Genomic DNA, 121,896 nt, shown 5'->3' with positions numbered 1-121,896 from the left:
AAGACTAAATCTAAAAGCCAAATTAGATAAGGAATTTCTATGCTCTTGAAATCAGAGCTCAGCAGATGAGAGAAATATAAATATTCAAGTGAAATTTGATACTGTAGTGAAATTGAGAAAAGTTTTTGAATATTGTTTATGTTACTATAATTTTTTAATAGAAATAACTTCTCTGTATTTCTTTTATCTATACTCGCTCAACATATGTTACGAAGTCAATAGCGTGTAGCCACATCTTTCTTGGTCTGGGGCACTATGGAAGTTCACAATTTTGGCCTTTTTATAATAAAATAAAGACGTCTGTGCCAAGATGCCACTCTACCTTTGTTTAGTGAATCTACTTTTCATTGAGATACAGCCATAAGTTGCCCTGTAATCAAGAAAACAGGACAATGATTACTATAAGAAATATGCTCTTAAAGAAAGCTCTACTAATATACAAAATGCATAACACTCAGTGGAGGGGAGCTCGAAAAAAAGGTCATTTTTATTTGAAAATGAGTCTGTAATAATCACAATTAAAATTTATTTCAACCTCTTCTTTCTTTCTTCAGTTTAATCCTTACAGTAACCCTTAAGCCTGGATGTTAGCCCATTTTTCAGATGACACAACAAGGCTTAGTGATATCAAGTGATTTATTGTTATAAAACTCCTAAAGTAGCAGAGCCAGGAGTCAAACTGTGATGTGTCTGACTTCAAAGTCCATGCTTTCCCACCACACTCTATTATTTCTCCTTAGTAAAGCTTACATATCCCTTTTTTGGAGGATATTAAGCTTCTTTGGGCTTTAGCCTCCCTCCAGCACGTGGGAAAATCCACTCCAATTGACATCTCGGTATCGTTACTTGAAATCACTCTGTGAATTCTTTTCAAGGTACTTCATGATCAGTAAACCATGTGCCCTAGATTAGCATAGGGCAACTTAGTCTTGTCATGTTCTAGCACTGGTTTCTAAATTTTATTAACTCTCAAAACCCTTTGTTCAAATGAAATCTTATAGGAAAGCCCAAGACATAAACAGAGTTGCTGCTGGAAGAGAGAAGGGTGAGCAGTGCATTGATAACCTGACCATCATCAACTGTAGCCACATTTATGGTTTACCGAGCGCTCACGCTGCACTTAACTGTCACTATTTTCACTCACTAATCCTCATTAACTCTCATTTAACCCTCCCAACCACTGTTGTTATTCCCAACCTAAGAACCCCCCCATGAGTTTGGCATGTCTTACTCCGTGGGTGACGGAGAAGCCTACCACCCTTGCTTCATGGAACTGGGAAGTTGAGGGTGCCAGGCCAAGTCTGGTGCAGTTGCTCAGAGACATCAGGCTTCTTTTATCCTTTCCCCAAACCCTTAAAATGAGGCTTCTCTCCCTCTGGATGTTGAGGATGCACATTTGCTACAGTGGAAGAACTAAGTGATCTAAAAATTACTAGGTTCTAGGAGACCCGTGAAGACTTTTCTCCAGATTCAGTCACTGTGGTAATTTCCTCAGGCCCCAAGAGCAGCACGATCTTGTTTCCTGGGTCTTGGGGCTCCCTTCAACTCATCACAAGTGGGCTGCTACTGTTTTTTCTCCCCCTTTTCTTGCTCCCCTTTTGGCTTTGAGCTGCCGGTTCACTTCCATGATGATCCCAGGGGAAGTGGCTGCATTCAGAGGCACCTGGGAAGCACATCTTCATGATCTTTGGAAACCATGAATCATTTTGGACTTTTCACATACAAGATCTGATTTAATTCAAGCTTCAGAGATGTTCTGTTTAACATTCAGACAATGACAATAATAGCAAAGATGTAGTCCTTACAATGAGCCAGGCACCGCTCCAGGAGCTTTACATACATTAATTTAATCTTCCAACAGCCCTATTATCCCCATTTACAGATGAAGAACTTAAGTACAAAGTGATTAAGGGACTTGAAGACTGCAGGATAGGAAGAAGCAGGACAGGCAATGTGGCTCCATCGTTTTTATCCACGATGTTGCCTCTAATAAATTAAAAACTATTTTACAGGTGGGCTTCTCTGGTGGCGCAGTGGTTGAGAGTCCGCCTGCCGATGCAGGGGACACGGGTTTGTGCCCCGGCCCGGGAGGATCCCATATGCCGCGGAGCGGCCGGACCCGTGAGCCATGGCCGCTGAGCCTGCGTGTCCGGAGCCTGTGCTCCGCAGTGGGAGAGGCCACAACAGTGAGAGGCCCACGTACCGGAAAAAAAAAAAAAAAATTTACAGGTTATGACGTGTTGAAATAAACTTAGTTAAAAAATAACTGCTAATTGTTAACATTCATCAAATGCCTAAACATGCGTATCTAAATTTGCATCAATGCTATGATTTCTCATTCAAATATGCTAAGGCAAATTGTTACACTATTGTATTTCTAATCAACTAAGATATGAACAATTAATGTACGTGACGTGACAGAGGAGCTAATTTGATAACCTTTTAGCAAATGAGCTTCTTACTGGGACTGTAGCACTGTTTTTCTGCTTAAAATATTAATTCTGGCAACTTCGTGTTTCTTATATATCAGGTACTGTCCTGGGGTAGATTACAGATGTCACAAATTCTTTGCTACATCTACTGTGGAGAGTGGAGTCTGTTTCTCTTTCTGTGGAATCTGGGTTGGGCTTAGTGATTCGTTTGACCAACAGAACGTGGCATAAGTGACATTTTGGGCCTTCGGAGACTAGCTCATAAGAAGCTTCTGCAGAGATGTCTATCAATTTTTAAACAAGGGCCCACTTGAGTAAAATGAGTCCTATCAAGTTGCTGTCATCTTCTGCCTGGAATTCAGCAGGGTGAGAGGGAATGGCCAAGCAGCTTGAATGGAGAGCAGCAGGCAGGTCACCGCTGTCAGCATTACTGGGTCTGTGGTAGGGGCTCGATAAACATCTTGTGAATTCAATCTGCTCGTTCTTCCTTTATTCTTTTAACCTGTCGTATGCATTTATTTCCAGCTTAACGGTGGATGCCGGTGGTAAGCAGTAGTGGCAGCCAAACCCCCAACAGCTTGTTGGAAGACTCCCCTCATCACGTGCTTATGTTCTCAGTCCTAGTGAGTGACACGAGCTGAGGCAGGGCTATTGCCCCCAGAGCTCATCTGACACAGCCCCTTGGTTCGCCCCCTCTTCCTTTATACCAACACTGGAGCTCTGACAGACAGATGGATAAGACGAGACAAAGTACAGGAGGGAAGATCTAAATGACACATGATAAACCTGAGTAATATCTATTAAAATCTATATCCTGTAAACAGAGAATATACTTTTTTAAAGTGATCCTGGAATATTTTAAAATTAAGAAAAGACAATAAACTCCCCACAGTAAATATAATACACATAACATTCTCTGATCCTGATGCTAAAACATAACAACTAATAAAAGAATCAGAAAACAAAACCACTACCCACACCAAACTGCCATTATCTGGGGGTTAAAAAACAGCAAAGAAAAAGGGAAAAAGCCTTCTTTCATACAACTTGTTGGTTAAGGAGAAAATAAAAACTGAAACTTCAGAACACCTAGAATATAATAGTAGTGACAACATAGTTCACCTAAGTGATTCAGCTTAAGCAGTACTCAAGTCCACACCTTAAATCTCATATTAATAATTAAGAAAAATAAAAATGATTAAACTGAATGCTAACTCAAGGAGTTAGAAAAAAACAACAGAATAGACTAAAAAAAGCAAAAAGTAGGAAATTTAAGGAAATCAATTAATGGGAAAACAGAAAAATAACAGAAGAGATGTTCAAAGCATACCACTTGGGGGAAACAAGCAAACAAAAACAACAACAAAATAGGTCAACCATTAGCTATCTTAATTAAGAAAACAAGGGAGCAAGCACAATACATAATAAGGGGGAAAGAGCCATATGCAGAAAAGAGGAGGGTAACTTTGCTCACCTCTAGGCAAATGAGCTTGAAAACATGGACAAAATGGATGGTTGATGATCCTAGCTAAGACATAAAAACTACACAGACCAATTACCGTTAACAGATACTAAAAGAGCTGTCAAAGAGGTATTGCCGAACATCCACCAACACCAGATAATTTCACTGAAATTTTAAGGAAGAGAAAATTCCAATGCTGTGCAAACTGTTCCAGAACTCGGGAAAAGGAAAAACATTTCCAATTTACCAGCATAAAATTAATAACAAAACTTCTTAAAGATAGCGTGCACGTGAACACACACACACACACACACACACACGACTAACTGCACTGATGAATACAGATGCAAATATATTAAATAAAATAGGAAACATAATCTGGAAATATAGTAAAAGAATAATACATATGGTCAAGTAGAGTTTATTTCAGAAACGCAAGGATGGTTCAAAATGACAAAATATATTAAAAGGTCAAAGGAGAAAAATTGTATGATCATCTCCATAGAAAATGAAAAGGCATGTGATAAAAGTCAACATGCATTCTTGACTAATTTATTTTAAAATAGGGATCAATGGATACTCCTTAACGTGATTAAATGTATAGATCTCAACCCAATTCATTATAGCCAATATATTTTAACATTATTCTAGAAGTACTAGACAATGCAATCAAGACATAAAGAGGTATGCAAATTGGAAGACATGACTGTATAACTGGAAAACACAAAAGAATTAACTGAAGTACTATTACATACCATAAGAAAATGAGAGTCTGGTAGCTGGGTAGAAAATTAACATAAATAAGTCATTAGCTTTCATATATACTAAAATCAGACTAAATTATAAACAGAAAGGACTTCCTTAATAATGGTAACAAAAATAATAAAATTTCTAAGAACTCTTGAAAAACATGTACAAGATCTCTGTAAAGTAAAATGCAAAGCATCTGTGAAGGAAACAACAAAAAAGACTTGAACAAATTGGGAACCATTTTTGGATAGGGCACCATGGTTTAGATAGAAGCTTTAACATGATAATGATGTCAAATTTCCCCAAGTTGACCTATAAAAGTAAAACTGTCCAAAAAAAAAAAATGTACAATGGATTTGTTTTGTGGAACACAAAGGGTTGATTCTAAAGTTCAAATGGAAAAATAAGCAAGAATATTTGAACATTTAAAAATTACTGTTATTAAAACAGTGTAGGACTGGTACAAAAAAAGAAAGGCAAGTCAATTGAACAGAATGGAATTAGAGTCTAGAAATATATCCACATAATATGAAAATCTGCAATATGATAAAAGGGCCATTTCCAATAGCAAGGAAAGGACAGATTTAATAAACAGCCTTGCAGGAACTAGGTAGTTACCTAGGAAGAAAAACCGGAGCCTTAAATTCAGGATAGATCAAATTTTTAAATGTGAAAAGTCAAATAACAGAAATACCCAACTGTACTTTTAACATTCAACCAGTAGCAGATACACTTCTTCCCTTGAAAAAAAGTGCAGAAAAAGAACGCATAGTATGTTACAATTTGTATTATATCATATAGCATTTATACATATAGATACATTTATGTATCTATATGGTATTTCTGGAGGGTATACAAGAATTTGGTCTTGGTACCTATTTCTTTGAAAGGGAACTAGAAGATGGCTGTCAGGGATAGGAGAGAGACTTAATTTTTTTACCATTTGAATCAAGAAGATGTATTAGTTAATTAAACAAAGAAATTAAAATATATGTCAGAAAATAAAAACAAAAAACCTATACATAATAGTATATAATTAGTAGGAGCTAAACAAGGTTAATTTGGTAACCCAAATTCTGCCAGTAAAATATTGTATAGGGGTCTAAAATGTATCTGAAAATAATATAAAAAGAGAACTGATAGAGTTACTGACTCTTATAAGACACATCAACTAAAAGGCAGGTTTTTCAAAGGCAAAATAATGTCCAGGTCCTCAGGGATTTCTTTACCCTTGAGAACTGGTATAAGCTACTACCTTACTATAAGGGAGTTAAGAGAGACATCCCCTCTTTAATTTTTCTTCTAGACACACTGCATGTTTCATGGCCTGAATCTGTATATGCACCAAATGAACAAAAATAGAGAGAAACTTTGACTTAAAAAGTACCTCAAGGCAATACAAAAAAAAGAAGTCATTTTAATTTTTGATACATATTAAAACATTTCAGTCAGTTCTTCCTGACAGCATAACACGACAAATACACAAGACCTCAAACATGCTTTAAAATGACATTCAGCAAAGTATTTAAAATTTAATAAATAGCAATAATCACACACAAATACATTTTTCATACTCAAACATTAAGCTACTAAAACAGATAGCTAAAGAATAAATAAATGGGAATTGACAATAAAAAAATATGCGGGGTTTTGCAATTCACTTTACTTAAAAAAGGGAGGTGATCTGAATGATTTCTTAATTTGCTTTTCAACATGTAGCATGATCCTCCCCTTATGAATAAAATATATTGAAAAAGTCACTTTCTTACTATAATGCAGTTTTTAAATACAACAAATAAATATGAAACCAGCAAAGCAACCTCAAGTTGTAATAAAAATGCCCCCTCACGTTCCCCCTGTAAGCTATGGAAATATATAGGCATTATGATAGCAAATAATAGTATTTAAAGTGATAGTGCTTCTGCACTAAACTCATCTGAGACCTTGATATGATTTTAGTGCAAATCCCTAGGGTCCAATACAAGCATAACCCTGTATCAGGGAAAGACATTACCAGTTGGAACTTATCTTGTACAATTTTTGTACATATTTTATAAAGTTCAAGATTTAATGCATAGTAGAATATCTTCATCCACTTAATTCTGTCCTTAAATAGAGATAAAAAAAGAAATGACTTGGGCTTTTTACCATTTGGTTTGTACCATATTAGAGTATTAAAGTCAACATTAGAAAATTTATAAAAGTTTTTTGTTTTTGCCATTAATTTATCTAACGCTATCTAAATTTCACATCATTGCATGTTAAACATAAGAGAAAAAATTTTAGACAAAGGTTTTTTTCCCTTTGACAAGCTCATATTATGAAATCTAATAATGTTTAGACAGATGTTATACAAATAAAAACAGGTGAGAATAAGGACTTTTTCTCTTTTTATATTAACAACCTTAACATCTAGTATATTAAGTTACAAGATGTATTGGCAAAAGCATAAAGGGTTCAATTGAAAGAAGGTATTATTTTGAACAAAGAAACGTTTTAACATAGGATAGATAGAAACTGACAGTCAAATGTGTTTCAGCAGCCATATCTCTACTGCGAACTACAGTACCGGGAATGAAAACAATTAGAAACAAATGGAAGAACATTACTGAACAATCTGAATACATAATGCATTTTTAGCTGCTAAAATAGTAAACTCTAACGTTTATAGAGTTACACGTGTTTAATTTAACCATGCAGGCTAACATATGATAGTAAGAAATCACCCTGCATCTTTTCTCTTTTTAAATTAAAACTAGTTTAATTGTAAAGTTACAAAACAATGAATGGATATTGCTCCAACTTGTATCCAATCTCCCTGATGGGATTCTTGTACCTAACAAAGTAACAAAGCTTCATCATCACTTGTTTCATTTTTCAGCGTTGCTTCTAAGCAAGAGTCTGGTATCTGGGCAGTGTGGACAACGCCGCAGCGCTCACAGGGGCCATCGCGATTACTTGGTCTTACTCCAGGGTCTGCTGCACTATATGGTTGTCTGAACCTTTGCCCTTGATCGGAGGCAAGATCAAGAAGAGGTCTGGAGCAATCATTCACATCAAAGTCTGAAGCTCCTTCAGAAACTGGAATTAGCATTTCGACATCATCATCTTCTTCTCTTCCATTTACCCCATTATCAAGTTGTCTCAAAGGGCTCTGGTTCTGACTTACGGAGCTTGATCGCCCTAATGTAAAACGTACCCAACGTAGCCCCTGAGTCATACGACTTAGCGCACTCGTGAGCTGGTGACGCGCCGGACTCACACTTGGGGGTTCCGCGCTTGTCACATCCCGTCCGGTCTCTGTGTGACCACCTCGGGTATTCTGAGTGGAGGAACTTCCACTTGCTCCCACTGTTGCTTCTACAGCTGTCGTGGGAGGGACTTTTTGAGGCAAAGGGGCTGCAACCCCGCCAGATGCTCCTACCGTATCTCTTCTCTCATTTTCTGTGTCTGTGTCGTCAGATTCCACAGAAAACAAACTTCTGTGAGTATGATTTCTTTCAGGTTCTCTGCTGGTACTCTGACTAGGGGCAACCTCATCCCCATCTGCTGAGACCAGAGCCAATGACCCTGAATGGCGTGATCTTGCAAAATTAAAAATACGATTCCAGATGTTGCTGGATCTGCCTGCCATAGGAAGTCTGATTGAAGTAAATCCGAGCTGAGACCGTACAGCGAGCCTCAGGTTTTCCAAAACAGAAGCCTGCAAAAAAAAAGAAAGAAAAGATCTTAAGACAGCTAACAACAAGGTATTAAGATGGAAAACACCCTTCTATTCAGCATGTGTTGTGGATAAATTACTCATTTTACGGTCTATGGAGGATGAATTAAATTCTCTCATCGATACAGGTTCACCTCACTCCAGAATCTAACCTATAACTTGAACCACTGTTCACTGTGTTTAAGATTTTCTTGATACTTCATTTTATATATGAACTTTAAAATGATGTTTAATGCCAATTACAACTGCAATTTTGTTTCAAAACTTCACCTGGTAATCCAATCCTAGAAATGCACCAAAGATGGAAAATAAAATTATTTGATACTTCTTTAGCTAGGAGGATAGAAGAATCTCTACAATAATTCTCCAAATGACCTAAAGGAGTGTGAAAACCAGGCTGTTTGTTTGTTTTTTTTGTTTTAACACAGAACAAGTTAGACTTGATCTACAAGGTTGAAACCTTCCAAAACATGTAAAAATTATATCTCACAGTTGGTTCTCAAGGATTTGTTGAATGAGTGGATATTGAGGATTTATTTACATTGTCATAAACAAAGGAATTACTGTATTTGTAATGCAGCACAGGAAACAAAAAGCCAAAGAAATTAATTTGTTTATAGCACTATTCAATGGCATCTGAGACATTTGGGTTCCTTCTCAATCTTAAAGATTTAAGTCTTATTTTCTACAGCTTCATGTTAAACATAAATTATAACCTTATTCTTTGAAAATTGGTGATTTTTAATTAGTGCATATGGGAAGTGACCATATTGCCCAACTGAAAGAAAAATCATCTAGATTTTCTTTTTTCTAGGAATGACTATTGGATTTAAAAAAACAAAACAAAACACTACAGTATTTACAAAAACAGTCTTTAAGCTCCACCTAGTGGTTATAAAAAGGAGTAATCAAACTTGGAACAAACACAGCTTTCATCAATCTGGCATTTAGTATTTACAATACAGTATTTCCAAGAAACAATGGTGAATTGATATACTCCCTTTCAAACGGTGATACAGTTTCCCTCTGCCAAATGAATGGCTCTTGCCTTTCCCCCCCACAGAAGAAAAGAAGGGAAGAGAATAAGAAGATGTGATAACATATGCTTTCCATCTCTGTTTATGACTGGTATTGAAGTAAATCCAAGCTGATACCGTACAGCTAGTCTCAGGTTTTCCATATAGATTTGTGATTTCCATATACACCCTTTGAACACAATCCCTGGAATATAATTCACAGAAAGCTAAGAAGCTACTATCACAGGAATATTTCATAGTCTAGCCTTAGTAAATAACAGATTGTCAATAAGAAATCTGAATATCAGCACATAAAATTTACTATATGAATGAGTAAGGTTTTTCACCAATTGGGAATGTAACTATAAACTAACTGAAAAAAAAAAAAAAAGTGGCTCACATCCCTTTGAACTCCATAGATTTGGTCCTCCTCATTTGGCATTCACGTTCTAAGGCTTTGTGTGAGCACTGTCATTAAATCCAGAAATGAATACAAGGCTCTTCAGATATCCTCCCCTCTTATGCAGCGGCCACCCACAATGCCTTCAGCACACTTCAAAGCCGTCTTTAACAGTACAGTCTGTCAGTGAGATGAAGCTCTCTACTGGCTTCAAAGTCTGTTTAATTAAATGACTGCCAATTTAACATTAGATTCTACAAGGGGATCTCATGATTGTTTTAGGAATAATTTTATATACTTCTTCAGTTTATGAAGCAGAAGAAAAGCATTCTTCAGAAAGGATTGCTATTTTGAATGAGTTGGTAATCAGAAGATTATTTTTTTTTTTTTTTTTTTTGCGGTACGCGGGCCTCTCACTGTTGTGGCCTCTCTCGTTGTGGAGCACAAGCTCCGGACGCGCAGGCTCAGCGGCCATGGCTCACGGGCCCAGCAGCTCCGCGGCATGTGGGATCTTTCCGGACTGGGGCACGAACCCGTGTCCCCTGCATCGGAAGGCGGACTCTCAACTACTGCGCCACCAGGGAAGCCCTATTTTTCTTTTTAAAAACAAATAAGGAAATTTGATAATTTATTACCAAAAGTTTCAAACATAAGAGTGTAATCTCATTAACTGAATAAAATCTAGTTTCCCATTTACAAACATATTTTATTTTAAAACTTTGTTGAAGCAGAATTCCCTCACAAGGGTAAATTATAACCCTACAAAAATGCTTTACTAGGTAGTAAAGAACTGAAACCTTACCCAAAGTGAGGTCTGACCTTTGCCCTTTACTTCTGGGATGAGACCTCAGACCTTGGAATGTCATCTTTGACAGGAGTGTCATTGCATGGAGACTTGGGCCAGCCAGAGAGTAGCACTGCGTTTTAGGTGGAGGCTCTGAGCCACACCAATGTGATGTAGCGTGGGAGTGTTGAGTCAGCAGAATCAGTCAACCTCTGGAGAGGCTAGAGACTGGGATCAGCCACGTGTGCAATTAATCATGCCTATGTGATGGAGCTCCAATAAAAACCCTGGACACCGAGTTTGGGTGAGCTTCCCTGATTGGCAATGTTTTGTGCATACTGTCACATACCCGTGTTGAGAGAATAACACTGTCCTGACTTTATGGGGAGAAGACAATTGGAAGGGTCGTGTTTGGTACCCTCCTGAACCCTGTCCTACGTGTCTCTTCCTTTGGCTGACTTAATCTGGACCCTTTCCCAGCAATAATAGTTACACCAAATTATACTATTAAGTAAAACAGCTTTCAATGAGTTCTCAGTCCTTCCAGTGAATTATCAAACCTGAGGATGGTTTGGGAGCCCCTGAACTTAAAATTGGTTTTAGAAGTAAGGGCTGTCTTGTGTGGACTATGCTCCCTCTAGCTTCACAGTTGACTAACCTCTTGAAGGTAGCCTCAGGGTACAGAGGTGGGGTGATAGATGGTGGAGTGGGTGGATGGAATTAACCATCCTCTGAATTCCTACCTAAAAAGAACCCTTCCCCATGGCAGGGACAACAATACATAAAAACCACAATGTAGGTTTTTCCTATGTTGCACACAAAATTCCAACCAGTGGAAGTTCTGAATTACTTACTTTAGCAAATTACATCAAATTCTCACAAAGATTTCCTAAAAGACTCAAATAAGATGACCGACTGTAATTGGAAACCTATTTACCAAAAAGGAAATGGTCTTTCATCTTGAACAGGATTAAATTACTGGGAAAACAATGTTCATCAATTTTTCTTAATTCTGATACTGGGAACAATTTTTAGAAATGTTTCTGGATACATTTACATTCTAAATGTAGAAACCTTAATGCCCTTAAGAACCCTGGCACAATTGTAAGCATTGAAAAAGAAATTTAAAAAGAAATTGCAGGGAACTATATTCGGTATCTTATAATAATCTACTATGGAAAAGAATTTGAAAAAGAATATATATATATATATATATGTATAACTGGATCACTTTACTGTACACTTGAAGTAAAAAACTGCTCACAAAAATTTAAAGAATTCAGAAACATTAATAATGAGTTACTCTTTAAAGAAAATGATATGAATTTTTAAGCACTGTAAAATCCAGCTGTGAAGAAGTTTTCTCTCAAGTCAGGTAGAAATGTTAACTTAATTTCAACAACTTTTATTTTAATCTAGCATGTTACTAATCTATTACTAAGCATATCAACTTTAGTATTTCTTTTTAAATCCTTGAAATAGTTCAAGTAGAAAATAAGTTGTCAAACTTTACTTTTGAATTTTAACACACTAAATTATCCTAAACAGTAAAATGCTTAAGAATCACCTAACCAAATCAGAAGTAAAGAGTGAAAAGTATACTTCTGAATTTGTTAAAATACAATGAAACAATCAGAGTTGACCCTTGAACAACATGGGCTTGAAATGCACGGGACCACTTATATGTGGATTTTTTTCAATAGCAAATTCTATAGTACTACATGATACATGGTTGGTTGAATTTATGGATGCTGAGCCCCAGACACAGAGGTCCGACTATAAAGTTACACGTGAATTTTCACCTGCACAGAGGGTGGGTGTCCCTAGCCCCCTCGTTGTTCAGGGTTCAACTGTATAATTTCAAATCCTCCATATATTTAATTCTTAACGTGACTGCAAAAATTCTGACCCAGTCAAGGATACTTTACCATTATATACAAGTATAGATTTCATTTTAAGAGGTACGGAAAGAGAAATAATAAATTGTAACATACTTGGTTAGGTGGACAAACAGGAAAATCTTCAACTGGTGGAATTAAACCCTGAGCAATCAATTGTCCATAAGAGGGAGGAGCTTCTCTTCTTAACAATTCTGCTTCCACTCTGGACAACTGTGTTTCAAATGATCTTTGAGAGAAACAGGGGGATGAAAAGGGTTAAAGAAAAAGGCAAGCCAAAACAGTAATTTAAAAATTATCAACAATTAAAACAATCTGAATTTTAATATACTTGTTCATTTGCATAAAGCTTACTTAGCCAACATCTGATGAGTATCTATACTACCCTACACTGAGAACACAAAGATGAAGCAGACAGTTTAGCCTCATGCGGTTTTACACTAGGGGCCTGGATCACTAAGTTTTAATAAGTTAGATATCCCCATAAAAGATAAAAGTACTAGATCTTTAAACCCCTAAGAACACAGGGGCTTGAGACTTTAGGTGAAAGTATTTGAAGATTCTTAGAAGACACTTTATTCAGTAAGTCCAACACATTTACTTTTCAGATAAGGAAAAGAGTGAAATGAGTCACCAAAACCCTTTCTGGAATAACTTGTTCTTAAACTCAAGGCCTCTGGTCTTCATTGTACTCTTATGTTGCAATGTAGTAAAACATTTTCTGGCCATTTATACTGAACCAAAGATAAGATGCACTTGGTTATTGTGATACTGTGCATCTATTCTTAGCTGCCTGGTATGTGACTTCTTTGTTGTATCTATCATTTGTAATTCTCCTGGGACTGACGGTCATGGTCTCCACAGGAGCTTTCTAGAAGGTCTCTCTGCCATCAACTTCTCCCAGGTCCAGTCTCTCCTCTACCACACGAAAGACAGCTCTCCCTGAAGGCCACTCTTTAACGCTGAACCACTTCTTACTTAACTGAGATCCTTCGACTTTTATACCACTTTATTTTATAGCTCTTACAACATTTGTATTTTTTGCCATCTAATTCTACCAACCAATTCCTTCCTTCTAACTGTAAATTGCCCATGAGATTACTCCTACTCATTTCTCTATTCACCTGTATAATGCTTTCAACATAGAAGGTTCTCAAATTATCTGGAATTGTTGAATTAATATTTATAAAAACCGAGGTTAAAGAGCAACAACCGAGAATTACAGCTTGCAATATTCCTGTAAGACAGATTAACCTGAAAACAGGAACTGATAAACACAGATTGGCTTTTTTCACCTCATAACTCTTAGTATTTATTTGTTTTTTAATGTTCTTATTAGGCTTTTGAGTCATAGGCTTTTCATAGTCATTTTATAAATCATAAGAAGTATTTATTTCTCAACAATATAACAAAAATATATTGCTAATCTCATTAAGAAATGTGTTGTAAATATGTAGGCCATGCTTTTACTGTAGAGAGCATAAGCAATATAGTTTTGTCTTGATACTGACCTTCGTTCAAACATTCTCAGAGAATAGAGCTTACAAGTACATCCCAAGGCAATGACCAGTAACAGGCCACAGATAAGGCTCCCTATGACGGCTGCAGTTATGACTCGGGTAGGCACGATTACTGGGCAATTCTCCTCATCGCTGCCATCGCCACAGTCGTCCTGAGAGTCACACACCCAGCTTTCAAACACACAACGATTGTTTTTGCAATGAAAATTTCCTGGCTGGCAAAAAAAGCAGTTTTTTTCATCGGAGCCATTTGGGCAATGATTCTGGTAGTTGCAGCGATCAGAACGAGGGTAACAGACGCCGTTCCGGGAACATGGGAACTCTTCCTTTTGGCACATGGTACAATTGATTTCATCCCTTCCGTTTGGGCAATGCCAATACCCATCACAGCGCTGCTGCTCTGTATAACACCCCCAGTTCCCTCCGCAGGGTATTTCCCATGGCAAACAGAAGCCGTCTACTTGGTAAGTAGCATTAAATCCCCTGGCAGCGTTGACTTTATCGGCACAGAAATGTACCCTTATCTGTCCAGAAGAAGACACGACAGTGAGAGGCGCATGAGAGTCAAAAGCAGTTAACACACGCAAAAGCTTGTGTGGATTCTCCTCTAATCCATCGTATATTTTGACATAATCACCATAACCAGTACCATCAAGTTTAAAGTCAGTGAAGCGTAAGATGACTTTACGATGATCACCAGTGTCTATTAGCCAGGTGCAATTGCTTCCGGGAGGATAAAAGTCTGGATAATTGGGAGAATTAAAAGTACCATAAAAATATTTTAACCACTGCCCACAGGTTGGCACATCACAGTCTATCTCATCTCCAAGGTCAAGGCAGTCAATGTTCCCATCACATTTTAAAGATTCGGGGAGGCAAGTGTAAACTTTGGTAAACCGAGATAGACACTGGAACTGGTTGTAAGCACAGGGTTGGAAAGAGGCAGATGTTGGAGGATTCACTTCTTTGGCACAGATCTCTTCATCAGAACTATCTCCACATTCGTCCATGTTATTGCATTTCCAGGCTGCTGGTATACACTTTCCATTACCACAACGAAACTGGTCACAAGCACAGTTTGGTTCCTCAGATTTCCCTGGGAGGACATTGGGAGGAGGGAGATGGAGAGATAAGGAGGAAAAAAACATACTCTTTAAAGGGTATATAACAGCAAGTGGCATTTTTATCGTAAATGTTGATTAGCCCAAATGATAGTTGGGCTTGATCAAAAAATAGGTTAAACTCTAATGGCAAATTAATATTGGCTTACTGATTACTCAACTATTTATTAACCACTTATGATTTGTCCCATGAAGATCTCTACAGCTGATCTAAAGAGAAAAGACCAATCCTGTTTTTGCAGAAGCTATTTTACCGCAGAACATTTAGTAAAGTGATGTAAGATACGGAAGTCAGTAGGATGTATTGCCTAAGAATTTCAAATACTCTACTGTATAAACATTTTGCAATGAAGAAAAACTCCTCTATATATAATCACCTTTTCAAATCCAGTTTTAGTATTCTTTTTGAGTTGTTTATATATATATTATATATATATATACAAACACATACACACAATATTTTGCTATGTGTATCATAGCATATTTTGCAAGCCCATTATTTAGACTCAAATTTTTGCTAAGATTATCATAAGTTAACTTTATTCTATTTCTAACATTTCATGTAACCACAACATGGTACTTCCATTTTATAACTGTTTTAATACAACTGCAAAATATTTTATGAATCTGAGCTAAAGGTATACATTTACTCAACAAAACAGTAGGGGGAAGAAGAGAGAAAAGAATGGAAATGTTTATAGAATTCTGATTATCTTAGTGGACTATCTTAAATATGTAACAATGACGTAGGGAAAGAAAACCAAACATTAGATTCCTACAGTCCACACTGATGATGTCGGCCAATGCTTACCTCTCCATTAACAACTTTTATTTACTGGCAAATAGGTGACAGAAAATGTGCTTCAGAACCTAAGTAAATATTACAAAGACTGTGCTTTTAATAAAAAAGAGAAAAAGCAGCATATGTTGCTAAAGGAGACCATGTCATTTCAGAAAATGTCCAAAATGATTTTCAGCAAAAATTTACATAACTCTAATGCTCTGAGTTCTTCATATTTGTATGATCTGCTCACTCTTTTTGGATAAAGTTTAAGAACTAGCAAAAGAAGACTTCTGATACTACAAACTACAAAAGTGAAATTGATTATGTCTTTTCTTTGAAGGTGTAAAGACAAGGGTAATGCACACACACAAAAATACATTCTGAAGTAACTTGCAGGATACTGGTAAACACTTGAGGGGAAAAAGTTCCTTTTAAAATAAACGTATTCAAAATATTTAAAAAGAAAACTGACCTTAGTTTGTAAAATTAATCATTTTATTAGGATTATACAAAATGCCTTTTGGAGACCCGGATCTATGGTACCTGAACCTTTAGCCTCTAATTCCTCAATCTCAGCTGCCTTGAGGATTGAGTCACAATTAAATGGACATTGTTTAGAAGGCGAGTCCCGAAGTGACTGAGCAGTAAATACTATAGAATTCTGTTCCATATCTTTCTTCTTATTTAAAAACACACCTGAAAAGTATGCCAGTCTGAAACCCTTCCTAGAGATACTGTCATCGGAATGGAACCTGATCCAGACGTGGTCTTGTGAAGAAATATATGGTGGTGGGATTGTAGAACCACAGGCTCTGTAGCTTTCAATATTCTTGTATGTTTCTATCGTCAACCAGTCCAAACTGCATCTTCTGGACCCCTGAATATCAAAATCCTGAAAACTACAAATAAAGAGTCAGAAAAGGCTACTGAAAAGGAAATTTTGGAAAAAAATTTCATTAATAATACAAAGTAACTGAGGACTTTATTACAAGCCTCCATATATTCACTGATTCTCCTGGATCTTCTAGGCCCACGACTATATCATCAGCAAATAATAATACTGCTTCTGTGTTCCTAACATTTATATCTCTTTCCCAGGTTCCAGAACAATACTTCTTCATAAGTAACATGAAATTCCAAAATAACGCTAAGAAACAGGAGACAGTTGGCACCTTTTTTCTTTTTCTTCTCCCTGTGTGTGTTTAGGAAGGACCACTTCTAATTCTTAGCACCCTAAATTGTTCTCTGTTTGAACTACTCCATAATTCGATGAACTGAAGGACACAGAGGAAGTCTGCCTTCTCTAGATTAGACTGGTTCACCTGCTTGCTTAATGAGTTTATAGCTCACATTTCAGGAGAGCAAATAGCACAAACCTGAGCCAAGTAAAAAAGTTAAAAATGAACAAACAAAAAACTTCTTCAGTGAAAAGTCCCTGAGTTTGGGAATACTTTTCTTCATAAATGGTTTATAACCAAACGTTATCTTGTAGTTCATAAAATACGGGCATGAATAAAGGGCAGAAAAGTCAAATAAGGACCACACACAAAATTAGCCACTGCTATGAAAAAAGAAAAAACAAAATAGCATTTTCTACTAACATGTCTCACCGAAAAGTGAGATTCCTGCCTTAAGCCAAGTGATGATAAAGTTAATTATCCAAGGATTATTATACCAGGATATTTCCTCTTTAAATATTCTGAGTAACTACAACAAAGGCAGACAATTTGACTGCTTCCAGTTTTTCACTATTATGAACAAGGCTGGAATCCTTATACATGTTCTCTCCACACACACATGAGTAAGTATTTCTCTAGGACAAATTTTTCTACAAGTAGAATTGCTAGGTCAAAAGACACAATTCCACTTTAAATTTGATGGCAACACTGAGAAAAATGTTTATACCAACTCACAATTCCACCAAGTGTGTATGAAAAAGCACCTTATACCCCACAACTCTGGCAAAATGAAACATTTTATTTCTAAAGATTTGTTGCCAGTTAGGTGGATAAAATAGATTTATCATTGTTCTAGTTTGCATTTCCTTATTTACTGAAATTGAAACACTTTTTCCTATGTTTATTAGCTATTTCTATTTCCGTGAATCACCTTGTTATATCCTTCATACCTTACAATTTGTTCTTATTTAAGAGCTCTTCATATAGTATAAACATGTATCTATTTGGGGCATGTATGTTACGCAAGATATATGTAGATCCACTCAAACCCTCATTCTCTCCAACAGTTGGTGCTGTCAGTCTTTCTTAATGGTATCTTTTACTGAGGAGTTTTTTTTTTGAAGTATAGCTGACTTACAATATTATATTAGTTTCAGGTGTACAACACAGTGATTCGATATTTTTACAGCTTATACATCATATAAAGTTATTATTACATATTGGCTATATTCCCCTGTGCTGCACATTACATCCTTGTAACTTATTTATTTTATACATAGTAGTCTGTACCTCTTAATACCCCTCACCTATCTTGTCCCTCTCCTTGATCTCTGTATCTGTGAGTCTGTTTCTGTTTTGTTATATTCGTTAATGGATTTTATTTTTCATATTCCATATAAACTGAAAACATACAGTATTTGCCTTTCTCTGACTTATTTCACTAAGCGTAATAACATGTAGGTCCATCCATGTTGTTGCAAATGGCAAAATTTCACTCTTTTATAACTGAGAAATATTACATTATATCACAGCTTCTTTACCCACTTATCTGTTGATGGATACTTAGGTTGCTTTCATGTCTTGGCTACTATACGTAATGCTGCTATGAACACTGGGATGCATATATCTTTTCAAATTTTTTTTTTTAATTTTCTTTGGATATGAAGAGTGGAACTGCTAGATCGTCTGATAATTCTATTTTTAATTTTTTGAGGAACTTGCATACTGTTTTCCATAGTGGCTGTGCTGAATGGGAGAATATATTTGCAAATGATATGTCCAATAAGGGGTTAATAATCCAAAATATATAAAGAACTCATACAATTCAATACCAAAAAAACAAACATCCCAATTAAAACATGCACAGAGGATCTAACATTTTTCCAAAGAAGACACACAGATGCCAATAGGCACATGAAGAGATGCTCAGCATTGCTAATCATCAGGGAAATACAACTCAAAACCACAATGAGACATCACCTTACATCTGTCAGAATGGTTATTGTCAAAGCCATGTTGGCAAGGATGTGGAGAAAAGGGAACCTTTGTGCACTGTTGGTGGAGACGTAAACCGGTGTAGCCACTATGGAAAACAGTATGGAGATTCCTCAAAAAATTAAGAATAGAACTACCATATGATCCAGCAATTCCACTCCTAGCTATTTACTGGAAGAAAAAAAACACTAATTAGAAAAGATACATGCACCCCAAATTTCATTGCAGCATTATTTACAATAGCCAAAATATGGAAGTAATCAAAGTGTCCTTTAATATACTTTTTTTTTTTTTTTGCTGCACCTTTTGGCTTTGTGGGATCACAGTTCCCCGACCAGGGACTGAAACAGGGCCATGCCAGTGAAAGCCCAGAATCCTAACCACTAGGCCACCAGGGAACTCCCAACTTTTAATCAACTAAGATTCATGAAATCAGGGACCTGATCCAGAACAAAAGAAATAATAAATACCTCTTCACATATACACTACTAGGGGTTTGGTTTGCTAATATTCATTTAGGATGTTTAAAATACATTTACAAGTGGAAGTAGTTTTCAGTTTTTCTTTCTTTATGCTTCAGAATAGTTTATGTAGCAAAAACACTGTTTACAAACCTGTGCCTTGTGCCTCTTCAGAGTACGGATGATTTAGGGTAGAGATTTTCAATTTCTTCATGCTTTTTGGTTTAATCAGCTTTCCTAAACTCGTTAAGTCAGTTTTGATAATTTAAGTTTTCTTAGAAATTATCATTTTATCTTGAAAGTAAAATTTATCATTGCAAAGCTTTACATAGTACTTTCATACAACTGGTTAAATTTTCATATCTGTGGTCTTTAAATTTGTTTGGATTTTCTACGTAGGTAAGTGTAGTATTGGCAAATAAGGAAAGTTTCACCTCTTCCTTTTCATTTTTTTATACCACTAACCTCTATTTGTTGGAACGTTGTATTGACTGAGGTTCAAGTACAAGCAGTGAAAGCATGTATCCTTGTCTTGGTCCTTAGTGCTAAAATTAACTTCAATATTAAGTTTGATTTTTAAATTTTTTAAACAGATAACTTATGAGGTTAAGGAAATTGCTTCTCTATTCATTTGGCAAAACTTGCCTGCAAAACTATCTGGGTGTAGAATCTTATTTTGAGTGTTGATTTAATTTCTTTAATAGCTATTGCATTCATTAGTTTTCTAATTCTTCTTGAATCAATTTTGGTAACACACGTAGAAAATGATTCATTTCTTCTAATTGTATAAAAGTATCAGTATAAACCATTCATGGTATTCCTTTACGACTTCTAAAGTCTCTATTATTGTATTTATAACTATAGACACTTTTTAAAAAAAATTTTTATTTGTACCTTTCCTCTTTTTTCTTCACTCTTGCCTTGAGATCTGTCTTTGTCTATTTTCCTCACTCTTTCAGAAAACCAGTTTTTGGTTATTTTTTCTATTTAATTATTTTCTGATCTTAACTTTATTTTTTCTACTAAAGATTTACCCTGTAGTTTTTCTTCTAAACTCTTGAGAAAATGCTGAGCTTATTTATTTTCCATCTTACTAATTTTTAAATAAATGCATTAAAGCTGTAAAATTTTCTAAGTACTCTTTCAATGTATTCCAACAGTTTTAATATCTAATACTTTCATTATGGCTATTTAAAAATATTTTGAGTTTCATTGTGATTTCCATCTTTAATGCAGAAGTTATTTAGGAATACGTTTCTGAACATATGGGGTTTTTTAAATTGTTGGTTTCTAATTTAACTGCATTATGATCAGAGGAAATCTGAATGATGTAAAGTCTGGAAATACATTCAGAATTCCTTTAGTTAATACATAATCAATTTTTAAATAAACGTCACATATGTCTTTGAAAGAAATGTGCATTCTCTATTCACTGAAATAGGTATAAACATTACACACCTATGTAATACATGCGTTACTGAATCAAGCTTGTTAGTTTTATCAAATCTTCTCCATTTTTACTGTTTTCCTGTTTAATGTATTAACTTCAGATTAAAACATATGTTTAGAAACTTCCACTGAATTGTGCACTAGTCAAACCTGGTCAAACTTGGTAACTCCCCCCACAGTCTGCTTTGCTTATGTTTTATGCTGTGTTATTAGGTACACAATGTTGAACCAGGATTTTATCTTCCTAGTGGATTATTCCATTTGTTACTAATACTTTGTGTCTTAAGGTTAATTACAACTGATGTTAACCTTCCTGCACTAGCTCTCTCCTGATCTGTACTTCCATAGCTTATCTTTTCCTATCCTCATTTTTTTCTTTTTTTTGCGGTATGCGGGCCTCTCACTGTTGTGACCTCTCCCGTTGCAGAGCACAGGCTCCGGAAGCGCAGGCTCAGCGGCCATGGCTCACGGGCCCAGCCGCTCTGCGGCATGTGGGATCCTCCCGGACCGGGGCATGAACCCGTGTCCCCTGCATCGACAGGCGGACTCTCAACCACTGCGCCGCCAGGGAAGCCCTCCTATCCTCATGTTTTAGACTTTCTGTTGGTGCTGTTTTAGGTATGTTCTTATTAAGCCCATTGGAGAGGAATCATATCAATCAACCAACCAATAAACCTGATTGGATAGTCTATCTTTTAAAGGTTGTGAGTTTTTTTGATTGAATAGCTTTTCTCTTTGGGGTGGGGAGTGGGGTTCTCATTTTCCTCCTTTCCTGTATTCTTCTGTATTACTAGGTTTTTGAAGGTTTTTTTTAAAAGTTTCTTTCCCTCTGCTTTGGTTTAATAAAGTCCAAGTAAGAGTATTCATATTCAGTGTTTCTATTCTCTCAAATTCTCAAATTCAGTAGAAAAATTTACAACTTTATTTTCACCCATCTGTAACTGAAATTTAACATTTCCTTCACTTATGAATATGTACAACAAACCATGAATAATTTTTCTTTTTTAAAATAAATTTATTTATTTATTTTTGGCTGCGTTGGGTTTTTGTTGCTGCATGTGGGCTTTCTCTACTTGCGGTGAGGGGGGCTACCCTTCATTGTGGTGCGCGGGCTTCTTATTGCGGTGACTTCTTGTTGCAGAAAATGGGCTCTAGGCATGTGGGGTTCAGTAGTTGTGGCACATGGGCTCAGTAGTTGTGGCTCTCAGGCTCTAGAGCGCAGGCTCAGTAGTTGTGGCGCACGGGCTTAGTTCCTCCGCAGCATGTGGGATCTTCCTGGACCAGGGATCGAACCCGTGTCCCCTGCATTGGCAGGCGGGTTCTTACCACTGCACCACCAGGGAAGTCCCATGAATAGTTTTTATAGTACCTCTCACACTGTCACCAACAGAAATCACAGATAATTTCATCTTATATTTCAGTTTTAATAGAGATCTAGAATAACTATTTACACTCAAAACCACTTTGAAATTATAGTAATTGTTAAAAGCATGGCTTGCTCACTAATACGTTAATAAATAAGCATATATGTACTATCATATTATAAATTTGTAAAAATACCTGATAGCTATACTTCAGGAATAATTGGTTCCCTTTGTAATGCTATGTGTTTTGTTTTATAAATTTGAAAACATTCTGAGAAAGGATCTATAGGTTTCACCAAACTACCAAAGTGTTCGTGGCATAAAAAAGGTTAAGAAAAAAAACCCTAATATATTAAAGTGTACAACATCTGTAGTAAATCTGTTCCAACTTGATTTTGTTGGCTGATTTGGTTAGTATTAAAGTTTTTCAAACATTCTAGAAATTTGGGTTGCACACTTTAGTGAAAGAGTTTTGGTGCTGTTTTTGTTTTGTTTTTAAAATTTTATCTTCTCCTACGTTCCCCCACGGCATGTTTTGTAGCTACCTCCACTTAGGTCTCCATCCCAAAACCAGTCCTAGGATGGTGGTTCAGAGTAGTAGTATAGACCCGGTCACAGAGTCAGTGGGGACTTAGTTAAATTCCTATTTATTATGGTATGTCTCCTACCTTTCTAAGCTCTCAGCCCCATGAAAGTTCAAGCAGTGGTTAGTAGAAGTTTTTTTCAGCCTCCTTTCTTGAGCAAAATATCCTGACCTACTCCTTGGCTTCAAGCAGGGAACCAGAATCCAATCCTCTACCTCCTGTGGATAAGGTGGCCTTTGTGGATTTGGGAAGATTTAAAGGGAAGGGATAAAAATGTTTATATATCACCATCTTTAACCAGTTTTATACGGAGAGGTCTAAATATTGTTTGTTCATAGTCGGTAATTTTAGTTTCTCTCTTTTATCTAGATTTTAATTATTTTAAACTCAGGAATGAATGTTGATTTTGTTTTTACCAAAAAGCTTTAAAACATCTGTCTAATCTAGGTAATCATATACCTTTTCTGTGACTTGTTAATATGGTAAATTAATATTTCCTAATATCGACTCAATTGTGTCTAAATGAGCTGTATTTGATTATGGTATAAATTTCTTTTGAACAATATATTTAAGATATTACACCAATGTTCACAAGTGAAACCTGACTTTCTTTGTGTATTATGTGGGTGTGTCATCTTTTTAAAGTTTGGTATTACCATGTTAATGGTTTCAATAAGAACTAGGACGATTACTAAAATTACTTTCTGATTTTATGAGGCTAGCTGTGTAAATCCAAATTTGTTAACTCCATCCAGAATTTAGGAAATCTTCCCTTAGATGTGGAGCTCACCTCCAATATTGTTCTGCATTTCACTATTTTGCTTGGTTTTTAGCGTAGCTTTGTGAAATCTCAAGGATCCAACACATGATCAGAACCAGATGGCAGGATTCCATGTCACCTCCTTTGTGCTGGCAAGAATTTCCAAGTTTTACATAACTGAGCTGGTAGGCTGCAAATTTAATTTGGGGTTGGATTTTTAGGTTAAAAGAAAAAAAATCTCCAAAAAGTCTAGTTTTATGTTTAAAAAATATTTGGAATCCCTATGGTAAAATATTACTTTGTAAACACATTTGTACTTAGTCATGTTATAAGTAACAGAAAATAGGCATATTGTTCAGATTCCAACACTGGTACTGCTGCAGAAGGATAACCTTAATGGTACATCCTACCAATCCATCAAGCAAGGGATCATACTTCTCACAGAGGAGTGTTACAGCTTCCACAGAAGCTCAGCTCCAGTGTTCCAAAAGATGTGGCCTGGGGCAGAGAGGAACCAAAGAAAAACATACCATATGTCCCTGTTTTACAGCTGCCACAGAAAAAAGGGGATAGACTACAGTTGTGTTCCTCAAGAGACTGGTTTTCTCATTAGTTAATGAATATAAAAAAGGAGCATGGAAAGATTCAAAAATAGGCTAAATTTACAATCTCATTTGTAAAAAATTGTAAAATTAAGGCATATGTCTATGATCTGCAAGGTCTCTTCCAAATCTAAAATTCCATGATCCTTACCTATAAAAATGTAATTAATGAAAGAATGTCAAAGATGCCTTTGCACTGTCTGTGACAGGAATGGCATTCTTAACTGTGTCATGGTTCTTTGTTTAGGTACACTATTTTTTTTTCTCCCCTTCAGGCAAATTTTTTTTTTTTTCCTAATAGCTTTGATATAACTTCCTTACGCAAGGAATATCTAGTTCCACTGAATGTTTCCTCCTTAACATCTTACTCCCACAGTTCTTCTCTGCAATTTTAAATGTCTGTAAAATAATCTTAATTTTCCTGATTTATATCATATTTATTCTTAGGATCTTAAACTTATGGTTATTTCCCCTAGGAGTATCTTTCATTTTGTATTCTTAACAAATGTTCTATTGTCTCAGTGCTATGAAAGAAAGAGATTTTTCTAGACACAGTATTTATCCATCATCAGCTTATTTCAAGTTTTATACACAGACGTAGCCTACAATCATGTTTTAACTCCTTACGGTAGAGGACTCTACTAACAAGACCAAGATTATGGGTTAGATCTCCAAGTGGATTACTGAGTCCTGTTTATTTGTCTCATGGCCAAAGATTACACTGTTGATCCTAATAAGCTGTTTTGCACATGTGTACCTTTTGTTAAAAAATTGCCTAGAAGAATACGGATGGCTCAGTGCAAATTCATTACCGCCATTAGAAAATATTCAAAACACATGCCTTAATAAAAGAGGAAGAACGGGTTGCTATTCCTACCCTCAAGATGGTACTGATAAATATAATTTACTATATTTTCTGAAAAATCATCTTTTTATATTACTGCATGTTGAGCAATGATACTTGGAAACTGAATTTATACTTTGTAATAAAATATCATACAATAATACAGGAAGGTATCTGAATTACCTTATAGTAATAATTTCCCCTGGGTTTGCCCTTATGAACCAGCTACAGTTGATTTTGGCAGGATATTCAGAAGGCCAGCCTGGGCTCGTGATTATACCACTTGGTACTTGAATTTGTTCTGGAGTTTCTCCACAAGCTGGAAGATAGTCAAAGCAATCTTAGCTAATTATTATACTTTAAAACAAAGCATTAAGTAAATCAGTATTTATTTAAAAAGAAAACTTCAGACATCAAATCATATACAATAAAATATAGTATTGCCGACCTTAAAAAGCTTTTATTATTCTAATGAAATTATTTTATTTTCTTCCCTTTTAGTCAAAGTATCTTATTCTAATTAAATACAACATTTTAGGGAGGTGTGGAAGTTTTCAAATTGGATCTCTGAATAACATTAAAATTGTTAAATTGCTAGCGTTAGCCATGGAGATCAGTTGATCCATCTATCTTTTTTCAAAATTCACTTTTAAATTTATTTTATTATAAACCAGCTGAAGTTCAACTTTACTGAACTACTTTTTGGACACTTTAAATTAAAAAAAAATCAGATAAATAGTATTCTGAACAAAATAATTAAAGGAAAGCACATATAAACATAACAGTAAGATGCTGGGTTGTTAAGTTAGTGGATGATTGGATAAAAGCAGCAAAACATTACTTCAAAATTACTTCAAAGCAGTTCTTTAATTCATTCCATGAATACTTCAAAACTTTATTACAGGGTCATAAATGATTCCTAAATTATTTTAAAAATAAAGGCTTGAAATAGTGATTAAAGTAGCATGATGTGGTTAGATATCTAAATATCCTAGAATAGAGAATAAATTTAAACTACTACCAACACTTTCCCTGTATTATTCTCCTTTCATTATCTTGAACTCTCACAGTTCACATTTTACCAATCCAGAATTCAGCTGATAATCTGACAATTTATTCTCCCTTAATTTGTAAAAGAGTCACTGGTTACAAGAAAATGCAATGAATGTTTAAACCTTCAGGAAAATGTAAAATCTTGGAACCTCTTATCTGATACAATTTTGACAAACTGGATTAGCTTATTTTTAAAGTAAGAGCAGATTAGAAGGAGCAAATTAGAAGTGGGGAGAGCAGCTGCCAAAACGACCATTTTGTGTGTGTGTGTGTGTGTGTGTGTGTGTAATAGAGGTTACAGTCTGCTCAACTTAGGGTAATTATGCTAGGAAGTAATTTTACAAAGTTTGTATCCATAATGATCAAAATAAAAGCAAGCTATATTGCTCAAAGAGTCAACACTTATTTCTATAAAATAACCCATTCCCTGAAAAAAACATGCAATCGAAGTTTTAAACCTCTGCAGGCTCATGCCTAAAATGTGTCTAGTCTGGAATTAGGGTATACCGCCAAAGGGATCTTGATTTTAATCACTTTTCAAACACAGAGATTCATGGCATAAAACACAAGGATATAATATATCAAGAGCCTAAGCATACATCTTATTGCCCACACACAAAGCTTCCAATTTTTTTTTGTTAAATTTCATTAAGAGTAAAATTTCCCTTACAAAAAAGTGTAATTTGATACTTTAGAAAAAGACTAAATTTATCCAAATGTCATTCTATTTTGGGCTTATTAACACTGAAGTGCCACAGTTTTGCTTCCAACCTTGTTCTAATGAGTTATTATCACAATAATTAATGAAAAGATGCCTAAATCATTTATAAGACCTTTTTTCTTTCTTTACCTCCTCTTGCCAAAGCATTTTGTAGCAGCATACTGAACAAATTCTTAAGTTCATGAAGATACAAACATACAAATAAACTGGCAAAAACTATTATCATCTCTCCCCCAGGATGTAAAAAACTGTTCATTTTCATTAAAAGATTCATTTACATTAAAGAGAATAATACAATTTTGAGTTAAACTGTTTAACTTACAAGTATAACACTGTAAATGGCATATAAGTACTGAAATACTTATTAGCTGATCTAACAGCAGTGAGACACATCCAAAAACTGGGTGGGAATAATCTATGACAAAGCAAACAACTCTTAACCTTTAAATAAATGGAGATGGAGAGACTAATTATAGGGAAAAACTAGAAATAATTTTATTATGTTTTGCTTAAATTTTTTTTCCCCAAACATCTGAGAAACCCATAGGTGGTGCTCTTATACCAAAGACTAAAGAAATTATGATCTGGTATGGATGCTCACAAATACTGTTGTGAATATTTTCACACAATTGCCAAAGGATAAGACATACTACTCGTAAAAAAGAGTGGTTATTTTAAGATTCAGTATTTTACATTTCTAATTCACTTAGTACTTTTATAACATTATTTAAAAATATTAATGATTCTCACCAATCAAAAACAAAATTATTTTCTCTTAATGGGTTATGAATACATATTTTGCTTGAATTTTGCAACATGACTGAGTTTGGCATTTTGTTTTAGATCCAGCCAATGGCTTTTTATCAACATTTTTATACGTACAATATTAATACATTGGGCATGTAAATTAATATACTCTAGCAGAACCATAACTTATTCCCTTTTATATATGAGAAAGAATAAATCCAAATGCTCAGTGTGATCAACATTAAAAATCATAAAAAAATTTCCCTCCCTTTTGAGCTTAGAGTTTGCCTACATATACTGGCAGATTTGGAATCAGGAGACCTAGATGCCATCTGTTCTATCTGCCACTATTAGCTTTGCCACAGAATAAACGACTAAACCTTTTTAAGACTTGGTTTCCTCATGTGTTAAAATAAGGAGTTGCTGTTTGGATATCTCTAAGGTCTATTTCAGCCCTAAATTATGGCCCCCCTCATCATCATATTTCCACTAGATTTCTGATACTTATCAGGATGCACTGATACTTTTTTTTCACATTTCATCACTTTGCATTTTCTCTTTGACCCACTGAGATCACACTTCCAATTCTTACCTTTACCCCTTAAGAACTGTTAGCAAGCAAAGGCCATCACTGAGCTCGCCACCAAATCAAATGTACCCTCACTCCCAATGGTACCTGATCTCTCCAGAGCACCTGACAGTGAATTTTTTCCTCTTGATACTGTACTACCTTGACTTTGCTGACATCACTCTTCTGGTTCTTCTAACTCAGACTATTCAGTGTTAGTTCTCTAGCACTAGATCCTTCTTCTTCAGAGAGCTCCTGATGTACTGGTGTACATGGCTCATGCCCAAGCCTTCTACTCTTCTCACTCTCTATGGAAGATCTCATTCACTCCTACATTTCCACTATGATCTATAGTTCGTGAGTTGAAAAATCTTTAACCCAGAGATTTTGCATAATCAAGGGCTCACTGGACATTCCAACCTCAAATTCAACGTGATCAGAACTGTGTGTTTCTCAAATCCTTCTCTTTATTCTATATTCTGAACGGTTATTATCTTAGGCATCATATTTGGCAAAAGGAATAGTCATTTCACCTAATTCAAGTAAAAAGGAAACTTACTTTAAGAATACCACAAGCAATCTCAAGGATTTTTTAAGCACAGGAAATAAAGCTCACAGCAGCTAAAACTAGAAATCTCAAAGTCAGAACCTGAGGCTGCCTTTACCACCTCTTAAATCAAGGCTTGCTTTATCTCCTATACATCTGCCCCAATCTTCCAACTGGCTTTCTGAGTCCTCTATTTTTCCATTATTTCAGTATCTCATAATGATTTCCCATTCCCAACTTACAATAACACTTCAGCTTAAGTATCTACCATCAATTGTAATTTCACTGTTTTCTTATTTTGTTATATTTATACTATTATTCATTTCATATTATACCCTTTTCCATAAAGGATTTGAGGTGACTTATTATTGCAATCAGTTTTTTTTTGTTTTTTTGCGGTACATGGGCCTCTCACTGTTGTGGCCTCTCCAGTTGCGAAGCACAGGCTCCGGACGCGCAGGCTCAGCGGCCATGGCTCACGGGCCTAGCCACCCCGCGGCATGTGGGATCTTCCTGGACCGGGGCACAAACCTGCGTCCCCTGCATCGGCAGGGGGACTCTCAACCACTGCGCCACCAGGGAAGCCCCGCAATCAGTTTGATAATACTTAAGCATCCACTTCCTCAAAAAACTGCCTACCACAAAGAGTGCTGCAAGAATTAAATACAATTATTTTGGTAAAGAAATTAGCACACTGCTTGGATTACAGCAAGTTGTTAATAAATAACGTCACAAGATATGCCAAATCAGATTGGTTGGCAGTAATGCCTGGAATGAGGTACTGAGATGATTGCTAAGGCAGTGTTCAGGCTAAATGGGAAAGAGGGCAGTGATTGTTCATTTAATATGTGCTGGGCACCATTACACTCTTGAAAGAATGGGAAATTATACTACAATTAACTGGTTATCTGACATGGGTTGGGATACATACTCACAAAACATTGCTTTATGGAATGAATTTCTTTTGGCTCTAAAGAAAATTTTTATTTGGTTCTGCTAGTTTGAACCTCATCTTTCTAGATTTTGACTATACTCCAATTTAGGATGTACCAAACCTGACCTTCTCTTACCTCCATTTATTCTAGCCGTATCTTCTCTATTGTTTACACATAGTTATTTTATCAATAGCTACTGTCTGGTTATTTCTTCAACAGAGTTAGTTTATATGTAATTGGCAAATAGAGGAATCTTGTCAGTATAATGCAAAGTTGTGAAAGATCTTATTCCCAGCATATTAATGATTTGAAGTAACCAGGGGCAGGAGAAAACCCCTACAGAAGCACCTTGCTTTACTGCAAGAAGTGGTTACTTTTACTGGTTTAAAGAATGACTTGACTTTCCTTTATATTAAGCTACCTTGGGAGGCTGCAAGTATAGATGGAGATGTGAACACCTTTCCCCACTATCAAAATAAAATAAAACAAAACACCTTAATTGATGAAGGATAGCTCCGAATTATGTTTTTAGTTTTGATTAAACTGGTCTCCACTAGAAGCAAATATCTTCAAGGAGGAAGTATGAATTCCAGAGTACATGGCTGCAAAGTATGGACTGGGTCTAGGTGTAAACGTCAGAAGATATCTGTGCTGCCATCTGGATCGATATTTTACTTGGTAGGGCTATACTTAAAAAGTTATACAGCTGGAAGCAATCTGTACCAACACTACCTTTCTCATAAGCACTGTTAGTTTAGTGTTCACTTTTGCAGAATGTGAGATTTTCCAGGAACACACATGTGGCATTATGGCAGGAATGACTGTATTTTAGTCTTTGTTCATTTTGCTTCCTTAATATATCTCTTAATAACCAGTATCAACTTTTTGTTCTCAGAACACAAATATCTACCCCAAAAAAATCTATTTAATTTACTTTAGTCAGTGTCTTTCGATATAAACAAACGCTCATGTATTTTGGATGATGATGATATGTAACTCTACTTTTGATAAATTTCCCATAACTCCAGAAACAGAAGCTCCCAAATTAAAAGGGTTCTAAACATTCATTCAAAAAAGGTAGCAACTTTCAACTTGGATAGAGACTTCTTCACAGGAGAATGCAGTGATTAGGTTATCTGATTAGTCCCCAAAAGCCTATTTCATTTGTAGTGAATCTAGTGTACAGGACATTTGGAATGAAAAATGAAAGAAAATGGCATTATTACAATGCTACTGGTTAAAATGCGCTAAAAAGCTAAACTAAATATATACAGTTTTAAATTTACCATGTATGTTCTCAATTAAGAAAAGGAGAATTAACTGAAGAATAAATAGGTAGAGATTCTCTGATGGAGTTCTTAATAAGATTTTGATAATTTCCGGGTTTAAAACACAAAGATCCCACTGTATAGTTTAGAAAATAGGATAAAACTGATTGAGAAACACTCAAGACTTCTTCATGTTTATTCTGATACTTGTTCAATAGTCCCACAGAAAAGCAAATAACTATGGTTTTAAAACTAGATTAGTACATCATACCTATTATCTTTAAAGCAACCATTTAAAAAATATAAACTGGTCCAACAACCTCTACTTTAGAGGCTACATGGGAGAGAAGAGGGTAACTTCAAAGTAACGTCGAATAAACTGCCCTTCAATTTGAGATTTCATGGTTTTTAAAGCTTGAAAAAAAGAGGCACACAAGGAAATTTATGGTTAGAAATGAGCTACTTTTAAAAGAAAAAGTACAATTTCCGGTTCCACACATGAAGAATTGGGTTTCTTTTCAAAACCGACAAAGGTTGTTGGCACTTTATGACTAAAAGGGACCTGAAATCTTTGTGCCTTTGGTTTTAACAAACCACAAAACTGAAATGTAAGTAAAAATCAGCTATGTTTCCTGACCACCTTAAGTACATAAGATACAATACGAAAAGCACAAAAGAGGGGCTAAGAGGGGCTTCCCTGGTGGCGCAGTGGTTGAGAGTCCGCCTGCCGATGCAGGGGACGCGGGTTCGTGCCCCGGTCCGGGAAGATCCCACATGCCGTGGAGCGGCTGAGCCCATGAGCCATGGCCGCTGAGCCTGCGCGTCCGGAGCCTGTGCTCCGCAACTGGAGAGGCCACAGCAGTGAGAGGCCTGCGTACCGCAAAAAAAAAAAAACAAACACAAAAGAAGAGAATGAAGAAAATTAATGCTCTCATGGACATTGAAGTTTGGTAAAAATGATTTATGCTTACTAACTGAATCCAAGAAACATATAAACAGGTATGAGAACATACAAGACAATATGATCCTAAATGATATAATGCATAAATTTAAAGCAATGCATCATAGGGCATGGGGTATTATTAAACAGAAAAAATAAGTCCTACATTTGGGCCTGCATTATGTAAGTCAAGTTTACTCGACTATTAACATAGTATTTCCTTCATTGAAAAGAAGTAAAAAGAGCACATTCCAAATTAGAAGAATTTAATGACTCAATTCTATAGATACCAGTTAAGGCAAGATAGGCTACTGCTAAAAGAAGTGATATGATACAAATATTCTGTGAAGATTACTTTGCTGTACTGTAACCTGTGGGAAGGGAAACTGGTGAGGCAAAGAGATCAGCTAAGAAGCAAATACAGAAGCTCCACTACTTGTAAAATTTTACTTTATGAAAGTTTCAGTATGAAACAAAAGAACGCTCACCCTGTTCACAAGCGAAGGACAGCATTTAGAGTCAACAGTGGTCACTATCATTTGGCCATCTCGTTTTTCAGAGTATAGAGTGTTTTATAAATACTAACTCCATTTTGGCTGTTAAATACAAAAGCAGTTCCACATGTTGAAAATACGAATAAGAAGGGTTTGATTCCAACGGAAATAAATGAAATTAATAAAATACCATCTTCAAAATAATAAATTAGTGAGCAAATGGTGACTGTTGGACAGCCATGTGGGATGAGAGTACGAATGAGTCTGAGGGTAATAAGTGAATCAAGCAATAAATGGAAAATGCTGTGCCTATGTAAGCAATAAAAGGCACCGAGACATGGGAAAATTAAAATGTATAGTTAGATGATTAGTATGGAAAGCAGACACCAATTTAGGAGAAGGGCACCAGTTTGAAAACTTATGGCTAAGTATGGTGCACAGTGCTGAAGATGAGATTTTTGTTGCAAGTCAGAAGCTTATGGTTCACAAGTTCAAGGCCCATGAGTATACTCAAAGTGAGGCGTGTGTGGTCAGGTCTGTGGGTCCCATGGCTGATGATAATGTTATTGCCTATCAGGTACTTCCTTTTCTTGTGTCTTTTCGCATTTAATTCTTACTACTATTAGTCCTATTTAACCAATGAGGAAAAAATGGAGGCACAGAGAAGTTATTTTCCTAAGGTCAGAAAAGTGTCACAGCTGGGATTGGAACCCAGGCAGTAGGCTTCAGAGCTGCACTCTTAACCACTAAGATACACTATTGCCCACTAGGGAGCTCCCTATGACACCTGGAATAATTATCAGGGGGTGGGCGGAAAGCTGCCTCAACAGAATTTAAACAAAGATAAAAACGGTCTGTTTTGGTAAAAAATGTCTTGGTCCTATATTAATGTGGAGAGAAAAGGTATAGGATCTATGATAACACAGAGAAAGAGGGTATACTTAGATTTAAAGCTTCTAAAGACTGATTCCTATTTGCTACAAATCTATATGGGGACTGCAGGCAGGAGGAAACTGCTTCTTAGTCTCTTTGGAATTAAAAAAATGACTTTGTAAACAAGATTCTAGAACTTTTTAATAATAAAACGTACATATATACATTAACTATAGGTTCGCTGATTAGGGAATGGGGCAGAATAGAAGCAATAAGGGTATGCAGTGAATGCTGAGGGAGCTATTTCAAAGGAAAGAGAAACAGAGAAGAGGAAAGTAGAGAAGGCTGGGTGATTAATGAAAAGTGGTTGTGTTCTTAAAGATACTTAATATTGGACAGATTGGTCAGAGTTTACAAAGCAAGCATACTTAGTATGAAGGCCGTGGGTCACTGACAACACAGGGCAAGTACCAAGTGAGTATCAGAATCTGCAAGATGAATGACATGGAAGTACAAGAGTGGTCCTTTGGCAGGCTGTGCCCCGTATGACACAGCTCAGCCCTCAACTCAACAGGGAACCAAAGATGTCCTGGCCAGGAAGAAACTCCTTCAGTTTGAAAATCCCCTTCTTGCAACTTGACTGGGTTTTTTTGTTTTTTTTTTTGGCAGTACGCGGGCCTCTCACTGTTGTGGCCTCTCCCGTTGCGGAGCACAGGCTCCGGACGCGCAGGCTCAGCGGCCGTGGCTCATGGGCCCAGCCGCTCCGCGGCATGTGGGATCTTCCCAGACCTGGGCACGAACCCGCGTCCCCTGCATCGGCAGGCGGACTCTCAACCACTGCACCACCAGGGAAGCCCTTGACTGGGTTTGTTGCTCGCACTTAGCATCTTGATTTCTTTGACTCCTTTAATAGCTGAGCTGTCGTAATGGAAACGTCAGAACAGTCAACACACTAAGGATGGACTGAGCCGGAAGGAGAGGTTGGACGTGATACTATCCCTGAGAATTACTCCAAATTTCATTCTAATTTTTTCAAGAAGTCAGCAAACTGAACTTTTCTTTTTAGGGAAATAAGTAGTAGCACTCTAACAGCAATATTTACTAGTCTAAGATGAGAAAGCTTTTAATTATCATTTAAAAGGTAAGAATCAGGGGGCACCTTCAAGATGGCGGAGGAGTAAGACGTGGAGATCACCTTCCTCCCCACAAACACATCAAAACTACACCTACATGTGGAACAACTCCTACTGAAACCTACTGAACACTGACAGCAGACCTCAGACCTCCCAAAAGGCAAGAAACTCCCCACGTACCTGGGTAGGGCAAAAGAGAAAAGGAAAAAGAGAGACAAAAGAATAGGGATGAGACCTGCATCTCTGAGAGGGAGCTGTGAAGTAGGAAAAGTTTCCACACACTAGGAAGTCCCTTCATGGGCAGAGACGGGGGGTGGCGGGGGGGCGTAAACTTTGGAGCCACGGAGGAGAGCACAGCAACAGGGGTGCGGAGGGCAAAGTGGAGAGATTCCTGCACAGAGGATCGGTGCCGACCGGCACTCACCAGCCCGAGAGGCTTGTCTGCTCACCCACCGGGGTGGGCGGCGGCTGGGAGCTGAGGCTCGGGCTTCGGTTGGATCCCAGGGAGAGGACTGGAGTTGGTGGCGTGAACACAGCCTGAAGGGGGCTAGTGTGCCACAGCTAGCCGGGAGGGAGTCCAGGAAAAAGTCTGGACGAGGCAAGAAACCATTGTTTTGGGGTGCTCGAGGAGAGGGGATTCAGAGCACCGCCTAAACGAGCTCCAGAGACGGGTAAAAGCCACAGCTATCAGCGTGGACCCCAGACACAGGCATGAGACGCTAAGGCTGCTGCTGCAGCCACCAAGAAGCCTGTGTGCAAGCACAGGTCACTATCCACACCTCCCCTCCCGGGAGCCTGCGCACCCCGCCACTGCCAGGGTCCCGTGATCCAGGGACAACTTCCCTGGGAGAACTGACGGCACTCAGGCTGTTGCAACGTCACACCGGCCTCTGCCCCGTATTCCATACCCCTTCCTGCCCCGCGGCCTGAGTGAGCCAGAGCCCCCTAATCAGCGGCTCCTGTAACCCCGTCCTGTCTGGGCGGGAACAGATGCCCTCAGGCGACCTACACACAGAGGCGGGTCCAAGTCCAAAGCTGAACCCCAGGAGCTGTGCGAGCAAAGAAGAGAAAGGGAAATCTCTCCCAGCAGCCTCAGGAGCAGCGGATTAAATCCCCATAATCAATTTGAGGTACCCTGCATCTGTGGAATACCTCAAGAGACAACGAATCATCCCAAAATTGAGGCGGTGGACTTTGGGAGCAACTGTGGACTTGGGGTTTGCTTTCTGTATCTAATTTGTTTCTGGTTTTATGTCTATCTTAGTTTAGTATTTAGAGCTTATTAGCACTGGTAGATTTGTTTATTGATTTGGTTGCTCTCTTCTTTTAATTTTATATTTATATATTTTTTCTTCCTTTTTCTCTTTTTGTGAGTGTGTATACTTCTTTGTGTGATTTTGTCTGTACAGCTACGCTTTTGCCATTTGTCCTAGGGTGCTCACTGTTCTTTTTTTTTTTTTTTTAGTATAGTTTTTAGCATTTGTTATCATTGGTGGATCTTTTTGGTTTGGTTGCTCTCTTCTTTCTCTTTTTTTAATTACTTTTTTATTTTTACTAATTTTTTTCTATCTTAATAACTGTATTTTATTCTTTCTTTCTTTCTTTCTTTTTCTCCCTTTTCTTCTGAGCCGTGTGGCTGACAGGGTCTTGGTGCTCTGGCCGGGTGTCAGGCCTGAGCCTCTGAGGTGGGAGAGCCGAGTGCTGGACACTGGTCCACCAGAGACCTCCCGGCTCCACACCAAATGGCAAAAGCTCTCCCAGAGATCTGCATCTCAATGCTAAGACCCAGCTCCACTCAACGACCAGCAAGATACACTGCTGGACACCCTATGCCAAACAACTAGCAAGACAGGAACGCAACCCCACCCTTAGCAGAGAGGCTGCCTAAAATCATAATAAGGTCACAGACACCCGAAAACACACCACCAGACGTGGACCTGCCCACCAGAAAGACAAGACCCAGCCTCATCCACCAGAACACAGGCATCAGGCCCCTCCACCAGGAAGCCTACACAACCCACTGAACCAACCTTAGCCACTGGGGACAGACAACAAAAACAACGGGAACTACGAACCTGCAGCCTGCAAAAAGGAGACCCCAAACACAGTAAGATAAGCAAAATGAGAAGACAGAAAAACACAGCAGATGAAGGAGCAAGATAAAAACCCACCAGACCTAACAAATGAAGAGGAAATAGGCAGTCTACCTAAAAAGGAATTCAGAATAATGATAGCAAAGATGATCCAAAATCTTGGAAACAGAATGGAGAAAATACAAGAAACGTTTCACAAGGACCTAGAAGAACTAAAGAGCAAACAATGATGAACAACACAATAAATGAAATTTAAAATTCTCTAGAAGGAATCAATAGCAGAAAAAATGAGGCAGAAGAACAGATAAGTGACCTGGAAGATAAAATAGTGGAAATAACTACCACAGAGCAGAATAAAGAATGAAAAGAATTGAGGACAATCTCAGAGACCTCTGGGACAACATTAAACACACCAACATTCGAATTATAGGGGTCCCAGAAGAAGAGAAAAAAAAAGGGACTGAGAAAATATCTGAAGAGATTATAGTTGAAAACTTCCCTAATATGGGAAAGGAAATAATCAAGTCCAGGAAGCACAGAGAGTCCCATACAGGATAAATCCAAGGAGAAACGCCAAGACACATATTAATCAAACTGTCAAAAATTAAATACACAGAGAAAATATTAAAAGCAGCAAGGGAAAGCAACAATTAACATACAAGTGAATCCAGATAAGGTTAACAGCTGATCTTTCAGCAGAAACTCTGCAAGCCAGAAGGGAGTGGCAGGACATATTTTAAAGTGATGAAAGGGAAAAACCTACAACCAAGATTACTCTACCCAGCAAGGATCTCATTCAGATTTGATGGAGAAATTAAAACCTTTACAGATATGCAAAAGCTAAGAGAATTCAGCACCACCAAACCAGCTCTACAACAAATGCTAAAGGAACTTCTCGAGGCAGGAAACACTAGAGAAGGAAAAGACTTACAATAACAAACCCAGAACAATTAAGAAAATGGGAATAGGAACATACATATTGATAACTACCTTTAATGTAAATGGACTAAATGCTCCCACCAAAAGACACAGACTGGCTGAATGGATATAAAAACAAGACCTGTACATATGCTGTCTACCAGAGACCCACTTCAGACCTAGGGACACATATGGACTGAAAGTGAGGGGATGGAAAAAGATATTCCATGCAAATGGAAATCAAAAGAAAGCAGGAATAGCATTCTCAATTCTCATATCAGACAAAGCAGACTTTAAAATAAAGACTATTATAAGAGACAAAGAAGGACACTACGTAATGATCAAGGGATCAATCCAAGAAGAAGATAGAACAATTGTAAATATTTATGCACCCAACATAGGAGCACCTCAATACATAAGGCAAATGCTAACAGACATAGAAGGGGAAATCGACAGTAACACAATCACAGTAGGGGACTTTAACACCCCACTTTCATGGATGGATGATGGACAGATCATCCAAAATGAAAATAAATAAGGAAACACAAGCTTTAAATGATACACTAAACAAGATGGACTTAAATGATATTTATAGGACATTCCATCCTAAAACAGCAGATTACACTTTCTTCTCAAGCGCTCATGGAACATTCTCCAGGATAGATCATATCTTGGGTCACAAATCAAGCCTTGGTAAATTTAAGAAAACTGAAATTGTATCAAGTATCTTTTCTGACCACAATGCTATGAGACTAGATATCAATTACAGGAAAAGATCTGTAAAAAATACAAACACATGGAGGCTAAACAATACACTACTAAATAACCAAGAGATCACTGAAGAAATCAAAGAGGAAATAAAAAAATACTAGAAATAAATGACAATGAAAACATGATGACCCAAAAAACTATGGGATTGCAGCAAAAGCAGTTCTAAGAGGGAAGTTTATAGCAATACAATCATACCTCAAGAAACATGACATATCTCAAATAAACAACCTAATCTTACACTAAAAGCAATTAGAGAAAGAATTAAAAAAACCCCAAAGTTAGCAGAAGGAAAGAAATCATAAAGATCTGATCAGAAATAAAAAGAAATGAAGGAAATGAGAGCAAAGATCAATAAAACTAAAAGCTGGTTCTTTGAGAAGATAAACAAAATTGATAAACCATTAGCCAGACTCATCAAGAAAAAAAGGAAGACTCCAATCAATAGAATTAGAAATGAAAAAGGAGAAGTAACAACTTACAATGCAGAAATACAAAGGGTCATAAGAGATTACTACAAGCAACTCTATGCCAATAAAATGGTGGACAACCTGGAAGAAATGGACAAATTCTTAGAAAAGCACAACCTTCCGAGACTGAACCAGGAAGAAACAGAAAATATAAACAGACCAATCACAAGCACTGAAACTGACACTGTGATTAAAACTCTTCCAACAAACAAAAGCCCAGGAACAGATGGCCTCACAGGCCAATTCTATCAAACATTTAGAGAAGAGCTAACGCCTATCCTTCTCAAACTCTTCCAAAATATAGCAGAGGGGGGAACACTCCCAAACTTGTTCTATGAGGCCACCATCACCCTGATACCAAAACCAGACAAAGATGCCACAAAGAAAGAAAACTACAGGCCAATATCACTGATGAACATAGATGCAAAAATCCTCAACAAAATACTAGCAAACAGAATTCAACAGCACATTAAAAGGATCATATACCATGATCAAGTGGGGTTTATCCCAGGAATGCAAGGATTCTTCAATATATGCAAATCAATCAACGTGATACACCATATTAACAAATTGAAGGAGAAAAACCATATGATCATCTCAAAAGATGCAGAAAAACCTTTCAACAATATTCAACACCCATTTATGATAAAAACCCTCCAGAGAGTAGGCACAGAGGGAACTTACCTCAACATAATAAAGGCCATATATGAGAAACCCACAGCCAGCATCATTCTCAATGGTGAAAAACTGAAACCATTTCCACTAAGACCAGGAACAAGACAAGGTTGCCCACTCTCACCACTCTTATTCAACATAGTTTTGGAAGTTTTAGCCACAGCAGAGAAGAAAAAGAAATAAAAGGAATCCAAATCAGAAAAGAAGAAGTAAAATTGTCACTGTTTGCAGATGACATGATACTACACATAGAGAATCCTAAAGATGCTACCAGAAAACTACTAGAGCTAATCAATGAATTTGGTAAAGTTTCAGGACACAAAATTAATGCACAGAAATCTCTTGCATTCCTATACACTAATGATGAAAAATCTGAAAGAGAAATTATGGACACACTCCCATTTACCACTGTAACAAAAAGAATAAAATACCTAGGTATAAACCTACCTAAGGAGACAAAAGACCTATATGCAGAAAGCTATAAGACACTGATGAAAGAAATTAAAGATGATACAAACAGATGGAGAGATCCACGTTCTTGGATTGGAAGAATCAACACTGTGAAAATCATTATACTACCCAAAACGATCTACAGATTCAATGCAATCCCTATCAAACCACCAATGGCATTTTTCACAGATCTAGAACAAAAAATTTCACATTTTGTATGGAAACACAAAAGACCCCAAATAGCCAAAGCAATCTTGAGAAAGAAAAATGAAGCTGGAGGAATCAGGCTCTCTGACTTCAGACTACACTACAAAGCTACAGTAATCAAGACAATATGGTACTGGCACACAAAAAAAATATATATCAATGGAACAGGACAGAAAGCCCAAAGACAAACCCACGCAAATATGGTCACCTTATCTTTGATAAAGGAGGCAGGAATGTACAGTGGAGAAAGGACAGCCTCTTCAATAAGTGGTGCTGGGAAAACTGGACAGCTACATGTAAAAGAATGAAATTAGAACACTCCCTAACACCATACACAAAAATAAACTCAAAATGGATTAAAGACCTAAATGTCAGTCCAGACAGTATAGAACTCTTAGATGAAAACATACGCAGAACACTATATGACATAAATCACAGCAAGATCCTTTTTGACCCACCTCCTAGAGAAATGGAAATAAAAACAAAAATAAACAAATGGGACCTAATGAAACTTGAAAGCTTTTGCACAGCAAAGGAAAGCATAAACAGTATTTTTTTAAATTATTTATTTTATTTATTTTTATTTTTGGCTGCATGTGGGCTCTCTCTACTTGTGGCGAGCAGGGTTTACTCTTCGTTGAGGTGTGCAGGCTTCTCATGGCAGTGGCTTCTCTTTGTTGCAGAGTACAGGTTCTAGGTGCGCAGGCTTCAGTAGCTGTGGCACACAGGCTCAGTAATTGTGGCTCGCAGTCTCTAGAGCGCAGCCTCAGTAGCTGTGGCGCCCAGGCTTAGTTGCTCCACAGCATGTGGGATCTTCCCAGACCAGGGCTCAAACCCGTGTCCCCTGCATTGGCAGGCGGATTCTTAACCACTGCACCACCAGGGAAGCGAAAAGACAACCCTCAGAATGGGAGAAAATATTTGCAAACAAAGCAAGTGACAAAGGATTAATCTCCAAAATATACAAGCAGCTCATGCAGCTCAATATCAAAAAAACAAACAGCCCAATCCAAAAAAGGGCAGAAGACCTAAACAGACATTTCTCCAAAGAAGATATACAGATTGCCAGCAAACACATGAATGGATGCTCAACATCAGTAATCATTAAAGAAATGCAAATCAAAACCACAATGAGGTATCACCTCACATCAGTCAGAATGGCCATCATCAAGGAAACTACAGAGCTTCCCTGGTGCCGCAGTGGTTGAGAGTCCGCCTGCCGATGCAGGGGACACGGGTTCGTGCCCCGGTCTGGGAAGATCCCATATGCCACGGAGCGGCTGGGCCCGTGAGCCATGGCCACTAAGCCTGCGCGTCCGGAGCCTGTGCTCCGCAACGGGAGAGGCCGCAACAGTGAGAGGCCCGCATACCGAAAAAAAAAAAAAAAATCTACAAACAATAAATGTTGGAGAGCGTGTGGAGAAGAGGGAACCCTCTTGCACTGTTGGTGGGAAGGTAAATTGATACAGCCACTATGAACAGTATGGAGGTTCTTCAGAAAACTAAAAATAGAACTACCATACGACCCAGCAATCCCACTACTGGGTATATATCTTGAGAAAACCATAATTCAAAAAGAGTCATGTACCACAATGTTCACTGCAGGTCTATTTACAATAGCCAGGACGTGGAAGCAAGGTAAGTGGCCATCGACAGATGAATGGATAAAGAAGATGTGGCACATATATACAATGGAATATTATTCAGCCATAAAAAGAAACGAAATTGAGTTATTTGTAGTGAGGTGGATGGAATTTGTCATACATAGTGAAGTAAGTCAGAAAGAGAAAAACAAATACCATATGCTAACACATATATATGGAATCTAAAAAAAAAAATGGTTCTGAAGAACCTAGGGGCAGGACAGGAATAAAGATGCAGACATAGAGAATGGATTTCAGGACATGGGGAGGGGGAGGTGTAATCTGGGACGAAGTGAGAGAGTGGCATGGACATATATACACTACCAAACGTAAAATAGATAGCTAGTAGGAAGCAGCCGCATAGCACAGGGAGATCAGCCTGGTGCTTTGTGTCCACCTAGAGGGGTGGGATAGGGAGGGTGGGAGGGAGACGCAAGAGGGAGGAGATATGGGGATGTATGTAGATGTATAGCTGATTCACTTTGTTATACAGCAGAAACTAACACACCATTGTAAAGCAATTATACTCCAATAAAGATGTTAAAAATTTTTTTTAAATTAAAAATAAATAAAAAAATAAATAAAAGTTAAAAATCAGTGCAAGCAGAAAACTTTATATTAATTTATCACTCACACTCTGGAGACTCTTTCATTACTTGCAGACTTATTTCCAGAAATCATACATTTCTATGGTAAGCAGGATATCCTATATCCAGGAAATCCTATATCCAGAATGAATATTAAATGGATATTCATTCCTCTGTATTAGTACAGATACTTAAGAATGAACACAGCAATATCTTTATTCCTATTATTTTTAGTGATTTTTTTAAGGACCAAAATATTCACTTGGTCCTCAACTCTATTCAAGGCAGGTAATTCCTTGCTTTCTTAAAGCTCACTAATGTCCAGAACAAATAATAATCAGAGGCTACCTGGCAGTAAAATAATATATATTTTAAAAAGTCAAGATAGGTACAAAATATGGAAAAAGACAGAAGGAAAAATAGAAAAAACAGTTTTAGTTCTAACAGGGTCACAGCACAATATGAATAAGATCAGAAGAGTACTCTTAGTGGAACTAGCTAACTAGCTTTATCCTAAAATTTCTAAGGGCAAGAATAATTTTGAATTTTGCTAGCAAAGCATAAGATAAAATGAATACAGAAGACTCAACCTTTTCTATCTTTTTTTAAAAGGACATAAAAGGGCAATTTTTTTCCTGGAAGAGCATAAAAACGATTGATATGTTACTTACATTTTCTAAATTTAAGCACTCCAGGTGAACGAAATGCTAAGCAAACTACGACTTCTATCTCCTGAATGGGAAAAACTATTAATTTCTGAAGTTTACTGTGATTCTTGCTGGAAACATAGAAGAGGTAAGGCAGAATCAGCACATGAGCAAAGATAAATTGGCCTTGGAGTTCACAATTTTCTCAGTCATTTCTATCAGCCTTGATATAGTTTTTGGTATACTCACATCTTCTTCTGAGAGTGTTCCAGTCTTGGTGTCTTCTGTCAAGAGTGATACCCAGAAACAAACCTAATATCAGACTGTGTTAGGGAGGAGTAAAGAACTATGATGGACTTTGTTCTGGATACTGTATCTCTCTCACTGCAGCTTAAGATCAAATCACCCCCTAACTTGTATTGGTCTGTTAGTCAACTTGAAAACCAAACTTCAGTTTGCCTACCTGCTAAGTGACTGGCTTTTGCACAATAGATGCATAGTATCTTTAAATCTATGCCTTAGCAAAAGTACAAAAAATTAACATGATCTCACACTGAAGAATTATTCTCAAAGTGAAAAAAGGTTTATTCTCAAAGTTAAAGAATGGAAAAGAAAATGTCAAATGTTTGAATGCAACTTGTTTTTTACCTTCAATGGATCTGGCCCACTCACTTGAGCAGATAAACTTCACTTCTACCAGCTAAGCATCGCACACTTCTGTCACATTACAACCTGTTCTGTCTCTGGTCCTGGTACACTTAATGTTCTGCTGTTGAGTTTATTTATTGTTTATTATAGTAATAAACAATTATAAGATATAACAATCTTGCTATAAATATGTAATTGTTCAGTAAATATGTGACAACATATGAAATGTTATGGCTATGTAAATGCTTCACATAAAATATATTATTGTATAATAAAATGTTATAAACAATATTTAATTATATAGCATATAATATTACATATAAAAGTATAATATATAAGAAACATTTATAATATACAAACATTATAATACTATATACTATAGTACTATATAATACTACCATTACTTTCTTTTCTAAAAATTACAGGGAATGCTCTACTCCAAAAGCTGAAGTGTCTCAAAAATAAACTCTGAAGGCAGGCAATGCCTTTAAAAGTTAATAGTTCCCTAAACTAATGTGTTGTTGGTTTTTTAAAAAAATGTACTGTCTTGTATTCTCCACTCACTTTCTTCATTTGAAGGACAGTTTCTTGGGTTCACAATAAGTTCTATTTTTATATTCTAAAATCCTAAAAACCCTAAAATATATAAGCTTTCTTTTTTTTCTCTCCATTTGAAACATGGATAAAAGACATTGTATTGGACAAAAGAACTGGTGAAATTCTTTTTCATAAGTGTAGCAAGAGGTCCAGGTATTTACCTGAATAATTGAAAATAACATTAAAATAACAGGAAAGGTACAAAGGGCCACTTGCACCTGCTGCTTTATTCATGCAACTTTTCTATATTTAAAAAAAAGCTGTAAACTGCTATCAAATAATTATAGTTTAAGCTTCATTTCCTTTCAGACTTTTTGTTTGGAAGATCTGAAAATTCTAGGATAATAAAAGTATTACCAGACTAGATGTTCTTCCACAGAAAGTTCAAATGACCGTTCTATTATTTAACTGTGGTTAAAACAAAAGCCATTTTACTATAGTGCTCCACACTTCCGTAAAATGTTGCTAAACAATCTGTAAGCAAACTACTGCAATTTAGAAAATAATATCTCCTACTTTAAAAGGCCACAACTAAATTATTAGTTTAAAAAGGCTTATAGGACCAGCAGTGTGCTAGGCCTTTGAGTACTAGAATAGGAACTATAAAATGAAAAAACGCAAAAGCAAGAAAGGGTGATTTTGATGAAATAAAAATTCTGACAGAACATAGGAAGAACAATGCCTAACAACTACTATTTTCTATACTCTGTTAATTCAGTTAATACGAACAAGGATTAAGAAAGAAACTTCCCAAGCAGATAACTCTCTTTCTCCACACTCAGAAATTTCAGCCTTGCCTGACAAAAGATTTGAAGTCAAATGTAAAGTAGACTCAAGATCAGGATAATCTCAGGTAGAGCTTTTAGCTACGGATGTTATGAGGTACGAACATTTAGCAGCTGTATCACTGGTGAATTGGGAATAATGTGTTAAACTTCATACATAAAAACTTTCTAGTTGAGAAAGCACATGCCCCAACATCTGTTCCTACTAGCAACCAGAAAATCTTTTTTAAATTTCAGGGTAGTTTTTGCCTAACCATAAAAGCCAATCCTATTCTTTTATTCTTTGCAATGTCACAACTCCAGGCCATGAGTCAAAAAGAGAAATAAACAGTTACATTTCTGAACAGTTTGGGGAAAATAAAAGGTTGGGACTTTAATAGAAACATAGTAAGAAAACAGTTAAACCGGAAAAACATGATTATATGCAGTGTAAGTGCTCTCATACCTTGCAGATAGCTGTGTAGATCAATACAATCCTTTTTGAAGGCAATTTGACAAAAGGTTTCTAGAGTCACTACATTATTTATGATGTTTGATACAGTAACTCCAATTCTAGAAATCTATGCTAAAGAAATAATCTCAGAGATTAAAAAAGGGCTATAATCTCAGAAATTAAAAAAGGGCTAAATATATATTAATATGTTCCTTGCAACATGATCCAGACTAGGGAGAACCCATTGGAAAAGAATCCATTGATACGTTTAAGAACATTACAATATAGCCACAGGATGGAAATTTTATACAGGCATTAAAATAACTATGTAAAAAATATATTCTATAAAATGTTAAATAGAAAAGGCAGGAGATAAAATTAGTTACAATCCAAATGCATATACAATTACCTTTAAGGTATGCACAGAAAAAGTACAAATGAAGTAATTATAATATTATTAATTATACTAAGAATGCAGGGTTAATGGGTGATCTTCGTAATCTTTTTGCTCTTTTTCCAATTTTTCTAAACATTTAATGAAACTTGTATAATGCATAAACAGAATTTGTGAAAACAAGTAAAAAACTGATTTGGAAGTAATCAAGAGTAATGAGGAAATAATCAAATTATATCTAGAATTACACTTTTTTTTTTTTTTTGCGGTACGCGGGCCTCTCACTGCCGTGGCCTCTCCCGTTGCGGAGCACAGGCTCCGGACGCACAGGCTCAGCGGCCATGGCTCACGGGCCCAGCCGCTCCGCGGCATGTGGGATCTTCCCGGACCGGGGCACGAACCCGTGTCCCCTGCATCGGCAGGTGGACTCTCAACCACTGTGCCACCAGGGAAGCCCTAGAATTACACTTTTTAAAAAAAATTGAAGTATAGTTGATTTACAATGTTGTGTTAGTTTCAGGTATCCAGCAAAGTGATTCAGTTATACATGTGTATATATGAATATATCTATTCTTTTTCAGATTCTTTTCCATTATACGTTATTATATCTAGAATTATTCTGACCCAAATATAGATTATAGAGAAAATTCAATTAAAGTGGATACATATTAAAAATCAAATATATTTGTTCAATGTGTATAAATCAATCTGATCTAAAAAAATGTTTCATTCTATGTAGCAGATGAGCAATACATTAGCTATTTTACATATTTAGACATTTAACAAAGAACATGAGGCATTTAATTTAGACATTTTTAAAAAGAACATTAAAATAGCCTTCCTATTGTCTCATATATACAATTATATTACTTGCAGTTTCTATGATATAATTTCATAATGATTTTCACATATTATTAGATTTACAAAAATACCATTTGTCTTTTCTCCTTTCTCTATTTTATAAATGAAAGCAGATTTAAATTTCCAAACCATGAAAAGTTCTAAGGAAAAAATATATAAAAAAGAATACTTTATCCAATCATTCTTTTCCATTATACAACCACTAGATGTATACTTTTTGATAATTTACATTGTCTTATGACAATTCCTATAGCATAAGAACCAGCAAAAGGACAAAAACATATCTCTAAGCAAAGATTTGAGGAGGAGGATGAAAATGACTAGAACGTTAGAAATAGAAACATATTACCCTAAGCGTAAGAACCCAAACTATATTACCGAGTAAAAATTGTTAATTCCCATAAAAATTATATGAATAAACAAAACTAAGTACTTAGTACTACTCACAATTAAATAAAGTAAGAAAAATACGAAGTCATTTACTACACACCAGACATTGTAACGAGGCCTTTTAAATAAATTCATGATCCAACTTAACGTGGTCATTATTTACCATAGGATTTACTACATTAAGGCCACATTACAGGGGCATTTTTCACATGTCTACTTTCTCCATTAAATGGTAAGTTCTTGTAGCAGTACTATTTTACTTACTGCTAACTCCCACCCTTCTTGGCACAAGGTACACATCAGGTGTTTAATACATGCTGAATGAATTTAATTCGCTACAGATAGGGTGGCTCTACCTCCCAAACTGTCCAGGATAGCTCTGGTTTTGCCTGTGGCATCAGCATTATTAAAAGCAGTATACCCTTTTGCTTTCAAAGTGTCCTGATTTGGACCACAAATTACCTGAAAATACTACTGCATGTAAGTTAAAATTCTTTCTAAAACGTCATTAAAATTTCCAGAATGCAAAGAATGAATGAGCTAAGGCACTGAGCACTGTCAAATAAAGTAGCAGAGGCACTCGTGTTGCTCGCTGGTCTCAAGAGAAAGCAAGTCCTACGTTTAGAGGGTCTTCCAAAAGCTAATTTTCCATTTATACCAGCACTGAAAGGACTCTCATTTCAACTGGGGATGCAAGGAATTCAGAAGGCTTATACTATATCAAGCATTACACCTTCTACAGTTCCATATTGACTAAATAAAGAAAAATTGCAATGAATCTGTATATCCAAAAGCACCTTTTGAGAGAGCATTCATTTATATTTTTAATGGTACGACTGGAATAGACTTCATGTTATTCTTCTCTTTCCACAGAAGAAAGATTTTATAAGACCAACCTTCAGAAAAACAGTAAGGCATAAATAAGGTTTAACTGAGCTCTGAAATTAAGTAATTTATTGACACATAAATACATTTAATTAAAACACTCATTTTGTTACGGGCTGGACTGTGTCAACCCCAATACTCCTATGTTAAAGTCCTAACTGCCAGTACCTCAGAATGTGACTGGATTTGGAGACAGGATCTTTAAAGAGCTAACTAAATCACAGTGAGGTCATATGGGTGAGCCCTAATCCAATATGCCTGGTGTCCTAATAAGGAGAGATCAGGGCGCAGATACACACAGAGGGAAGACCATGTGAAGATAACAGGTAGAAGACTGCCATCTACAAGCCAAAGAAAGGTGCCTCAGAAGAAACCAACCCTGCTAATACCTTGATCTTGGACTCCTAGCCTCCAGAACTATGAGAAAATAAACCTGTAAATCCACGTAATTCAGCAAACCAGTATTTTCAAATAACTAATTCATATTACGAAATGATGCATGGTGAAAAAAATACCCATTTAAAGGGCAAGAAAGGCCACTGGATTTTTGTAAAACAGAGAACAAAATGTTCACTGATATGGTTTCAGATCCTACTTGCAACTAACCTTTAAGAAACCACCACTTGCTGAGCTCTGGTACAGTATCAAAGAAGAATATTCACAATTATCTGAAAATGGCTATGGAAATACTCCTCTCTTTTCAAATTACACAACTGTGTGAGGCTGGATTGTCTTCATATTGTCAAACAAAGCAATATGTTACAAAAGGCTGAGTGTAGAAACAGATGTGAGAATCCAGGTCTCCTTTTAAGCCAATCTTTAAAAGGTTTGCAAAATTATAAAACAATACGATTCTTCTTATTGATGTTTTTGTTTTGAAAAATACATTTTTAATAAAATTATGTTATTGATGTAAGCATGCAATAGACACTACTTTCATTAGCAAATGAATTAAGAAGTTTTTAAACAACTTCTCAGTTTTAATTTCTAATACAGTAATTATCAGTAGCTATAACCTACATAAACAAAAACTCTTTGAAGTCCTTGTTAGGGGCTGAATTGTGTCCTCTCCACACTCATTTGTTGAAGGCCTAACCCTCAGTGTGACTGTATTTGGAAGCTAGGGACTTTAAGGAGGTAACTCATAAGGATGGGGCCCTACTCCTGTAGGACTGGGGTCCTTATAAGAAGATGAAGAGACACCACAGGCCTCTCTCTCTGAGTGCACATAGAGGAAAGGTCATGTGAGGACACAGCAAGAAGGCACCATCTGCGAGTCAGGAAGAAAGGTCTTCAGACCAGAAACCAACCCCACCAGCGCCTTGACCTTGGAGGTCTAGCCTCTAGAACTGTGAGAAAATAAATATCTATTATTTAAGCCACTCAGACTTTGGTATTTTGTTATGGCAGCCTGAGCAGTCCCTGATATTGTTAAAAGCTTAAAAGGGGTCCTGAGAACCAAAAATCTGAAAATCACTGAATTAGACAGTAACTATTCGGCTGTGTAAATTAAATGTTTCTACACAACTTCTTACTTCATAATTACAACTTGGAAAAGTAATCATAATTTTCATTAGCTATCCAAAGTAGAAAAAGGGAGAAAATTAAGATCAACTCTAAACGAACCTTTTTTAACTTGATGTACACAACTGTATGCCGTTTGAAAGCATATGCAAATGGGGAAACACACTGTAAAAGAATTAACGCAGGCTGCAGAAGCGCCTGCTTTTCATTTTCAGGAAACCAGGATCGTCAATCTGTTTGGCCTAGCACAGACTAACTCTTAGAGTACTTGTTAAGTCTATTCACTTTCTGAATATAAAATGAGACATAAAACAAAAGAGAAAAACATTCAGCTTTCCTTCATGAGAAAAAAATAACCAAAAAATTCCAAGAAGACATGAAGAAATCAATCAATAAATTGACAAATATACCAAGTGCAATTATTTTAATCACACAAAACTTATCAAGAATATAGGGAAATAATAAAATAATAGTAAGAAACTCAATTTCCATATAGGCAAAAAATTCAAGATTCTGCTCTCCTAGTAATTGTAGTTGATAATGCAAAAATGGTATCCAAGTTGTGGAAGTCACCCAAGAATGAAAAAAAAAATTTTTTTTATTGAAGTGTAGTTGATTTAAAATGTTTTGTTAGTTTCAGGTACACAGCAAAGTGATTCAATTATGTGTGTGTTTGTGTGTGTGTATGTGTATACATGTATATATATTCTTTTTCAGATTCTTTTCCATTACAGTTTATTACAAGATACTGAATATATTTCCCCATGCTATATAGTAGTTCCTTGTTTTTTATTTTACATATTTAAGAATGAACATTTTAATAGTTATGGGCCCTTAAATAATTATTAAGTTATAAAAGCTTAGATGAGTGGAAAAAATGCATTTACCTCAACAAGTTTCTGAATTTCATGCACACAAATATGTTGTTGGGTTGCTTTTTAATAACATATAAATTGTGCACTCAAGTACTACAGTTTTATGCATAGTAGTATTTTTAATCTAAAAAATCAAGTAAAATGCTTAATTTCTAAGGCTCTAATGCTAGGAATAGCATTCAAAATTACATTTTAATAAATTTCATTTCATATAACTTTGTATGTAAAGAAAACACTAATTCAACTTGAGCTAACTTTTCTCTTGGCTCAGTGTTTGCATGGAAAAATAATTATGCAGTCCGTTTGGAAAAATATAATCAATCCATGGGCATGCAAGTATCAATTTTATCTTATGAGAATTTCTCCATGTTCCAGTTACTTCATTCCTTATTACATGCTGCAAAAAGCAGTAATAATTTTTATAGCCAAATATCACTTCATAAGATACCAGGTGGCTGTCAACATTTACCACAGAAGTCATGCATGAAATTTAAACATTACAAAAAATGACTTACCAGTTGACACTCCTGAAATATGCACATTTTCAGAATGTTCTGCAAGAGCACCATTTCCTAAAATTAAACATAATGAATAAACTAATTTCCAAGATAAAATTAAAAAAAATTTCAGATTCTCCCTCTAATAGAAAAACAGGTGCATAGAGCTACTTGTAATATCCAGAAATGAAATTAAAGTCTCTTACAATAATCTTCAAAACAGTACTATGCAGCCCAAAATTATAATAGTAGTAGAGAAATCAAAATGTTTTGGAAATCACAACAATGTAGTGTAATATAAAGGCCAAATATATAGATCTGATTAATACCAGAAAGAATTTTCTATCAAGTTAATAGTCAAAAGATAACTTAGTACTATTACCAGAAAAGAGACAATCATATACTTTTTAAAAACAGCATTCCTCTAAAAGCATGCTTAATTAGCCCAGAATGTGCTTACTGCTGGGGTCACACATGGTGTCCCATGTCCTATGTTTTGCATTACCTTCTAAATCCTTCAACATCTTCTCATCAACAACTCTAACAGTCTTTAGAGCAGGGACATGATTATACCCTATTTTGGTAGCCCCTGATTTTCTACACCTCCTACCACAAAGTTGGGCAAATGGAAGCATTCAAGTAACTTACTGAAATGAGTTACTAAGTGTCACCTAGTAAAATAAAAGTGGTTTTAAAAAGACTCCCATTTAAAGTAGAGATTATTTACTCCTTTAAATTAGTAAAGTGTCCCTCAGCTGTTCTTTTTAAAAATTTAATTTAGTTTTATTATAAATTATTTCCATCTACCTCTGTTCTTTCTTTTCTTTCTACAAGCTGCTCATCTTTACTTCTAAAGTTTTCTCTCTCTCTATGCATTAGGTCAATTTGGCAACACAACAATTCAGGAATCCAGCTGACAGAGAAAGAATTCTCCCTGGAGTGGGGCAGGGGAAGAAGCTAGGTGGGAGAAACTTAGATGGCAAAAGCAGAATTCTCTTGATGGTTCAAAGAGTAGAGACAATAGCAAATATTATAATTAATAACTTATCTTTTACAACCATCACACTTCTATGGTTGCTTGATTACTGTATAGCATCCCCCAATGAGCTAAGTTCTAGGACAGCAGAATCTGTGTAAACTTGCCGCATCACTGGATGCACGGTTCCTAGAACAGAGCAGGTGCTCAAAGAGCTAACAAATGATGAATAAATGAGGGAGTTCATGATGATTAAATGAAATCATGCCAATTAAGCACTTGATATAGTGCCTGACACACAGCACTGAAGAGGAATTCATTTTTGTAACTGTGTAAAATATATTTTTACTATTACTAAAGAATAAAATAATAGTGATAAAACAACCTTTGTAGTTCAACTACAGCTACAGCCTTCAAAATGAAAAGAAATGTTATGTTTCCCTCCATTAAAAATGATACAGTGGAAATAGTGACAAAGGTGTGTAAGCTATATTTATTACACAAATAAATCTGACTACAGTTATTTATTTAAGTACTGTGCATTAGTACCACAGAAGCCACAACTTATTTTTCCTAACAATGTTAAATGCTACAGACATAGAAATGAAACTACTAGAAAGCTCCCACATTATTTCTTTAATGTGTACAACTTATGAAAATTGGTATCCTAAACAAAATGGTATAAGAAACTGATTCAATAAAACAACAAACAAGATTTGCCAAAGGTCAGTATAAGTTGCCTAAACCTTTGCTACTTACAAGTATATCAGTAGTACTGGCATTACTGGGAGCTTATTAGAAATGCAGAGTCTCAGGCCTTACTCCAGATTACTGAATCAGAATTTACATTTTAACAAGATCATCCCCCACTCCCAGTGATTTGTATTCACATTAACATTTGCGAGCCAATGGCTTAAACCTTCTACTTCTATAGTAGATACAACTCCAAATTAAAGCTGTGTAATTTGTGACCCTAAGGTTTCCAATATCCTTAAGGCAGCATATTAAATTATCCTCAGGAGAGTTTTAATATTAGATATATTTTATACATTAAATTTTTATTCTAACTCAGTAAACAGAGTAAAGATGGGTAGAAGGAAAACAATAACATAATGCAGTATCTAAGACTGGATTCTGGACTAGATTGCTAGGATTCTAACACCAGCTTCACTTCTTACTTGCTGTGCAATTTAGGGCAAATTACATAACCTCTTTGTGTCTTACTTTCATCTCAAAAACAGAGCAGATAATACCTATCTTATAGGTCTTAGTAGAATTCTTTATAATAGAAAAAAATAGAACTTAATCTACATCTCCGTCAGCATGTAAATGAATAAACTAAAAACAGCCTTACAATAAAATATTCAAAAAACTGAATTAAGTAATTCTACATGTACTCACTTGGAAAGATATGCACATTGAGTTAAGTATGTTTCAGAGTAACATTAGCATATGCTCTAACTTTAACTTTTAAGTGATGTCTGTATAGTTACTGTGCACATGTTACATAGGCATATGATATATGTATGTACATGCATTTGCACACACACACACAGAAGAATCTAACGGTGTATACAAACTGAAATTAGAGAGGAAGGCCTCCTTTGTATACTCCAGCACCGACCGAATTTGCTACAACGGGCACAGAGTTCTTTAAAAAATTTATTCATATTATCAAAAAAAACAGGCGAAGAGACTATAGTTCATTCCCCGTCATTCTAAATAAAGAGGTCTGATAAATACTGTGTGAAATAAAATATTATAATTTCAGAAGTATTATTCATGATTTAAAAAACTGAAATAACAGTACTTTAAGACATAAAACATGATACTATTGCTAATTTCCCACACATTTACTCTAATTTTAAAACAATCCGATTTAGAAGCTAAAAAATCAATGATAATTTCTAATAACATCAAATAACTTTTCTTTGAGATTACATTATTAGATATTTCTTATTCTAAGTATCACATGAAGTAAGTGGGCTACTTAATTTAGGTGTTCTGCCATTTTTACAAAAATATCACTTACAAAATACAATTATTTCTATGTTATAAGCAGAGAGCACCGCCTCAAACTGCTTTGTTGATATAAAGCTCACTATATTTTCCCTAATGTCCCACCCTGAACTCCTGAGAGAAGAAAACCCCACACATATGAGGACGTACACACATCATCTCCTGACTTTAACTACATTGCAGCCATGCTAGACATTCTCACAGAAGTCACCCTTTAAAGGTGCCATATACTGGAAAAATATAGTCTGATAAAACATTACTTCTATAACTATGCATTAGCAGCTGACTAGTTAGTAGACCAGCTAATTAACTAGCACTCCTAGAAAACAAGAAAAAGTTTCATTATCACCTAAATCAGGAAATAATTTTTTACGACTCAACTCTCTTTTTTTTTTTTTTTTTTGTGGTGCGGGGGCCTCTCACTGTTGTGGCCTCTCCAGTTGCAGAGCCCAGACTCCGGACGCGCAGGCTCAGTGGCCATGGCTCACGGGCCCAGCCGCTCCGCGGCATCTGGGATCATTCCCGGACCAGGGCACGAACCCGTGTCCCCTGCATCGGCAGGAGGCAGACTCTTAACCACTGCGCCACCAGGGAAGCCCGACTCAATTCTTTTTTTAGTCCTACTAACCAAATACCAAAGGTAATCAATTGTCCCTATTATTCTTCTTGCCAAGCTGAAACATGGTTTTGTAGTTTTTTACTGCAATACAAGAGAGAATCTTCTAAAAGAGATATGTACTGTTTTAGGAAAAGAGGCCATAGGGTAGTGAGTTTGAGCTCTGGAACCAGACTCTGTGGAATCAAACCTCAGCTCTACTGTTTAGTTAGTCATGAGTCTTAACTGAATGATTTCTCCTAAGATTTAATTTGCTCACCTGCATAATCAGAATATCATCATTAACAGGATGTCTAAATCTATGGTCTCTGCATCCCTGTTGCTTTGTATCTTTCTTTCTGTTTATTGTTGTTCTTTTTATTTAAGAACTAAAGTTCTTAAAGATGAGCTGATAAAATACAGCTAAGACGTGATAGATACGTGCCAGCCAAATTCTAAGTGCCTCACAAGGCTTTCCTCAGCTCATCCTTAAAACAACAGTTCACTTCACAGGTGAGAAAACCAGCTTATAGCAACTTAGTAAGTTTTTCAAAGAGCTAGTAATTGGATGGATTAAAAATTCAAATTCACAGTCATTAAGAAGTTTGTGTTCCTTATTTTTAAAAAAAGAATTTAGACATGAATATACTTCTTGCTTGTAAAAGAAACAGTACTTAGCTTTCAGAGTTAAAACCCACCTGCCACCAGCTATTCCAATTTGTTATGGGGGAAGACCTGGTTTAAAAGTTAATGAGCAGCAGTTACAAGTAACTTATATGCTCAGCATCCTACAATCTCATTTTCACTGTGCAATGAGAGCAGGTATCAAACATCAAAATATGTACACACATATACACACCCCCAACATCGTTCCTATTTTACTTTACTTAAAGAAAAAGTCCAAAATCCTAATAAGGCTTACCAAACTCTCCACCCTTCGAGTCTTCCCAACTACTCCAAAAGCTTCATCTTTTGTGATTCACTTTCCCACTCTATTTTCCTCTCCAGAAATACTAGATTTCTTTCAGAAAAGGGTCAGCTGTCTCTCCTGCCTTTGGACCTTTCTTTAATATATTCTTTATTTAGGAAGGCATCTCCTGATTCCCCCATACTAGGTTATGTCATTCTGTTGTAGGTTCCTAGAGTATCTAATACTATCACTTTTTGAAAATTTATCACACTTCTGTTATCTGTGTAATGTTTATATTCCCCACCAGATCTTAATCTTGGTGGGGGAAGGTGGGGTGGAGAAGTGTAATGTGGTGCTGGGACATAGCTGGGTTTGTTTTGTTTTGTAACCCAGTGACTAGCAGAGAAGATACTCCATATCTGCTCAAACACATGAATGAATGGTAGGTTGATACATAAGTAAGAGGCATAGTCCCTGCCACCAAACAGTTGGTAATCTATTGAGAAAATAATTTAAAACATCTGGAGCAGAAGCAAACAATATAAAACCAAACTAAAATTAGCAAGCTTCTTACTCAAGTGGGAGGCTTTTCTACTAAAAATGGGAATGGAAGATAGGAGTGCCCACCATGATATTAGCCAGGGCAATTAGATAAGAAAAGACAATTATAGGCATAAGGATTGAAAAAGAAGAGGTAAAAAAAGAAGAGGTAAAACTACATCTATCTGTAGATGATATGATTGTGTATCTATTTAAAAAACCCAAGACAGTCAAAAGAAAAAGTTATAAACAATATGAAAATTAGTAAAGTAGCAGGATATAAAATAAGCATACAAAAAATCAAAAGCCTTTGTAAATACGAACAATAGCCAGTCAGAAGATACAGAAGACACAATTCTTAGTAGCAACAAAAAGATTTTTAAAAACTCAAACACAGAACTCCTGCTGATGGTCATGATGGAACAATGGGTAATGGACCAGCTTTCTCCAGGTAGAAAGCTAGTGCAATAAAAGAACTCATTCTGGTTTGTTTCCCTTTTCTCAGAGATCACAGTCTTACACTGCCTGTTGTCCCGTGCCTGAAAAAGTTGGAAAAAACATGTTAAAAAAAAAATTCAGACACGGGACAACAGGCAGTCCTAACCAAGAAGAATAGAAAGAAATCCACAGTGGACTTACTGTTGCCATTTTGTTCATTGTTTTCTGGCTTTTTTATAATGCCTTTGTTTCTTTTTTCTTCTCTTGGTCTCTTCGTTTGTGATTTGATGATCTTCTGTGGTGGTCCGATGAGATTTCTTTCTCTCTTTTGTGTATCTACTATAGATTTTTGCTTTGTGGTTCTCATGAGGCTTAAATCTTATATTTATAACAGTCTATTTTAAGCTGTTAACATTGAATGCATACTAAAGCTCTACCTTTTTAAGCCCCCCCATTTTATGTTTTTGATGTCACAATTTATATCTTTTCACCCTGAGTATTCGTAACAAATGTAGTCACAGTTACTTTTAATACTTTTATCTTTTAACCTTCATACTAGACTTACAAGTGATTTACTCACCCCCAACACATTAGAGTATTCTGAATTTAACTATACATTTACCTTTTCCAGTGAGATTTATACTTTGTTTTCTTGTTACTAATTAGCACCCTTTCATTTCAACTTGAAGTCCTTTTAACATTTCTTGTGAGGCGGTATGGTGGTGAACTCCTTCAGCTTTTGCTTGTCTGGAAAACTCTTTATCCCTCCTTCAATTCCGAAGGACAATTTTGCTGGGTATTCTTGGTTGGCAGTTTTTTTCTTTCAGCACTTTAAATGTATCATGCAACTCCCTTTTGGCCTACAAAGTTTCTGCTAAAAAATCTGCTAATAGTCTTATGGGGATTCCCTTGCATGTAACAAGTTTTCTCTGGCCACTTTTAAGATTCTCTCTTTAACTTTTTATAATTTAATTATAATGCATACAGCTGTCCGCTTGATGTTGTCCCATAAGTCCCTTAAACTATCTTCATTCCTTTTCATTCAAATTCCTTTTTTGTGTGTGTTATTCATTAAAGGATGCAAAATGCTGACCACAGGAATTTTAAAAAGTAGTCATTTCTGGTTAGGATGGTTATTGTATTAGATGTTGTTCTAGTATGCAGACCAAATTTTTCTAAATTGTGCAAAGGGTATAAGAGAATTTGTTAGACCCCTGTAGAAGCTACTAAGCATTTGCCTCTGACATTTCTACTATCAATCTGTAAAGGAAATAAGGTTTGCTAACATTGTTCTAACCAAATTCATATGGCTTGTACATTTATTTCCTTTCCTAGGTATTCATAAACCATTTCTTCTCTTTTGTATAATCTTCCCTAGAGCGACTATCACTAATTGTTGGTTTGTGGGATTCTCATCCCTCCTGCCCCAGTTTGGAAAATCAAAATTGCATTTCCTGTTTCCAGTCATCTGATCTTTCTTTCCTTCTCTCATTCCTTGGAAGTCTTAGCACCTAAGTCAGAACTCTTTATTTAGAATACCTGAATGAACTCCTATAATCTTTGCACATATGTCCTTCAAGAAGGTTTTCAGATATAGTTACTCTTACCCTTTCGGTTTGAAGAGCATATTTAACAGAGGGGACATAAACATCACCAGTGTTACACCATCTGCCCAAGCAACAGCCCTATAACATTTGTTATTCTTTATTTTACAAAGACATGTTTATAAGACCATTTTGTTGTCCTTGGTATTTTTGCTGAACTCAATCTTGCATTTTCTCTCTATTAATAATACTTATAATTTATTCTTGGTTAAATATCCTTTTTATCTTGGGGATATGTTCTTAATTAGTCTGAAGTCATTGAGGAACCACTAATTTCCTTAGATTTTTTTGCCATTCATTCCTTTTTGGGATTGTTTGTGATTTTAATAACCAGAAGTCATTTTTGAGAACTTAATAACATCCCTGGACTTTCCAGATTTTCATGTTGTGGAGGCATATTAATTTTTTTTCTAAATTACTTTAGAATCTATAGGTTTTTTAACATCTTTATTGGAATATAATTGCTTTACAATGGTGTGTTAGTTTCTGCTGTATAACAAAGTGAATCAGCTATATGTATACATCTATCCCCATATCGCCTCCCTCTTGCGCCTCCCTCCCACCCTCCTTATCCCACCCATCTAGGTGGTCACAAAGCACCAAGCTGATCTCCCTGTGCTATGCAGCTGCTTCCCACTAGCTATCTATTTTACATTTGGTATTGTATATATGTCAATGCTACTCTCTCACTTTGTCCCAGCTTACCCTTCCCCCTCCCCATGTCCTCAAGTCCATTCTCTACATCTGTCTGCACCTTTATTCCTGTCCTGCCCCTAGGCTCACCAGAACCATTAGATTCCATATATATGTGTTAGCATACAGTATTTGTTTTTCTCTTTCTGACTTACTTCACTCTGTATGACAGACTCTAGGTCCATCCACCTCACTACAAATAGCTCAATTTTGTTTCCTTTCATGGCTGAGTAATATTCCATTGTATATACGTGCCACATCTTCTTTATCCCTTCATCTGTCGATGGACACTTAGGCTGCTTCCATGTCCTGGCTATCGTAAATAATGCTGCAGTGAACATTTTGGTACATGACTCATTTTGAATTATGGTTCTCTCAGGGTATATGCCCAGTAGTGGGATTGCTGTGTCATATGGTAGTTCTATTTTGAGTTTTTTTAAGGAACCTCCATACTGTTCTCCACAGTGGCTGTATCAACTTACATAGAATCTATAGGTCTTAAGCTCTGATTGTGCCCAATCTCATTTTTTAAGAAGTGATTATAATATAGTTATTTCTACCTGGTCAAATAAGGTATAGGGTAGTACACTGTTAGGGACTGAATTGTGTCACCCAAAATTAATATGTTGAAGCCCAAATGCCCAATGTGACTATACTTGGAGATAGGGCCTTCAAGGGGATAATTAACATTAAAGGAAGTCATAAGGGTGAGGACCTAATCTGATAAGACTGGTTTCCTTAAGAAGAGATAGCAGATATCTCTCTCTTCATCTGCACATAGAGAATAGGCCATGTGAGGACACAGTGAGAAGGACACTGCAAGCCAGGAAGAGGAACCTCATCAGAAACCAACCCTGACAGCACCTTGATCTTGGACTTCTAGCCTCCAGAACTGCAAAAAAAGTAAATTTATGTTGTTTAAGCCACCCAGTCTGTGGTATTTTGTTATGGCAGCCCAAGCAGACTAATGTACACACTTTCCCCAGGTCATAGCTGAACTAATAAGATGTCTGCAAATGCCTTGAGAGTGTATGAAAAATTCAGTACATACTTCTGAAAACAGGCTTCATAGTGTCTAACAAATACCTATAAGGAGACGAAAGGTTAAGAGACAGAGTTTATTTTCCTACTTTATTTAATTACTGGTATTCTAAAAGTATTACTTCTACAGCTTTTTAACTGCAGGTATTCATTTTGGATTTAATAGACTTTTATGAACTGGCCTGAACCCACCTGCCACTTAAAATAATAATGATCATTTACAACATTACTTTTTATGGAAATAAACATTCTAATTTTCAAACCACATTCTTCTTCTTTTCTTTTTTTTTTTTTGTGGTACGCGGGCCTCTCACCGCTGTGGCCTCTCCCGCCACGGAGCACAGGCTCCGAACGCGCAGGCCCAGCGGCAACGGCTCACGGGCCCAGCTGCTCCGCGGCACGTGGGATCCTCCCGGACCGGGGCACGAACCCACGTCCCCTTCATCGGCAGGCGGACTCTCAACCACTGCGCCACCAGGGAAGCCCAAACCACATTCTTAAAAGACATTTGGGAGTTCAATGTTCTTATGTTTAGACTTCCTATATTATGTTAGTAAGATTTTACATTGGAAATGTCTTCAAATAAGGGCATGATGACAATGAACTATTAGTCAAAGTACAAATACTAAACAAACACAAGTTCCCTGTATTCAGAGAATGAATCATATCCCTGAAAGGACATGCAAGACAGTTATGAATCCCACTGGTGAGTATCTCAGTGACAATGTTCATGCAGATGGAAATAATTTTCTTTATTCTAAAACAGCGTGAATCACTGATGTAAGAACCCACAAAACAAACTAGAAAGGGGCTCAGCTAAAGACTATTTGGGTTCAAAGGTTCCTACCTGTGACTTCGGTGGTTCACAAGAGTAAATATGAAGGTTTGAAGGGATTCAGAAATCCAGAAAAAACCAGAATTACACTCCTATATTTCCAGTGAGATTTACTGGCATACACTTCACACATAAAACTCACCTTTTAAAGTGTGCAATCCAGTTTTTTAGTATGTTCAGAAAGTTGTGCAACCAATGTCACTATCTCGTGCCTGAATGCTTTCATCACCCGCCCCCAAAAAGCGTACCTATTAGCAGTTATTCCTCTTTTTGTTCTCCTCCAGCCCCTAGCAACAACTAATCTAGTTTCTGTCTCTATGGGGTTTTCCTATTCTGGACATTTCATATAAATGGAATCATACAATATCTGATCTTATGTGTCTGGCTTCTTTCACCTTGCATAATGTTTACATGGTTCATCCATGTTGTACCACAAATCAGTACTTCACTCCTTTTCATGGCCAAATAGTAGTCCATGGTATGGATAAACCACCTTTTGTTTATCCACTCATCAGCTGACAGACATCTGGGTTGTTTCCACTTTTTTGTGAATACTGCTATGAATATCTGTGTATACAAGTTTTTGTGTGGACATATTTTCAATTCTCTTGAGGATACTCATAGAGTGGAATTGCTAGGTCTTTTGATAACGCTATGCTTATCTTTCTGAGCAAATGCCAAACTGTCTTCCAAATGGCTGTACAATTCTACATTCCCAACAACCATGTGTAAGGGTTCCAATTTCCCCATATCCTCACCAACATGTTACTGTCCACCTTTTTATTACAGCTAGTGGGTGTGAAGTAGTATCTCACTGTGGTTTTATTTACATTCCCCTAACGAGTAACGATGTTGAGGTTCCTTTCGTGTGTTTATTGGGAACTTATGTATATTCTTTGGAGAAATATCTATTCAAATCCTTTGCCCATTTCTTAATTGGTTGAATTGTCTTTTTGTTGTTGTTGAGTTTTTACATATTGTAAAAACTTATCAGATATATGATTCACAAATATTTTCTCCCATTCTGTAGCTTAATTTTTCACTTCTTGATGTAAAGGTGTTTTCTGATGTTGAAATAAGTGTTTGAGATACAGGTGTTGTTTGATTTTGAGACAATCCAATTAACCTATTTTTGTTGTTGTTGCTTATAGTTTGGTGTCATATCTAAGAATCCATTTCCTAATCCAAGGTCACAAAGTTACCTCTATGCTTTCTTCTAAGAGTGTTATAGTTTTAGCACTTACATTTGGTCTCTGGCCATTTTGAGTTAATTGCTGTGCACAGTGTAAGATAAGGGTCAAATTCACTCCTTCACATGTGGATAACCAGTTGTCTCATCGTAACTTGATGAAAAGATTATTTTTCCCCACTGAATTATCCTCACACTTTTCTGAAAATCAATTGATCATAAATGTATTATTTCTGGACTTTCAATTCTACACCATTGATCTATAATGTGTATCCTTATGCTAGTACCACACACTCTTGATTACTAGAGCTTAATATCATACTGATATTGATATTGTAGCTTCAGAAATTGGGAAGTATGAGTACTCCAAGTTTGTTCTTCTTTTTTGTTATTATTTTGGCTATTCTGAATCACTTCAATTTCTAAACAAATTTTATTTATCTATTTTTTGGTCATGCCACACGGCTTGCAGGATCTTAGTTCCCCGACCAGGGACTGAACCCAGGCCCTCGGCAGTGAAAGCGCGGAGTCCTAACCACTGGACCACCAGGGAATTCCCTCTAAATGAATTTTAAAATCAGCTTGTCCATTTCTGCAATGACAGCTGAAATTCTGATTTGGATTGTGATGAATCTGTAGATCAACTTGGGGGGTATAAACAATACTAATTATTAACAATATTAATTCTTCAGATACATAAATATAATGCAATGTCTTCCCATTTATTCGGTATTCTTTAACTTTTTCTCACAATATTTTATAGTTTCTGAGTAGTAGTTTCACATTTTGTTATATTTATTCATTTTATTCTTTTTGATGTTATTGTTAACGGAATTGTTTTCTTAACTTGATTTTCAGTTGTTCATTGCTAGTATATAAGAATACATCTTTTCTTGTATTCTGCAACCTTGCTGAATTTATTAGCTCTTATAGGTATTTATGAATTTCTAAGGATTTTTTATATACATGTCATGTTTATAAACAGAGATAGTTTTACTTCTTCCCTTCTAATTAAGATGCCTTTTTTCCTTGTCTATTTGCCCTGCCTAGACCCTCCAATACAATGGTGAATAGAAGTAGTGAGAGCAGACGGACATCCTTGTCTTGCTACTGGTCTTAGAGAGAAAGCTTTCAGTCTTTTACCATTAAGTATGATGTTAGCTGTGGGTTTTTCGCAGGTGCTCTTTATGAGGCTGACGAAGTTCTCTTTTATTTTTTGAGTGTTTTTATTATGAAATGGTATTGGCTATTGTCAAATGTTTGTGTCTACCCTGTGATTTTTGTCCTTTATTCTATCAATATGGTGTATCACATTGACTGTCCTATGTTGAACCTTACATTCCTGGGAAGAATTCCATTTGGTCATAGTTTACAATCCTATTTATATACTGCTGGATTTGGTTCACCAGTATTTTGTTAAGAGGATTTTTGCATCTACATAAGTAAGGGAAGGTGGTCTGTAGTTTTCTTTTTCTGGTATCAGGGTAGCACTGGCCTCAAAGAATGACTTGGGGTGAGTCTGTGAAGTATATATATCCATCCATATATATACACAAATACACACACACACACACACACACACACACACTGTGCTGCTACTTATGTATTTTACTCTCATTTAAGGAAATACCAGGTATGTTGCTTTTGCTTCCAATTTTCTTCTTGGTTGATGAAATTTCGTAGGTTATTACTGAACTGTAGGTTATTAGCTTGCTGATTACATTATAACATTTCTGGAAAGTGACTAGTGACCTGTTTTACTCAAATGATGTATCAGGCACAGTACCTACATGGTCAGCTTAGTACAGGAACAAAGTGTAACAAATAAAGGTGGTTTTCATTTCTTTCTTCCTTGGTTTCCCAACAGGCAAAATCTTTTGCAGTGTATGGGTGGTCTGTGACTGGGGTTGGGAGAGACAGTAGAAGCCAGGTGATAAAAGATGTTGGGTTTTTTAATATCAACTCTATTTTATTTATTATTATTATTATTTTTTTTGCGGTACACGGGTCTCTCACTGTTGTGGCCTCTCCCGTTGTGGAGCACAGGCTCCAGACACGCAGGCCCAGCGGCCATGGCTCACGGGCCCAGCCGCTCCGCGGCATGTGGGATCTTCCCGGACCGGGGCACGAACCCGTGTCCCCTGCATCAGCAGGAGGACTCTCAACCACTGCGCCACCAGGGAAGCCCTCAACTCTATTTTAATAGTTGATGAAGCTGAAGTACAGAGAGAAGGGAAAGGCAGTTACCTTTGTTGATGTATAATTTACATGCAAAAAATTCACTAATTCCAAAATGTACAGTTTGATGGGTTCTAACAAGCACGTGTGGTACTGCAACCACTACTACAATCAAGACATACATTTCCAGCACCCAAACAAGTTCTCTGGGTCCCTTTGCAGTCAATCCCCTTCCCATACTCCTAAAGCCAGACAACTAATGGTCATAGGCAGTCATCATTTATCAGCATTAGGCATTGCGTTGAACCCATGCTATACTATTTAATCCTCCTCCTAAAGTCTTAAGAATAGATAGTTATCCCCACATTATGGATGAGGAAACTGACTCAGACCAAGTAAATCATGCAAGCTAGTAAACGGTTAGGGACAGGCTCAAATCCAGATCTACCTAATTCCAATGTTAAAAATTGAGTTTTAATTAAAAGATACGGAATTTCTTGACTTCCCTTGAAAAAATTTTTGTAACTGTCTACAAGTATTTGTCTACGCACATCTACTGAGTTTGCTTCCTTTAGGAGAAGTATGCATATTTTTAGGTACCCAACAGCCCCATTACCTTCTATGGTCATTCTGGCACTGAGCCAATGCCCTCTTAGCTCATTTCTGTCACTTTTCTGGTCTTTGTCAATACTTGAAATTGTGATCTGCGGTGTACTTTTTGAGTCCAAGTTATATGTGTAGGAAAATATATGAAAGGATACAAAAAAACCCTGCTAAAAATGTTTACCCTACTCCCTTAACCCCATCCCCAAGGTAGGAAGAAGGGGAGACAGAAATGATTAGCTTTCATTCTTGATACATTTCTATAGTGTTTGACTTTATTAAAGTATGTATTACTGCTGTAAATTAACTCACGTGGATTGATATTATGAACTAAAATGTTACCTTCTGAAAAAAAATTAATACAACATAAAATTCTATAGCTACAGTTTCAAGTTTTTCTTTATAATAATAATTAAAAGTGATTACAGATGATATCTTTTTTCTTAATATTATTGACAAAATCGTACAAGAACTATCACTTAATATAAATACTAAAACATTCATTGCCATCTTGTATAGCAGCAGGTCACTTTAAAAAATGTTCGTATACATGAGACCCAATGATGAGAAGACCAATTTGTGGCTGCAACTTTCGTATTCTTGCTGATGTCACTAATAACAACATGGCGTTTAGGCACAGACTAAAGCACACAAATAGAAACAGTGTTGCTTCTGCAATAATAACAAAGATAAATGATTCTTAATGTATTTGTATTAGACTGCAGGAAAAGAGCTTTTTAAAGGTAAAATTATAAAGAAAGCATAATTTTAAAACCAGTAAACATCGAAAATTTTAAAGTATACTTTTAACAACATTTAAAAGAAATCACTAAACTTAAAATCATAGTCAATACCATTTGTAGAATTATGGTTTTCTTGACATTCACCCCGTTTTCTTTTTTTGCATTAAATGTCCACACTGTTGTGTTTTTCCTACCTTTATTATTTATGAAGGATGAGATAAGTGATTTGTTTCTACTTCTAGTAATGTCCAGAGAACATGACATTGTGAATGGTTAAGTATTTTGTTGGTAGGGAAGACTGTTCTCAAGTTTATCAGAGGCTCTATCATGGGACCCAAAAACTGTAAGTCTAAAAGCACTTTGGATCCTGCAGTCTCATTAGCCCCTCTCTTTCCTTCCCTTTAAGATCTTTCCTCTCTCTGGTTCCTTTGTTTTCTCTTGACATATTAAGGTCTTTCTCATCCATAAAATAAAATCGTTTTTGCCAGTATACCTCCCTGTTTCTGCTTTCCTATCCTGGTCTTTACTTTCTCAGCCAAAAACTCTTTGAAAGAATCTACACTCAATAATGGAGCTTCCTTACCTATCATTTGCTCCTTAACTTTTACCCCCAGTGCATTTCTGAAACTCATGGGGCAAAGATTACCAAAGACCTACCTATCAAACACAGTCCCCCAAAACATCAACTCTGAATCCAGTTTCCTGATATAGGAGAAAATCACGTAACTATGTGGAACTGTGTCATGATAAATTCATGGTTTCATCTTATCTGGATATTTATTACTGGAGTATAACCTTTTAATACAGCCTTATTCAGCTCTAACTCCAATTCCCTCAAAAACTACATAAGTCCTTTGAGCCTCCAAACCATTTCCTTGACCAATACTTAGTAAATTATCTCCCTTGCCAACCACTCAGAGATCTTCTAACATATTATCCCCTCCCTTTCTAGAAACTCTTCAGCATATACTCGAGTTTAAAGGCTTGAGTCCTCCAAGTTGATATCTCTCAAATTTTTACCCATAATAAGAATCTTTCTCCTGAAGTGCAAATTCTTACTTGACACCCACCTCCCCCAACATTCACTGGGCACTTATCTTGTGCCAGTCACTGTGGTTGGTGCTTTTCATATACTATTTACTGACCTTTACAGCATCACTGTAAAATAGATACTACCGCCACTTTATATGCAGAGAAATTTAGACTCAAAAGAGGTTAAAGTTAAAAGACTTGCTCAAAGCCACACAACTGGTAAGTGGCATTGCCAGGATTTAGGCAAATTTGTCTAGCTCAAAGCTCTTACTCTTAAAATAACAAGAGCAGCAACTAATGAGTTTGGAATATGTGCCAGATGATGGTCTAAGCAATTTCCATGCTTCAGCACATTTAATCTTCATAATCACCCTACGAAGGAGCTGCTATTATTATTTCCATCCTAAAAGTTGTCTTTTAACTTCCTACTGAACAGGAATTCGGTATTACCTTAACATCACCTAGCTATCTCAAACTCACTACGTGTGAGATGGAACTCCTTTTATCTACCCGCAATCTGCTCCTCCTCTGGTATTCCTTACCTGGGTGAATGACACCAACATCTCCCACTTGTCCATAGAGAAACCTGGAAGTCATTCTTTACCATCCCCATCTTCCCCTTCGCACTATATAGTCAGTTCTCTTGATTCCTTCCAAACCTGCTATTTCCTTCCTTCATGTCACTGATATTTCAGTTTTACTGCATTAAACGTTAAGTTCCATGAGGACAGAAGTGTAGAATAACGTTTTGTTCACAGCAGACATTTGATAAATATTTGCTGAATGTATGAATGAATAAATGAATTAGCTTGCAAGCTTTGTACCTTTGGTGTTGCAGCTCTCTGATCCATTCTTCATAGCGCTACTAGAGATCTTTGTAAAAGGCATATCTGATATGAATCTTCAGCTTATAAATCTGTAACTAGTTCAACTCCTTTTATGTATTAAGAGCCTCTGAGACCCACTATAATCTGGCTTTTCTGTATCTCCTCGCCCCTAAATTTAATACTCCTTGTCTGCTTTTACCTCAAACACATATATTCCGGTTTCAACACAGCTAAAGTATATACAGTTTCTGAAATTGTGATGTTTTTGAACATGATGTTGTCTCTGCCTGGAACAGTCTAGCACACTGCCACCAGTTACCCGCCGAACTCCTTCAACTCAGCTCAGGAAACAGGCCTCCATCCATCTCAGGATGAGTTAGGAGTCCTCCTTGATGGTCCCACAGGACATCACACTGGTACTGAGCTATAAGCATATCATTACCACAGTCCTTATCATCCTGTTTTGGGTTATTAATTTAACTGACCATCTTCCACAGCAAATTTTGAGTGTCCTAAGAGCAAAGAAAGTCTTGCCCCTCCTTTCCTTTTTTCTTTCTTTCTTTTTCACTCTCTTTCTCCCTGCCTTCCTAGTGCCCAGCAACCACATCCCAGTTTCTGACACAGAGTGAAACTTCAGTAACTGTTGAGTTAAAGAATCAAAATTACCAGATTTTAAGATTAAGCATGGAACATCCTCCATACAATTAGCCATTTGGTTTTCATGTTATAGTTTGCTCAGAGGGTAAGAGCAAAGAAGGAAAAGGATGAAGAAATATAAAGAGGAAGATAGGCATTCTTTCATTAGTGAATGAAGTTTAAAAGACACGAGGGGAAAGAGAGACTTTAGATCCAACTGTCCACTTGGACAACAGGCTTTAGAGAGCTATTTCTTACCGCTGTCCTTCAAAGTGTAAAATATTGGTAACTGACTATTCAGAGCTCTTGAGCAGCTTCAGTCTTTATACTGTAAGGGACTCTACTCTGCATTAGCTTCAGCAACTTGCTGGTGGACAAGAGAGGACACCAAGCCAAAGGCAAGATGCTTTTACCATTTTTGATCTTCAATGACTCCTGGGTTCTTAATAGCTTATAGCCCATCAATCTAATAAATATATTTAAAGAATTCCCTTTTTTTTCTCTGAGCAAGTAGCTAGCTTTTCACCTACCTCTACTGAAGCTCATCTCATAACTTACCTATTCTTTCACAGAATCTTAAAACTGTATCTTGCAGTTTATCCTGTCAACTAAGCATTTTCCTATAGAAGTATCATATATGAAGTTGAGGATTATCCTTTTCACATATCTTTAAACAATTATTCAATGTAAGTGTACCTATCCTTGCTATATAGGTATGTTTCCTCAAGTGAAAAAAGAGAAAAATATTTATTTACCTGGCGTGTATTTGTTGCTATACTATGAACTTTCAAAAATTTTAATTTACTTCATCATCAGAACAAATATTTGAGGTAGGTATTGTCTCCAGTTTACAGATGAAAAAACTAAACTTTAGAAATAGTAAACTACTTGCCCAAGGTGAAACGCCTAAGAAACAGTATCCAAACTTAGGTCTGTATCATTACACAGATCATGCATTTAATTCCTTCACTGTACTTTCTGAAATATAAATGGGTCATATTTTGAATAATGATTTTATCATTTGCAAAACACCTTCCTAATACGTATCTTTTAATTTTAAAACAATTCCAAGAGTAATTGATATTCCCATATTAAGGCCCAGGAAGTTGAGACTCAGCAGTTAAATCGATAGAACTAAATCTCAGTTATTGAGAGTACAGTCAAGAATGGAATACCAGATCTTCTGCTACCAAGGCCAAAAGGTGCAGATCTAACCTTAATAGATGCTCCTCTGTTAATGATGTCTAGGTACAGTGGGATAGAAGAAAACCAAGATTTGTACTTAGATTGACAAGGATTCCAAGAGATGAGCGAAGTTTAAAAAGATAGGTCAGTAGTTGTTAAAAGCAACCCAGAAGACCATACTAAAATCTATAATAGATAGTATATGACAGCATGATGACATGGTGGAAAGTATATGAGCCTTGACATCAGAGTCTTGAGTTTGACTCCTGCTTTTGGTATTTACTTTCTTTCTTTTTTTCTTTTTGTGAAGCATGTTGAAGTACATGCCACATATCATTTCACCTCTATAAACTTCAATATGCATCTCTAAAAATATAAACATTCTCTTACCAACAACAATGCTCCTATTTTAACAAAATTAATAGTAATTCTTGATATCATTTAATATAGCCAGGTCATAATCAGGTTTCCCTGGTTGTCCCATAAATGACTTTTTACAATTGGCTTATTTGAAGCAGGATACAATGTCTCCACATTTCCTTTGGTGAGAGTATTTAAGTCTCCCTTAACCCACAGTGATACTCCCTTATTTTCCATGCCACTGACTTGTTACAGAAACCAGATCAGTTGTCCTGTAAGAAGCCCATATTCTGTGGTGTCACTTCCTTTTGGTGTCACTTAACTTTGTTCATCTAGCTCAAGGGTCAGCAAACTTTTTCTGTAAAAGGCCAGATAATAAATATTTTAGGCTTTGTGGGCCATATGGTCTCTGTCACAACTACTCAGCTCTGTCACTGTAACGTGAAAGGAGCCATAGACAAGACTTAAGTGCAGGGGCTCCCCTGGTGGCGCAATGGTTAAGAATCCGCCTGCCAATGCAGGGGACACAATGCAGAGCCCTGGTCCAGGAAGATCCCACATCCCGTGGAGCAACTAAGCCCGTGCGCCACAACTACTGAGCTGTGCTCTAGAGCCTGCATGCCACAACTACTGAAGCCTGCAACAAGAGAAGCCACCGCAATGAGAAGCCCGGGCACCGCAAAGAAGAGCAGCCCCCGCTCACTGCAACTAGAGAAAGCCCGTGCACAGCAACGAAGACCCAACGCAGCCAAAAATAAATTAATTAAATAAATAAATTTAAAAAAAAAGACTTAAATGCATCAGAGTGGCTGTGTTTCAATAAAACATTATGAAAAAGACAAAACAAAAAACATGCAGTGGGCTGGATTTGGCTCAAAGGCCACAGTTTGCCAGCTCCTGCTGCAGAAGCTTGATTTCATGCAGGTTCAACATTTTTGGCTGGAATTCTTCAGAGCTGGTGCTGTCTGCTTTACATGTATCCCTGCAGGCTCACTATCTGCTTGCCCTACTTTTTCTAAGTCTGAGATTAATCAACAGGTCCAGATAGGGCAGTCTGATCCCTTTACTGTAACTTCCCACACAACCATTTGTCTAATAGTTTCACTTATTGACGATCATAGCCTGAATAAATTATCTCATTAGGGGTGGAAAAATAATTTTCTAATCCTGCCATTCTTTATACATTCATTAGCTAAACTTCTGCAAAGAACTTTCCCTCAACAAATGTTATTTACTTACCCCGAAACACAGTTCATACAGAAAAAAGGAAGGATAAATGCTTAATTCTTTCCTTATAATTGTTTATTTTCAGAGTAGGAGTTAATGCCCTATTTGTTACCACTGCTATCTGGTAACTTGTTGAAGTGATGTGTGTGTGTGTGTGTGTGTTTCTTATTACAAGTCTGTTGTTATGAACCATGGAGTTTTCTATATTCAACCAGCTATCTTTATTACTCTTTCTGATACTTAAGTTCTCTCATCTTTGGCCAGTGGGAGCCTCTTTATATTGGTCCCTGTGTCCTTTTGGCATGCACCACTAACTAATCTTTGAAAGTTCCTTGCTTTTTGATACAACAGAATGTCCCAGGCTCATCTTTTGGTATTTTCTGCCCCAGACTGAAATCAGCCATTCACCCATGACCCTCGGATCCTTTCAATGAGGAATGGTATTTATGATGACAGAGTTCCAGCTGTGCTCAATGCTATTGTGCTGTTATTACAACATGTCACTGATGAAGGTATAAAAAATATATAATCTTGGGACTTCCCTGGTGGCCGAGTGGTTAAGAATCCGCCTGCCTATGCACGGGACACAGGATCGAGCCCTGGTCCACGAAGATCCCACATGCCGCAGAGCAACTAAGCCCATGCTCCACAACTACTGAGCCTGAGCTCTAGAGCCCGCAAGCCACAACTACTAAGCCCACATGCCACAACTACTGAAGCCCATGCACCTCGAGCCCATGCTCCACAACAAAAGAAGCCACTGCAATGAGAAGCCAGCACACGGCAACAAAGAGTAGCCCCCGCTCGCCACAACTAGAGAACGCCCGCATGCAGTGACGAAGACCCAAAGCAGCCAAAAATTAATTAATTAATTTAAAAAATATATATATATAGTCTTGAATTCATGAGCAGAAGTAAAGTAGTATACTCTTTCTGGAAAACAAACCCTAACTCTAACTGTGTGACCTTAAGAAATTATTTAATTCCTCTATGGCTGAGTTTTCTGTAAACTGGAATTAAAACAGGGTCCATCTCACAGTTTTAATATAAAGATTAAATGAATTTACATATATATGGCATCAAAAGCAATGATTAGCATACGGTAAGCACTCGATAACAATCAGGTACTATTTTTATTGAGAGCTTTGAAAATACTCCAATCTCTGACCCAGCAACTCCACTTTTATGACTTAACCATAAGGAAAATAATTTAAAAGTTAAGATAAAAATTAACAAAAGCATGTCAATTACAGTATTTATAAATGTGAAGAAAACTGTAAACATCTAACGGTCACCATTAGGGAAACAGTTTATGAAGAAAAAGTGATATGGAAAAATGCCCAAGATATATGTCAAGTAATACTAATAAACCCATCAGCCAAAGATACCATTTCTACTAGTCAAGTATGAACGCTTATTTCATTGCGCCCTAACCACATTTTGATTTGTATGCCTTTATTGAACATTTTGAACACTCAACAGAACAGTTTGACTTTTACATATTTGCTAAATTAGTATGTGATATCTATTTGCATTTCTTTGTGAAGTTAATTTTTGTTTCTAATTTTATTAGCTATCCAATTACTATTTCTATAAATTATCTTTTGTCTATCTACTGAGAAAGAAAATTAACATTTTATATAGAAAGTATTTGCATAAGTTATTTAAAATGCTCACAACAAACCTTGAGGGTACACAGCATAAAATCAAATAATCCAGCATCTTGCCATTTAGAAGTCTCAATTAATAGCAAACCAAAATTAATTCAGAAAACACTAATGATCTGGCATCTGTGGCTCATCTATCAGCATCACAATCAGATGAGTTCTAGTAATGAATTTATAAAAGCAAATATATCAGGAATTAATCAGTTTGCATAGAAGCTGCATTGAGTTTAGGAAAGTCTCAGGGTAAAACTACAAAGCAGCATAGTGTAATGGTTAAGAGCACCAATTCTTTGTGGGTTCAAATACAAGCTCTTCCACTTACTAATTATGTGACCTTTGCTAAAATACTTAACTTCTCTGTGTCTCTGATTCCTTATATGTAAAGTGGAAATAATAACAGTATCTAAGCTGACAGGGTTGCTATGAGAAGTAAATGAGTGTGTGTGTGTATATATACATACACAAACACACAGTGATTAGAACACTGCCTAATACATAGTAACTGCTGTATGTTTGCTATTGTTACAAAAATGAGTTTATAAATTGATCCCTCCTTGTCTCCTACTACTTTGTATAGCACAGTTTACTATTCAAATACTGTATTGTTTTGTGACTATTTCAAAATATTCCTACTTTAATTAGCTATGCACAATTTGGGTGATCAAGGTACGATTCTTTTTAAAGTGCCTCTGATGACACTTCTTTTTAAAGTGCCTCTGATGACATGATTCTTTTTAAAGTGCCTCTGATGCCAGACATAATATCCTAAAAACAAACAAACGATAAAGCAATCTCAAGAAAGAACAACAAAGCTGGAGGCATCATGCACCTTGATTTCAAACTATATTACAAAGCTATAGTAATTAAAACAGTGTGGTATTGGCATAAAAACAGACACATACATCAATGGAACAAAATAGCCAGAAATAAACCCACACATGTACGGTCAATTAATTTACAACAAAGGAGCCAAGAATATACAATGAGAAAAGGATAGTCTCCTCAATAAATGGTGTTTGGAAAACTGAACAGCCACAAGCAAAAAAATGAAAATGGACCTCTATCTTTACACCATACACAAAAATTAACTCAAAATGAATTAAAGATTTGAACATAAGACCTGAAACCATAAAACTCCTAAAAGACAACACAGGCAGTAAGCTCCCTGACACAGGTCTTGGTGACAATTTTTGAATTTGGCAACAAAAGCAAAAATAAAGAAGCAGGACTATATCAAACTAAAAAGTTTCCGTACAGCAAAGGAAATCATCAATAGAATGAAAAGGCAGCCTACTGAATTGGAGAAAATGTTTGCAAATCATATATTTGATAAGGGGCCAATATCCAAAATATATAAAAAACTCAAACAACTCAATAGCAAAACAAACCAAACACTCAGATTACAAAATGGGCAGAGCATCTGAATAGACATTTTTTCAAAGAAGACATACAGATGGCCAACAGGTACATGACAAGATGCTCAACCTATTAATCATCAGGGAAATGCAAATTAAAAACCACAATGAGATATCACCTCAAACCTGTCAGAATGGCTCTCATCAAAAAGACTAGAAATAAGTGTTGGTGAGAATGTGGAGAAAGGGAACCCTTGTGTGCTGTTGGTGTGAATGTAAATTGGTGCAGCCACTATGGAAAACAGTATGGAGGTTCCTCAAAAAATTAAAATTAGAACTACCATATGATCTATTCAATTCCACTTCTGGGCATTTATCTGAAGAAAATGAAAACACTAACACTAAAATATACACTCACTCCCATGTTCACTGCAGCATTTACAATATTCAAGATATGGAAACAACTAAATGTCTATCAATGAATAAATGGATAAAGAAATTGTGGTATATATATTACATATATATGATAGAATATTATTCAGCCATAAAAAATGAAATCTTGCCTTTTGTGACAACATGGATGGACCTGGGGGCATTATGCTAAGTGAGAGAGGTCAGATAGAGAAAGACAAATACCATATGATATCTCTCATATGTGGAATCTAAATATATATATATATGCGTGTGTGTATATATATTTCCAAGCTCACAGATACAGAAAATAAAGCAATCAATATAGATCATATACACCACAACTACAAAGGTTTCTAACCTCCCACAGCAGTCCTTCTCAAACTTGAATATGAAAGAAATCACCTGAGGATCTTGTTAAAATGGAGAGTCTAATTCAGTATCTGGGGCAGAGTCTGAGAGTCTGCATTTCTAACAAGCTTCTTAGGTAGTACCAATGCAGCTGGTTCAAGAACAGCACTATGAGGGATCATGAATGAGCTTTAAGGAGTTCTGGAATCACACATTATCACATACAACATTTTCTGTGACTGTGCATATGTGGATTAGTTTCTAAGGAAAGGACCTACCTACAGTTCTTACCATATTCTCACGAGCGGGGGAGCAAGTAGGGAAAGGGCAGGTAGAGAGTAAGAGAATTTGTGGGAGAGGTAACAAAGACACAAATCAGTTCCACTGCTAAATGAAAAAAAATTGTCATTATAAAAAGGAAAAAGTATTTGTAAAGGCAACTATTTTACATATGTACAACAATTATAAGACTAAGCTGAAGAATGAGACAATTTTATATTATAGACAATTATATTGTAGAAAATTACAACTTAGAAGACCAAATTGAAGAATCTTTAAATTCTTGAATAAAAAGACAAGGATATAAAACTAAAAGAGAAAAAAAGATACGGCCAGGATATCTACTATTCACTTAACGGGAGTTTTAAAAGTAGAGAACATAGGATAAAAGGCATTTAAAACACATATACGTAGGTATACATACATATACACACACACACTATATATATATATATATATACCTATGTGCATATATTCACATACATATATGTACATGCACATGTATTTTAGAAAAATACCTTTAGAACATACAGCTAGATATGTTCAGATAAAATGTCCACCAAATACCAAACAGTAACAATGACTGAAGATACATACTAAACACACACTGGTGAAAATGGTAAACTCCAAAGATAAAAAGAAATTCATGATAAGCTTCCAAAGGAACAAGGAATTACAATCAAACTGGGAACTTAAAGTTACAAGATGATAAAGTAACATACACAGAATTCTGAACAGAAAATATTGGAACCTGGAATTCTATACCCAGCCAAACCATTATTCAAGTGTGATGGCAAAATAAAGAAACAATTTCAACTGTGCACACCTAAGAATATATACAACCACTACGTATTTCTTAAGGGGGGGCGGATAATATACAAGAATGTACTTCAGCAAAATAGAAATATCAATCTAATTAAAGACTTCAAGGAAACTGTCATGGGACAAATAAAATGATAAGGGAGAGGGAGAATAAAACTTAAGGAATCAAAATAATTGCTGAGAATGAGGATGCAAATTTTAATGTAATTAATTTGGGGAAGTATTTTAACATCTTTTTTGTTTTCTATGTCTGTGTGTATATATGTTCTGTAAATAAGTTCACTTGTATCATTTTTTTAGATTCCACATGATATTTGTCTTTCTCTGCCTGACTTGCTTCACTTAGTATGATAATCTCTAGGTCCATCCATGTTGCTGTAAATGGCATTGTTTCATTCTTTTTTATGGCCGAGTAATATTCCATTATAAATACACACACGCGCACACACACACACACACATACGCACACCCCACATCTTCTTTATCCATTCATCTATTGATGGACATTTAGGCTGTTTCCATGTCGTGTATATTGTAAATAGTGCTGCTATGAATACTGGGGTGCGTGTATCTTTTCAAATTCGAGTTTTTGTCTTTTCTGGAAATATGTCCAGGAGTAGGATTGCTGGATCATATGGTAACTCTGTTTTTAGTTTTTTAAGGACCTCCAGGCTGTCCTCCAGTGGCTGCACCAATTTACATTCCCACCAACAGTGTAGGAGGGTTCCCTTTTCTCCACACACTGTCCAGCATTTATTGTTTGTAGACTTTTTGATGATGGCCATTCTGAGTGGAGTAAGGTGACAGATACCTCATTGTAGTTTTGATTTGCATTTCTCTAATAATTAGCAACACTGAGCATCTTTTCATGTGCCTGTTGGCCATCTGTATGTCTTCTTTGGAGAAATGTTTATTTAGGTGCTCTGCCCATATTTTGATTGGGTTGTGGGGTTTTCTTGATACCAAAAATATAATTTATAAAATAAAAAATTGATAAATTGAATATTATCAATTAAAAAAACTTCTGTTTTGCCAAGGCCACTGTCAAGAGAATAAAAAGACAAGCTATACAGCTGGGTGTGTGTGGGTGTGTTTGTGTGTGTATTGATATCTATATAGATATAAAAACTCTCAAAATTCAACAGTTAAAAAATAAACAACCAAGCCAAAAATATGCAATGGACTTAAATGCTTCATCCAAGGGGATACAAAGATGGCAAAAAAAAGTATATGAAAAGATGTTAAACATCATTAGTCATTTTAAAAAAATGCAAATTCACATCAGATGAGATACTGCTATTTACCTAACAGAATGACAAAAACAGAAAATACTGACAACACTAAGTGCAAGCAAGGATGCAGAGCCACTGGAACTTGCACACGTTGCCAGTGAGAATGCAAACTGGTACAGCCACTGTGGAAAATGGTTTGGCAGTTTCTTATAAATTTAAGCATATATGTATAACTTATAACCCAGCAACCCTACTCCTAATTATTTATCCTAGAGAAATAAAGCATATCTACACAAAAACCTGTATTGGAATGTTCACAGACAATTAATAAAATAGCCAAAAGGTGTTAACAACTCAAATGTCCTTCACCAGGTGAAGTGACCGACTGTGGTGCATCCATACAAAATGGCATATTGATCAGCAGTAATAAACTGCTGTCCTGTGCAACAGTGTGGATGATCGCAAAGACTAAGCTGAGTAAGGGAAGCCAGTCTCAAAAGGTTACACACTGTACACTTCTATTTATTTGAAAAAGACAAAACTATAGTAATGAAAAATAGATGGGTGGTTATCTGAGATTATGGGTGGGGAGAGGATGTGACTATAAAAGATAGCAGGAGGGAGTTTTTTCGGGTGATGTATCCTGATTTGCACGGTAGCTACACAAATCTGTAATGTGTTAACATTCATAGACCTGAACACCAAAGGGAAAAAGAATTAATTCTACTGTATATCTTTAAAAATAAAAATTAAAAAATTAACAAACTAAACAATCATCTTAAAAGCTAGAAAAACAAAATAAACCAAAAAGAAAGTGCAAAGAAATTAATCAAATAGAAAACAAGAAAATCAGCAGACCATAAAACCAAGAGCTGATTCTTTAAGAAAACCTAAAATAGAGAAAACTGTGATAAGTGTGTTCAAGAAAAGAATGACAGACAGGTATTAGGAATGGCAAACGTGATATAATCACACGTAGAAAATATTTTTGAGAGCACATTACTTACAACTTTAAAGCAAATGTGGAAATAGAAATGAAATTACAATATTCTAGGAAAATATGACTTAGTATTTTTAACAAAATTGGCTCAAAGAGGTAGAAATTGAAAAGATAAAGTTATTCCCCAAAAGTACCATGCCCTTATAGTTTCAGGGTAGAGTTCTAAAAAACCTATAAAAAACCGTAACTTCTATTATTTTAAATTTTGTTGTGGCAAGCCCCCTACTTAGGTCAGGGAACAAAAGAATAAATTTTAAAAAAATACACAAAATAAAAAGCGGGGATAAATCATGTATCCTAATTCGAATTCTCTGTAACACCCACATACTTCAATCAAATCCAGCACTCAGTTCCTTACTGTAATGCAGTGGAAGAAGTAATGTGGAGTTGAATCCTATTCATACTGAATTTATGCAATTTTATCTGTGCTCACTCATAGTTTTCATATGGCCCCTAAATACAACCATTTTATCTGGTGCTCAAAAAACTTCTGTACCAACGCTAGAGAGAAAACTGGATGTTTTGTACTTAATGAAAGTATGCTGTTCAGCACTGAATATTGTAAAACATGTATACTGTACTTGAAGATGATTTCAGAGAGTTTTAAAAGAACTATACTTTAGCCTTGCTCACTGACATCAGAACCTAAACTGTGTGTAGTGATTCCACTCCAGCTGCACAAATAGGAGGCTCCCCCTCCATCTCCTACGCTCTTAACAGCGTGAATAGTCTTACGTACAAGTAATCATGTCAGTGAAAACACAAGGTCATACCTTACATAGTACTGGGGCCATATTTTGGTTAACGCTATGGCTGCTACCTTTTGAGCAAATAAGTGTGGTCTTAAAGTATAATCATCCCCAACAGACTAGAAGTGCCCATCTGGCAGAACACAGTGGTCCTTCCCCTGGACTTGAGCTCAGTCTTCATTTAGCACCTCCATTTTACTCCACAGATGCCTCCTCCAGACATGAATTCTACTTCTCATACAACCAGTCCATTTCCACTAAGGTATCCTATTTGCTTCTTTGGTTATAAGGCCCATTCATAAGAAGGGATTTACTTCTGACAGGCTCATCTGTATTACCTTGCTTAGTGAAACAAAATTTATCCTCACTAGGAATGAAAACATTTCTCCCGTCAGCAGGACAAGGCTGTTTATTTTTGCTTTCTTATTGTAACTGTAGCTATACAGGTCTCCTTTCCTAACCTGAAAAGGCAAAATAATCACAACTGGAACAGGACATTTTTTTGCACTGTTCTTGACCACTGAAATCAATTTTAAAAGGTGTATGTATTATTAAGTGTGTCTAAAAGAACAGATCAACAGATATGAAAATTGGGAAGAGGAGAGAGGAAGTCAGGTCACAGCAGAGAGAAAGAAAAGGGGTGCAGGGAGTTAGAAAGCTGGCAGTAACTACAGACCGATTTCATAGATACAAACACAAAGCCTTAAGAAAATTAGTCAATGTATTCCAGCAGATTAAAAGATAATATATCGTGGGCTTCCCTGGTGGCGCAGTGGTTGAGAGTCCGCCTGCCGATGCAGGGGACACTGGTTCGTGCCCCAGTCTGGGAGGATCCCACATGCCGCGGAGTGGCTGGGCCCGTGAGCCATGGCTGCTGAGCCTGTGCGTCCAGAGCCTGTGCTCCGCAACGGGAGAGGCCACAACAGTGAGAGGCCCGCGTACCGCAAAAAAAAAAAAAAAAGAAAAAATGATAATATATCGTTACCAACTTGTTGTGGTCTATCCCATAAATGCAAAAGTAGTTCAACATAAGGAATCATATGAATGTAATTTACTCCATTCGTGGATAAATGAATTCATTTATTCAACAAATACTGTCTGGCATGATGCTAGGTATGATTCACTCACATAATTCTGGCCCTCATAAATAACTTACGATCATCTTGGAAATGAAAACACTTATGTGTCAAAATTAAATATCTAATCTCAAAAACTAATTTTATATAGGAACTCATGTAATAGCTCCAATTTGATTAAGAATATCAGAAACCTATAGCAAACATCACACTTAAAATTTTGAAAAAAAGGGGATGGGAACCATTAAAACTAAAGGCTTAACAGATATCGACTGCAGAGTAGGGACCTTATCTGGATCCTGATCCAAAGAGTTTCTAAAACTTCATGTTTATATGACAGCCAGGGCAATGTGTATACGGCTAGATATGTAATGATAATTAGGAACTGTTAACTTTTTAAGTGTGATAGTGGTATTGGACTTAAGGTTTGTTTTTTGAAGCCTTCACATCTTAGAGATACATATTGAAATATTATTAGATTAGGTACTTGGAATTTGTTTCAAAATCATTTGCGTTTAGGGAGCGGGCGGAGGAGTGGATAAAACAAGGCTGGCCATATAATGATCACTTGTTGAAGCTGGATGTTGGGTATATCAGGTTAATTATACTAGTGTCTCTACTTTTGAATATGCTTGAAATTTCCAAAGTACAAAGTTTTAAAATTGTTTTTAATTATCAAACACAATGGCAAAAAATCAAGCAAAAAAGAACAAAAACTAAATGCAAACACTAGAGAGAATCTACGTTATCAGAAAACCTTCTATGGATACTATTATTCAACATTATTCTATTCTTTTTTTTAGAAGTTATTACTTAAAAACTTTTATTTGAAATATACATACAAAAATGCACTAATTGCAAGTTTATAGTTCCATGAGTTATCACCCCCAAAACCCATATCTGTGTAAACCACCACTTAGGTCAAGATATAGATTTGACCAGCAGTCCAGAAGCTTCCATGGTACCCATCTCAATCACTGCCCCCACCCCCGCCCAACCCCAAGAGGCAACTGCTCTCCTACAATTAGTCTAACTTCTAACACTGTACTCATACGGTAGCTATAATTGTGTGCCTAACATTTTTTGATCAACATGTGAAATTTACCCACCCTACCTGCAGCGGTACTTTGGGGTTTTTTCCTTATTTTTTTAAAATTTGTTCTTTTCCATTACCTTGTAATGAGAGCACCTTGTTCTCAAAACGTGGTCAGTGGACTCTTGGGAATTCCCAACACCCTTTCAGAGTTTAACAGAATACAGAAAGCTCACTGATTTCAGATTCCACATTGCAACTAAACTTTAAAAAACTACTTGTCAAGTTCTGGTGTAGCATCAAAGAATATTCACATTTATCTGAAAAGGCTACTAAAATTCTTCTCCCTTTACAATTATCTATGTGAAGTCAGATTTCTTTCTTATACTTCAAGCAAAACATGTCACAGCAGACTGACTGCAGAAGCAGACATGAGAAATCAGCTGTCTTCTATTAAGCCAGACATTACAGTGATTTGCAAAAATGTATAGCAACGCCATCCTTCTTATGAAACTCCTTTTTTTGGAAATTTTAGTGGTCATTTTACATATTTTAAAAACGTATGCTACTTAAGGTCACACGTAATGGGGTTGGTTTCTTGTCATTTTAAATGGGTTAATAAATATTTTAACAATCTCTCAACTTTAATTTACCATATTTAAAAACATATATATCTGTCATACAAAAAACATTCTTTGGATCCCCCAAGAACTGTGGAGACCTACGTCCCAAAAGTTTGAGAACTGCTGCTGTACGGTTTTCCCTTACGTGAATATACCATATACCATAATTTATTCATCTATTCTATCGCTGATGGACATATGGGCTCTTTCTAATCTGGAATTAAAACAAGCAAGGATGCTATGAATATCCTTGTACGTGTCTTCTGACGCACGTGACGTCCCCACTTCTGTTGAGTTTATACCAGGAGCAGAACTGCTGGATCACAGGGCATGTTTACACTCAGCCTTAATAGATACTGACTGTTTTCAAAGTGGCTATTAAGCATTTGAAATGTGGTTAGTCTAACTGAGATGAGCTGTAAGAACAAAACCTACATTGGAGGGCTTCCCTGGTGGCGCAGTGTTTAGGAATCCACCTGCCAATGCAGGGGACACGGGTTTGAGCCCTGGTCCGGGAAGATCCCACATGCCGCAGAGCAACTAACCCCGTGCGCCACAACTACTGAACCTGCGCTCCAGAGCCTGCGAGCCACAACTCCTGAAGCCTGGGCGCCTAGAGCCCGTGCTCTGCAACAAGAGAAGTCACCGCAGTGAGAAGCCTGCGCACCGCAACGAAGAGTAGCCCCCACTCACCGCAACTAGAGAAAGCCCGTGCACAGCAACAAAGACCCAAGGCAGCCAAAAAAAAAAAAAAAAAAATTTACACTGGATTTTGAAGACTTAGTATGAAAAACATAATGCAGAATATTTCATTAATAACTTTGTATTAGTTACATGTCAAAATGATAATATCTTAGATATATCGGGTTAAATACATTACTAACATTAATCTCACCTGCTTTTTTAAAATTTTTAATTCGGCTACTACAAAATTTAAAACTATGTATATGACTTACATTTGAGGCTCACAATATGTATCTGTTAGGCAGCGATGCTCCAGGGGAGAATATAGAGAGGTAAAACAGGAAAATACCAAGTGTGCATACTAAGAACAGTCTGAAATGCTTAGGAGACAGGCACCTAGTTTTGAGGAACCAGAAAAGACTTCCCAAAGGAGGTAATATGTAAAGGAAAGCTGAAGGAGGGCAGGAGTTAGCCTAGTGAAGAAAGTGGTGGAGGAAGGTAAAACCAGGCAGGGAGAACAGTGTGTGCAAAGGCCAGGAGACAAGAGAAACGTGTTCAGTATGGCACAAACACGGTGGAGGGGAAGGGCATGGTGGAGGGAGTGACAAGAGACAAGAAAGGGAAAAACTAGCTACATCGTGAAGGGCCTAGTGATGCTTCTATTTTAAGAATAGGGAACTATTGGTTTTAAGCAAGAAAGTTACATAATCATATCCTCACTTTAGAAGAGTCACTCTGCTGCTCCTCTGTGTGATGTGAGTGAATCAGGACTAGAGTCAAGTTGGGGCTGTTACAATAACACAAATTAAAAACTAACGAGCCTTTACATGAAGAGAACAGCAGCAGAGAGTCGCAAACCTTAGGCAAAATCACTACTCTCAAAGCTTCAGTTTCTTCTAATAATACCTACCTCACAGTTATTTTGAGGATTTAAGAAAAGCATCTTTTTGTAAAGGAGTTCCGTATTCTAACTCTCGGTAAAAGATTTTAGTATCATTAGAACAGGCAATAATAATTCCAAGAAACTGAATTCTATTTCAGAATATGCCAGATAAAAGATTCATGTCTTCTCCAACTTATTCAAACCTATAAGATACTTTAACAATCAATGAAATTAAGTCAGATAATTACATTTGAACGGTAAATTCCAACTACGACACATCCTACTGTGCTCCATTTAACCTCGATATGAAAAGATTAACACCATATCCCATCTCTAAAAACTGAAATTCAAGTGAATTAAAGGTAAGTATGAAGTTACTCTCATTCAATGGTAAAAACATGAATGTAAAACGATTTCACTTCTTCACCAAACTGATACTAGCAGGGCAGGGCAGTGAGTTATAAAGTATTCGAGAGAACTAGAAAACTGTTCAGGTGGCTTCATTTACTTTGAAGTTTTGGGACCTTCTAAAGTTATATATTCTGTAAATAAACTATTCAATCCAGGGAAGAAAGGTAAAAGGTCACTTTATTTTTCCAAAAATGTTTGAAGTTCTCTAATCCGCCAATGCATTCTTTTTTTTTTGCGGTACGCGGGCCTCTCACTGCTGTGGCCTCTCCCGTTGCAGAGCACAGGCTCCGGACGCGCAGACCCAGCGGCCATGGCTCACGGGCCCAGCCGCTCCGCGGCATGTGGGATCCTCCCGGACCGGGGCATGAACCCGTGTCCCCTGCATCTGCAGGCGGACTCTCAACCACTGCGCCACCAGGGAAACCCCGCCAATGCACTCTTGACTCTTCTAAGACATAGAGCAATCTTTAATTGATCACTTAGTAGAAAGCGTTTAACTTGGGCAAAAAGTCCTTGAAATCTAACTTTTATTCCACCCTTTCCTTTTTGCCTTAAATACTCTTAAAACACTGTAGAAAGTTTTGTTCTGTACTTATTTCATCCACAAAAATGAACAGTCCTTAGAACTGAGCTCTCCACAGAACCCTTCTTAAGCCTCCCCCCTTGTAACTTAAATCCCCACTCCTTAGTGTCATATGCTATACAACTATTCACACACAATTTCCCTTCTTGAACTGAGTGTTCTTAACCTTCTCTTTTCTAGATTAAAATAAACAGAAACTTAACTTCCTAAGGGTCTAAACTGATTTACTGAATTATGAAAACAGAAATCACCCGCAACCTCTCAGCCCTTTTCTTCACTTCACATGATGATCTCATATCACTTTGAGAATTCGCCATCATCCTACTACAAAACCTACAGACCTAAGTCCACTTGAACTAATATTTTCCTCCTTAACCTCTTGTGACGAGAGAGGAAGCACCCCTTCCTTCCCTATCAAAGGGGCAATCCATACTCTTCTTTTCACCTCCACTGCTGCCACCTCAGTGTCTCTCACCTGCATTACAGCCAAAACCTATATCATCCCAGTCTGCTCTTGCCTACTTCTCAACAATCCACACAGGGGCAAAAGCGACTGTTTCAAAACAAAGATCACACTACAGCATTTAAACTGTGTCAACAATTACACTTAAACCCAAACTCTTTACCATAGTTTCCAAAGCCCTGAGTCCCTGCCTAAGATTCTAGCCTCACCTTGTCACTCTTATGACCACTGTGCTCCGGCTACTGATTTTATTTGTTTACCTGCAACACACCAGCTCTTCCACATCAGCTTTTTCCTAATTCTGGGTCTTTCACATGTTGCTCCCATGTGCAAGGCTCTCTTATCCCAGTCATAACATGGTTAGCTGTCCTTCAGGTCTTTCATTCTCCTCTACAAGGAAGGCTTCCTCTAACTACTCTGTGGCTGGCATTCACTATTGCTGTCTCCTGTTTGTTTTTTGTTAAAGCACTTACTACAAGTTATTCACTAGACTGGAAGCTTCACGAGGGCAGAAACCACCTCCACCAGGCTGTTGTGCCTTACATAGTGCCAGACGTAAGCATGCGCTCGACAAATATTTGCTAAATGACTGAAAGAGTGAAGAGACAGACAGGATTAGGTTGTGGTCCTGGCTGTACTACTTCCTAGTGCTTTGATCTTAGATAAGTGACAACTTCTCCGAGCTTCAATTTTTCTCTTCCATAAAAAAAAGGAATAAATACCTTGTAGGATTTCTAAATAAGACCTAATGAATATTAACAGACTATGAATGAAGACCAACCACAGTATCTGAACTTAACTGAGTAAATGTTAGTTTCCTTCCCTTCCTTCTATAGTTTAGAGAGAATTCCCTAAGCTAATTTCATATTGAAACTAGAGATAGATAGACAGACAGACAGACCTATCTATCTATATACACATCTACTGTTGCATCTACCTAAAAGGACTAATGACATGCATCTGAACAGACAAATTGGTAAGTTGTATTTGTAGGATCTAATCCAATCCTACACCTTAGAAAATGGAGAATAAGTAGTATACATCTTACTCACCCCTCCCACAAAGGACAGGGTGGAGTGAGGAGAAAATGAAGAGAAACCAAGAAGTGGGAGGGAAAGATAACCTGAGAAATTAGAAATCATTAATTCAACCTCAATTCCTAAGTTTAGAACAACCTTCATTTGCCTATAAAGACCTGTAGCAGGAACAGGATTAGTACTCATTCCGAAATTCTGAAATAAAATATTTTCTATTTGCTTAAATCTACATACATCTCACGTATATTAAAGGTATTTACCTCCTTTTTACCTTTCATTCTTTAAACTGTAATTTCATTGATAAGATGTAAAAAAAACACAACAAAAACCCTCCAAATACAAAAACGCCTCACATCAGAAAAACAAAAAGTTCTCATTGTTGCCTTAATTTCTTGATAAGCTTTAAATTTTCTAACCACAAAAATTAAGTCCTTTTTTCCCAAACATTTTTTTAAACTGCTGCTCACTTTTCAGCCTGACATCATTTTTATGTTTTCTTCAGAGATTTTACTTTCTAGGAACGTTCTAAATCATTTACCATACATCATTCAGATCTCCTCCACACTCTCTCTGGAACACAGGTACCCCTCTGAAAGTGGTCATTTAATACTTTCTGCCTGGTAACCACCTAGAATTTTGTGGAATGTGCTGCATACCTTTATATTCTCCCTACGATATGGATATAATTTAGATTCTAAACCCAAGGAAGGGTTTATATTAAGCAATTAATTCAGTTTTACTCAACATATTTTATGTAATCAAGGCTGACTTTTTTAGAAGTAATTGGAATCTGGTTTAGATTTTTTTTCTCATGTTCTAGTTATTTCTACAACCTTTCTAAAATTGCAACTTCTAGCCTATCCTTAAACTGGAAATTTATAAAATCCTGCTGAAAGTTCCATAAAATTCACAGAGAAAGACTCACTCATTAGACATAAGATGCAAGAGTAAAAAGAATATGCTATGCTTCCACAATATCTAGAACAGCAGTGTGTACAGAAAGAATTTTTGACTATAATAAGCTGAAAACCAGTTTAAAGATACATTTTTGTCATAAGTTCAGTCAGTACATGTCAGGGAGAGTTCTTACTGCTCCCAAAAGCTCTAGCAGCAAGTAACCGAAGACTTTACCACCTACAACTCTTCAAGGCTACTGTAAAATGATATACAAATACAGCAAACATTTAAAATTACATTTTAAGGCTTCATCTAGGGCAGTGTTTTTACAAACTAATAATTGTATTCTATAAGTGGGTCCAAAATTACTTTATTGAGTCCAAACCAGTACACGAAGAAAGGAAGCAGGAGAAGGGAGGTGAAATAGGTTAGAAAACATCAGAGTACATCACAGGTAGTACCAGCAAGGATTATTTCATGAATTTTGTTTGGTTCTGTATACTGGGAGTAATATAAAATGTATTTTAGGTATTTTAATCTTCTAAAAAAGATTAGAGGGCTTCCCTGGTGGCGCAGTGGTTGAGAGGCTGCCTGCCGATTCAGGGGACACAGGTTCGTGCCCCGGTCCGGGAAGATCCCACATGCCGCGGAGCGGCTAGGCCCGTGAGCCATGGCCGCTGAGCCTGCGTGTCCGTCCGGAGCCTGTGCTCCGCAACGGGAGAGGCCACAGCAGTGAGAGGCCGGCGTACCGCAAAATAAATAAATAAATAAAAAATAAAAAGATTAGAAAACACTGATTTGGGAGACAAACAGAGTGGAAAAGGATAAAGCAATGGAGCTGCCATAATTATCAAATTATGGCTTGGGAGGTGAGCAAGACTAACAGCTTCTATTGACGAGGAGACGGTTTGGAAAACCTCCACACATTTTAACAGCCAGATATCCCCGTGTGAGATATGAAGAAGCACCTTCTCCTCTTACAGCAGGCCTAACACATGCCAGCAAGGTCACAGCTGCCCCCACTAACTGTTCTTATCCCTTCAAACTTCCAGTGGCAGAGGTCAACCTTTACCTTCTCCTCTCAGGAACATTCGGTGCAGTTAAGCTACAGCAGCTCCTGAAAGATAATTGTTGGTCTTTGAACAACTACTCCTAGAAAGCATTAACTGTATTCCATATCATAATCTAGAGTTTCAAATAAGGCTTTGGCATTCAGAAAAGTAACTTGGAAGTAAAACAGTCATACTATTCCACTAAAACAGTCACATTTATTAGTCACACAGTCCACTAAAATGGTCATGTGAAGAAACTAAGCACCAAAATAAAAAGATTACTTTTAAGGTATTTGAAATGTTTCAAAGATTCAAGGCACAACCTGGAGCCATTTAATATTACAGTTTGATAGATAAGAAAGAGTCACTCTGTGAAGAGTTGGTATTGGAACTGCCCAAATATCAGCCAATCAACCTGCATTTTTTTCACTGGGTCTAAGTTAAGGGTTACTCTGAATATTCAGTTGCATTAACAGAGGTTTCTCATTATTTTTGAAGCCACTTTGAAAAAAACACACATTTTGCTATATAAGGGACAGTTTCATAAATTACAGTGTGTATTTGTTCTAAAGGCTCAGAACAGGTGATGGGTACTTCTCAGGACGCATCCACTCATCACAACTACTGCATATTCAAGTAAAACAACCCCACTATTGTTATGAAAGCACACACACCCCCGCCACACACACACTATTATTATAGCTGCTTCTTCTCTAATATAAATCCACACAGGACAGAAGAGGACAAAAAGTGCAGCAATAAAGAGAATTTCCCCAAATGCAGAGCGAAGGGTTCCTTTAATCTCTGCTCACAGTTTAGTGTCCTGCCTGGCTCACTGCCTCCGTTTTCTTTATACTTTAAAACTTGCTGTGTGGCTTGAGATATCAACCCTTAGCATAATCACTTGCTAGTTTTATAATGTGACCTCACACTGTTGGAAAAAGGAGCTTCAGTCTTTGCCTACTAACAATTCCTCACTAAATACAAATTCCCCAAACATAAATATCTGATAAACATCTACCAGAAAGTCATTTTGTGTACAAGTACAAAAGGATGCACCAAGACAAATTCGGGGGTTCACAGCCTCTTATCCCTAGAGGCAAAAAGAATTTTGGTTCAAACACTAATGACATAGCTCTCAATGAAAGCAGAGCTAAAAGAACCTGTTTATTTATCAATCTGATCACACATCACTAAGACTCAACTCTGATTATAGTAGAGGACAAAGCTGGACACTCTTAATCACCCTAGATTAAAGATGCCTCTAGCTTTCTGCTCTCTCCTGGGCCATTACACCAAACCTAGAGCAGAGCTACACCCACCTTCAGGCTAGAAGAAACACATAATAGCTTATTGATCTCTGGTGCAGACCCAAACCCACAAGTCACCAAGCAAGTAGGGATCACAGCCACTTGATGCAACTAACAACCAGAAGTCATGCACTGGGTTTTCTCTTCAAATAAGCACACCACTGGCAATTACCACATCAAATGTGGACCAACTCCTCCCAAACAAAAATAAAAATATATTAATCAGGTCAGGGAGCAATACATTCTGAACCACACAGAAAAACTACTATTTCTTGGTTGGCAGTAAATGCCAATCTCAGTTCATTAAATTCTTCATTCCGTGTAATTTCTCAGGTTTTAAAAGTTACCGTGACATTCAATTCCATAGATAAATGCTTTCAAAAGAGATAATACTTGCTCGTAAATTACATGTTGACTGAACTCCATCCCCACCACCATTAGTGGAATTAAGTGTTTGTGGCAAATGACTTAAGACTTTTCAGAAGTAAACTTTACCAAAGAATGATAACCTCTAATTATTTTCTTGTGAAGAAATCAAAGCACCACTCCCAAAAGTAAAGGTTAACTGTGTTCTCTGAAACAACTATACAATGTTTTTAACTGATGACTAAAAACAGTCAAGCCAGAAGTGGAACTCAAGTCTCTCAAGCAATGAATGTTCTTTCCAATTAATTCCGTTTAGCTCTTGTTCTGACCCCTGTGTACTACGTAAAGCTTGGTCCTTACTCATAGCCTCAGCCTTCTCTTAACCTCAAAGGAATATATGTAATACAACTCACAGCCTGGAATAAAGCAACAGTGACAACATTAGCGGACAATGATGGATGAAATGCCAAACGAACTGGGAGTCAGGGCAGACATGTACGCCCTAATTAGGAGGGAGAGACTGAGGTGGGGCTGGAAACTATTTTCTGGCCTTCTCCCGCGTGCTGCTCCAGAGCAAGGGGCAGGATCCTGCATGCCCGGGATCAGCAGAGCCCCCGAAGTGCAGGGATGGGAAGAAAATAGCGGGCTGCTTTGCCAGGGAGTGGGGAAGGTGAGGGATCGGTGCGGTGTGAATTCCACTGAGGAGTGAACTTCCTGGCCCAGGGTGGGGGGGTTGGGGTGGCAGGACGGTCCCGGCCAGCGGCGGGGGACGACCTCCCTTTCTTTCTCCCACAGTCCTACATCTTTGTGTGTGTGTGTTATTCAAGGGGCTACGAGTCCCCGAGGAACCAGCCGGCCACCGTGGCCCTCCAGCCCAGGTCGGGAAGTCCGTCCGCCACCCTCTAGCTCCGGGGCTCCCCGGGTCCGGGACGCCCAAACACCCTCCAACACCCCGAGGGTCTGGAGACAGACGAATGGACCAAAGCATCTTCGTGTGTGGACACCCCCTCCGCTACATACATCCCTCGCCGGGTCTTTGTCCCGCCGGCGGCCGTGGTCTCTGCCGGTTCCTCGGGGAGGCCTCGGGGCCCGGGGTCGCCCCAGCTTTGTTCAGTCAGCAGGGCGCGAGGTCCAGGACACTTACCGTACACCCCGGCGAAGAAAAGCAAGACCAGCGCAGACCTCCACCGCGGAGACTCTTTTGTGCTCCAGCGACGGGCCATAACCACGGCAGATGGAGCGACCGAGAAAGAGATGAAGGAGGCGGAGGTGGAGGCGGAGGAGGAGCTGGGGCCAGACGCCGCCGCCACCGAGCCCCCGGCTGCTCCCTGCGCTCTCCGCGGCGGCGGGAGGGGGAGGGGCCGCCGTCGCCGCCGCCGCCCGCGCGCGCTCCCTCCCTCTTTCTGCTTCCCTCCGGACCCCCCCTCAGCAGCTCGCCGGCTCCCACCCGGGGCGGCGCGAGAGTCCTCCACGGGACGGCTCTCCCGGGAGCCGGGGTAGCCAGCGCCGGTACGAGGTGAGGGGGCGGCAGACGCGCGGCTCCAGCCACGCGCCGCATAGGCTAGTCGGCGCCGCCACCCGCCAGACAGCGCTAGCCGGCACCCGCGCCCATCCGTGCGATCGGCAATCCCCTGGCCCGCCTGCCTTGGTTCCCACCCCGCGCTCCGCTGGACTTTCTAAGTCTCAGGGCCGCTTTCCCCATGACAGAGGCCGGAGGAGCAAGGCAGTGCCAATAGATGAGCGAGCGAGAGAACGCGGGTCGATGGGTTCCCCCGGGCTGGGGAGTGGGGGCCGGCTTCGGCGCTTCGCTGCAGTCAGAGGTCTCGGGGCTGCCCCTGCGGGTTGTATGAGGACGTGTTGGGTGGCGGAGAGTGGCTGCGTGAGCGAGGAGAGTGGGTGTTCGGAGGCTGGGAACTTGGGAGTTACTCTCCCCTACCCCTTCCTCCCTTCCTCCACTTAACTCGCGCGGAGCTCGGAGTGAGTGGGCGCAGGTTAGTGCCGAGACCCCGGCCGCTGGTCGCTGTGAATGCCTGCTGGGGAGCTGGGGCTGGACGCCCACGCTCAAGGTGCCCGCGATGAGCCGGACAAGGTTGGAGTGCGGAGCACTTCCAGTCTGGCGTGGAGGTGGCTCTGACATCCCCCGGGGGGGCTGGAGCCACCTCGGGGGTCGGGAAGTGAGAGAGGGGTTCACTCAGCGACCCGTGATTTCTCTAAACATCTTTCTCCATCCCAAGAAGTGTGACTCCTCCTTCCCTTACCTCTCCGTAGCACTTCCTAAATACAATTGTAGTGACACTGGCACGTCAGATCTTCCGCCTTGTATTTGTAAAGTGTTTGTCGACACGTTTCATCTCCCCTACTAGATTATCATTGACCTTTACATGCACTCTCCGGGCTATTCAAGGAAGACTTACAATGCGCTATGCTGTCCAATTGACATAGGCTATCTCTTTTTCATCTCTAACAACCTTGTGAGATAAATATTATTATCCATATTTTATAGATAAGAAAACGAGGCAAGTTAAATTACCCAAGATAGTGTAACAAATAAATGGTTTGAAACAATTTTTCTTATTCCAAATTCAAGGCTGTTTCCTCTCTACTGCAGTGTACTCTAGCACAATGCTTAGTGCGTAGTAGGTAAATATTAAAATTTAAGATGAATTTCTTTGAAGGTACATTTAGTCTTTCCGTCTATCCGCTACCGATTTGTCCCCTTTTAGATTTTTTCCCCAGGAAATGGTATTACAAACGGTGAAAAAATTATTAACAAACAATGCAAAACCCAATAATAACAAATCTTGTATCATTTGGCAAAACAAACAAAATCGAGAGCTCCAAAAATGTTTTGTACCCTCGCTGGAGAAAAAGGAGGAGCTTCAGTGTACTTCATTTAACAATCAGCAGTTGTCTGTACTAATTTTAGGATTTGAGATTCTACTTGCTTGATTCTTGAGATCTGTTTCCAGAAATTGCGCTGCCATGACCACTGTGTTTAGAACGGGTCACAAACAAAATGAAGAGAGACTGCACGGCATCTTCCTCTCTCCACTTTTAGTACCAGTCAAGGAACCCCCATCCCAAGACAAGAGGCACATTGCTGTCCTCTGTTCCTTGACTCTTGTATTCACAACCCTCTCACCCTTGCACTTGCTCATCCACCCAGACCTGTCTTCTGAGACTTATCGAGTTCTCAAACCTTTTGGTCTCAGGGGCCCTTTAAAAACACTTAAAATTTGGTGAGGACTCCAAAGAGCTTTTTTTATGTGAATCATAGCTACTGATATTTATCATTTAGAAATTAAAACAATTTAAAAATATGTGTAAATTTACTTAAAATAAAAAATGCATTACAGGTTATCTCTATTTTCCAAAACAAAAAAAATTAGTGAAATGTGTGGCATTGTTTTCGTCTTTGTAAATCTTAATGTCTGGCTTAATAGAAGACAGTTGGATTCTCATATCTGCTTCTGCATCCAGTCGGTTACAATATGTGGTGTTGGTTGAAGTATATGAAGAAAATCCAGATTCACAAAGATATGTATTGATAATTGGCAAAGAGAGGATGTCATGTACCTCCCCAGGGCCCTCAGATAAAATTTTGAGAGCTGTTCATCTAGGTGTCTATCTCAACACCTTCAAAAATCTAAGTATTTTGTTTCTTGTTGGAAAAAAATCTGATAAATATTCATTCTAAGGTATTAGAAGCTGAGCACTTCAGTGTTCACCAACCAAGGGTATTTATGTTTCATGAGGGAACATTTTATTTATACAAAATCTAATCCTAATAGAATATCAGACATTGGTAAGCAGCAGGGCACAGATTAGGTATTCAGTATTACCCTTTTTATTACCTAATCTATTGAGCTGAGTACCTAGATGTCTACTATTAGGCTAATATATCAAATAACTCATATATGAGAAAGCATTTAGAAGTTTATAAAACTATATAAAGTGGTCAGTATCTTTAACAGTTCTATTGCAGTAGGAGTGCTGATTTAACTTGGCCAACGTTCTGATCTATACCCTATAAAGCATAAAGCGTTCTCCTGAGGCTCATGTGGTTCCTAATCTCTTGGTCCCTGGATCTACAGATGTGTTTCAAGGATCCTGAAATTGTATGAAATTTTGTGCTCACGTATTTTTATAGGCAGAAGATTTGTTATTTTCAGCAGATTCTTGAAGGGCTGTGTCAATCATTTAAAAAGAATGTTTAAGAAAAATTGAATGAGGTAACTACTTGAGTTGCTTCTTAATCCTTTTCCAAATGGTTCTCAAACTCCTCAGGTACATGCATTTGGGAGAGGAGAAGTTCATGGACTATTTCTTTTCCCCTTGACATATTCGGAAAAGAGCCACCCACGCCCCTCCACTTTATGGAGATGTGCCCTTAAATAATCCTTTTGTTTTGATTTTACACTTCTCTTTCCTCCCTATTTGGCTATCACCATATATGATGGTTTAATTTTCACTCTTGTTACTAATAAAAATTCCTTCCTTCCTGGTGTAGACCCTGCTCCATTTAGTAGCCTTTGAGAACCTCGTCCACACCCAGTGAGGTTAGAATGGGAATTTAAGTCTACCACTGAGCATCATCTTTTATTGGAAAGAAAATTGATGGTAGTGGTTTTTCTACTTGGCATGCTGCTAGGCAAAGCTGACTCTTTTAACTCCCCCTCAAAGGAATATTATTTTAAAAAAGAAAAACAAACTTGATAAACACATATAAATAACTAAGGGGGAAAGAAATTTTTTTTTAAAGATTGAAGTTAAATAAATGAGAGATCTTTACAAGCAAATTGTAATTTCCATTGGAGGTGAATAATAGAGGGTAGCAAATGAGATCCATCAATCTAGGCAACTTCTATACCAGTTTCCTAGCACATTTATTGTGGTTATTATTTATTATGTTCTGTGCTCTGACAGCATACCCCAGCATTGTACCAAGTAGTCAAAAACATAATCCTGGCTATAAATTAAATATCCCCAGTCCATACAGATTGACCTTCATGAACTCAACTTCTTAACTGCAAAACCTGATTGTACAGCATGCATGAATTTACAGGGCTAACAACATCTGTCTCTTGTAGCCATATGAATCAGTTGCACCTACCAAGAAAAAAGGAGGGAAAGGGGAATTAACTACAAACATTGGTTTTTATAAAGAGATACACTGAGTGTTTTGTTGTTTAACTGCTAGGTTTCAAAATGTACATAACTGTGTTTTTTAAGTTCTTCCCATGATTGATTGAGATTATGAACTGGAAATGCTTGTGGGATGGAATCTTATTCTCTACGAGTCCATCAGAAGTGAATTTAGCAACTGTGATGGCAACCCAAGGACTCTTATATTGCTAATTTCAGGCATATACAACTTAACTGTTTGTACTCTGCCCAAGTGCAAAAAGGATTTGAGGTGCCCAGTGTTATTTGGCAATATAGTATATTGTAGTTATTAAACGTATAGGCCTTGAGAATTCAACAGAGCTGAGCCTGACCCAGGTGGTTAACCCTGGTCAAGTAACCTAACCTTATGTGCTTCATATTGCCACCAAAAAATGGGAAAATATGGGCGCCTCATTAAATTATCTGCATGCCTTAAATGAGATAATTGCTAACATATATTGAGTACTTACAGTATGCTACACCTTTAGTTCTCAAACAATCCTATGATGTCGATACAATTATTATCTCCATGTTCCAACTGAACAGACAGAGAAAGGTTCAGTAGGTTTCTCAAGAACACACAAATAGTAAATGGTCAGCATTTAAACTCAAGCAGTGTGATGCCAAACGTGCACTTTTAATCATTCTACCACATTTCATGTAAAGTACTTAATACAATGCCAGGCACTTAGTAGGTGCTCAATAAATGCCAGCTACTGTTATTAAACATATAAATAACATAAGCAAAAGAGTCCTTATTCTCTAATCTCATACAATTTAAAATGCAGTGTAAGTAGTACTTTTCTGTCTTCGTTTTTCCTAGAAGTAGCTGATACTCCCCTAATTTTGGTTTAAGTTAGACATAAGCCTGTTTTAGATTTCTTTTTAAAAAGAAAAGTCAATCTTTAAAGTTTTATTTCCTTGAGTTTTGGAAAACATGAAGCAAGCATCAGATGAAATATAAGTCTGGTTTTTTTGCTGCTTGTACTAAAATTTTTTTTCAGTGACCTTGTAGTCATTATTTGTAGTTTCCTTTGAAGATTGGAGAATCTTAGGTTGCTTATTGCCCTAATCTTCAGAGAAGATCTATGACAGATTTTTCTGATCCCGAAGAATACATCAAATCATATGAAACTGCTCAGTTATCAGGCCATGAAAACAGGTCATTTCTACTAAAGAATAGATTACTCCAGCGTCATCCTGAAAAGAATATTCTCCTTGGAAATACCCAGGCAGGTTTGCATTTTGAATATGTACCAGCTGTGATGGAAAAGAACAGTCTAATCCTTTCGATGTCTGTAGTCTACTGCTTCACTTGCACAGCAGGGGATGTGAAAGAAATGGTATCAAAAAGCATTTCAATACAAAAATTTTATTCTCATACTCCATAAAATGAATTAAGTGACTGAAGAAAAAAGTTAAACACTTCAGAACATTATGTCAGTTGGTTCTGGTCACCAGGGCAGTTAACTCTAGTCACCACAACTTTTTTCCACATTATGACTAGCTCTGCTTAAGTATGGACCCTCCTGAGATGGAAACCCCAGTTTATAAATACTCACATATATAAAATTGTATAAACTACTTTAGCTCTTTAAATGTATGACTTAAGGGCAATTAATGGCAATTGGCAGGTAGAGACCAAGTTATATGGCAGCTGCTTTAGCTGGCCCGTGAATGAGAAAAAGGACACAGTCCCAGAGCAGCTGTGCTGACTGTGCTCTCTCTGCATCAGATTCCCAGCAGTAATAACCTTCAGTATTCCAGGGACCAGGATATGTGGGAGGATGCTGTATTCCAAGAAGTCTGTTCTCAGTGTTATGCATCCTCATCAGAACCATTGACCTATTCCCTCAGGAGATTCCTAGTACAGGTTTCAGACCTGTTCTGGCAAACCACTTAATGGGTACCGCTCGATAACTCAGAATTGAGACCTGGGACAGCCTCTGAAGATGGGAGAATTTACTAATCCCATCTATGGCCCCTGCACTGGCACATTTACTAATCTGAAGAGTAGAACAAGCATATTCAGATTCTCTCATCTTCACTGAGGGAGGTGGATAAAGGAAACGAGAGAAAGCTCCAGTGAGACAGGGTCATTTATCTGTTGTGTTCACTGTATCTTCAGCACCTCGAAGGGGGCCTGTCTCCCAGTAGATTCTCAGGAAACATTTGTTGAGTGAATGAATAGGGAGTTCAGAAATGAAATAGATCTCTGGGCGAAAAGGAGAAGCAAAGTTCTTGTTCAGTGTCATATTGAGGAGAAAGGACCCATGGTTGTCCTGTCATTAGTGCCCAGGTGGCCTGCAGAGAAGGCAGCTTGCTTTGGAGCTCAGGCAAAAATGGAGTGAACCATCAATTCTTGGTCTTTTAGGAAGAGCCAATAAACCTCACTTGCAGGATGAGATCCATATAACCTTGTGTGCTGAGACTCAAAGATATTGCTTAATGAGGTTTAAAAAACCTTAATGAGGAGGTTAAAAAATATATTCTGGTGTTGAAGCCAGTGTTTAATATTTCCAGTATACTATAGGTTAACTGGACTTTTATGGCCTCAGCTGGCCTTATATGATCTGTAAGTTGGGTACTAATTTCATTGACTATTAAAATAAAGAGGCCCTTTGTTCTCTAACCTAGCAGAAACCCTTAGAAAAGAAGACTTTTTAAAACGTTCTTCTTCAGAGAGCTGTGAACTAATGCCTTGCTTCAGGTGTGCAGAGAAATTCCAATTCCATTGTCTATGAAGTTAAACTGTTCCTTAATATCAGTCTAAGAGGTGATGAAATCAGTGTCCAGTATGAAGTCAGGATCAGAGGGCAGAGAAGGAAACCCAGGTGGCCAGTATGAATTCAAGTATGAATTCAAGATTTGTTTAATGTATTTTGAATTTCTGGGTCATCAGTCAGTCCCATAATATAATGTAAGCACAAAGAGTACTTTCCAAATTCCAAAGTGAATTATCTTTATTTTTTTTTATCACTTGCTATTATCAATATTGTCTTCTGTCCATTTATATGTACTTGCTAAAGTTGGTTGTTCAGCAAAATTAAGTACTCTCAAAATTAACTAGAATGTTGTTGGGATTTTAGTAATAATTCACTTTATGTTTTTGAATACTTGAAATATGCTAAAGATTGTAAAGTGTAGAAATTCACATAACCTGACTCCATCACTTAAAGGTGGAGGTCTTACTCTGTCAGACCAGTTATTACAGATACAAGGGAGCTAATAATCTAGTAGGGAAACAGATATACCAATAAGTATAAGCAATATTCATTCATTCAACAAGTATTTATTGAGTGCCTACTATGTGCCAGTCATTTTTCCAGATGCTGGGGCTGCTCAGTGAACAAACATGGCAACTGCCATGGCACAGGTACATGCACATAAGACACACCAGAACCACAGGGGAGAATCAGAGAGGGCCTCACAGAGGAAAAATATCTGATTTGAGAAACAAAGCCTAAGTAGGAGATTGACAATAAAAAAGGAGGCAGGCAAGGGGTGATGGAAAAGCATTCCAGGCAAAAGAAATCAAGTGGAAATAGGAAAGGAGAATAGGTTGTGTTCTGGGAACATAAAGTAGTTTGTATTGCTGGTTTAAAAGTGGTGTGTGTCGCATGTGTGTGTGTTGAGGTGGGGAGGAAACAAACATATAATCATAGATTACATAATAAATGACATGCGTAAATGTGTGTAGAATTTATTCTGTAAGATGCAGGAGAACCTTGAAAGAATTGTGAGGCAAGGAGTCCTATTCCATCTATGATGGAGCCTGGAATGGGAGGGGAAGGGATTTGAAGTCCTGTCAGGAAGATATTGCAGTAGCAAGGAATGGGATGCACTTAGGGGTGCCTAGTGGCAATAGGAATGGAGAGTAGGTAACACCATCAATAGTTGATCAGAAGGTAAGAATCCATGACCCCCAGATTTCAGTTGAGCAATTGAATGGTAATACCTTTCCTTATGATATGGAATATGGGAAAGGGAGTGAAGTGGGGAGGAAAGGTGTGTATAACTTCGAGGAGCACATTCAAATAGAGAAGTCCAATACCATATATCCCAGAGGAGAAAAATGGGCTCAAGATAGAAAACTACTGGTATTGATAAAACTACTTTTGGAGAGGATGAATTTTCCCTTAGAGAATATGAAAGGCATCAGTAGTTCATAGAGTAGCGGTGGTAGAGGAACCAGCAATAGGAGAATGAAAAGAAATGGCCAATGGGTAGGAAGAAATGCAGAAAAGCCTGGTGTCACAGAAACCAAGCACAGAGAACTTTACAAAGAAAGGAGAGGTAAAAGGCCGAAAGGAGAGGTAAAAAGTGTCAGTGCCAAGGAAAGCTCAAGTAACAAAGGGCCAAGATGTGAAGAGGAACTAATATAACTGGCTACAAGAAAGTCTAGTGTACTTATCTAAAGATTTCTACAGGTATCTGTTTAGCCTTTCATTTAGATCAAAGCTGAATTGTTGGTGATCTATATATTCTGTTTCTGTATCTTCAAGAATTTTATCGTTATTTCCTCAGTCTGTTCTATCCAATCATTATCCATTTAGAATTCAAACTTAAGAATTTCTAAGTTCACATGGACCCTAGACACAAAACACTGAAGTTTATAAAGTTAGTCTTCACCACCTAATACTCCCTTTCTTAATTTCCCTTCTCCCCTCCTGAGCCCTTGCTTATATTCTCTTTTCCCAACTTCAGACTCCTGACATGTTCGTGTTTTCTGACTCTCAGCTTTCCTCCATCAAAAGTGATTCTCAGGGCTTGCCTGGTGGCGCAGTGGTTGAGAGTCCGCCTGCCAAAGCAGGGGACACGGGTTCGTGCCCCGGTCTGGGAAGATCCCGCATGCTGTGGAGCGGCTGGGCCCGTGAGCCATGGCCGCTGGTCCTGCACGTCCGGAGCTTGTGCTCCACAACGGGAGAGGCCACAACAGTGAGAGGCCCGCGTACCGCAAAAAAAAAAAAAAAAAAAGTGATTCTCAGGAAAGAACTTTTTAAGCAAATAAGTCTTGAAGCCAGATATGGTATCTCTCCCAGGAGGGCAGGGAGAAAATGTTAAACAGCTTTGATGGATGTTTTGGGCTGGAATGTCAGTGGATGAGGGAGAGATCTGGGGCCAGGGAGGTTTTCCTGATTCCCCTCTAAGGTGACCTCTTACTGCGAAGCAACCCCTGCTTAAAGTAGAAGATACGGCAGTGCAAGCATGCCTAATTTTTCCTCCTAGAACCATACTAAACCTTTAGAAGATTGAAAGGTCACAAACATTTATTATATCAGTGATGTTCTTTTTGGAAATTATATTTTTGGCTGATAGTATTTCAAGGTACTTAGTTGCTAACATAATAGCCAAGGCACACATATCCTTCATCTTGTTTAATGCCAATTACTCTGTCACTATTTTGCTTGGAGCTATTGGAATAACTTCAAATGTGGTTGGGGACAGACAAGTTCAAGTCTGCAGAGGACATATTTCCATGTCCACTGAATCAGCTGTTTCCTATTGAATTTTTTTACAACAATATTAATGACTGACTTCTGTACAGCCCAGTACAGTAGCTTGATCATGTTTTTAATTTAATTCAGTTGTTTAGGAAAGGGAAAAACCCCATTAATCATTTTTTAAGATTCAGTTTATGCATATGATATAGATACCATGTTTCCTGAAAGTGTCTTTGCTGAATTTTTTGATTAGAAAAAAAAAAGAGTAGCTCAGTGAGTGAAAACTTTAAGTGTTATGAACTTCGTTTCTAAAAGTAAAGATAAGTGACAAGAGGATTTGCCTGTTCTGATAGGTAATGGAAAACTATATTAACTTTTGCTCAGTATATCATTAAAATGTGTTATGCTTTCATGGATATGTTTGTATCTTATGTCAATTAATTAAAAGCTCCTAATCCTCTACTTATATTTAAGCCTCGGGTAACAAGGTTCCTAATAAATGCACTGTGTAAAAATATTCTCTTACAAAGAGAAAGGAGGAAGTGGACAAGTCCAAACATTTCCTCACCAGCAAAGTCCCAGTACCAGAGGCACGTATGGGTCCCAGCCAGAAAGCTTACCAACAAGTTCCTGAGGGACAGAAAGCAGTAGATTAGCAGTGCTTTCCATTTAAGTTCAATTTATGTTTCATAAGAAACGCAGATGGAAGATCTTTAACACATCCCTTAATGGTCTGATAATAACTAGAGTATTTAAGGAAAAATACTCTCTAAGAAATAGAAACATTACTCCAAAGAAATGGTGAGAAATTGATCATGAGAAAAAGAAAGAACTAGACATAGATATGTAGGAATAGAAATAATCTACTTAGAGCCTGGTGTGATTTTATTTTCTCTGAGGTGCTGTCAAGGACCATTAAATCAAAGCAGCGAGGCTTCCCTCGTGGCGGAGTGGTTAAGAATCCATCTGCCAATGCAGGGGACACGGGTTCAAGCCCTGATCCTGGAAGATCCCACATGCCACGGAGCAACTAAGCCCGTGTGCCACAACTACTGAGCCCGCGTGCCACAACTACTGAAGCCCATGCACCTAGAGCCTGTGCTGTGCAACAAGGGAAGCCACCACAATGAGAAGCCTGTGCACCGCAACGAAGAGTAGCCCCCGCTCGCTGCAGCTAGAGAAAGCCCGCGTGCAGCAACGAAGACCCAACACAGCCAAAATTAAAAACAAATAAATAAATAAACTTATAAAAAATCAAAGAGGCATTTATAGAATCATAAGACTGTCAGAGCTGAAAGGGTCATCTCTAGTATAATCTCCTAGTTTTACAGGTGAGAAAACCCAGGCTCATTTATACAAGGGTGATAATACTCTGTGAATTCTGCTAGAGGACAGGCAACCTGAGAATAATGAGGATCTAGATGTAGACCGACAAACTTGGGTGGAGCTGGGGGAGGAAAGAGGGATTGGCTTCTGGAAAGGAAGCCCAATCTCATGGGAAGGACGTGGTATATGAAGGGTACAGCAACAGAGGCAATGTATCTTGGAAAAGTAGCTTCAGCTGGAAGGGCTGAGGCAGAAAGAATATTTCTATAGATGGATAGCACATAGCTGGTACTGGAGGCCAGCCGTTGGGACTGAAAAATTTGAGGAGGTAGTGAATCCTGAGCAGGTAACTCGCACCTTAGCTATTTATCTTCAATCCAGAGGCGGGTGTCCCATCCCTGGAAAGAAAAGAAGCTTCACTAGAGCAAGACAGTGCTTCGATCCCAGGAAGATATCTAACTGGAATGCCAATTAGGCTAAAATATATAATCAGCATTGAATTAACAGGATGTTTAAGATGTGTATTTGCGGCTTTAGAGCAAGAGAGATTCTCAGTACCAGGGCACAGGGTAAGACCTAATAGAAGCAAAGTAGACAAATGGTGTGCTCCAAGATGCTAGGATACAACTCCCTAAATTCCTCTTAAGAAAGGATTTTTCTAAGAAACTCTAGTTTGTAGAAATCCGGTGGTTCCAGCTGTGAGGGGAAGAGGGCTTCAAGTCCCATGAAAATACACTTAGTCACTTCTAACATTGCAGACCCAATGTCATGTAGAACACTTTTCTGCATTATCAGGTAACTTTTCACATTTAGTAAATGAACCTAATCTAGAGATTTCACTTGAGCAGTTCTCAAATATAACTTATATTGTCATTATAGGGATGGAGAATTAGAAGAAAATGTGTCCTTTCCTTCCTCATTAATACTACTGATTACTCTCAGGCATGAGTCTAATAATAGAACTTTGAATTGTAGCTCTTGCTTTTGTTTCCAGCAAAAAGAGAAAAGTAAAGAACGATGTAATTGGAATATCTTGCAAAATTTCAGATGAGTGGGATAATCTGTGTTGTTGAAAATTAATATTATTCAGGTCAGCATTTACTGAGACCCTACCATGTGAAGGGTCTTTGAACTGAAGGTTAACATGGTATGACGGTTCACGTTACGTGTCAACTTGGCTGGGTGATGGTGCCAAATTTGGGGTTTGTTTGGTCAAACACCAGCCCAGATTTTGCTGTGAAGGTATTTTTGGTATGTAATTAACAATTATATCAGTAGACTTTGCATAAAGCAGATTATCCTCCCTAATATGAGTGGGCATTGTCCAATCAGTTAAAGGCCTTAAGAGCAAAGACCGAGGTTTCCTGAAGAAGGAATTCTCCTCAAGACTGCAACATAGAAATTCTGCCTGAGTTTTCATCCTGCTACCCTGTGCAATTTGGACTGTGACATCAACTCTTGCCTGAATTTCTAGGCTGCAGGCTGCCTACTTTACAGATTTTGGATTTATCAGCCCCCCAGCCCCCGACAATCATATAAGACAATTCTTTAAAATATTTATCTATCTACCTATCTATCCATCCTGTTGGTTTTGTTTCTCTGGAGAACCCAGACTAATATACATAGCTTATTCTCACACTGAGAATCAAATTCAGAAAAGTCTTCAGTATCTCAGGTAGCTTGATCTGGTTAGATAGGTAGCATTTGGAATTTTTTAAAGTGTTATCAGGAAAACAATACATCTGAAAACATTGTACTTCAGTTTTTCATGCCAAGACTTGATTAGTTTCGTCCAAATATGAGTCACAGTAAATTTTGCATCTGCTGAATCTCTGCCATTTTTTCCTTTCAGGAGTTCTTCAAGCCAAGTTTCAGTGGGCACATGTGAAAATATCTGTGAGGCCCTGGCAAATAGGGGAATCTGAGAATGTGAAGGGCACTTTGATGAGCAGCCTAGATCATCATGAATTAACTGTTGCCAAGTACTTATTTAAAAATAGTGTCAAGTTAAGCAATTGATTTATTGTTTGTTGTCGATCACAAAACATTTAATTCAAGTCAGGATTAAAAAAAATCCTTTTCCACTCATATTTTTATGATTTCTTAAAAGTTGAGGGACTTCCCTGGTGGCTCAGTGGTTAAGAATCCGCCCGCCAGTGCAGGGGACACAGGTTCGAGGCCTGGTCTGGGAAGATCCCACGTGCCACGGAGCAACTAAGCCCGTGTGCCACAACTACTGACCTTGCTCTCTAGAGCCCGCGAGCCACAACTACTGAAGCCCCCGTGCCTAGAGCCCGTGCTCCACAACAAGAGAAGCATCTGCAATGAGAAGCCCGCGCACTGCAAAGAAGAGTAGCTCCTGCTCGCCGCAAATAAAGCCCGCATGCAGCAACGAAAACCCAATGCAGCCAAAAGTTAATTAATTAATTAATTATTTTAAAAAGTTGATGCAACCTAAAATGATCTCTGATCTAACTTACTGGTTTTGCGCATGAGGTACAGAAAAATTAAATGACTTTGAACAGCGATTTATTTTCAACCAGCAGCCAGAGTGAATTTTTTAAAACATGTCAGATCATGTTACACCTACATCCAAAATGTCCGAGGACTTTCCGACTCACTCTAAGAAAAAGCTAAAGTTCTTTAAGCTATACAACGTGCTTCTTGATCTGCATCTTCCCTCTCTGCCCCTTGGTTACCACTTTGACCTCATCTCCATCCATTGTCTTCCTGGCTCAGTCTGCTCCAGCCAGCCCCACTGGCCACCTGGTTGTTCCCTGAACAAACCAGTAACTCTCCGACCTCAGGACAGAAATGAGTACCATTAACAAAATGTTCAGAAGAGCCCATTCATGCAGAAAAGATTGTAACTGATAAAATCCAGATGGCAGGCCACTAAGTACTGGAGGTGGCAGGAGCATGTTCAGGATCAGAGAAGTCTATCAACAGATTTTTTTTTTTTTTTTTTTTGTGGTACGCGGGCCTCTCACTGTCGTGGCCTCTCCCGTTGCAGAGCACAGGGTCCAGACGCGCAGGCTCAGTGGCCATGGCTCAAGGGCCCAGCTGCTCTGCAGCATGTGGGATCTTCCCGGACCGGGGCACGAGCCCGCGTCCCCGGCATCGGCAGGCGGACTCTCAACCACTGCGCCACCAGGAAAGCCCTACAACAAATTTTGAAAATCCTAATCTGTAGGAAGACTAAGCAAGGAATTTCAGTTCCTCGATTTGGGGGAAAGTGGGAAACAAAACTAGGCGAGACCATTCATTCAGCAAACATACTGAGCACTTATAATGGGTCAAATACTTTAGGGTCTGGACATAAAACAATAGAAACAGGGGACTCGATCCCTGTTCTTATAGAATGTAGATTTTAGTGGAAGAGGATACACAATAAAACAAGTAAATGTGGTATATGAGATCATGATAAATGTTACGAAGAATAATAAAGTAGGAAAGAAGGGTGGGATAAGGATTGTCAGAGTCTGGGAAGGGTGGAGAGGGGAAGGTTCAATTTTATATAGTAAAAGCCCTGCCGAATAGGCAGCTAGAATGAAAAGAAGTGAGAGAATGAGCCATGTGTATATACGAGGCCAGAGTGTAGAGGGCTGGAGTTGCAAATTTGTGGGTCAGGGGACTGAATGACATCACCAAGGAAGTGAGGATCGGTAAGGAAAAGAGGGGTCCTTGTCCTTGGCGCCTTCTTGTTTTGGAGAAGAAGAGGAATCAGCAAAAGAAAACTGAAAAGGAGGAGCCAGTGGAAGAAGCCCAGGAGAATGTCCCTATCCTGGAAACGAAGAGGAAGTGTTTCAAGTTGGAGAGAACAATTAACTGTGACAAACGATTCTAGTAAGTCAATTAAAATGAAGACTGAGTCTTGACCGTTAGATTTACAACATGGAGGCCTTCAGTGACCTTGAAAGGATTAGATTCAGTGGAGCGGTGGGGTGAAAACCAGAAGGGAGTGATCACAGAAGAATAGAAAGAAAGGGGCTGGAGACACCAAGTACAGACAACTCTTTGGAGGAGCTGTGTTGTAAAGGAGAATAAAGAACTGAAATGTTTAGCTGAAAGGGGATGTAGCGTTAAAGAGTTTTTATAAAAAAACTTTTTATTTCTGAAAGTGGGAGAAATGACAGCGTACTTTATGGTGTCGCTATTGAGCCAAAGGAGATGGGGGAACTTGATGAAGCAAGAGAGAGGGGGAGAATTTTTGGAGCGGGTGAGGAGCATGGGTTCAATGGATAAGTGGAGGGGCTGATCCCAGGCAGGAGTACACTGGGAGGAGGGCAGAATATATGGACAGTAGCATACACTATTGGGTGGGTAGTTTCTGGTGGTAGGAGCTTGAGAAAGTTCTTTTCTATTTGCTTCTACTTTCTCAGCCAAATGGGAAGCTGAGGGAGGATAGGGGAGAACACAATTTGTTGGAGTTTCTAACTTATCTTGTGACTGGGGAGTGAGAGAGAGACCATCTACTGAGGAAGGAAATGCATTATTGAGATAAATGCAAATAGGTATCTGAATTGGTTAGTTGGTTTCAAACAAAACTAAATGTGACTTAATCATGTGCTCCAAGCTGGGCACAAGTTCTGCAGAAAAGCAGATAATATTTATGAAATTTTACCAATAGGAAGAGAGAGAGAAGGTGGTGGGGAGAGATTATATTTTAAGGAATTGGCTCATGCTTATGTGACTGTGGGGCTGGCTGAAAGTCTGAGATCCACAGGGCAGGCTGGACACCCAGGAAGAGTGGGAATGCAGCTTGAGTCCAAAGGGAGTCCAGAGGCAGAATTCCCTCTTCCTGGAGAAACCTCATCATTTCTCTTAAGGCCTTCAACTTATTGGTTGAGGCCCACCCACATTATGGAGGGTAATCTGCTTTACTTAACATCTGTGGATTTAAATGTTAATCTTATCTGAAAAATAGCTTCACAGCAACATCTAGACTGGTTGAGCAAATCTCTGGGTACCATAGCCTAGCCAAGTTGACACATCACAGTGGTATAGTCTGAATTAACCAAACTGACCATCATTGAGTAACCATATTTACCAAATGAACCATCACAGTGGTATAGTCTGAAGAAATGAGACTCAGAGGAAAATGAAATGGAAGAGAGAGGAAGAATGTTGTGGAAGCCGCAGTGGGGAGCAAGGAAGACATCCACCCTGTATTCAGTTTGACTTAATGCTGGGTCAATTAGCTACTTAACTAGAGAGTTTTATTGTCCTGATATGTAGGAATGAAGACTGGGTTTAGAATCAGGAACAAAAGTAGCCTAGCAGATAGGTATAACATGGTCTTTAATTGTTAGAGCACGTGGTCATTGACCTTCTAGCCATATATGTTGAATATATTTGTCTAATAGTTACAGCAGTTTGCCTCATTTTTCCTTATACTACATATATACATTAAACAAGGTGTATATCACATGTAATAGAACAAATGAATCCTCTATGCTTCTTTTCATTGAATATGTATATTTTTGTATTTTCCCTACTTCCTGTTTTTAAAATATAAAAACAATTTTAAGAAAATGTCATGTGGTAATGAATACTGGGTGTTTGAGTTTAATTATAGAAACAATGGAAATGACTATGAACAATTTTCCTATGTCACCATAAATTCCATCATGGACAGACAGATGTGTCATTGCTAAAGTGAGATCCTACTTCTACCAACTTTACTACAGCAAATAGGACTGGATATCTCACTATATAACCCCTACCCTAGCCTAGCATGTCAGACCAGTCCAAAAGAAGTTACCACCCTGACTTTTTGGAATTACATTATGCTACATATATACTTCCCTTTTTAGCTTTGGATAGTAAATGTGTTTGTTATGGTTATGGTGAGGGCCACTCATTGACTAAGTCTGATTTTCTTAGAAAGAACTATACGTATAACTTACCAGTTGCTATTTGGCAAAGCTACCAAGCAGAAGGTTGTGCTCGTGAGACCAATGAACTTTTCATTTTGTAAATTTTGCTGCCATAGTCTTTATTTTGTTATGGTCACAGATTTGTTCCATTTCATTGTTGTTGTTTTTCCTGTTTCTTTAGAATAGGCGTTCTTCTTACTCTTGCTGCTAAGGTTTGAGATATGGTCTTCATGTATCTCTGAATACTATTCTCTTATAAGTACTATTTGAGTAACGATTTTTTTTTGCAAGTTAGTTTTTCATAATACTCATAATAACCACTGTTTCTTAAATACTCATGCTGCCCTTTATGCCTACTACTGTTAATATTTATAATTTTGAATCTTGCAATTAAGGCTTAGAGTGGTGGAGTGACTTATGTAAGATGTCACAGACAATAAATGGGAGAGCATGATTTGAACCCAAGTTTGTTGAACTCTGAAGTCCTTCCTCTTTCAACTCTGTCATGCTGCATACACTAATTCATTTTATCTTTTCAACAATAACCAGAACTGACATTTTTTAAAACAATTGCCGTGTACCAATTTCATATATCTGGTATGTAATATCTCATTTAATCCTTAAACAGCTTTATGAGATAGGTAATATTATTACCCTTAATTTTTTGTAAAAGAGGAAATGGAAGCTCGGCGAGGTTAAGTAATGCACCCAAATCAAACAACCAGTTTCTGGTGGAGGTTGCATAAGGAAGGGAGGTGTCATTATGATTCACATTTTACAGAGGAAGAAACTGAGATTCAGAGAGAGCTGTGATTTGTTCATGTTTACAAAGCTGGTAAGTGACAAAATTGGGTCTTGTAGGTTCAAGTTTCATGGTTTTAACAAGAGTAGTAAAAATTATTTTTTAAAGGCTCTTGAAAGATATGAGAGCTGTGTAGTGAGAACTCTAAGTATTTACTGTATATAAAACTTAAAGGAAGTGAATGCAAGTGAGGGATGCAGAGGAAACCCATTAAGAGCACTGAAGAACCATTTCATACCATGAAAGATAACTGTGGACCGTTGAGAAACTAATAAAAGACAGTCCAACCAAGCGTGTAGAAATCAGAAATTGGGTTGCTCTTTGAAAACAAATGTCACTAGCAATTGCAAAGATATTTTTTAATCTGTGAAATAAGTGTAACCTTTTAAGTCTACATCTTTCTTGTTCTCTTTTCTCCATGTTCAATAGACTAAACATTTTGGTCCGCTTTTTCAACATTTGAAATGCAAGCAATCATGACTTCATTAATATAATGCTATGAAGTTTGTAATCCAGAGTTGCAAGTTTGTAAGAACATAAAAGAGTCCATTTCTGAACTCCAAGTTCTTCCTAGCTCTTTTCTTTTTAGGAGTGAGTGTAACTATTTACTATCAACAGTATGTTTTAGCAATAAAAGAATTATTGTTTAGGCACTTGATTTGAGTCCTGGTTATTTGGGTAATGTGCTATTTCCAGTAGCCGGGGTCCAGGCTGGTAGAAACTCTACCCTCATTCATGCACTTGTCACACAGAACAAGAGCAAAATTTGAGACCGACAAAAAAAAATAATAATAATAACAAAGAAATGTGTACTCTTAAGGAGTTCAGATTTCAATCTTCAGAATGTCCAAATATTATAACCAATTTTTTAAAAAGGACTATGATTGGTAAAATATTAATGCAGTTACTCATCTGAAGGATTCTGTGTTGCTAAATTTATAATTGAGAATTATTGAGGACACAGAGTGTGTTAACATTGCTGATCTTTTCGTTTCTGTGTCAATAGAATCAATTTTGTGAAGTTCAAAACACAAACATAAGAAAACTGAACACAGTTTCCCTTGTTGATCTCTTCTAAGCTTCTTTGAAATGTGTGTACGTGTCTTTGTGTCAGTATAACAAAATTTTAAAGGCTGATTTGGTTCCTTATGTCGTTCTTATGACAGGACAATTATTTTCAGTAAGATTATCCATCTTGTAAATGCATCTCTTTGTTTTATCAAATATGCTAATAAAATATATTTTATGTGTGATATTGGGTGTATGTTTATAGGAAACAAACGTGCTACAGTTCATTGGCATGTTAGTAGAAAAAGTGTTGGAATTGATCCATTCCGGATATTTAGCCATTTAAGAAATAATATTTTAAAACTTTACTAAGCCTCTAACAAGATATAACTCAACTCTTCAGAGCGTGAGGAGGATCAGTGTTGGAATTCCAAGAGTTAAAGTTCAAAGTGGAGGAAAAGAGGCCCATTGAGGTTGAGAATGTGTATCCAGAGAGAGTCTGGGAACTTATCATCAAAACAAAGCAAAATGGAGTCACCAAAGAATGAGGACCATATTTTAAAATCACAGTGACATTGTTTAAATATATTGGAGAAAGGCTGAGTATACCAGAAAATTCTCTACACAGAGAAAGATCCACAGTGGAATTTCCTAGGAAAAAGTGACTAATCTATTAACATCTTTAAAAAATTGTAAGAAAAGTGAACATGATGAAATTTTAGGGTTTAAAGAGTATGAAACGCTTCTTCAGGTGGCAAAATGCTGAACAAATTGAAGTAAATCTCCAGGAAAAAAGTGGCTGATGACCTTGTGCGGTCAAGTGTGTGATAATAATAGCAGTATGAACAGTAACCACGTGGTATGTGCCGGATGCTAAGCAAGGTGTTTGATGTACCTTGGCTTTGATTTTCACCAACACCCTTGCAGCTTCAGGGTGTTCGCCCCATAAGCAAAGGCTTGGGAGTCCAACAGTGGGGCTCCTGTAATGACTCCACACCTGTCTGTTCTTGGGGGTTAGGCCAGTTCCTGTAATGTTCTGCCTGGTTCTGATAGATCTACTCTACATTTTTCTACTTCTGAAGCGCTTCCCAGCGAATTTCCCCCTTGGATCATGTTATCTTTGATTTCTCAAGGAACTGTAGCTGAGATTAGCCTGTGTCTGCAAGTAGCTCCTCGGTTTTTTTTCCTTCCAGTTTTATTGAGATGTGACTGACATACAGCACTGTGTAAGTTTAAGAAGTACAGCATAATGATTTGACTTACATGCATCATGAAATGATTACCTCGATATGATTAGGGAACATCCATCATCTCAAACAGATACAAAATAAAAGAAAAATAAAAAAAACTTTTTCCTTATGATGAGAACTCAGGATTTACTCTCGTAACTTTTACGTATAACGTACAGCAGTGTTCATTATATTAATCATTTGTACATTACATCCCTAGTGCTGATTCCTCCTATGACTGGAAGTTTGTACCTTTTGACCACCTTCATCTAATTCCCCTTCTTCCCATCCCCTGCCTCTGGTAACCATGATCCTGATCTCTTTTCTATGAGTTTGTTCGTTTGTTGAAGTATAATTGACCTGTAACACTATGTTAGTTCCTGGTGCACAACCTTGTGATTTGATATTTCTATACTTTGCAAAATGGTCACCACTGCAAGTAGCTCCTTGTAAATCTTGGTCTCTGATCTCTGCAACTGGGCACCCCCATTTCTGGCTCTTTTTTTTAATATTCTTTCCAAATTTCAATGAATTCTCTCTTACTTAGCTGCTCTCTCCCTTTGCTTATAGAACGTGGTACATGTCCTCCTGGAATTAACCCTGAGAATGCACTAAAAGTCAGAGCAAGCAATGGGTTGGATTCAGGTAGTCAAACTAGATTGAGGAAGGAAGAGAAAGTTAAGTAAGGCAAGGTCATGAGTGCTGGATAACATTTTCAGTAGGATCCTGGTGTGAGCTTGACTCCAGACCAGGGATGCCTTGAAAAGCACAGAGTGCCCATGTAAAATAATGTTGCCCCTGCTCTTTGCTGTCTGCACTTTATCCACCAGCAGCACCTGGGTGGCTCAGGGCCCGCAGTTGTGTAACTGTAGCCGGAGGAAGCACTCGAAGGTCGGCAAGGGCACAGTGTTCCTACGTGGGGCAGCAGCAGAGGGGCTGCAGTTACTGGAAGGGCCTTACTGGATTGTACAGCATATCTCCAGGCAATCATAAAAATCCACGCTTGCCATCTGCCTTGGAAAACATTATTCAATGAGCATTTAATATTTCATTATTGTTACAGTTAGGATTGTATTATAGTTTAGAGGCAGAATCAAATTTTGAGGTAAGAATGTGTGTTGATGAGTGTATTTTTAATGTGTTACATTATTGCCAGTTTTAGACCAGAAGGGCTGTCTTTGGTGAGAGGTTTATTCTCCTGACACTGTAAGGGCTGTTCTCTCATTCGGCAAGCTTATGTTGTTGTCAGTGTGTTTGTGCTGGGAGTAGAAGGACGAATACATTCTGGTTCTGACATCAAGGGACCTAAAGTAGGTTCTGGCATCAAAGAACTTAGAATCCTGTAGAATTATTTTACGGCGCAATGAAGTATTCGGAGTGGCATGGCAGATGTCGGCAAAGGATGCGATGGAGGCATAGGGATGAGTGATCAATTTTATGGGGTTGGGAGGGTTAGGAAATCTCCACGGAAAAAGTCATCCTTGAAATGTGCCTGAAAAGTGAGTAAATGCTCTGTGAGTAAACAAGGGCTAAGACACTCCAGGCCAAGGCATGCGGGTGAGCAGACACAGAAGTATAAAGAAGCAGGGCTTAGAGGAACTGCAGTTTGAGAAAAAACATTCTGACCATAACACGGTAGACGGATAAAAGGGACGTTAGACTGGAGGCAGGGAGAACCTTAGAGAACTGTTTCTAAGGGACTGAATAAGGCAGTAGCCACAAGGATGGAAAGAAGGAGTCAGATTGGAAAAATGATTTTGAAAAGGTAGAATCAACAGGACTTGGCTGTGGTTTGGAATAAAGGACAGGGAGGAATCGAAACTGATTCCTAGATTCCTGGCTTGAACGACCTGATAGAGGGTCAGCTATTCACTAATAATGGGGAAAGTTCAGAAGAAAAACAAATATAGAATATAGATTTGAGATGATTTTGAGATGTCTGTGAGTAATCTAGGCAGTAAAATTGGTATTTCTGGACAACAGGAGGGAGGTCTGATATAGAGGCATTGGATTTGGGTGTTACCGGCAGGTAGGTGTCAAGCTCTTGTAGCTCCAGGAATTGATAAGATCACATAGGAGGATGTTAATATTGGAAAGCCATAGAGAAGTCATCCCTGGCAATTACCACCATTAGAGGACTAGAGAGGAAACAGATATGGCAAATAAATCAAGGGGAGTGGCAAGATTAGTAGCATGGGACTCAAGAGAGCTATTTCCAGTTGACCAAAGGAAGAGTTGTTCCATGCAGGAAGATGTCAAGTGATGCACAGAGGCCAAGATTTCCAATAAAAAGAGATCAGTGTGTTAGGATGTCAAAGATGACCTCTACCAGAGCAGAGTTAGCAGAGTAGGAAGGGCAGAATCTTGACTAGAGTTCACTGAAGAATCAATAAGGGAAGAAAAACTATTCTTTGGGGAAGCTTGCTGAGAAGGGACAAAGATTACTGGTGGAGTGAAAAGCCAAGGAGTGAATATTTTCAAATGGAAACTTGAGCTGGTTTAGCCTTCTGAAAGGAACCTATGGAGAGAGCAAGATGTTGAAATACAGGAGAAAGAGGAAATACCTTCACAGCAAGTTCCTGGAGATGAGAGGAAATGGACTCAGGAACCCAGGCAGAGAGGTTAACCCAAACCAAGAAGGATGCTTCTTTCTTTGAGACTTTGGGAGAGAAGGTGAGATTAGGCACAACCACAGTTCTTCCAAGAATCCTTTAAAGCATCCTGCAAAGCATTCTAGTCAGCATTTTCCTGATTGTTTTATTTGGATATACTGAATCACTGGAGTGTTTTCTTCAGGTTTTTGTTTTTCTTCAGCTATTTAATCAAATATTTGTGCTTGTTTATTCGCTATGATTTCATGTTTTTGATTTTTGATTTTTGTGAAGATGCAGTCTTTCTGGCACAAGCATTTTCAAATTAAGTGTTATTAAATCCACAAGAGCTGAAAAACCCTGATTGCCAGCCTTAATGAACAGCCTTAATTCTCTCAGTTGTGTGAGCGTTAGTGTCATAAGGCAAATCCCAAATGTCTGCTTACAGAAATTCTTCTGTTATAGTCTTTAAGAATTATAAAAGCAGAAGCTACTCTCCTTATGTAATTTTATGTGAAGTTTTCCTGAAAATCAAACCCAATCAAACCCTTCATCTCTGGTTACCTATAGTCTGTCTCTCCTTTCTTTCCTCCCTCTGGTTCCTTTTCTCTCTCTCCTTACCTCCTGCTTTCCTTCCTCCCTCCCTCCTTCCCTCCCTTCCTTCCTTCCTTCCTTTCCAAATCACAGATTTATCTCTTTTTGTAAATAATTTTAGAATCAGTAGACCATTGCCAATTCCTTCTTTCAGACCTTTCGTGTTTCATGCTTTAATTGTGGGAACAGTCTCCCAAATGGTACTGCTGCCACAAGTCTTACTCCTCTCTAATCAACCTTCTATATGTCCATCAGCATTATATTTTTTAACACTTTTAAAAACACTTATCTGCCACATGGAAACTGCTTGTGGCCTTGACGGTGATAGTTTAGTGAAGTGAGGGCAGTGAAAGCTAGAAGGGCTGGGCTAATGACTTGCCTTACTCTCTTACTTTAGAGCCGAATATGACTCTCATTGACAAGAATATAGAGACCAAATGCATTTAAGGATTTTCATAATCAATCTCCAACTTATTTTTTAAGACTTGATCCTCTATGATATATCTTATCTTCTCCATATGTGTTTATAACTGACATTTTACACGTTTGCTGTCCTGGAGTAGATTTTTTTTTCCAGAACATTCCATGTTCTCTCTCATCCTCATGTTCCATTTTCCCAAAATGCCTCCCATTCTTTTCCACACTAAAAAACAAAACAAAACAAAAATCCTCCTACTTATTCTTTGAGGCCCAACTTAAATATCATCTCATCTGTAGTTTATTGTCATACTTTGCGTCCTATTGTATTGTCCTTATAGGAGGTGGCAGTAGTTATTTCGAAGAAAACTAAATATGGTTAGGAGAGGGATCCCTGTGGTTTCCACCTTGCCTTATTCTCAAGATAAAAAACTTCTGCTGACTCCACTGAAAGGAAGTGAGCTCTTATCTCAGAGTTCCATTGTAGTTGTTTACTTGTCTACTTCTCTTGCTAATTAATTTTTGTATTCCAGCACTTAGCTCATAGGAGACAAAAATAAATGTAGAAGAAATAACATTTAACTGCACAAATAGGTGGTCCCTAAGAATTAGCTTTGCTCCTGGATGGCAAGAGATGATAAGGAGAAGTCTAGGAGATCAGCTATCTCTAATAAGCAATATCGCATAGTTAGAGTTTGAAAGTTATTGCAAGATGTTTAGTAGTATGTAGAAGTGAGTGGTTTCTCACACTAGACAAACTTCACCATTAACCTAATTTTTATTAAAGTGCACATGTGGTTTCAGGGCTTATGGGGCAAATACAGCTCAGCAGTTTTGGAAACTTGAGAAGAGTCCTGTAAAAGACTCTAGGTCAGTTCAGCCTACTGTGAGGTGAACCACTCTTTTAATCATATATTTTAAAGTCTTTTAAAACAGATACCACTTAGCAAGTATGTGTGTGTGTGTGCCTGCGTGTGAGGGATGCTAGCAATAATTTTGTTCACTAAAAGAAGACTGGCTATAATTCGTAGACTTGGTTGTTCTTTAAGTGCCAAAAGCAAAAACTACTCTACATAGCACAGAAACCAGATAGACAGAAAGTGGGTTTTTATGAAAGTTGTTGTTTAGAGGTATTAATAACAGCTAGTATGTTTAAGCACTTATTATGGATTTGTGACTATATTTTTTGTTGTGGAGAAAACTAGAGAGTAAGTTTGTTTCAAAAGAATATAAAATTATTTTAGAATGTTTTTTTGAAAAGTTACTGAAAGATTAAAAATGCAGAGAAATACTTCAAAAACAGAAGTAATATGGATAGGGATGAGACCTATCATGTTTGAAAACAAATTTCAAAATGCAGTGTTTAAGACTGTATGATACTGATGCAATGATAGACAGTCGGATCAGAGAAGCACAATATGCAGACCAGAAACAGATGCTATTATATATAAGAATTTAGTACATAACAAAAGACGCATAACAAAGCAGTGGAGAACAAGCTGATCAGTCAATAAATGATGCAACAATTGGCATTGTTATACTGTGAAAAAACAGTCAATTTAATTACTCTGCACCATACAGAAAAGTAAATTTCAGGCAGAAGGGTTAAATATAAAGTCAATTCATGGATAATCTAAAAGAAAAAAGGATTTACTCTTTTCTTTTTAATTAATTAATTTATTTAGGGCTGTGTTGGGTCTTCGTTTCTGTGCGAGGGCTTTCTCTAGTTGTGGCAAGCGGGAAGCACTCTTCATCGCGGTGCGCGGGCCTCTCACTATCGCAGCCTCTCTTGTTGCGGAGCAGAGGCTCCAGGCGCACAGGCTCAGTAGTTGTGGCTCACGGGCCTAGTTGCTCCGCGGCATGTGGGATCTTCCCAGACCAGGGCTCGAACCCGTGTCCCCTGCATTAGCAGGCAGATTCTCAACCACTGCGCCACCAGGGAAGCCCCAGGATTCACTTTTTATCAGGCTTCTAGAAAGGGGAGGACTTTGTAAGCTTAGAAGCAAAAGAAGAAAGCACCATGGAAAAGGTCAACAGTTTTGTCTTATTTGTGTAGCTAAAAGTGCACAGCCCCTTAAAAACCAAATTCCTAAATAAACTGACAAGCCATAGAGTAAGATATTTTTAGCACCTTTAAGAAACAAAAGTTTAATATCTTTACTAAGGAAAGAATATATACAAATCTCTCTAAAATCTAACTTCACATATGCAAAAAAAATGATAAACAAATATGGCAAAATATTTGACTTCATTAGCAACCAAAGAAATGTAAATTAAAACAAGATTGAAATGCTATTTCTGCATATCAACATAGCATACATCAGAATTTACGAAAATAATGATGGAGAGGGTATGGTGAATAGACATTCTCCTACTATATTGGTGTTTATATAAATTGTTTTTTGAAATCAATTTAGTAGGGGCCTCCCTGGTGGCGCAGTGGTTGAGAGTCCACCTGCCGATGCAGGGGACGCGGGTTCGTGACCCGGTCCGGGAAGATCCCACATGCCGTGGAGCGGCGGGGCCCGTGAGCCATGGCCTCTGAGCCTGCGCGTCCGGAGCCTGTGCTCCGCAACGGGAGGGGCCGCAACAGTGAGAGGCCCGCGTACCGCAAAAAAAAAAAATCAATTTAGTAATCTTCATTGAGCGAAAAAACGGTCATATATTTTGACCCATAATTCCATTTCTAGGAATCTGTCCAAAGGAATTAATTGCCAGAAGCAAAATCAAAACAATCTCTATGGGAAAAGGTGTATCGCAGTGTTTGTATTAGTGTATGTGACCGCTTTAACAAATTACCACAAACTTGGTGGCTTAAACAACAGAAGTTTATTCTCTCACAGTTTTGGAGACTGGAAGTCCAAAATCATTATCACTTGGCTGAAATCAAGGAGTCAGCAAGGCTGTGTTCCCTCCAAAGTCTCTAGGGGAACATCCATTCCTTGCCTCTTCCACCTTCTGGTGGCATCTGGTATTCCTTGGCTTGTGGCTGCATCACTCCAGTCTCTACCTCTGTGGTCACATGGCTTTCTTCTCTTCTGTCTGTAGTCAGATCTCCCTCTGCATCTCTAAGGACACTTCTGATTGCAGTTAGGGCTCACCTGGATAAGCCAGAGAAATCTCTTTACCTCCAGATTGTTACTTAGTAACATCTGCTAAAACCCCTTTTCCCCATAAGGTAACATTTACAGGTTCCAGTGATTAGGACTATTATACCTTTTTTTTTTTTTTTAAGTATTTATTTATGGCTGCATCGAGTCTTAGTTGCGGCACGTGGGCTCCAGAGCGCATGGGCTCTCCAGTTGCAGCACCTGGGCTCAGCTGTCCTGCGGCACGTGGGATCCCAATTCCCCGACCAGGGATTGAACCCATGCTCCCCGCTTCGGAAGGTGGATTCTCAACCACTGGACCACCAGGGAAGTCCCAGGACTATGATATCTTTGCGGGCATTTTCCTGTCTATCACAATGTGCATGCAGTAACTCCACAAATATTTGTGCAAGACACTGAACAAGGTATGGGAGTGGCTGCAGTAAACCGGGACATGGTACCTGTCCTCAAGGAACTTACGGTTGGGTGAGAAAGCCAGATAATAAACCAGCAATTGAAGTCTACAATGAAGAGAAGCCCATGGTACTAAAGGGACCTCAGTTTGAGGGTGTCAGGGAAGGGAGGCGGTAGTGTGTCATTTGCAACTTGAAAGATAAATGGGCTGAGGGGTGGCACAGGGATAAAGGCTGAGGGGTGGCACAGGGATAAAGGAAGCCAATCAGACTTCCATACTTCATATGTCCTTTAAAGTCCAACATAGTTTAGTTCTCCTTCTGTGCATGGCACTCTCTTATATTTGAACCTTCGTTCATCTTTGAGCCTTTACGCACGCTGTTACCTCTTTGTGGAACACCTTGCCACTTCATTCTCAAACTGTGCTGGTATTAGCCTGAGTGCATTGTGCTTTCATAGCGCTCCCTACTTCCCCTGCCACGACGCTTAACCCAATTCTAACTGTCCATTTACTTGTATAAACCCTCCATGAATTTGTTACTTCTGAGAAATCCTGGTTTTTGTCTGTCTTGGTTGCTATGGCAGTGGTAGCTTCCTATCTCCTAGTAGAGATCTGGCACCTAGTCGATGCCAATAAATATTTGTTGAGTGAATGAGTAAGTGAATGAATGAACACAGCTGGTGGGGAACATCCGTCCAATTGATTAGCATTCACTTACCAATCTTTGGTTTTGCATTGAACTTTTATGAAATATGCAGCTTATCGAGGTAGACTGAACATTAGAGTTAACACAGGTCAGACAGATGCAGGTTCAAGATTAGTTTTTCCGCCATTCTTAATTGTATAACTACATATCACCTAACAACCTGTGGCCTCGTTTTTGTTTTTTGGTCCATAAAATTCCCAGCTTGGATTAAAGTATTTCTAAGGTCTTTTTCTATCCTGCATTTCCACGATTCTTGCCATTTCCTAACCAGACCATTTCTTTGTTCGTGCACCTCTCTCTCTGTTTGGAAGGCTTTTTCTCCTCTTGTCTCCCTTGGAGACCTCCTAATAACCCCTTAAAGCAGAGCTCAGATATCTGCTGCTCCCACTTCTCCCCTAAAGCTGGCAGGACTCCTCACTCTTCTTCCCAGAATGCACTGCAAGCATCACTCTTATAGGATGTACCACATTGTACATAATCGCTTATGTGTTTCCTATCGGCATCCTTCCCCAACTCTTCACCCTCAAATAGGATGACAGCTCCCCAAAGCAGGCATGACATTTTCATGTTTTAAATCTCTTTGTATCCCTACTCCTGAGTGCAGTTCCAGCATAAATTGACTTAATTCTTTTCCCTTTTCTCCCGTGTTACATATGAGCTTTTTAGAATACAAGGTAAGAAGGGAAGAGTGATTATATCATGGCAAGTCAGTAGCAACTGGGTAGCAGAAGTGCACTGTGATCAGGCAGCTTATACAACTGCTCTGGTCAGCTATGTAAGTTCAGTCCAAATGGTTAGTTTGTGTAAATATAATTCTTAATATCTTATCATCAGTAGATGGACTTGGCTGGGGTTGCTCAGAGCAGGGAAGGGATGCATAGCTAACTTCTTAGAAGGAAGTAACAGGTATTAACCTTTTTGAGCTACCTGGATCCATTTAGTAACTTACTTTTAGTAAATTGCTTAAATAGAAACTTAGTGACCCAGAAAGTTAGCACATCTGCCTAAAAGTAAGCAATTTACCCTCTTCTCAGTTATAGGATGAGTCCTTAATGGCCTCTTTAAATCTTAATGTCTTCCTCAGTGTGTGGAATGGCGTAGTCTTTTATGGTATTCTAACTTAAGCATTTCAAATCAAATATATTTATTGAGCTCTGTGCAAAGCATGGTGCTTAGCTGTAGGGCGTACAAAGATGAATAAGATATAGTTGCTATCATTAAGGAGGGTATTATCTTATTTGGTACGCAGGACAGATGTGTGATAAATTAAATAATAATACATGATTTAAATAACAACTTGAGAGACTCATTGAAAAGATTTCACAAGGCAGTAAGTGCTTAATTGGCAGATTAATTATTCAGACTACATATAGTAGGCATTCCAGAGAGTGGGGAGAACCCTTTAGGTTATGTAAGACTTTCCGAAGAAGGAAGTATTTCAGTTAGGGCTTCAAAAATGCCTCATAAGGGAGAAGGAATTTGTATTATCTGGGGACATGAGCAGGAATGGCCTATTACCTGGTAGGACAGGTAACACTCTCAGGAAGTAGTAGGTAGTGGGTTGTCTTAGGTTGTGCTGTTAAAACAAAATGCCACATACTAGGTAGCTTATAAACAACAGAAATTTATTTCTTACAGTTTGAGAGGCTGAAAATTCTGAGATCGGGGTGCCAGCATGGTCGGGTGAGGGTCCTCTTCTGGTTGCAGACTTCTCATTGTATCCTCATATGTTGGAAAGGGTGAGGGAGCTCTCTCCTGGGCCTCTTGTATAAGGGTATTCATCTCACTCATGAGAGCTACACCTTCATGACCTAATCACCTCCCAAAGACCCCACCTCCAATACCATCACATTAGGCTTTAGGATTTCGACATATGAATTTTGACGGACACAAACATTCAGACCATAGTATAGATCAAACGCCAGGATCAGACATGGAAATTGCTGGGAGAGAGTTCAGTCTGTAATATAGCATCTAGAGGGAAACAGCCAACAACATGTGACATAGTCTTGGCAAGAAGTCAGTATCAAGAGATCTAGCATAAAGAAGATGTCGGGGCTTCCCTGGTGGCGCAGTGGTTGAGAGTCCGCCTGCCGATGCAGGGGACACGGGTTCGTGGCCCGGTCCAGGAAGATCCCACATGCCGCGGAGCGGCTGGGCCCGTGAGCCATGGCCGCTGAGCCTGCGCATCCGGAGCCTGTGCTCCGCAGCGGGAGAGGCCACAACAGTGAGAGGCCCGCGTACCGCAAAAAAAAAAAAAAAAAAAAAAGAAGTTGTCAAGATAACTGACTGTACATAGATAATAGTTAATTATAGCAACAATGACAATTAAACAACAATGGCAGCAGCAGGCATCAATAATTTTGAGGTGTTTGCTAAGTGCCAGGCACATATACATGATCTATTTTCCTGTATTAGTTCTTCTAATCCTCACTAATTTATAGATTAGCTACTAATATAATTCCCATTTTACAGAAGAAGATTTTGAGACACCAATCTACACGCAGATGTTACTTACCAGGCAAATGGCATAAAGAAATTCTGCCCACAAACAGTACCAGTACCAGGGCAAAGATTATCTTGGCAAACATCTAGCCCTACAAGGATCTGAGACTTTTAAGTAGGTTGTTAGGAGATGATTTAATACACAAGGGTCACTACTCTGGCCTGAGTCATCCATTCACCATGTATTCATCAGCCCATGAATTTAAGTCACAACCTCCCAGTGGTGCCTGTGCCATCTGACTAGACTTCTCGGTACTTAGACTCTGTTTCTGCCGGTTCTATCCTTCTAGCTCTGAGACTCTGCCTTGATTCCTGACTCCAGCTTCTGTGCTGGTTTTGGATTTACTCTCTCCAGTCTTCAAACTCAGTATTTACCAGTAGATATTGACTTGACTATTGTCTTGATTGTTGGCCTGTTGGCCTGTCTCTAGCAGGAAGTTCTAGTTTCCATTCCAACCCCCAAACTCAGTCTTGTGGGACCCAACACTCTCCTTACCCCGTATTCCACACAGGCCAACCCTACAGCTCCTTCCTCACTATTCTCCTAAGTGGAGATAGGGTAGATGGGAATATGAGTGGGTTCAGACATAAAAAATATTGATCTGTGTTTGGGAATCAGTGAATTCGCCTGGAGCAGAGCTCTTCGAGGGAACAGAGGGAGACAAGTCCGATATTGTCCATGGAGATTGAGATGGGGAGGGACCTAACTTGAAATACTTGAAATGTTACATTTCTAGCAATAAGATTTAATGTGAAAATAATCACAAAACTAACACAGCAGTGTGTTTTAAATGCTCCAACTCTGGGTTATCTTTGCAAAATTAAAGTCACACGTGGGATCTATTTTAGGCAGATTTTTCTTTCCAGTTTCGAGGAACATATACAACTTCAGGATAGATTAATGTTTCTTAAGGGGCGATTCATTGAAATATCAGGCTCAGATACATAAAATGAAGATTCCTAGGTCATGCCCCCGGGCTGCTAGATCAGAAACTTTTGGGGGTTGGTGGTAGTAGATTTTGAATTCCTACCTCAGGTGGTTATTGAGTACAAGAAATTTTTAATGAAGGGAAGACCAATAAACACTGCAGCCTCATGATCAGGCGTTACAGAAATGGTAAGAACTTTTGTGAGTCTTTGTGATTCTAGTGATAGTTTTTGTCTCTTTAGCAGTATTGTTCCTTAATATTTCACCACTATGACTCTGCCTTTTTATTCTCAGTCACAACCTCTGTAGCCCTTACAGCTAGTATTCTCTTTTCTCCTACTTGCTACCTACTGATTTTTGCTTACTTATGGTTTCTACTGCCTAATAGCTTGTACTGTCTCGTACCTGTGCTTCCTGCCTTTCCTCTCGAGTTCTGTCTGCTCTGCCCTTCCTCTCCACTGATATTTTTGTCATTGTCCGGGAGAAAGTTGCACAAAGCCTTAAATCAGAGATTAGGAGATCTCTGCATGAGATAATGCTCATAGTTTTTATCCATTTTTATTTTCCATCCTCATGAATAATTTTAATATTTGCAGGATTATAGAGGAAATACAACTGTGATTTATAGTTCCCAAGTTATGTAACTAAAATCACATAGTCTGTCGTGTTTTCCCCATCTCCCTCGAACGATACACATGCCCTGCATTTAAACTCTACAATACAGATAACCTGATTTATTTAGTTGGTGACTTTCCCAGGTATAGCAGCTCTGTTAGCAGAGGTCTCATGCCTTTCACATGTCCCTTGCCAGCCTTGCATCTGGTACCCATCCTTGTTGCAATTCACTGTAGCCAGAGTAGTTAGGTCACAAGGTCAGCTTTCCTTAAAAGAAGAAACCATGGACCAGTCAAGAACTTAGAACATAAACATCCCTCTCTGATCCATAGCCGCATTAATTGAGTATTTGGGGATAGCCCATTTAGTGTGTGTGTGTGTGTGTATGTGTTGTATTTGTGAAAATATAGTCTAATACATCATTGCCTGCCTCAAGTATTTGGATTCACTTGAGGATGGCTCTGGACACAGAAGAAGTTCACGGTTGGCTACCTCCCTGGGTATTTGTCACCTTGG

At 37.9% G+C, this 121,896-nt stretch overlaps 1 protein-coding gene across 2 annotated transcripts; it reads right to left on the bottom strand.

Moving 5' to 3' along the window:
* Positions 1-6,041: 6,041 nt before the first annotated feature.
* On the bottom strand, positions 6,042-90,307 carry LRP12 (LDL receptor related protein 12). 2 transcript variants are annotated; one of them, XM_022584598.3, is made up of 7 exons: positions 89,811-90,307; positions 50,770-50,826; positions 25,309-25,444; positions 16,585-16,787; positions 13,975-15,079; positions 12,560-12,692; positions 6,042-8,347 (listed from the first exon to the last, which is right to left on the bottom strand). In XM_022584598.3, exons 1-7 carry the CDS (start codon positions 89,887-89,889, stop codon positions 7,481-7,483), a joined length of 2,580 nt encoding a protein of 859 aa, XP_022440306.1. In that variant the 5' UTR covers positions 89,890-90,307; the 3' UTR covers positions 6,042-7,480. The 2 variants fall into 2 exon arrangements, with proteins under 2 accessions (XP_022440306.1, XP_022440307.1); XM_022584599.3 differs by lacking the exon at positions 50,770-50,826.
* Between the last annotated feature and the right edge of the window lie 31,589 nt (positions 90,308-121,896).

Source organism: Delphinapterus leucas, chromosome 17 (assembly GCF_059928025.1).
Source record: "Delphinapterus leucas isolate spDelLeu-1000000601 "Yukka" chromosome 17, BTC_Dleu_Yukka2, whole genome shotgun sequence".
In the NCBI taxonomy this organism is placed as follows: Eukaryota; Metazoa; Chordata; class Mammalia; order Artiodactyla; family Monodontidae; genus Delphinapterus; species Delphinapterus leucas.
This window is presented reverse-complemented; position numbering and strand designations above follow the sequence as displayed.

What these genes read in the sequence shown, in the direction of transcription:
- LRP12 (XM_022584598.3), bottom strand. Translation starts at nt 89,889, where the DNA reads ATGGCCCGTCGCTGGAGCACAAAAGAGTCTCCGCGGTGGAGGTCTGCG. An exon ending in CTGAGAATGTTTGAACGAAG is followed by an intron (nt 12,693 to 13,974) that starts GTCAGTATCAAG and finishes TTTCTCTCAAAG; the next exon opens with ATCATTTGAAACACAGTTGT. An exon ending in CTGTTTGTCCACCTAACCAA is followed by an intron (nt 8,348 to 12,559) that starts GTATGTTACAAT and finishes TTTTTTTTGCAG; the next exon opens with GCTTCTGTTTTGGAAAACCT.